Source organism: Lemur catta (assembly GCF_020740605.2).
Source record: "Lemur catta isolate mLemCat1 chromosome 10 unlocalized genomic scaffold, mLemCat1.pri SUPER_10_unloc_2, whole genome shotgun sequence".
Lineage (NCBI taxonomy): Eukaryota > Metazoa > Chordata > Mammalia > Primates > Lemuridae > Lemur > Lemur catta.
Window position 1 is genome coordinate 255,962 of NW_025423733.1, and position 143,510 is coordinate 399,471.

The following is a 143,510-nucleotide window of genomic DNA, read 5'->3' on the forward strand; positions in this document are numbered from 1 at the left end:
GGAGATGAGATATTTTTCTGGGGTGGCAAGTGCAGGGCCTCTGTCGGTCCTGGGTTTGTTGGACTAGCGCCAGACATGAGGAGTGCGCCTTTGTGGGAAAGGTGAATAGTGCGGATCCTGTTTCAGTCTAAAGACTGAAACAGGGTCCGCACTTTTCACCGTTCCTTTCAGAATCATTTGATTCATCAGCAAGGAATGGCGATTGCATCTCCAGACCAAGCGAAGGCTAGGACAAAGTAACTCGATCTTTCCAAGAGGTGTGTGGCCCACCTTTTGAAAGAACCGCTAAGTGGAGAACTATTTGGTATTTTTCCGAAGCACTTTTCACCGTAATTGTCCTAAGGTTGGTCTCTGCATCCTTAAGCATACCAGAGTTTTCACAGACGAAACAGGCTGAGGCCCAGTAATCTTGGCATTTCCAATAGTTGGTCCTAGAGACTACCAAGAAAGTGTTCTTTTAAGTATTATTCTGTTGTGGTTTCAGCATTATTTTCAGAACCCGAGCAGGGTTCTCGCATTAGCATAAGAATCCTGCCTGGCAGTTGAGATTTCATGGTGGGGTGTCAGTGCGGGGCTTCTGTCAGCCCTGCCTTTGATTTGTTTACCTCCAGAGTTGGAAAGTGCATAGTTGCGTGAGATGGGAAAAGTGTGGATCGTGCTTCAGATTTCATCCTGACACTTTGAAATGACCAGTGTGTTGGAAATTATTTGCCATTTCCATGGCGTTTGGCCCCGTAATAGTCATGAGGTCGGTCTCTGCATCCTGAAGCCTATGATGCTTTTTGCAGAGAAACCTCTGCTGAGGCCCAGGTAACTTGCTATTTCCCATAGCTGGCACAGGAGCCTTGGAAGATAGGATTGTTTTCAGTATTATGTCACCATTTTTTCACCACTGTTTCAAGAACGGGACCCTTTTCAACCGTTAGCGGAAGAATCCTTCTTTGGACATGAGATATTTTTCTGGGGTGGCAAGTGCAGGTCCTCTGTCAGTCCTGGGTTTGTTGGACTAGCGCCAGACATGAGAAGTGCGCCTTTGTGGGACAGGTGAATAGTGCGGATCCTGTTTCAGTCTAAAGACTGAAACAGGATCCGCACTTTTCACCGTTCCTTTCAGAATCATTTGATTCACCAGCTAGGAATGGCGATTGCTTCTCCAGACCAATCGAAGGGTAGGCCAAAGTAACTCGATCTTTCCAAGAGGTGTGTGGCCCAACTTTTGAAAGAACCGCTAAGTGGAGAACTATTTGGTATTTTTCCGAAGCACTTTTCACCGTAATTGTGATAAGGTTGGTCTCTGCATCCTTAAGCATACGAGAGTTTTCACAGACGAAACAGGCTGAGGCCCAGTAATCTTGGCATTTCCAGTAGTTGGTCCTAGAGACTACCAAGAAAGTGTTTTTTTAAGTATTATTCCGTTGTGGTTTCAGCATTATTTTTAGAACCCGAGCAGGGTTCTCGCATTAGCATAAGAATCCTGCCTGGTAGTTGAGATTTCATGGTGTGGTGTAAGTGCGGGGCTTCTGTCAGCCCTGCCTTGATTTGTTTACCTCCATAGTTGGAAAGTACATATTTGTGTGAGATGGGAAGAGTGTGGATCCTGCTTCAGATTTCATCCTGACACTTTGAAATGACCAGTGTGTTGGTAATTATTTGCCATTTCCATGGCGTTTGGCACCGTAATAGTCATGAGGTCGGTCTCTGCATCCTGAAGCCTATGATGCTTTTTGCAGAGAAACCTCTGCTGAGGCCCAGGTAACTTGCTGTTTCCCATAGCTGGCACAGGAGCATTGGAAGATAGGATTGTTTTCAGTATTATTTCACCATTTTTTCACCACTGTTTCAAGACCGGGAGCCCTTTTCAACCGTTAGCGGAAGAATCCTTCTTTGGAGATGAGATATTTTTCTGGGGTGGCAAGTGCAGGGCCTCTGTCTGTCCTGGGTTTGTTGGACTAGCGCCAGACATGAGAAGTGCGCCTTTGTGGGACAGGTGAATATTGCGGATCCTGTTTCAGTCTAAAGACTGAAACAGGATCCGCACTTTTCACCGTTACTTTCAGAATCATTTGATTCATCAGCTAGGAATGCCGATTGCTTCTCCAGACCAATCGAAGGCTAGGCCAAAGTAACTCGATCTTTCCAAGAGGTGTGTGGCCCAACTTTTGAAAGAACCCCTAAGTGGAGAACTATTTGGTATTTTTCCTAAGCACTTTTCACCGTAATTGTCCTAAGGTTGGTCTCTGCATCCTTAAGCATACCAGAGTTTTCACAGAAGAAACAGGCTGAGGCCAATTAATCTTGGCATTTCCAATAGTTAGTCCTAGAGACTACCAAGAAAGTGTTCTTTTAAGTATTATTCCGTTGTGGTTTCAGCATTATTTTCAGAACCCGAGCAGGGTTCTCGCATTAGCATAAGAATCCTGCCTGGTAGTTGAAATTTCATGGTGGGGTGTAAGTGCGGGGCTTCTGTCAGCCCTGCCTTGATTTGTTTACCTCCAGAGTTGGAAAGTGCATATTTGCGTGAGATGGGAAAAGTGTGGATCGTGCTTCAGATTTCATCCTGACACTTTGAAATGACCAGTGTGTTGGTAATTATTTGCCATTTCCATGGCGTTTGGCACCGTAATAGTCATGAGGTCGGTCTCTGCATCCTGAAGCCTATGATGCTTTTTGCAGAGAAACCTCTGCTGAGGCCCAGGTAACTTGCTATTTCCCATAGCTGGCACAGGAGCCTTGGAAGATAGGATTGTTTTCAGTATTATTTCACCATTTTTTCACCACTGTTTCAAGAACGGGAGCGCTTTTCAACCGTTAGCGGAAGAATCCTTCTTTGGAGATGAGATATTTTTCTGGGGTGGCAAGTGCAGGGCCTCTGTCAGTCCTGTGTTTGTTGGACTAGCGCCAGACATGAGAAGTGCGCCTTTGTGGAATAGGTGAATAGTGCGGATCCTGTTTCAGTCTATAGACTGAAACAGGATCCGCACTTTTCACCGTTCCTTTCAGAATCATTTGATTCATCAGCTAGGAATGGCGATTGCTTCTCCAGACCAATCGAAGGCTAGGCCTAAGTAACTGGATCTTTCCAAGAGGTGTGTGGCCCAACTTTTGAAAGAACCGCTAAGTGGAGAACTATTTGGTATTTTTCCGAAGCACTTTTCACCGTAATTGTCATAAGGTTGGTCTCTGCATCCTTAAGCATACGAGAGTTTTCACAGACGAAACAGGCTGAGGCCCATTAATCTTGGCATTTCCAATAGTTGGTCCCAGAGACTACCAAGAAACTGTTCTTTTAAGTGTTATTCCGTTGTGGTTTCAGCATTATTTTCAGAACCCGAGCAGGGTTCTCGCATTAGTATAAGAATCCTGCCTGGTAGTTGAGATTTCTGGGTGGGGTGTAAGTGCGGGGCTTCTGTCAGCCCTACCTTTGATTTGTTTACTTCCAGAGTTGGTAAGTGTATATTTGCGTGAGATGGGAAAAGTGTGGATCGTGCTTCAGATTTCATCCTGACACTTTGAAATGACCAGTGTGTTGGTAATTATTTGCCATTTCCATGGCGTTTGGCACCGTAATAGTCATGAGGTCGGTCTCTGCATCCTGAAGCCTAGGATGCTTTTTGCAGAGAAACCTCTGCTGAGGCCCAGGTAACTTGCTATTTCCCATAGCTGGCACAGGAGCCTTGGAAGGTAGGATTGTTTTCAGTATTATTTCACCATTTTTTCACCACTGTTTCAAGAAGGGAGCACTTTTGAACCGTTAGAGGAAGAATCCTTCTTTGGAGATGAGATATTTTTCTGGGGTGGCAAGTGCAGGGCCTCTGTCAGTCCTGGGTTTGGTGGACTAGCGCCAGACATGAGAAGTGCGCCTTTGTGGGACAGGTGAATAGTGCGGATCCTGTTTCAGTCTAAAGACTGAAACAGGATCCGCACTTTTCATCGTTCCTTTCAGAATGATTTGATTCATCAGCTAGGAATGGCGATTGCTTCTCCAGACCAATCGAAGGCTAGGGCACAGTAACTCGATCTTTCCAAGAGGTGTGTGGCCCAACTTTTGAAAGAACCGCTAAGTGGAGAACTATTTGGTATTTTTCCGAAGCACTTTTCACCGTAATTGTCCTAAGGTTGGTCTCTGCATTCTTAAGCATACCAGAGTTTTCACAGACGAAACAGGTGAGGCCCAGTAATCTTGGCATTTCCAATAGTTGGTCCTAGAGACTATCAAGAAAGTGTTTTTTTAAGTATTATTCCATTGTGGTTTCAGCATTATTTTCAGAACCCGAGCAGGGTTCTCGCATTATCATAAGAATCCTGCCTGGTAGTTGAGATTTCTGGGTGAGGTGGAAGTGCAGGGCTTCTGTAGGCCCTGCCTTTGATTTGTTTACCTCCAGAGTTGGAAAGTGCATATTTGCGTGAGTTGGGAAAAGTGTGGATCGTGCTTCACATTTCATCCTGACATTTGAAATGACCAGTGTGTTGGTAATTATTTACCATTTCCATGGCGTTTGGCACCGTAATACTCATGAGGTCGGTCTCTGCATCCTGAAGGCTATGATGCTTTTTGCAGAGAAACCTCTGCTGAGACCCAGGTAACTTGCTGTTTCCCATAGCTGGCACAGGAGCCTTGGAAAATAGGATTGTTTTCAGTATTATTTCACCATCCTTTCACCACTGTTTCAAGAACGGGAGCCCTTTTCAACCGTTAGCGGAAGAATCCTTCTTTGGAGATGAGATATTTTTCTGGGGTGGCAAGTGCAGGGCCTCTGTCAGTCCTGTGTTTGTTGGACTAGCGCCAGACATGAGAAGTGCGCCTTTGTGAAACAGGTGAATAGTGCGGATCCTGTTTCAGTCTAAAGACTGAAACAGGATCCGCACTTTTCACCGTTCCTTTCAGAATCATTTGATTCATCAGCTAGGAATGGCGATTGCTTCTCCAGACCAATCGAAGGCTAGGGCACAGTAACTCGATCTTTCCAAGAGGTGTGTGGCCCAACTTTTGAAAGAACCGCTAAGTGGAGAACTATTTGGTATTTTTCCGAAGCACTTTTCAACGTAATTGTCATAAGGTTGGTCTCTGCATCCTTAAGCATACCAGAGTCTTCACAGACGAAACAGGCTGAGGCCCAGTAATCTTGGAATTTCCAATAGTTGGTCCTAGAGACTACCAAGAAAGTGTTTTTTTAAGTATTATTCTGTTGTGGTTTCAGCATTATTTTCAGTACCCGAGCAGGGTTCTCGCATTAGCATAAGAATCCTGCCTGGTAGTTGAGATTTCATGGTGGGGTGTAAGTGCGGGGCTTCTGTCAGCCCTGCCTTGATTTGTTTACCTCCAGAGTTGGAAAGTGCATATTTGTGTGAGATGGGAAGAGTGTGGATCGTGCTTCAGATTTCATCCTCATACTTTGAAATGACCAGTGTGTTGGTAATTATTTGCCATTTCCATGGCGTTTGGCACCGTAATAGTCATGAGTTCGGTCTCTGCATCCTGAAGCCTATGATGCTTTTTGCAGAGAAACCTCTGCTGAGGCCCAGGTAACTTGCTGTTTCCCATAGCTGGCACAGGAGCCTTGGAAGATAGGATTGTTTTCAGTATTATTTCACCATCCTTTCACCACTGTTTCAAGAACGGGAGCCCTTTTCAACCATTAGCGGAAGAATCCTTCTTTGGAGATGAGATATTTTTCTGGGGTGGAAAGTGCAGGGCCTCTGTCAGTCCTGGGTTTGTTGGACTAGCGCCAGACATGAGAAGTGCGCCTTTGTCGGACAGGTGAATAGTGCGGATCCTGTTTCAGTCTAAAGACTGAAACAGGATCCGCACTTTTCACCGTTCCTTTCAGAATCATTTGATTCATCAGCTAGGAATGGCGATTGCTTCTCCAGACCAATGGAAGGCTAGGCCAAAGTAACTCGATCTTTCCAAGAGGTGTGTGGCCAAACTTTTGAAAGAACCGCTAAGTGGAGAACTATTTGGTATTTTTCCTAAGCACTTTTCACCGTAATTGTCCTAAGGTTGGTCTCTGCATCCTTAAGCATACGAGAGTTTTCACAGACGAAACAGGCTGAGGCCCATTAATCTTGGCATTTCCAATAGTTGGTCCTAGAGACTACCAAGAAAGTGTTCTTTTAAGTGTTATTCCGTTGTGGTTTCAGCATTATTTTCAGAACCCGAGCAGGGTTCTCGCATTAGTATAAGAATCCTGCCTGGTAGTTGAGATTTCTGGGTGGGGTGTAAGTGCGGGGCTTCTGTCAGCCCTGCCTTTGATTTGTTTACTTCCAGAGTTGGTAAGTGCATATTTGCGTGAGATGGGAAAAGTGTGGATCGTGCTTCAGATTTCATCCTGACACTTTGAAATGACCAGTGTGTTGGTAATTATTTGCCATTTCCATGGCGTTTGGCACCGTAATAGTCATGAGGTCGGTCTCTGCATCCTGAAGCCTATGATGCTTTTTGCAGAGAAACCTCTGCTGAGGCCCAGGTAACTTGCTATTTCCCATAGCTGGCACAGGCGCCTTGGAAGGTAGGATTGTTTTCAGTATTATTTCACCATTTTTTCACCACTGTTTCAAGAAGGGAGCACTTTTGAACCGTTAGAGGAAGAATCCTTCTTTGGAGATGAGATATTTTTCTGGGGTGGCAAGTGCAGGGCCTCTGTCAGTCCTCGGTTTGGTGGACTAGCGCCAGACATGAGAAGTGCGCCTTTGTGGGACAGGTGAATAGTGCGGATCCTGTTTCAGTCTAAAGACTGAAACAGGATCCGCACTTTTCATCGTTCCTTTCAGAATGATTTGATTCATCAGCTAGGAATGGCGATTGCTTCTCCAGACCAATCGAAGGCTAGGGCACAGTAACTGGATCTTTCCAAGAGGTGTGTGGCCCAACTTTTGAAAGAACCGCTAAGTGGAGAACTATTTGGTATTTTTCCGAAGCACTTTTTACCGTAATTGTCCTAAGGTTGGTCTCTGCATTCTTAAGCATACCAGAGTTTTCACAGACGAAACAGGGTGAGGCCCAGTAATCTTGGCATTTCCAATTGTTGGTCCTAGAGACTATCAAGAAAGTGTTTTTTTAAGTATTATTCCATTGTGGTTTCAGCATTATTTTCAGAACCCGAGCAGCGTTCTCGCATTATCATAAGAATCCTGCCTGGTAGTTGAGATTTCTGGGTGAGGTGGAAGTGCAGGGCTTCTGTAGGCCCTGCCTTTGATTTGTTTACCTCCAGAGTTGGAAAGTGCATATTTGCGTGAGTTGGGAAAAGTGTGGATCGTGCTTCACATTTCATCCTGACATTTGAAATGACCAGTGTGTTGGTAATTATTTGCCATTTCCATGGCGTTTGGCACCGTAATAGTCATGAGGTCGGTCTCTGCATGCTAAAGGCTATGATGCTTTTTGCAGAGAAACCTCTGCTGAGGCCCAGGTAACTTGCTATTTCCCATAGCTGGCACAGGAGCCTTGGAAGATAGGATTGTTTTCAGTATTATTTCACCATCCTTTCACCACTGTTTCAAGAACGGGAGCCCTTTTCAACCATTAGCGGAAGAATCCTTCTTTGGAGATGAGATATTTTTCTGGGGTGGCAAGTGCAGGGCCTCTGTCAGTCCTGGGTTTGTTGGACTAGCGCCAGACATGAGAAGTGCGCCTTTGTGGGACAGGTGAATAGTGCGGATCCTGTTTCAGTCTAAAGACTGAAACAGGATCCGCACTTTTCACCGTTCCTTTCAGAATCATTTGATTCATCAGCTAGGAATGGCGATTGCTTCTCCAGACCAATCGAAGGCTAGGCCTAAGTAACTCGATCTTACCAAGAGGTGTGTGGCCCAACTTTTGAAAGAACTGCTAAGTGGAGAACTATTTGGTATTTTTCCGAAGTACTTTTCACCGTAATTGTCATAAGGTTCGTCTCTGCATCATTAAGCATACCAGAGTCTTCACAGACGAAGCAGGCTGAGGCCCAGTAATCTTGGCATTTCCAATAGTTGGTCCTAGAGACTATCAAGAAAGTGTTCTTTTAAGTATTATTCCGTTGTGGTTTCAGCATTGTTTTCAGTACCCGAGCAGGTTTCTCGCATTAGCATAAGAATCCTGCCTGGTAGTTGAGATTTCATGGTGGGGTGTAAGTGCGGGGCTTCTGTCAGCCCTGCCTTGTTTTGTTTACCTCCAGAGTTGGAAAGTGCATATTTGCGTGAGAGGGGAAGAGTGTGGATCGTGCTTCAGATTTCATCCTGATACTTTGAAATGACCAGTGTGTTGGTAATTATTTGCCATTTCCATGGCGTTTGGCACCGTAATAGTCATGAGTTCGGTCTCTGCATCCTGAAGCCTATGATGCTTTTTGCAGAGAAACCTCTGCTGATTCCCAGGTAACTTGCTGTTTCCCATAGCTGGCACAGGAGCCTTGGAAGATAGGATTGTTTTCAGTATTATTTCACCATCCTTTCACCACTGTTTCAAGAACGGGAGCCCTTTTCAACCGTTAGCGGAAGAATCCTTCTTTGGAGATGAGATATTTTTCTGGGGTGACAAGTGCAGGGCCTCTGTCATTCCTGGGTTTGTTGGACTAACGCCAGACATGAGAAGTGCGCCTTTGTGGGACAGGTGAATAGTGCGGATCCTGTTTCAGTCTAAAGACTGAAACAGGATCCGCACTTTTCACCGTTCCTTTCAGAATCTTTTGATTCATCAGCTAGGAATGCCGATTGCTTCTCCAGACCAATCGAAGGCTAGGCCAAAGTAACTCGATCTTTCCAAGAGGTGTGTGGCCCAACTTTTGAAAGAACTGCTAAGTGGAGAATTATTTGTTATTTTTCCAACGCACTTTTCTCCGTAATTGTCATAATGTTGGTCGCTGCATGCTTAAGCATACCAGAGTCTTCACAGACGAAACAGTCTGAGGCCCAGTAATCTTGGCATTTCCAATAGTTGGTCCTAGAGACTACGAAGAAAGTGTTTTTTTAAGTATTATTCCGTTGTGGTTTCAGCATTATTTTCAGAACCCGAGCAGGTTTCTCGCATTAGCATAAGAATCCTTCCTGGTAGTTCAGATTTCTGGGTGGGGTGTAAATGTGGGGCTTCTGTAGGCCCTGCCTTTGATTTGTTTACCTCCAGAGTTTTAAAGTGCATATTTGCGTGAGATGGGAAAAGTGTGGATCGTGCTTCAGATTTCATCCTGACACTTTGAAATGACCAGTGTGTGGGTAATTATTTGCCATTTCCATGGCGCTTGGCACCGTAATAGTTATGAGGTCGGTCTCTGCATCCTGAAGCCTATGACGCTTTTTGCAGAGAAACCTCTGCTGAGGCCCAGGTAACTTGCTATTTCCCATAGCTGGCACAGGAGCCTTGGAAGATCTGATTGTTTTCAGTATTATTTCACCATTTTTTCACCACTGTTTCAAGAACGGGAGCCCTTTTCAACCGTTAGCGGAAGAATCCTTCTTTGGAGATGAGATATTTTTCTGGGGTGGAAAGTGCAGGGCCTCTGTCAGTCCTGGGTTTGTTGGACTAGCGCCAGACATGAGAAGTGCTCCTTTGTGGGACAGGTGAATAGTGCAGATCCTGTTTCAGTCTAAAGACTGAAACAGGATCCGCACTTTTCACCGTTCCTTTCAGAATCATTTGATTCATCAGCTAGGAATGGCGATTGCTTCTCCAGACCAATCGAAGGCTAGGCCAAAGTAACTCGATCTTTCCAAGAGGTGTGTGGCCCAACTTTTGAAAGAACCGCTAAGTGGAGAACTCTTTGGTATTTTTCCAAAGCACTTTTCACCGTAATTGTCCTAAGGTTGGTCTCTGCATCCTTAAGCATACCAGAGTTTTCAAAGACGAAACAGGCTGAGGCCCATTAATCTTGACATTTCCAATAGTTGGTCCTAGAGACTACCAAGAAAGTGTTTGTTTAAGTATTATTCCATTGTGGTTTCAGCATTATTTTCAGAACCCGAGCAGGGTTCTCGCATTAGCATAAGAATCCTGCCTGGTAGTTGAGATTTCTGGGTGAGGTGGAAGTGCGGGGCTTCTGTAGGCCCTGCCTTTGCTTTGTTTACCTCCAGATTGGAAAGTGCATATTTGCGTGAGATGGGAAAAGTGTGGATCGTGCTTCAGGTTTCATCCTGACACTTTGAAATGACCAGTGTGTTGGTAATTTTTTGCCATTTCCATGGCGTTTGGCACCGTAATAGTCATGAGGTCGGTCTCTGCATCCTGAAGGCGATGATGCTTTTTGGAGAGAAACCTCTGCTGAGGCCCAGGTAACTTGCTCTTTCCCATAGCTGGCACAGGAGCCTTGGAAGATAGGATTGTTTTCAGTATTATTTCACCATTTTTTCACCACTGTTTCAAGAACGGGAGCCCTTTTCAACCGCTAGCGGAAGAATCCTTCTTTGGAGATGAGACATTTTTCTGGGGTGGCAAGTGCAGGGCCTCTGTCAGTCCTGGGTTTGTTGGACTAGCGCGAGACATGAGAAGTGCGCCTTTGTGGGACAGGTGAATAGTGCGGATCCTGTTTCAGTCTAAAGACTGAAACAGGATCCGCACTATTCACCGTTCCTTTCAGAATCATTTGATTCATCAGCTAGGAATGGCGATTGCTTCTCCAGACCAATCGAAGGCTAGGCCAAAGTACCTCGATCTTTCCAAGAGGTGTGTGGCCCAACTTTTGAAAGAACCGCTAAGTGGAGAACTCTTTGGTATTTTTCCGAAGCACTTTTCACCGTAATTGTCCTAAGGTTGGTCTCTGCATCCTTAAGCATACCAGAGTTTTCAAAGACGAAACAGGCTGAGGCCCATTAATCTTGACATTTCCAATAGTTGGTCCTAGAGACTACCAAGAAAGTGTTTGTTTAAGTATTATTCCATTGTGGTTTCAGCATTATTTTCAGAACCCGAGCAGGGTTCTCGCATTAGCATAAGAATCCTGCCTGGTAGTTGAGATTTCTGGGTGAGGTGGAAGTGCGGGGCTTCTGTCAGCCCTGCCTTTGATTTGTTTACCTCCAGAGTTGGAAAGTGCATATTTGCGTGAGTTGGGAAAAGTGTGGATCGTGCTTCACATTTCATCCTGACATTTAAAATGACCAGTGTGTTGGTAATTATTTGCCATTTCCATGGCGTTTGGCACCGTAATAGTCATGAGTTCGGTCTCTGCATCCTGAAGCCTATGATGCTTTTTGCAGAGAAACCTCTGCTGCGGCCCAGGTAACTTGCTATTTCCCATAGCTGGCACAGGAGCCTTGGAAGATAAGATTGTTTTCAGCATTATTTCACCATTTTTTCACCACTGTTTCAAGAACGGGAGCCCTTTTCAACCGTTAGTGGAAGAATCCTTCTTTGGAGATGAGATATTTTTCTGGGGTGGCAAGTGCAGGGCCTCTGTCAGTCCTGGGTTTGTTGGACTAGCGCCAGACATGAGAAGTGCGCCTTTGTGGGACAGGTGAATAGTGCGGATCCTGTTTCAGTCTAAAGACTGAAACAGGATCCGCACTTTTCACCGTTCCTTTCAGAATCATTTGATTCATCAGCTAGGACTGGCGATTGCTTCTCCAGACCAATCGAAGGTTACGCCAAAGTAACTCGATCTTTCCAAGAGGTGTGTGGCCCAACTTTTGAAAGAACCGCTAAGTGGAGAACTATTTGGTATTTTTCTGAAGCACTTTTCACCGTAATTGTCATAAGGTTGGTCTCTGCATCCTTAAGCATACCAGAGTTTTCACAGACGAAACAGGCTGAGGCCCAGTAATCTTGGCATTTCCAATAGTTGGTCCTAGAGACTACCAAGAAAGTGTTCTTTTAAGTATTATTCTGTTGTGGTTTCAGCATTATTTTCAGAACCCGAGCAGGGTTCTCGCATTAGCATAAGAATCCTGCCTGGTAGTTGAGATTTCTGGGTGGGGAGTAAGTGCGGGGCTTCTGTCAGCCCTGCCTTTGATTTGTTTACCTCCAGAGTTGGAAAGTGCATATTTGCGTGAGATGGGAAAAGTGTGGATCGTGCTTCAGATTTCATCCTGACACTGTGAAATGACCAGTGTGTTGGTAATTATTTGCCATTTCCATGGCGTTTGGCACCGTTATAGTCATGAGGTCGGTCTCTGCATCCTGAAGACTATGATGCTTTTTGCAGAGAAACCTCTGCTGAGGCCCAGGTAACTTGCTATTTCCCATAGCTGGCACAGGAGCCTTGGAAGATAGGATTGTTTTCAGTATTATTTCACCATTTTTTCACCACTGTTTCAAGAACGGGAGCCCTTTTCAACCGTTAGCGGAAGAATCCTTCTTTGGAGATGAGATATTTTTCTGGGGTGGCAAGTGCAGGTCCTCTGTCAGTCCTGGGTTTGTTGGACTAGCGCCAGACATGAGAAGTGCGCCTTTGTGGGACAGGTGAATAGTGCGGTTCCTGTTTCAGTCTAAAGACTGAAACAGGATCCGCACTTTTCACCGTTCCTTTCAGAATCATTTGATTCATCAGCTAGGAATGGCGATTGCTTCTCCAGACCAATCGAATGCTAGGGCACAGTAACTCGATCTTTCCAAGAGGTGTGTGCCCGAACTTTTGAAAGAACCGCTAAGTGGAGAACTCTTTGGTATTTTTCCGAAGCACTTTTCACCGTAATTGTCCTAAGGTTTGTCTCTTCACCTTAAGCATACCAGAGTTTTCGCAGACGAAACAGGCTGAGGCCCATTAATCTTGGCATTTCCAATAGTTGGTCCTAGAGATTATCAAGAAAGTGTTTTTTTAAGTATTATTCCATTGTGGTTTCAGCATTATTTTCAGAACCCGAGCAGGGTTCTCGCATTAGCATAAGAATCCTGCCTGGTAGTTGAGATTTCATGGTGGGGTGTAAGTGCGGGGCTTCTGTCAGCCCTGCCTTTGATTTGTTTACCTCCAGAGTTGGAAAGTGCATATTTGCGTGAGATGGGAAGAGTGTGGATCGTGCTTCAGATTTCATCCTGACACTTTGAAATGACCAGTGTGTTGGTAATTATTTGCCATTTCCATGGCGTTTGGCACCGTAATAGTCATGAGGTCGGTCTCTGCATCCTGAAGCCTATGATGCTTTTTGCAGAGAAACCTCCGCTGAGGCCCAGGTAACTTGCTGTTTCCCATAGCTGGCAAGGGAGCCTTGGAAGATAGGATTGTTTTCAGTATTATTTCACCATTTTTTCACCACTGTTTCAAGAATGGGAGCCCTTTTCAACCGTTAGCGGAAGAATCCTTCTTTGGAGATGAGATATTTTTCTGGGGTGGCAAGTGCAGGGCCTCTGTCAGTCCTGGGTTTGTTGGACTAGCACCAGACATGAGAAGTGCGCCTTTTTGGGACAGGTGAATAGTGCGGATCCTGTTTAAGTCTACAGAGTGAAACAGGATCCGCACTTTTCACCGTTCCTTTCAGAATCATTTGATTCATCAGCTAGGAATGGCGATTGCTTCTCCAGACCAATCGAAGGCTAGGCCAAAGTAACTCGATCTTTCCAAGAGGTGTGTGGCCCAACTTTTGAAAGAACCGCTAGGTGGAGAAATATTTGGTATTTTTCTGTAGCACTTTTCACCGTAATTGTCCTAAGGTTGGTCTCTGCATCGTGAAGCATACCAGAGTTTTCACAGACGAAACAGGCTGAGGCCTAGTAAAGTTGACATTTCCAATAGTTGGTCCTAGAGACTACAAAGAAAATGTTCTTTTAAGTATTATTCCACTGTGGTTTCACCATTGTTTTCAGAACCATAGCAGGTTTCTCGCATTAGCATTAGAATCCTGCCTGGTAGTTGAGATTTCTGGGTGGGGTGTAAGTGCGGGGCTTCTGTCAGCCCTGCATTTGATTTGTTTACCTCCAGAGTTGGTAAGTGCATATTTGCGTTAGATGGGAAAAGTTGGATCGTGCTTCGGATTTCATCCTGACACTTTTGAAATCACCAGTGTGTTGGTAATTATTTGCCATTTCCATAGCGTTTTGCACCGTAAGAGTCCTGAGGTCGGTCTTTAAATCCTGAAGCCTATGATGCTTTTCGCAGGGAAACCTCTGCTGAGGCCCAGGTAACTTGCTGTTTCCCATAGGTGGCACAGGAGCCTTGGAAGAAAGGATTCTTTTCAGTATTATTTCACCATCCTTTCACCACTGTTTCAAGAAGGGGAGGCCTTGTCAACCGTTAGCGTAAGAATCCTTCTTTGGAGATGAGATATTTTTCTGGGGTGGCAAGTGCAGGGCCCCTGTCAGTCCTGGGTTTGTCGGACTAGCACCAGACATGAGAAGTGCGCCATTGTGGGACAGGTGAATAGTGCGGATCCTGTTTCAGTCTAAAGACTGAAACAGGATCCGCACTTTTCACCATTCCTTTCAGAATCATTTGATTCATCAGCTAGGAATGGCAATTGCTTCTCCAGACCAATCGAAGGCTAGGCCAAAGTAACTCGATCTTTCCAAGAGTTGTGTGGCACAATTTTTGAAACAACCGCTAGGCGGAGAACTATTTGGCTTTTTTCCATAGCACTTTTCACCATAATCGTCAGAAGGTTAGTCTCTGCACCCTTAAGCATACGAGAGTTTTCACAGACGAAAGCAGGCTGAGGCCTGGTAAACTTGGCATTTCCAATAGTTGGACTTAGAGACTACAAAGAAAGTGTTCTTTTAAGTATTATTCCACTGTGGTTTCACTGGTGTTTTCACAACCCGAGCTAGGTTCTCGTATTAGCATGAGAATCCTGCCTGGTAGTTGAGATTTCTGGGTGGGGTGTAATTGGGGGTTTCTGTCATCCCTGCCTTTGATTTATTTACCTCCAGAGTTGGAAAGTGCATATTTGGGTGTGATGGGAAAAGTGTGGATCGTGCTTCAGATTTCATCCTGACACTTTTGAAATCACCAGTATGTTGGTAATTATGTGCCATTTCCATAGCGTTTTTCACTGTAATAGTGATAAGGTTAGTCTCTGCATCCCGAAGCCTATGATGCCTTTCGGTAGAGAAAACTCTACTGAGTCCCAGGTAACTTGGTATTTCTCAGAGCTGACACCGGAGCCTTGGAAAATGGGATTGTTTTCAGTATTATTTCACCATCCTTTCACCACTGTTTCAAGAATGGGAGTACTTTTCAAGCGTTACCGTAAGAATCCTTCTTTGGAGATGAGATATTTTTCTGGGTGGCAAGTGCAGGGCCTCTGTGACTCCTGGGTTTGTTGGACTAGCGCCAGACATGAGAAGTGCGCCTTTTTGTGAGAGGCCGGCTCCTTTCTCATCAGAGAGAGTAAACCAGCAAAGGTGCCTTCTTCCTGTCTGTGAAGGTTGTCACCGCCCAGGGGGAAATAGTCAAGCAGTATAAGATCCGCTCCCTGGAGGAAGGGGGCTGCTACATCTCCCTCCGGGTCACCTTCCCCTCGCTCCAGGCCCTGGTGCAGCACTACTGCAAGAAAGGGGATGGTTTGTGCCAGAGGCTGACCGTGCCCTGCGTCAGCCTTGCTCCTCATAACCCCTGGGCCCAGGACAAGTGGGAGATCCCCCGGCAGTCTCTCAGGCTGGTCAGGAAACTCGGATCAGGGCAGTTTGGCAAAGTCTGGATGGGCTACTACAGAAACAATGTGAAGGTGGCCATCAAGACCTTGAATGAGGGAAGGATGTCTCCGGAAGCCTTCCTGGGTGAGGCGAACCTGATGAAGGCTCTGTAGCACGAGAGGCTGGTCTGGCTCTACACCATGGTCCCCAAGGAGCCCATCTATATTGTCACCGAGTATGTGGCCAGAGGGTGCCTGCTGGATTTCCTGAAGACAGACTACGGTGGCAGACTGTCCCTCCCGAGACTGATCGACATGTCAGCCCAGATCACCGAAGGGATGGCGTACATCGAGCACATGAATTCTATCCACCGCTACCTATGGGCGGCCAACATCCTGGTGTCTGAGACCTTGTGTTGCAAAATCGCTGACTTCGGTTTGGCCAGGATCATCGACAGTGAATACACTGCCCAGGAGGGTGAGCAGAGCCCCACAACTGCAGGGGAGACCTTGGGCCTTACCTCCCCGACTCCCCAAAGCCTCTTGACATTACATGGTACGGCCCCATGTGCAAAGACCTGAGAGCACTGTGGTTTCTACAATTCTAGACCAGCATTTCCCTAACTGTGTTCAGCAGAGTAGTAATGCCCCCAGACCTCCCACTGAGGAATGGCTTTAGGATAAGGTCAGTTTGGAGAAACTGCAGGTCATCACCCTTCCTGCCTTGGAGATTCCCAATGCACAGCAGCATAAAGGCACTGAGAAGTCCTGCAGCCAAGCAAAAATTCACATTCACCTCACCTGGTGTCTCCTGAACTAGTTTCAGCCCCCAATACTATTTCCACCTGGGTCCTATTAATCTCCCACAGAACTAGGCTTTCACAGAGCACACTTTGGGAAACACAGCTCAAACGTGTGAGCAGCAAACCTTACACCTGAATTAGGGTCTGCACAGAGCTCTCAGTTTTCTCTGCTAATATAACTGAGGTACAAGTTGACTTCACAAGAGGATCCGAGGGGTCAAATACATTTGCCTGTGAGCCAGTGAGATTCGCCGAGCATATGAATCAGCCATGCAAAAGGGTAGATGCGGCTGGTTCCCTGGGGAACTTCAGGCTGGCTGGGCCACTGAGAGAGCCGGGCAAGGGGAGGGAGTGCCACTCGAGCCCTGTGCTCTCCTGGGAACGCCGACCAGGCCCACCGCTGTCACAGGGCCTCATGGGGAATCAGGATGCAAGTCCATCTTCATCGTGATTCTAGGCGGTCCAGGAATACAAAAAAAAAAAAAAAGACTGAAAAAGGATCCAAACTTTTCATCGTTCCTTTCAGAATCATTTGATTCATCAGCTAGGAATGGCGATTCCTTCTCCAGACCAATCGAAGGCTATGCCAAAGTAACTCCATCTTTCCAAGAGGTATGCGGCACAACTTTTGAAATAACTGCTAGGTTGAGAACTATTTGGTATTTTTCCATAGCACTTTTCACCATAATTGTCATAAGGTTGGTCTCTGCATCCTTAAGCATACAAAAGTTTTCACAGACAAAAGTATGCTGAGGCCCAGCAAACTTGGCATTTCCAATAGTTGCTACTAGAGACTATAAAGAAAGTGTTCTTTTAAGTATTACTCCATTGTGGTTTCACCATTATTTTCTGAACCAGAGCAGGTTTCATGCATTAGCATAAGAATCCTTCCTCCTAGTTGAGATTTCATGGTGGGGTGTAAGTGCGGGGCTTCTGTCAGCCCTGTGTTTGATTTGTTTACCTCCAGAGTTGGTAAGTGCATATTTGCGTGAGATGGGAAAAGTGTGGATCATGCTTCAGATTTCATCCTGACACTTTTGACATAACCACTATGTTGGTAATTATGTGCCGTTTCCATAGCGTTTTTCACCGTAATAGTTATAAGCTTGGTCTCTGCATCCTTAAGCCTATGATGCCTTTCGCAGAGAAAACTCTACTGACGCCCAGGTAACTTGGTATTTCCCAGAGCTGGCACCAGAGCCTTTGAAGATACGATTGTTTTCAGTATTATTTCACTATCCTTTCACCACTGTTTCAAGAACGGGAGCACTATTCAACCGTTAGGATAAGAATCCTTCTTTAGAGATGAGATATTTTTCTGGGGTGGCAAGTGCAGGGCCTCTGTCAGTCCTGGGTTTGTTGGACTAGCGCCAGACAGGAGAAGTGCGCCTTTGTGTGAGAGGTGAATAGTGTGGATCCTCTTTCAGTTTAAAGTGTCAGGTTGAAGTCAGAAGAACAATCCACACTGTTCCCATCACACGCAAATATGCACTTACCAACTCTGGAGGTAAACAAATCAAACACAGGGCTGACAGAAGCCCCACACTTACACCCCACACAGAAATCTCAACTAGGAGGAAGGATTCTTTTGCTAATGGATGAAATCTGCTCTGGTTGTGAATATAATAGTGAAACCACAGTGGAAGAAGGACTTGCATCCTGATTCCCCATGAGTCCCTGTGACAGTGGTGGGCCTGGTCGGAGTTCCCAGGAGAGCACAGGGCTCGAGTGGCACTCCCTCCCCTTGCCCGGCTCTCTCAGTGGCCCAGCCAGCCTGAAGTTCCCCAGGGAACCAGCCACATCTATCCTTTTGCATGGCTGATTCATATGCTCAGCGAACTTGCTTGCTTGCAGGGAAATGTATTTGACACCTCAGATCCTCTTGTAAAAGTGAATTTGTACCTCAGTTATATTAGCAGAGAAAACTGAGAGTTCTGTGCAGACCCTAATTCAGGTGTAAGGTTTACTGCTCGCACATTTGAGCTGTGTTTCCCAAAGTGTGCTCAATGAAAGCCTAGTTCTGCGGGAGACTAATAGGACCCAGGTGGAAATAGTATTGGGGGCTGAAACTAGTTAAGGAGACACCAGTCTAAAGACTGAAACAGGATCCACACTTTTCACTGTTCTTCTCAAAATCATTTGATTCATCAGCGAGGAATGGCGATTCCTTCTCCAGACCAATCGAAGGCTAGGCCAAAGTAACTCCAGATTTCCAAGAGGTGTGTGGCAAAACTTTTGAAATAACTGCTAGGTTGAGAACTACTTGGTATTTTTTGGTAGCACTTCTCACCATAATTTTCATAACGTTGGTCTCTGCATCCTTAAGCATACGATAGTTTTCAAGGACAAAAGTATGCTAAGGCCCAGTAAACTTGGCATTTCCAATAGCTGGTAATAGAGACTATAAAAAAAGTGTTCTTTTAAGTATTATTCCACTGTGGTTTCACTATTACTTTCAGAACCAGAACAGGTTTCTCTCATTAGCATAAGAATCCTGCCTGGTACTTGAGATTTCTGTGTGGGGTGTAAGTGCCCGGCCTCTGTGAGCCCTGTGTTTGATTTGCTTACCTCCAAAGTTGGTAAGTGCATATTTGCATATGATGGGAACAGTGTGGATCGTGCTTCTGATTTCATCCTGACACTTTTCAAATAACCAGTATGTTGGTAATTATGTGCCATTTCCATAGCATTTTTAACCGTAATAGTGATAAGGTTGGTGTCTGCATCCTTAAGCCTATGATGCTTTTCGCAGAGAAAACTCTACTGGGGCCCAGGTAAGTTGGTGTTTCCCATACCTGGCACCAGAGCCTTTGAAGATACGATTGTTTTCAGTATTATTTGACCATCCTTTCACCACTGTTTCAAGAATGGGAGTACTTTTCAATTGTTAGCATAAGAATCCTTCTTTGGAGATGAGAGATTTTTCTGGGTGGCAAGTGCAGGGCCTCTGTCAGTCCTGGGTTTGTTGGACTAGCGCCAGACATGAGAAGTGCGCATTTGTGTGAGAGGTGAATAGTGCGGATCCTGTTTCAGAACTTGTAACTGTTCTTCTCAGAATCATTTGATTCATCAGTTAGGAATGACGATGCCTTCTCCAGACCAATCGAAGGCTAGGCCAATGTATCTCGATCTTTACAAGAGGTGTGTGGCAAAACTTTTGAAATAACCGCTAGGTTGAGAACTATTTGGTGTTTTTTCGTAGCACTTTTCACCATAATTTTCATAAGATTGTTCTCTTCATCCTTAAGAATAACGTAGTTTTCACAGACAGAAGTATGCTGAGGCCCAGTAAACTTGGCATTTCCAATAGTTGGTACTAGAGACTATAAAGAAAGTGTTCTTTTAAGTATTACTGCACTGTGGTTTCACCATTATTTTCAGAACCAGAGCAGGTTTAGCCAATTGGCGTAAGAATCCTTCCTCGTAGTTGAGATTTCTGTGTGGGGTGTAAGTGCGAGGCTTCCGTTAGCCCTGTTTTTGGTTTGTTTACCTCCACTGTTGGTAAGTGCATATTTGCCTGAAATGGGAAAAGGGTCGATCTTGCTTCAGATTTCATTCTGACCATTTGAAATAAGCAGTATGTTGGTAATTATTTGCCATTTCCATAGCGTTTTTCACAGTAATAGTGATAAGGTTGGTCTCTGCATACCTAAGGCTACGTTGTTTTTCACAGAGAAAACTCTACTGAGGCCCAGGTAACTTGGTATTTTTCAAACCTTGCACCAGAGCCTTTGAAGATACGATTGTTTTCAGTATTATTTCACCATCCTTTCACCACTGTTTCAACAACAGGAGCACTTTTCAAGCGTTAGCATAGGAAATCTTCTTTGGAGATGAGAATTTTTCTTTTTGGGGTGGCAAGTGCAGGGCCTCTGTCAGTCCTGGGTTTGTAGGACTAGCGCCAGACATGAGAAGTGCGCCTTTTTGTGAGAGGTGAATAGTGCGAATCCTGTTTCAGTCTAAAAGACTGAAACAGGATCCGCACTTTTAACTGTTCTTTTCAGAATCATTTGATTCATCAGCTAGGAATGGGGATTCCTTCTCCAGACCAATCGAAGGCTAGGCCAAAGTAACTCGATCTTTCCAAGGGGTGTGTGGCACAACGTTTGAAATAACCGCTAGGTTGAGAACTATTTCTTATTTTTTCGTAGCACTTTTCACCATAATTCTCATAAGGTTGTTCTCCGCATCCTTAAGAAATCAATAGTTTTCACAGAGAGAAGCATGCTGAGGCCCAGTAAACTTGGCATTTCCAATAGTTGCTACTAGAGACTATAAAGAAAGTGTTCTTTTAAGTATTATTCCATTGTGGTTTCACAATTATTTTCAGAACCTGAGCAGGTTTTACGCATTAGCATAAGTATCCTTCCTCCTAATTTAGATTTCTGTGTGGGAATAACTGCGGGGCTTCTGTCAGGACTGTGTTTTATTTGTTTACCTCCAGAGTTGGTAAGTGCATATTTGCGTGAGATGGGAAAAGTGTGGGTCATGCTTCAGATTTCATCCTGACACTTTTGAAATCACCAGTATGTTGGTAAGTTTTTGCCGTTTCCATAGCGTTTTTCAGCATAATAGTGGTTGGTGTCTGCGTCGTTAAGCCTATGATGCTTATCGCACAAGGAAACTTTACTGAGGCCCAGGTAACTTGGTATTTCCGGTACCTTGCACCAGAGCCTTTGAAGATACAATTGTTTTCAGCATTATTTCACCATCCTTTCACCAGTGTTTCAAGATTGGGATCACTTTTCAACCGTTAGCATAAGAATCCTTGTTTGGAGATGAGATATTTTTCTCAGGTGACAAGTGCAGGGCCTCTGTCAGTCCTGGGTTTGTTGGACTAGCTGCACACATGAGAAGTGTGCCTTTGTGTGTGGTGAATAGTGCGGATTCTGTTTCAGAACTTTTAACCGTTCTTTTCAGAATCATTTCATTCATCAGTTAGGAATGGCGATGCCTTCTCCAGACCAATCAAAGGCTAGGCCAAAGTAACTCGATCTTTCCAAGAGGTGTGTGGCACAACTTTTGAAATAACCACTAGGTTGAGAACTATTTGGTATTTTTTCCTAGCGCTTTTCACCATAATTGTCATAAGGTTGATGTCTGCATCCTTAAGCATACAATAGATTTCTCAGACAAAAGATGCTGAGGCCCAGTAAACTTGGCATTTATAATATTTGGTACTAGAGACTGTAAAGAAAGTGTTCTTTTAAGTATTATTTCACTGTGGTTTCACGATTACTTTCAGATTCAGAGCAGGTTTCATGCATTAGCATAAGTGGCCTTCCTGTTAGTTGAGATTTCGGTGTGGGATGTAAATGCCGGGCTTCTGTCAGCCCTGTGTTTTATTTGTTTACTTGTCGACTTGGTAAGTGCCTATTGGTGTGAGAAGTTAAAAGTGTGGATCGTGGTTCAGATTTCATCCTGACACTTTTGAAATAACCAGTATGTTGGTAATTATTTCCCATTTCCATAGCAATTTGCACCGTAATAGTGGTTGGTCTCTGCATCCTTAAGCCTATGATGCTTTTTGCAGAGAAAACTCTACTGAGGCCTAGGACACATGGTATTTCCAATACCTGGTATCAAAGCCTTTGAAGATACGATTGTTTTCAGTATTATTTCATCATCCTTTGACCACTGTTTCAAGAACGGGAGCACTTTTCAACCATCAGGCTAAGAATCCTTCTTTGGAGATGAGATATTTTTCTGGGGTGGCAAGTGCAGAGCCTCTGCCGGTCATGGGTTTGTTTGACTAGCGCCAAAAATGTGAAGTGGGCCTTTGTGTGAGAGGTGGATAGTGCGAATCCTGTTTCAAAACTTTTAAATGTTCTTTTCAGAATCATTGATTCATCAGCTACGAATGGCAATTCCTTCTCTAGACCAATGGAGGGCTAGGACAAAGTAACTCGATCTTTCCAAGAGGTATGTGGCACAACTTTTGAAATAACTGCTAGGTTGAGAACTATTTGGTACTTTTTCGTACCAGTTTTCACCATAATTGTCATAAAGTTGGTCTTTGCATCCTTAAGCCTATGATGCTTTTCGCATAGAAAACTCTACTAAGGCCCAGGTAACTTGGTATTTCCCATACCTGGCAACAGAGCCTTTGAAGATACGATTGTTTTCAGCATTATTTCACCATTCTTTCACCACTGTTTCAAGAATGGGAGCACTTTTCAACCATTAGCATAAGAATCCTATTTGGAGATGAGATATTTTACTGGGGTGGCAAGTGCAGGGCCTCTTTGAGTCCTGGGTTTTTTGGACTAGCGCCAGACATGAGAAGTGCGCCTTTGTGTCAGAGGTGAAAAATGCAGATCCTGTTTCACGCTTTTCACTGTTCCTTTCAGAATCATTTGATTTATCAGCTAGGAATAGCGACTCCTTCTCCAGACCAATCAAAGGCTTGGCCAAAGTAACTGGATCTTTCCAAGAGCTGTGTGGCACATCTTTTGAAATAACCACTATGTTGAGAACTATTTGGTATTTTTCTGTAGCACGTTTGACCATAATTGTCATAAGGTTGGTCTCTGCATCCTTAAGCATAGGATAGTTTTCACAGACAAAAGTATGCTGAGGCCCAGTAAACTTGGCATTTCCAATAGTTGGTACGAGTGACTATAAAGAAAGTGTTCTTTTCAGTATTATTGCACTGTGTTTTCACCACTGTTTTCAGAACCAGAGCAGGTTTCACGCATTAGCATAAATATCCTTCTTCCTTGTTGAGATTTCTGTGTGGGGTGTAAGTGCACGGCTTCTGGCAGCCCTGTGTTTGATTTGTTTACTTTCAGAGTTGGTAAGTGCATATTTGCGTGAGATGGGAAAAGTGTGGATCGTGCTTCAGATTTCATCCTGACACTTTTGCAATAACCAGTATGTTGCTAATTATTTTGCATTTCAATTGCGCTTTACACCATGATAGTAGTTGGTCTCTGCATCATTAAGAGTATGATGCCTTTCGCAGAGAAAACTCTTCTCCAGCCCAGGTAACTTGGTGTTTCCCATACCTGGCACCAGAGCCTTTGAAGATACGATTAGTTTCAGTATTATTTCACCATCCTTTGACCACTATTTCAAGAAAGGGAGAACTTTTCAACCGTTAGCATAAGAATCCTTCTTTGGATATGAAATATTTTCCTGGGGAGGCACCTGCAGGACCACTGTCAGTCCTGTGTTTGTTTGACTAGGGCCAGACATGAGAAGTGCGCCTTTGTGTGAGAGGTGAAAAATGCACATCCTGTTTCAGTCTTTAGACTGAAACAGGATCTGCACTTTTCACCGTTCTTTTCAGAATCATTTGATTCATCAGCTAGGAATGGCGATTCATTCTCCAGACCAATCAAAGGCTAGGCCAAAGTAACTCGATCTTTCCAAGAGGTGTGTGGCACAACTTTTGAAACAACCGCTAGGTGTAGAACTATTTGGGGTTTTTCCGTAGCACATTTCACCGTAATTGTCATAAGGTTGGTCTCCTTAAGCATACGAGAGTTTTCACAGACGAAAGCAGGCTGAGGCCCAGTAAACTTGGCATTTCCAATAGTTGGTCCTAAGGCTACAACGAAAGTGTTCTTTTAAGTATTATTCTACTGTGGTTTCACCATTGTTTTCACAACCCAAGCAGGGTTCTCGCATTTGCATAAGAACCCTCCCTAGTAGTTGAGACTTCTGGGTGGGGTATAAGTGCAGGGCTTCTGTCAGCCCTGCCTTTGATTTGTTTACCTCCAGAATTGGTAAGTGCACCTTTGCGAGAGATGAGAAAAGTGTGGATCGTGCTTCAGATTTCATCCTGACAGTTTTGAAATCACCAGTATGTTGGTAATTATTTGCCATTACCATAGCGTTTTGCAACGTAATATTCATGAGGTCGGTCTACGAATCCTGAAGACTATAATGCTTTCTGCAGAGAAACCTCTGCTGAGGCCCAGGTAACTTGCTATTTCCCATAGCTGGCACAGGAGCCTTGGAAGATAGGATTGTTTTCAGTATTATTTCACCATCCTTTCACCACTTTTCAAGAACGGGAAACCTTTTCGACCGTTAGCGTAAGAATCCTTCTTTGGGGATGAGATATTTTTCTGGGGTGGCAAGTGCAGGGCCTCTGTCAGTCCTGGGTTTGTTGGACTAGCGCCAGACATGAGAAGTGCGCCTTTGTGGAAGAGATGAATAGTGCGGATCACGTTTGAGTCTAAAGACTGAAACAGGATCCTCACTTTTCACCGTTTTGTTCAGAATGATTTGATTCATCAGCTAGGAATAGCGATTCCTTCTCCAGACCAATCGAAGGCTAGGCCAAAGTAACTCCATCTTTCAAAGAGGTGTGGCACAACTTTTGAAAAAACCGCTAGATAGAGAACTATTTGGGATTTTTCCGTTGCACTTTTCATCGTAAGTGTCATAAGGTTGCACTCTGCATCCTTAAGCATACGAGAATTTTCACAGACGAAAGCAGGCTGAGGCCCAGTAAACTTGGCATTTCCAATAGTTGGCCCTAGAGACTACAAAGAATGTGTTCTTCTAAGTATTATTCCACTGTGGTTTCACCATTGTTTTCAGAACCCGAGCAGGTTTCTCGCATTAGCATAAGAATCCTGCATGGTAGTTGAGATTTCTGGGTACGGTGTAAGTGGGGGGCTTCTGTTAGACCTGCGTTTGATTTGCTTACCTCCAGAGCTGGTAAGTGCATATTTGCATGAGATGGGAAATGTGTGGATCCAGCTTTAGATTTCATCCAGACAGTTTTGAAATCACCAGTATGGTGGTAATTATTTGCTATTACTATAGCGTTTTGGAACGTAATACTCCTGAGGTCGGTCTGTGCATCCTGAAGCCTATGATGCATTGTGCAGAGAAACCTCTGCTGAGGCCCAGGTAACTTGCTATCTCCCATAGCTGGCACCGGAGCCTTGGAAGATAGGATTGTTTTCAGTATTATTTCACCATCCTTTCACCACTGTTTCAAGAACGGGAGCCCTTTTCAACGGTTAGCGTAAGAATCCTTCTTTGGAGATGAGATATTTTTCTGGGGTGGCAAGTGCAGGGCCTCAGTCAGTCCTGGGTTTGTTGGACTAGCCCCAGACATGAGAAGTGCGCCTTTGTTTGACAGGTGAATAGTGCGGATCCTGTTTCAGTCTAAAGACTGAAACAGGATCCGCACTTTTCACCGTTCCTTTCAGAATCATTTGATTCATCAGCTAGGAATGGCGATTCCTTACCCAGACCAAGCGAAGGCTAGGCCAAAGTAACTCGATCTTTCAAAGAGGTGTGTGGCACAACTTTTGAAACAACCACTAGGTGGAGAACTATTTGGTATTTTTCCGTAGCACTTTTCACCGTAACTGTCATAAGGTTGATCTCTGCATCCTTAAGCATACGAGAGTTTTCACAGACGAAAGCAGGTTGTGGCCCAGTAAACTTGGCATTTCCAATAGTTGGTCCTAAGGCTACAACGAAAGTGTTCTTTTAAGTATTGTTCCACTGTGGTTTCACCATTGTTTTCACAACCTGAGCAGGGTTCTCGCATTAGCATAAGAATCCTGCCTGGTAGTTGAGATTTCTGGGTGGGGTGTAAGTGGGGGGCTTCTGTCAGACCTGCGTTTGATTTGGTTACCTCCAGAGCTTGTAAGTGCATATCTGCGTGAGATGGGAAAAGTGTGGATCGTGCTTCAGATTTCATCCTGGGAGTTTTGAAATCACCAGTATGTTGGTAATTATTTGCCATTTCCATGGCATTTTGCACCGTAATGGTCACGAGGTCGGTCTCTGCATTCTGAAGCCTATGATGCTTTTCGCAGAGAAACCTCTGCTGTGGTCGAGCTAACTTGCTATTTCCCATAGCTGGCACCGGAACCTTGGAAGATAGGATTGTATTCAGTATTATTTCGCCATCCTTTCACCACTGTTTCAAGATCGGGAGCCCTTTTCAAATGTTAGCGTAAGAATCCTTCTTTGGAGATGAGATATTTTTCTGGGGTGGCAAGTGCAGGGCTTCTGTCAGTCCTGGGTTTGTTGGACTAGCGCCAGACATGAGAAGTGCGCCTTTGTGGTACAGGTGAATAGTGCGGATCCTGTTTCAGTCTAAAGACTGAAACAGGATCTGCACTTTTCACCGTTCCTTTCAGAATCATTTGATTCATCAGCTAGGAATGGCGATTCCTTCTCCAGACCAATAGGAGGCTAGGCCAAAGTAACTCGATCTTTCCAAGAGGTGTGTGGCCCAACTTTTGAAACAACCGCTAGGTGGAGAACTATTTGGCATTTTTCCGTAGCACTTTTCACCGCAATTGTGATAATGTTGGTCTCTGCATCCTTAAGCGTACGAGAGTTTTCACAGATGAAACAGGCAGAGGCCCAGTAAGCATTTCCTATAATTGGTCCTAAGGCTACAACGAAAATGTTCTTTTAAGTATTATTCCACTGTGTTTTCACCATTATTTTCACAACCCGAGCAGGGTTCTCGCATTTGCATAAGAATTCTGACTGGTAGTAGAGATTTCTGGGTGGGGTGTAAGTCGGGGGCTTCTCTCAGCCCTGCGTTTATTTGTTTACCTCCAGAGCTTGTAAGTGCATATTTGCGTGGGATGGGAAAAGTATGGATCGTTCTTCAGTTTTCATCCTGACAGTTTTGAAATCACCAGTATGTTGGTAATTTTTTGCCATTACCATAGCGTTTTGCACCATAATATTCATGAGGTCGGTCTCTGCATCCTGAAGCCTATGATGCTTTCTGCAGAGAAACCTCTGCTGAGTCGCAGGTAACTTGCTATTTCCCATAGCTGGCACAGGAGCCTTGGAAGATAGGATTGTTTTCAGTATTAATTCACCATTTTTTCAACACTGTTTCCAGAATGGGAGCCCTTTTCAACCATTAGCGGAAGAATCCTTCTTTGGAGATGAGATATTTTTCTGGGGTGGCAAGTGCAGGGCCTCTGTCAGTCCTGGGTTTGTTGGACTAGCGCCAGACATGAGAAGTGCGCCTTTGTGGGACAGGTGAATAGTGCGGATGCTGTTTCAGTCCAAAGACTGAAACAGGATCGACACTTTTCACCGTTCCTTTCAGAATCATTTGATTCATCAGCTAGGAATGGCGATTGCTTCTCCAGACCAATCGAAGGCTAGGCCAAAGTAACTCGATCTTTCCAAGAGGTGTGTGGCCCAACTTTTGAAAGAACCGCTAAGTGGAGAACTATTTGTTATTTTTGCGAAGCAATTTTCACAGTAATTGTCATAAGGTTGGTCTCTGCATCCTTAAGCATACGAGAGTCTTCACAGACGAAACAGGCTGAGGCCCAGTAATCTTGGCATTTGCAATAGTTGGTCCTAGAGACTACCATGAAAGTGTTCTTTTAAGTAATATTCCATTGTGGTTTCAGCATTATTTTCAGAACCCGAGCAGGGTTCTCGCATTAGCATAAGAATCCTGCCAGGTAGTTGAGATTTCATGGTGGGGTGTAAGTGCAGGGCTTCTGTCGGCCCTGCCTTTGATTTGTTTACCTCCAGAGTTGGTAAGTGCATATTTGCGTGAGATGTGATAAGTGTGGTTCGTGCTTCAGATTTCATCCTGACACGTTGAAATGACCAGTGTGTTGGTAATTATTTGCCATTTCCATGGCGTTTGGCACCGGAATAGTCATGAGGTCCGTCTCTGCGTACTGAAGCCTATGATGCTTTTTGCAGCGAAAATTCTGCTGAGGCCCAGGTAGCTTGTTATTTCCCATAGTTGGCACAGGAGCCTTGGAAGATAGCTTTGTTTTCAGTATTATTTCACTATTTTTTCACCACTGTTTCAAGAAAGGGAGCCCTTTTCAAACGTTAGCGGAAGAATCCTTCTTTGGAGATGAGATATTTTTCTGGGATCGCAAGTGCAGGGCCTCTGTCAGTCCTGGGTTTGTTGGACTAGCACCAGACATGAGAAGTGCGCCTTTGTGGGACAGGTGAATAGTGCGGATCCTGTTTCAGTCTAAAGACTGAAGCAGGATCCGCACTTTTCACCTTTCCTTTCAGAATCATTTGATTCATCAGCTAGGAATGGCGACTGCTTCTTCAGACCATTCGAAGGCTAGGGCAAACTAACTCGATCTTTCCAAGAGGTGTGTGGCCCTACATTTGAAAGAACCGCTAAGTGGAGAACTATTTGGTATTTTTCCGAAGCATTTTTCACCGTAATTGTAATAAGGCTGGTCTCTGGTCCTTAAGCATACGAGAGTTTTCACAGAGGAAACAGGCTGAGGCCCAATAAAATTCGCATTTCCAATAGTTGGGCCTAGAGACTACCAAGAGAGTGTTCTTTTAAGTATTATTCCACTGTGGTTTCAACATTATTTTCAGAACCCCCGCAGTGTTCTCACATTAGCATAAGAATCCTGCATGGAGTTGAGATTTCTGGGAGGGGTGTAAGTGTGGGGCTTCTGTCAGCCGTGCCTTTGATTTGTTTACCGCCAGAGTTGGTAAGTGCATAATTGCGTGAGAAGGGAACAGTGTGGATCGTGCTTCAGATTTCATCCTGACACTTTGAAATGACCAGTGTGTTGGTAATTATTTGCATTTCCATGGCGTTTGGCACCGTAATACTCATGAGGTCGGTCTCTGCATCCTGAAGGCTATGATGATTTTTGCAGAGAAACCTCTGCTGAGGCCCAGGTAACTTGCCATTTCCCATAGCTGGCACAGGAGCCTTAGAAGATAGGATTGTTTTCAGTATTATTTCACCATTTTCACCACTGTTTCAAGAACGGGAGCCCTTTTCAACCGTTAGCAGAAGAATCCTTCTTTGGAGATGAGATATTTTTCTGGGGTGGCAAGTGCAGGGCCTCTGTCAGTCCTGGGTTTGTTGGACTAGCGCCAGACATGAGAAGTGCGCCTTTGTGGGACAGGTGAATAGTGCGGATCCTGTTTCAGTCTAAAGACTGAAACAGGATCCGCACTTTTCACCGTTGCTTTCAGAATTATTTGATTCATCAGCTAGGAATGGCGATTGCTTCTCCAGACCAATGGAAGGCTAGGCTAAAGTAACTCGATCTTTCCAAGAGTTGTCTGGCCCAACTTTTGAAAGAACCGCTAAGTAAAGAACTATTTGTCATTTTTCCGAAGCACTTTTCAACGTAATTGTCATAAGGTTAGTCTCTTCATCCTTAGGCATACTAGAGTCTTCACAGACGAAACAGGCTGAGGCCCAGTAAACTTGGCATTTCCAATAGTTGGTCCTAGAGACTACCAAGAAAGTGCTCTTTTAAGTATTATTCCGTTGTGGTTTCAGCATTATTTTCAGAACCCGAGCAGGGTTCTCGCATTGGCATAAGAATCCGGCCTGGTGGTTGAGATTTCTGGGTGGGGTTTACGCGCGGGGCTTCTGTCAGCCCTGCCTTTGATTTGTTTACCTCCAGAGTTGGAAAGTGCGTATTTGCGTGAGATGGGAAAAGTGTGGATCGTGCTTCAGATTTCATCCTGACACTTTGAAATGACCAGTGTGTTGGTAATTATTTGCCATTTCCATGGCGTTTTCCACCGTAATAGTCATGAGGTCGGTCTCTGCATCCTGAAGCCTATGATGCTTTTTGCAGAGAAACCTCTGCTGCGGCCCAGGTAACTTGCTATTTCCCATAGTTGGCACAGGAGCCTTGGAAGATAGGATTGTTTTCATTATTATTTCACCATTTTTTCACCACTGTTTCAAGAACGGGAGCCCTTTTCAACCGTTAGAGGAAGAATCCTTCTTTGGAGATGAGATATTTTTCTGGGGTGGCAAGTGCAGGGCCTCTGTCAGTCCTGGGTTTGTAGGACTAGCGCCAGACATGAGAAGTGCGCCGTTGTGGGACAGGTGAATAGTGCGGATCCTGTTTCAGTCTAAAGACTGAAACAGGATCTGCACTTTTCACAGTTCCTTTCAGAATCATTTGATTCATCAGCTAGGAATGCCGATTTCTTCTCCGGACCAATCCAAGGCTAGGCCAAAGTAACTCGATCTTTCCAAGAGGTGTGTGGCCCAAATTTTGAAAGAACCGCTAAGTGTACAACTATTTGTTATTTTTCCGAAGCCCTTTTCACCGTAATTGTCATAAGGTTGGTCTCTGCATCCTTCGGCATACCAGAGTCTTCACAGACGAAACAGGCTGAGGCCCGGTAATCTTGGCATTTCCAATAGTTGGTCCTAGAGACTACCAAGAAAGTGTCCTTTTAATTATGATTCCGTTGTGGTTTCAGCATTATTTTCAGAACCCGAGCAGGGTTCTCGCATTAGCATATGAGTCCTGCCTGGTGGTTGAGATTTCTGGGTAGGGTGTAAGTGCGGGGCTTCTAGAAGCCCTGGCTTTGATTTGTTTACCTCCAGAGTTGGTAAGTGCATATTAGCGTGAGATGTGAAAAGTGTGGATCGTGCTTCAGATTTCATCCTGACACTTTGAAATGACCAGTGTGTTGGTAATTATTTGCCATTTGCATGGCGTTTTCCACCGTAATAGTCATGACGTCGGTCTCTGCATCCTGAAGCCTATGATGCTTTTTGCAGAGAAACCTCCGGTGAGGCCCAGGTAACTTGCTATTTCCCATAGCTGGCACAGGAGCCTTGGAAGATAGGATTGTTTTCAGTATTATTTCACCATCCTTTCACCACTGTTTCAAGAACGGGAGCCCTTTTCAACCGTTGGCGGAAGAATCCTACTTTGGAGATGAGATATTTTTCTGGGGTGGCAAGTGTAGGGCCTCTGTCAGTCCTGGGTTTGTTGGACTAGCGCCAGACATGAGAAGTGCGCCTTTGTTTGACAGGTGAACAGTGCGGATCCTGTTTCAGTCTAAAGACTGAAACAGTATCCGCACTTTTCACCGTTCCTTTCAGAATCATTTGATTCATCAGCTAGGAATGGCGATTCCTTACCCAGACCAAGCGAAGGCTAGGCCAAAGTAACTCGATCTTTCAAAGAGGTGTGTGGCACAACTTTTGAAACAACCACTAGGTGGAGAACTATTTGGTATTTTTCCGTAGCACTTTTCACCGTAACTGTCATAATGTTGATCTCTGCATCCTTAAGCATACGAGAGTTTTCACAGACGAAAGCAGGTTGTGGCCCAGTAAACTTGGCATTTCCAATAGTTGGTCCTAAGGCTACAACGAAAGTGTTCTTTTAAGTATTGTTCCACTGTGGTTTCACCATTGTTTTCACAACCTGAGCAGGGTTCTCGCATTAGCATAGGAATCCTGTCTGGTAGTTGAGATTTCTGGGTGGGGTGTAAGTGGGGGGCTTCTGTCAGACCTGCGTTTGATTTGGTTACCTCCAGAGCTTGTAAGTGCATATCTGCGTGAGATGGGAAAAGTGTGGATCGTGCTTCAGATTTCATCCTGGGAGTTTTGAAATCACCAGTATGTTGGTAATTATTTGCCATTTCCATGGCATTTTGCACCGTAATGGTCACGAGGTCGGTCTCTGCATTCTGAAGCCTATGATGCTTTTCGCAGAGAAACCTCTGCTGTGGTCGAGCTAACTTGCTATTTCCCATAGCTGGCACCGGAACCTTGGAAGATAGGATTGTATTCAGTATTATTTCGCCATCCTTTCACCACTGTTTCAAGAACGGGAGCCCTTTTCAACCGTTAGCGGAAGAATCCTTCTTTGGAGATGAGATATTTTTCTGGGGTGGCAAGTGCAGGGCCTCTGTCAGTCCTGGGTTTGTTGGACTAGCGCCAGACATGAGAAGTGCGCCTTTGTGGTACAGGTGAATAGTGCGGATCCTGTTTCAGTCTAAAGACTGAAACAGGATCTGCACTTTTCACCGTTCCTTTCAGAATCATTTGATTCATCAGCTAGGAATGGCGATTCCTTCTCCAGACCAATAGGAGGCTAGGCCAAAGTAACTCGATCTTTCCAAGAGGTGTGTGGCCCAACTTTTGAAACAACCGCTAGGTGGAGAACTATTTGGCATTTTTCCGTAGCACTTTTCACCGCAATTGTGATAATGTTGGTCTCTGCATCCTTAAGCGTACGAGAGTTTTCACAGATGAAACAGGCAGAGGCCCAGTAAGCATTTCCTATAATTGGTCCTAAGGCTACAACGAAAATGTTCTTTTAAGTATTATTCCCCTGTGTTTTCACCATTATTTTCACAACCCGAGCAGGGTTCTCGCATTTGCATAAGAATTCTGACTGGTAGTAGAGATTTCTGGGTGGGGTGTAAGTCGGGGGCTTCTCTCAGCCCTGCGTTTATTTGTTTACCTCCAGAGCTTGTAAGTGCATATTTGCTTGGGATGGGAAAAGTATGGATCGTTCTTCAGTTTTCATCCTGACAGTTTTGAAATCACCAGTATGTTGGTAATTTTTTGCCATTACCATAGCGTTTTGCACCATAATATTCATGAGGTCGGTCTCTGCATCCTGAAGCCTATGATGCTTTCTGCAGAGAAACCTCTGCTGAGTCGCAGGTAACTTGCTATTTCCCATAGCTGGCACAGGAGCCTTGGAAGATAGGATTGTTTTCAGTATTAATTCACCATTTTTTCACCACTGTTTCAAGAATGGGAGCCCTTTTCCACCATTAGCGGAAGAATCCTTCTTTGGAGATGAGATATTTTTCTGGGGTGGCAAGTGCAGGGCCTCTGTCAGTCCTGGGTTTGTTGGACTAGCGCCAGACATGAGAAGTGCGCCTTTGTGGGACAGGTGAATAGTGCGGATGCTGTTTCAGTCCAAAGACTGAAACAGGATCGGCACTTTTCACCGTTCCTTTCAGAATCATTTGATTCATCAGCTAGGAATGGCGATTGCTTCTCCAGACCAATCGAAGGCTAGGCCAAAGTAACTCGATCTTTCCAAGAGGTGTGTGGCCCAACTTTTGAAAGAACCGCTAAGTGGAGAACTATTTGTTATTTTTGCGAAGCAATTTTCACAGTAATTGTCATAAGGTTGGTCTCTGCATCCTTAAGCATACGAGAGTCTTCACAGACGAAACAGGCTGAGGCCCAGTAATCTTGGCATTTGCAATAGTTTGTCCTAGAGACTACCATGAAAGTGTTCTTTTAAGTAATATTCCATTGTGGTTTCAGCATTATTTTCAGAACCCGAGCAGGGTTCTCGCATTAGCATAAGAATCCTGCCAGGTAGTTGAGATTTCATGGTGGGGTGTAAGTGCAGGGCTTCTGTCGGCCCTGCCTTTGATTTGTTTACCTCCAGAGTTGGTAAGTGCATATTTGCGTGAGATGTGATAAGTGTGGATCGTGCTTCAGATTTCATCCTGACACGTTGAAATGACCAGTGTGTTGGTAATTATTTGCCATTTCCATGGCGTTTGGCACCGGAATAGTCATGAGGTCCGTCTCTGCATACTGAAGCCTATGATGCTTTTTGCAGCGAAAACTCTGCTGAGGCCCAGGTAGCTTGTTATTTCCCATAGTTGGCACAGGAGCCTTGGAAGATAGCATTGTTTTCAGTATTATTTCACTATTTTTTCACCACTGTTTCAAGAAAGGGAGCCCTTTTCAAACGTTAGCGGAAGAATCCTTCTTTGGAGATGAGATATTTTTCTGGGATCGCAAGTGCAGGGCCTCTATCAGTCCTGGGTTTGTTGGACTAGCACCAGACATGAGAAGTGCGCCTTTGTGGGACAGGTGAATAGTGCGGATCCTGTTTCAGTCTAAAGACTGAAGCAGGATCCGCTCTTTTCACCGTTCCTTTCAGAATCATTTGATTCATCAGCTAGGAATGGCGACTGCTTCTTCAGACCATTCGAAGGCTAGGGCAAACTAACTCGATCTTTCCAAGAGGTGTGTGGCCCTACTTTTGAAAGAACCGCTAAGTGGAGAACTATTTGGTATTTTTCCGAAGCATTTTTCACCGTAATTGTAATAAGGCTGGTCTCTGCCTCCTTAAGCATACGAGAGTTTTCACAGACGAAACAGGCTGAGGCCCAATAAAATTCGCATTTCCAATAGTTGGGCCTAGAGACTACCAAGAGAGTGTTCTTTTAAGTATTATTCCACTGTGGTTTCAACATTATTTTCAGAACCCCAGCAGTGTTCTCACATTAGCATAAGAATCCTGCATGGTAGTTGAGATTTCTGGGAGGGGTGTAAGTGTGGGGCTTCTGTCAGCCATGCCTTTGATTTGTTTACCTCCAGAGTTGGTAAGTGCATAATTGCGTGAGAAGGGAACAGTGTGGATCGTGTTTCAGATTTCATCCTGACACTTTGAAATGACCAGTGTGTTGGTAATTATTTGCATTTCCATGGCGTTTGGCACCGTAATACTCATGAGGTCGGTCTCTGCATCCTGAAGGCTACGATGCTTTTTGCAGAGAAACCTCTGCTGAGGCCCAGGTAACTTGCCATTTCCCATAGCTGGCACAGGAGCCTTAGAAGATAGGATTGTTTTCAGTATTATTTCACCATTTTCACCACTGTTTCAAGAACGGGAGCCCTTTTCAACCGTTAGGGGAAGAATCCTTCTTTGGAGATGAGATATTTTTCTGGGGTGGCAAGTGCAGGGCCTCTGTCAGTCCTGGGTTTGTTGGACTAGCGCCAGACATGAGAAGTGCGCCTTTGTGGGACAGGTGAATAGTGCGGATCCTGTTTCAGTCTAAAGACTGAAACAGGATCCGCACTTTTCACCGTTCCTTTCAGAATAATTTGATTCATCAGCTAGGAATGGCGATTGCTTCTCCAGACCAATCGAAGGCTAGGCCAAAGTAACTCGATCTTTCCAAGGGGTGTGTGGCCCAACTTTTGAAAGAACCGCTAAGTAAAGAACTATTTGTCATTTTTCCGAAGCACTTTTCAACGTAATTGTCATAAGGTTAGTCTCTTCATCCTTAGGCATACTAGAGTCTTCACAGACGAAACAGGCTGAGGCCCAGTAATCTTGGCATTTCCAATAGTTGGTCCTAGAGACTACCAAGAAAGTGCTCTTTTAAGTATTATTCCGTTGTGGTTTCAGCATTATTTTCAGAACCCGAGCAGGGTTCTCGCATTGGCATAAGAATCCGGCCTGGTGGTTGAGATTTCTGGGTGGGGTTTAAGCGCGGGGCTTCTGTCAGCCCTGCCTTTGATTTGTTTACCTCCAGAGTTGGAAAGTGCATATTTGCGTGAGATGGGAAAAGTGTGGATCGTGCTTCAGATTTCATCCTGACACTTTGAAATGACCAGTGTGTTGGTAATTATTTGCCATTTCCATGGCGTTTGGCACCGTAATAGTCATGAGGTCGGTCTCTGCATCCTGAAGCCTATGATGCTTTTTGCAGAGAAACCTCTGCTGCGGCCCAGGTAACTTGCTATTTCCCATAGCTGATACAGGAGCCTTGGAAGATAGGATTGTTTTCAGTATTATTTCACCATTTTTCACCACTGTTTCAAGAACGGGAGCCCTTTTCAACCGTTAGCGGAAGAATCCTTCTTTGGAGATGAGATATTTTTCTGGGTTGGCAAGTGCAGGGCCTCTGTCAGTCCTGGGTTTGTTGGACTAGCGCCAGACATGAGAAGTGCGCCTTTTTGGGACAGGTGAATAGTGCGGATCCTGTTTCAGTCTAAAGACTGAAACAACATCTGCACTTTTCACCGTTCCTTTCAGAATCATTTGATTCATCAGCTAGGAATGGCGATTGCTTCTCCAGACCAATCGAAGTCTGGGCCAGAGTAACTCGATCTTTCCAAGAGGTGTGTGGCCCAACTTTTGAAAGAACCGCTAAGTGGAGAACTATTTGGTATTGTTCCGAAGCACTTTTCACCGTAATTGTCATAATGTTGGTCTCTGCATCCTTAAGCATACCAGAGTCTTCACAGAAGAAACAGGCTAGGCCCAGTAATCTTGGCATTTCCAATAGTTGGTCCTAGAGACTACCAAGAAATTGTTCTTTTAAGTATTATTCCGTTGTGGTTTCAGCATTATTTTCAGAACCGGAGCAGGGTTCTCGCATTAGCATAAGAATCCTGCCTGTCAGTTGAGATTTCTGGGTGAGGTGTAAGTTCGGGGCTTCTTTGAGCCCTGCCTTTGATTTGTTTACCTCCAGAGTTGGTAAGTGCATATTTGCGTGAGATGGGAAAAGTGTGGATCGTGCTTCAGATTTCATCCTGACACTTTGAAATGACCAGTGTGTTGGTAATTATTTGCCATTTGCATGACGTTTTCCACCGTAATAGTCATGAGGTCGGTCTCTACATCCTGAAGCCTATGACGCTTTTTGCAGAGTAACCTCTGCTGAGGCCCAGGTAACTTGCTATTTCCCATAGGTGGCACAGAAGCCTTGGAAGATAGGATTGTTTTCAGTATTATTTCACCATTTTTTCACCACTGTTTCAAGAACGGGAGCCCTTTTCAACCGTTGGCGGAAGAATCCTTCTTTGGAGATGAGATATTTTTCTGGGGTGGCAAGTGTAGGGCCTCTGTCAGTCCTGGGTTTGTTGGACTGGCGCCAGACATGAGAAGTGCGCCTTTGTGAGACAGGTGAATAATGCGGATCCTGTTTCAGTATAAAGACTGAAACAACATCCGCACTTTTCACCGTTCCTTTCAGAATCATTTGATTCATCAGCTAGGAATGGCGATTGCTTCTCCAGACCAATCGAAGGCTAGGCCAAAGTAACTCGATCTTTCCAGGAGGTGTGTGGCCCAACTTTTGAAAGAACCGCTAAGTGGAGAACTATTTGGTATTTTTCCGAAGCACTTTTCCCTGTAATTGTCCTAAGGTTGATCTCTGCATCCTTAAGCATACCGGAGTTTTCACAGACGAAACAGGCTGAGGCCCAGTAATCTTGGCATTTCCAATAGTTGGTCCTAGAGACTACCAAGAAAGTATTTTTTTAAGTATTATTCCACTGTGGTTTCAGCATTATTTTCAGAACCCGAGCAGGGTTCTCGCATTAGCATAAGAATCCTGCCTGGTAGTTGAGATTTCTGGGTGCGGTGTAAGTGCGGGGCTTCTGTCAGCCCTGCCGTGATTTGTTTACCTCCAGAGTTGGAAAGTGCATATTTGCGAGAGATGGGAAAAGTGTGGATCGTGCTTCAGATTTCAATCTGACACTTTGCAATGACCAGTGTGTTGGTAATTATTTGCCATTTCCATGGCGTTTGGCACCGTAATAGTCATGAGGTCGGTCTCTGCATCCTGAAGCCTATGATGCTTTTTGCAGAGAAACCTCTGCTGCGGCCCAGGTAACTTACTATTTCCCATAGCCGGCACAGGAGCCTTGGAAGACAGGATTGTTTTCAGTATTATTTCACCATTTTTTCACCACTGTTTCAAGAACGGGAGCCCTTTTCAACCGCTAGCGGAAGAATCCTTCTTTGGAGATGAGATATTTTTCTGGGGTGGCAAGTGCAGGGCCTCTGTCAGTCCTGGGTTTGTTGGACTAGCGCCAGACATGAGAAGTGCGCCTTTGTGGGACAGGTGAATAGTGCGGATCCTGTTTCAGTCTAAACTGAAACAGGATCCGCACTTTTCACCGTTCCTTTCAGAATCATTTGATTCATCAGCTAGGAATGGCGATTGCTTCTCCAGACCAATCGAAGGCTAGGCCAAAGTAACTCGATCTTTCCAAGAGGTCTGTGGCCCAACTTTTGAAAGAACCGCTAAGTGGAGAACTATTTGTTATTTTTCCGAAGCACTTTTCACCGTAATTGTCATAAGGTTGGTCTCTGCATCCTTAAGCATACCAGAGTTTTCACAGACGAAACAGGCAGAGGCCCAGTAATCTTGGCATTTCCAATAGTTGGTCCTAGAGACTACCAAGAAAGTGTTCTTTTAAGTATTATTCCGTTGTGGTTTCAGCATTATTTTCAGAACCCGAGCAGGGTTCTCGCATTAGCATAAGAATCCTCCCTGGTAGTTGAGATTTCATAGTGGGGTGTAAGTGCGGGGCTTCTGTCAGCCCTGCCTTTGATTTGTTTACCTCCAGAGTTGGAAAGTGCATATTTGCGTGAGATGGGAAAAGTGTGGATCGTGCTTCAAATTTCATCCTGACACTTTGAAATGACCAGTGTGTTGGCAATTATTTGCCATTTCCATGGCGTTTGGCACCGTAATAGTCATGAGGTCGGTCTCTGCATCCTGAAGCCTATGATGCTTTTTGCAGAGAAACCTCTGCTGAGGCCCAGGTAACTTGCTATTTCCCATAGCCGGCACAGGAGCCTTGGAAGATAGGATTGTTTTCAGTATTATTTCACCATTTTTTCACCACTGTTTCAAGAACGGGAGCCCTTTTCAACCGTTAGCGGAAGAATCCTTCTTTGGAGATGAGATATTTTTCTGGGGTGGCAAGTGCAGGGCCTCTGTCAGTCCTGGGTTTGTTGGACTAGCGCCAGACATGAGAAGTGCGCCTTTGTGGGACAGGTGAATCGTGCGGATCCTGTTTCAGTCTAAAGACTGAAACAGGATCCGCACTTTTCACCGTTCCTTTCAGAATCATTTGATTCATCAGCTAGGAATGGCGATTGCTTCTCCAGACCAATCGAATTCTAGGCCAAAGTAACTCGATCTTGCCAAGAGGTGTGTGGCCTAACTTTTGAAAGAACGGCTAAGTGGAGAACTATTTGGTATTTTTCCGAAGCACTTTTCACCGTAATTGTCCTAAGGTTGGTCTCTGCATCCTTAGGCATACGAGAGTTTTCACAGACGAAACAGCCTGAGGCCCAGGAATCTTGGCATTTCCAATAGTTTGTCCTAGGGACTACCAAGAAAGTGTTCTTTTAAGTATTATTCCGTTGTGGTTTCAGCATTATTTTCAGAACCCAAACAGGGTTCTCACATTAGCATAAGAATCCTGCCTGGTAGTTGAGATTTCTGGGTGGGGTACAAGTTGGGGGATTTTGTGAGCCCTGCCTTTGATTTGTTTACCTCCAGAGTTGGAAAGTGCATATTTGCGTGAGATGGGAAAAGTGTGGATCGTGCTTCAAATTTCATCCAGACACTTTGAAATGACCAGTGTGTTGGTAATTATTTGCCATTTCCATGGCGTTTGGCACCGTTATAGTCATGAGGTCGGTCTCTGCATCCTGAAGCCTATGATGCTTTTTGCAGAGAAACCTCTGCTGAGGCCCAGGTAACTTGCTGTTTCCCATAGCTGGCACAGGAGCCTTGGAAGATAGGATTGTTTTCAGTATTATTTCACCATTTTTTCACCACTGTTTCAAGAACGGGAGCCCTTTTCAACCGTTAGCGGAAGAATCCTTCTTTGGAGATGAGATATTTTTCTGGGGTGGCAAGTGCAGGGCCTCTGTCAGTCCTGGGTTTGTTGGACTAGCGCCAGGCATGAGAAGTGCGACTTTGTGGGACAGGTGAATAGTGCGGATCCTGTTTCAGTCTAAAGACTGAAACAGGATCCGCACTTTTCACCGTTCCTTTCAGAATCATTTGATTCATCAGCTAGGAATGGCGATTGCTTCTCCAGACCAATCGAAGGCTAGGCCAAAGTAACTCGATCTTTCCAGGAGGTGTGTGGCCCAACTTTTGAAAGAACCGCTAAGTGGAGAACTATTTGGTATTTTTCCGAAGCACTTTTCACCGTAATTGTCATAATGTTGGTCTCTGCATCCTTAAGCATACGAGAGTTTTCACAGACGAAACAGGCTGAGGCCCAGTAATCTTGGCATTTCCAATAATTTGTCCTAGAGACTACCAAGAAAGTGTTCTTTTAAGTATTATTCTGTTGTGGTTTCAGCATTATTTTGAGAACCCGAACAGGGTTCTCACATTAGCATAAGAATCCTGCCTGGTAGTTGAGATTTCTGGGTGGGGTATAAGTTGGGGGATTCTGTCAGCCCTGCCTTTGATTTGTTTACCTCCAGAGTTGTAAAGTGCATATTTGCGTGAGATGGGAAAAGTGTGGATCGTGCTTCAGATTTCATCCAGACACTTTGAAATAACCAGTGTGTTGGTAATTATTTGCTATTTCCATGGCGTTTGGCACCTTAATAGTCATGAGGTCGGTCTCTGCATCCTGAAGCCTATGATGCTTTTTGCAGAGAAACCTCTGCTGAGGCCCAGGTAACTTGCTATTTCCCATAGCTGGCACAGGAGCCTTGGAAGATAGGATTGTTTTCAGTATTATTTCACCATTTTTTCACCACTGTTTCAAGAACGGGAGCCCTTTTCAACCGTTAGCGGAAGAATCCTTCTTTGGAGATGAGATATTTTTCTGGGGTGGCAAGTGCAGGGCCTCTGTCAGTCCTGGGTTTGTTGGACTAGCGCCAGACATGAGAAGTGCGCCTTTGTGGGTCAGGTGAATAGTGCGGATCCTGTTTCAGTCTAAAGACTGAAACAGGATCCGCACTGTTCACCGTTCCTTTCAGAATCATTTGATTCATCAGCTAGGAATGGCGATTGCTTCTCCAGACCAATCGAAGGCTAGACCTAAGTACCTCGATCTTTGCAAGAGGTGTGTGGCCCAACCTTTGAAAGAACCGCTAAGTGGAGAACTATTTGGTATTTTCCCTAAGCACTTTTCACCGTAATTGTCCTAAGGTTGGTCTCTGCATCCTTAAGCATACCAGAGTTTTCATAGACGAAACAGGCTGAGGCCCAGTAATCTTGGCATTTCCAATAGTTGGTCCTAGAGACTACCAAGAAAGTGTTCTTTTAAGTATCATTCCATTGTGGTTTCAGCATTATTTTCAGAACCCTAGCAGGGTTCTCGCATTAGCATAAGAATCCTGCCTGGTAGTTGAGATTTCATGGTGGGGTGTAAGTGCGGGGCTTCTGTCAGCCCTGCCTTTGATTTGTTTACCTCCAGAGTTGGAAAGTGCATAGTTGCGTGAGATGGGAAAAGTGTGGATCGTGCTTCAGATTTCATCCAGACACTTTGAAATGACCAGTGTGTTGGTAATTATTTGCCATTTCCATGGCGTTTGGCACCGTAATAGTCATGAGGTCAGTCTCTGCATCCTGAAGCCTATGATGCTTTTTGCAGAGAAACCTCTGCTGAGGCCCAGGTAACTTGCTATTTCCCATAGCTGGCACAGGAGCCTTGGAAGATAGGATTGTTTTCAGTATTATTTCACCATTTTTTCACCACTGTTTCAAGAACGGGAGCCCTTTTCAACCGTTAGCGGAAGAATCCTTCTTTGGAGATGAGATATTTTTCTGGGGTGGCAAGTGCAGGGCCTCTGTCAGTCCTGGGTTTGTTGGATAAGCGCCAGACATGAGAAGTGCGCCTTTGTGGGACAGGTGAATAGTGCGGATCCTGTTCCAGTCTAAAGACTGAAACAGGATCGGCACTTTTCACCGTTCCTTTCAGAATCATTTGATTCATCAGCTAGGAATGGCGATTGCTTCTCCAGACCAATCGAAGGCAAGGACAAAGTAACTCGATCTTTCCAAGAGGTGTGTGGCACAACTTTTGAAAGAACCGCTAAGTGGAGAACTATTTGGTATTTTTCCTAAGCACTTTTCACCGTAATTGTCCTAAGGTTGGTCTCTGCATCCTTAAGCATACCAGAGTTTTCACAGACGAAACAGGCTGAGGCCCATTAATCTTGGCATTTCCAATAGTTGGTCCTAGAGACTACCAAGAAAGTGTTCTTTTAAGTATTATTCCATTGTGGTTTCAGCATTATTTTCAGAACCCGAGCAGGGTTCTCGCATTAGCATAAGAATCCTGCCTGGTAGTTGAGATTTCATGGTGGGGTGTAAGTGCGGGGCTTCTGTCAGCCCTGCCTTTGATTTGTTTACCTCCAGAGTTGGAAAGTGCATAGTTGCGTGAGATGGGAAAAGTGTGGATCGTGCTTCAGATTTCATCCTGACACTTTGAAATGACCAGTGTGTTGGTAATTATTTGCCATTTCCATGGCGTTTGGCCCCGTAATAGTCATGAGGTCGGTCTCTGCATCCTGAAGCCTATGATGCTTTTTGCAGAGAAACCTCTGCTGAGGCCCAGGTAACTTGCTATTTCCCATAGCTGGCACAGGAGCCTTGGAAGATAGGATTGTTTTCAGTATTATTTCACCATTTTTTCACCACTGTTTCAAGAACGGGAGCCCTTTTCAACAGTTAGCGGAAGAATCCTTCTTTGGAGATGAGATATTTTTCTGGGGTGGCAAGTGCAGGTCCTCTGTCAGTCCTGGGTTTGTTGGACTAGCGCCAGACATGAGAAGTGCGCCTTTGTGGGACAGGTGAATAGTGCGGATCCTGTTTCAGTCTAAAGACTGAAACAGGATCCGCACTGTTCACCGTTCCTTTCAGAATCATTTGATTCATCAGCTAGGAATGGCGATTGCTTCTCCAGACCAATCGAAGGCTAGGCCAAAGTAACTCGATCTTTCCAAGAAGTGTGTGGCCCAACTTTTGAAAGAACCGCTAAGTGGAGAACTATTTGGTATTTTTCCTAAGCACTTTTCACCGTAATTGTCCTAAGGTTGGTCTCTGCATCCTTAAGCATACCAGAGTTTAAACAGACGAAACAGGCTGAGGCCCATTAATCTTGGCATTTCCAGTAGTTGGTCCTAGAGACAGCCAAGAAAGTGTTCTTTTAAGTATTATTCTGTTGTGGTTTCAGCATTATTTTCAGAACCCGAGCAGGGTTCTCGCATTAGCATAAGAATCCTGCCTGGTAGTTGAGATTTCATGGTGGGGTGTAAGTGCGGGGCTTCTGTCAGCCCTGCCTTTGATTTGTTTACCTCTAGTGTTGGAAAGTGCATATTTGCGTGGGATGGGAAAAGTGTGGATCGTGCTTCAGATTTCATCCTGACACTTTGAAATGACCAGTGTGTTGGTAATTATTTGCCATTTCCATGGCGTTTGGCACCGTAATAGTCATGAGGTCGGTCTCTGCATCCTGAAGCCTATGATGCTTTTTGCAGAGAAACCTCTGCTGAGGCCCAGGTAACTTGCTATTTCCCATAGCTGGCAGAGGAGCCTTGGAAGATAGGATTGTTTGCAGTATTATTTCACCATTTTTTCACCACTGTTTCAAGAACGGGAGCCCTTTTCAACCGTTAGCGGAAGAATCCTTCTTTGGAGATGAGATATTTTTCTGGGGTGGCAAGTGCAGGGCCTCTCTCAATCCTGGGTTTGTTGGACTAGCGCCAGACATGAGAAGTGCGCCTTTGTGGGACAGGTGAATAGTGCGGATCCTGTTTCAGTCTAAAGACTGAAACAGGATCCGCACTGTTCACCGTTCCTTTCAGAATCATTTGATTCATCAGCTAGGAATGGCGATTGCTTCTCCAGACCAATCGGAGGCTAGGACAAAGTAACTGGATCTTTCCAAGAGGTGTGTGGCACAACTTTTGAAAGAACCGCTAAGGGGAGAACTATTTGGTATTTTTCCAAAGCACTTTTCACCGTAACTGTCCTAAGGATGGTCTCTGCATCCTTAAGCATACCAGAGTTTTCACAGACGAAACAGGCTGAGGCCCATTAATCTTGGCATTTCCAATAGTTGGTCCTAGAGACTACCAAGAAAGTGTTCTTTTAAGTATTATTCCGTTGTGGTTTCAGCATTATTTTCAGAACCCGAGCAGGGTTCTCGCATTAGCATAAGAATCCTGCCTGGTAGTTGAGATTTCATGGTGGGGTGTAAGTGCGGGGCTTCTGTCAGCCCTGCCTTTGATTTGTTTACCTCCAGAGTTGGAAAGTGCATATTTGCGTGAGATGGGAAAAGTGTGGATCGTGCTTCAGATTTCATCCTGACACTTTGAAATGACCAGTGTGTTGGTAATTATTTGCCATTTCCATGGCGTTTGGCCCCGTAATAGTCATGAGGTCGGTCTCTGCATCCTGAAGCCTATGATGCTTTTTGCAGAGAAACCTCTGCTGAGGCCCAGGTAACTTGCTATTTCCCATAGCTGGCACAGGAGCCTTGGAAGATAGGATTGTTTTCAGTATTATTTCATCATTTTTTCACCACTGTTTCAAGAACGGGAGCCCTTTTCAAACGTTAGCGGAAGAATCCTTCTTTGGAGATGAGATATTTTTCTGGGGTGGCAAGTGCAGGGCCTCTGTCAGTCCTGGGTTTGTTGGGCTAGCGCCAGACATGAGAAGTGCGCCTTTGTGGGACAGGTGAATAGTGCAGATCCTGTTTCAGTCTAAAGACTGAAACAGGTTCCGTACTTTTCACCGTTCCTTTCAGAATCATTTGATTCATCAGCTAGGAATGGCGATTGCTTCTCCAGACCAATCGAAGGCTAGGCCAAAGTAACTCGACCTTTCCAAGAGGTGTGTGGCCCAACTTTTGAAAGAACCGCTAAGTGGAAAACTATTTGGTATTTTTCCTAAGCACTTTTCACCGTAATTGTCCTAAGGTTGGTCTCTGCATCCTTCAGCATACCAGAGTTTTCACAGACGAAACAGGCTGAGGCCCATTAATCTTGGCACTTCCAATAGTTGGTCCTAGAGACAGCCAAGAAAGTGTTCTTTTAAGTATTATTCTGTTGAGGTTTCAGCATTATTTTCAGAACCCGAGCAGGGTTCTCGCATTCCATAAGAATCCTGCCTGGTAGTTGAGATTTCATGGTGGGGTGTAAGTGCGGGGCTTCTGTCAGTCCTGCCTTTGATTTGTTTACCTCTAGTGTTGGAAAGTGCATATTTGCGTGGGATGGGAAAAGTGTGGATCGTGCTTCAGATTTCATCCTGACACTTTGAAATGACCAGTGTGTTGGTAATTATTTGCCATTTCCATGGCGTTTGGCACCGTAATAGTCATGAGGTCGGTCTCTGCATCCTGAAGCCTATGATGCTTTTTGCAGAGAAACCTCTGCTGAGGCCCAGGTAACTTGCTATTTCCCATAGCTGGCACAGGAGCCTTGGAAGATAGGATTGTTTTCGGTATTATTTCACCATTTTTTCACCACTGTTTCAAGAACGGGAGCCCTTTTCAACCGTTAGCGGAAGAATCCTTCTTTGGAGATGAGATATTTTTCTGGGGTGGCAAGTGCAGGGCCTCTGTCAGTCCTGGGTTTGTTGGTCTAGCGCCAGACATGAGAAGTGCGCCTTTGTGGGACAGGTGAATAGTGCGGATCCTGTTTCAGTCTAAATCCGCACTTTTCACCGTTCCTTTCAGAATCATTTGATTCATCAGCTAGGAATGGCGATTGCTTCTCCAGACCAATCGAAGGCTAGGCCTAAGTAACTCGATCTTTCCAAGAGGTGTGTGGCCCAACCTTTGAAAGAACCGCTAAGTGGAGAACTATTTGGTATTTTTCCGAAGCACTTTTCACCGTAGTTGTCCTAAGGTTGGTCTCTGCATCCTTAAGCATACGAGAGTTTTCACAGACGAAACAGGCTGAGGCCCAGTAATCTTGGCATTTCCAATAATTTGTCCTAGAGACTACCAAGAAAGTGTTCTTTTAAGTATTATTCTGTTGTGGTTTCAGCATTATTTTGAGAACCCGAACAGGGTTCTCACATTAGCATAAGAATCCTGCCTGGTAGTTGAGATTTCTGGGTGGGGTATAAGTTGGGGGATTCTGTCAGCCCTGCCTTTGATTTGTTTACCTCCAGAGTTGGAAAGTGCATAGTTGCGTGAGATGGGAAAAGTGTGGATCGTGCTTCAGATTTCATCCAGACACTTTGAAATAACCAGTGTGTTGGTAATTATTTGCTATTTCCATGGCGTTTGGCACCTTAATAGTCATGAGGTCGGTCTCTGCATCCTGAAGCCTATGATGCTTTTTGCAGAGAAACCTCTGCTGAGGCCCAGGTAACTTGCTATTTCCCATAGCTGGCACAGGAGCCTTGGAAGATAGGATTGTTTTCAGTATTATTTCACCATTTTTTCACCACTGTTTCAAGAACGGGAGCCCTTTTCAACCGTTAGCGGAAGAATCCTTCTTTGGAGATGAGATATTTTTCTGGGGTGGCAAGTGCAGGGCCTCTGTCAGTCCTGGGTTTGTTGGACTAGCGCCAGACATGAGAAGTGCGCCTTTGTGGGTCAGGTGAATAGTGCGGATCCTGTTTCAGTCTAAAGACTGAAACAGGATCCGCACTTTTCACCGTTCCTTTCAGAATCATTTGATTCATCAGCTAGGAATGGCGATTGCTTCTCCAGACCAATCGAAGGCTACACCTAAGTACCTCGATCTTTGCAAGAGGTGTGTGGCCCAACCTTTGAAAGAACCGCTAAGTGGAGAACTATTTGGTATTTTCCCTAAGCACTTTTCACCGTAATTGTCCTAAGGTTGGTCTCTGCATCCTTAAGCATACCAGAGTTTTCATAGACGAAACAGGCTGAGGCCCAGTAATCTTGGCATTTCCAATAGTTGGTCCTAGAGACTACCAAGAAAGTGTTCTTTTAAGTATCATTCCATTGTGGTTTCAGCATTATTTTCAGAACCCTAGCAGGGTTCTCGCATTAGCATAAGAATCCTGCCTGGTAGTTGAGATTTCATGGTGGGGTGTAAGTGCGGGGCTTCTGTCAGCCCTGCCTTTGATTTGTTTACCTCCAGAGTTGGAAAGTGCATAGTTGCGTGAGATGGGAAAAGTGTGGATCGTGCTTCAGATTTCATCCAGACACTTTGAAATGACCAGTGTGTTGGTAATTATTTGCCATTTCCATGGCGTTTGGCACCGTAATAGTCATGAGGTCAGTCTCTGCATCCTGAAGCCTATGATGCTTTTTGCAGAGAAACCTCTGCTGAGGCCCAGGTAACTTGCTATTTCCCATAGCTGGCACAGGAGCCTTGGAAGATAGGATTGTTTTCAGTATTATTTCACCATTTTTTCACCACTGTTTCAAGAACGGGAGCCCTTTTCAACCGTTAGCGGAAGAATCCTTCTTTGGAGATGAGATATTTTTCTGGGGTGGCAAGTGCAGGGCCTCTGTCAGTCCTGGGTTTGTTGGATAAGCGCCAGACATGAGAAGTGCGCCTTTGTGGGACAGGTGAATAGTGCGGATCCTGTTCCAGTCTAAAGACTGAAACAGGATCGGCACTTTTCACCGTTCCTTTCAGAATCATTTGATTCATCAGCTAGGAATGGCGATTGCTTCTCCAGACCAATCGAAGGCAAGGACAAAGTAACTCGATCTTTCCAAGAGGTGTGTGGCACAACTTTTGAAAGAACCGCTAAGTGGAGAACTATTTGGTATTTTTCCTAAGCACTTTTCACCGTAATTGTCCTAAGGTTGGTCTCTGCATCCTTAAGCATACCAGAGTTTTCACAGACGAAACAGGCTGAGGCCCATTAATCTTGGCATTTCCAATAGTTGGTCCTAGAGACTACCAAGAAAGTGTTCTTTTAAGTATTATTCCATTGTGGTTTCAGCATTATTTTCAGAACCCGAGCAGGGTTCTCGCATTAGCATAAGAATCCTGCCTGGTAGTTGAGATTTCATGGTGGGGTGTAAGTGCGGGGCTTCTGTCAGCCCTGCCTTTGATTTGTTTACCTCCAGAGTTGGAAAGTGCATAGTTGCGTGAGATGGGAAAAGTGTGGATCGTGCTTCAGATTTCATCCTGACACTTTGAAATGACCAGTGTGTTGGTAATTATTTGCCATTTCCATGGCGTTTGGCACCGTAATAGTCATGAGGTCGGTCTCTGCATCCTGAAGCCTATGATGCTTTTTGCAGAGAAACCTCTGCTGAGGCCCAGGTAACTTGCTATTTCCCATAGCTGGCACAGGAGCCTTGGAAGATAGGATTGTTTTCAGTATTATTTCACCATTTTTTCACCACTGTTTCAAGAACGGTAGCCCTTTTCAACAGTTAGCGGAAGAATCCTTCTTTGGAGATGAGATATTTTTCTGGGGTGGCAAGTGCAGGGCCTCTGTCAGTCCTGCGTTTGTTGGACTAGCGCCAGACATGAGAAGTGCGCCTTTGTGGGACAGGTGAATAGTGCGGATCCTGTTTCAGTCTAAAGACTGAAACAGGATCCGCACTGTTCACCGTTCCTTTCAGAATCATTTGATTCATCAGCTAGGAATGGCGATTGCTTCTCCAGACCAATCGAAGGCTAGGCCAAAGTAACTCGATCTTTCCAAGAAGTGTGTGGCCCAACTTTTGAAAGAACCGCTAAGTGGAGAACTATTTGGTATTTTTCCTAAGCACTTTTCACCGTAATTGTCCTAAGGTTGGTCTCTGCATCCTTAAGCATACCAGAGTTTAAACAGACGAAACAGGCTGAGGCCCATTAATCTTGGCATTTCCAGTAGTTGGTCCTAGAGACAGCCAAGAAAGTGTTCTTTTAAGTATTATTCTGTTGTGGTTTCAGCATTATTTTCAGAACCCGAGCAGGGTTCTCGCATTAGCATAAGAATCCTGCCTGGTAGTTGAGATTTCATGGTGGGGTGTAAGTGCGGGGCTTCTGTCAGCCCTGCCTTTGATTTGTTTACCTCTAGTGTTGGAAAGTGCATATTTGCGTGGGATGGGAAAAGTGTGGATCCTGCTTCAGATTTCATCCTGACACTTTGAAATGACCAGTGTGTTGGTAATTATTTGCCATTTCCATGGCGTTTGGCACCGTAATAGTCATGAGGTCGGTCTCTGCATCCTGAAGCCTATGATGCTTTTTGCAGAGAAACCTCTGCTGAGGCCCAGGTAACTTGCTATTTCCCATAGCTGGCAGAGGAGCCTTGGAAGATAGGATTGTTTGCAGTATTATTTCACCATTTTTTCACCACTGTTTCAAGAACGGGAGCCCTTTTCAACCGTTAGCGGAAGAATCCTTCTTTGGAGATGAGATATTTTTCTGGGGTGGCAAGTGCAGGGCCTCTCTCAGTCCTGGGTTTGTTGGACTAGCGCCAGACATGAGAAGTGCGCCTTTGTGGGACAGGTGAATAGTGCGGATCCTGTTTCAGTCTAAATCCGCACTTTTCACCGTTACTTTCAGAATCATTTGATTCATCAGCTAGGAATGGCGATTGCTTCTCCAGACCAGTCGAAGGCTAGGCCTAAGTAACTCGATCTTTCCAAGAGGTGTGTGGCCCAACCTTTGAAAGAACCGCTAAGTGGAGAACTATTTGGTATTTTTCCGAAGCACTTTTCACCGTAGTTGTCATAAGTTTGGTCTCTGCATCCTTAAGCCTACGAGAGTTTTCACAGACGAAACAGGCTGAGGCCCAGTAATCTTGGCATTTCCAATAGTTTGTCCTAGAGACTACCAAGAAAGTGTTCTTTTAAGTATTATTCTGTTGTGGTTTCAGCATTATTTTGAGAACCCGAACAGGGTTCTCACATTAGCATAAGAATCCTGCCTGGTAGTTGAGATTTCTGGGTGGGGTATAAGTTGGGTGATTCTGTCAGCCCTGCCTTTGATTTGTTTACCTCCAGAGTTGTAAAGTGCATATTTGCGTGAGATGGGAAAAGTGTGGATCGTGCTTCAGATTTCATCCAGACACTTTGAAATAACCAGTGTGTTGGTAATTATTTGCTATTTCCATGGCGTTTGGCACCTTAATAGTCATGAGGTCGGTCTCTGCATCCTGAAGCCTATGATGCTTTTTGCAGAGAAACCTCTGCTGAGGCCCAGGTAACTTGCTATTTCCCATAGCTGGCACAGGAGCCTTGGAAGATAGGATTGTTTTCAGTATTATTTCACCATTTTTTCACCACTGTTTCAAGAACGGGAGCCCTTTTCAACCGTTAGCGGAAGAATCCTTCTTTGGAGATGAGATATTTTTCTGGGGTGGCAAGTGCAGGGCCTCTCTCAGTCCTGGGTTTGTTGGACTAGCGCCAGACATGAGAAGTGCGCCTTTGTGGGACAGGTGAATAGTGCGGATCCTGTTTCAGTCTAAATCCGCACTTTTCACCGTTCCTTTCAGAATCATTTGATTCATCAGCTAGGAATGGCGATTGCTTCTCCAGACCAGTCGAAGGCTAGGCCTAAGTAACTCGATCTTTCCAAGAGGTGTGTGGCCCAACCTTTGAAAGAACCGCGAAGTGGAGAACTATTTGGTATTTTTCCGAAGCACTTTTCACCGTAGTTGTCATAAGGTTGGTCTCTGCATCCTTAAGCATACGAGAGTTTTCACAGACGAAACAGGCTGAGGCCCAGTAATCTTGGCATTTCCAATAGTTTGTCCTAGAGACTACCAAGAAAGTGTTCTTTTAAGTATTATTCTGTTGTGGTTTCAGCATTATTTTGAGAACCCGAACAGGGTTCTCACATTAGCATAAGAATCCTGCCTGGTAGTTGAGATTTCTGGGTGGGGTATAAGTTGGGGGATTCTGTCAGCCCTGCCTTTGATTTGTTTACCTCCAGAGTTGTAAAGTGCATATTTGCGTGAGATGGGAAAAGTGTGGATCGTGCTTCAGATTTCATCCAGACACTTTGAAATAACCAGTGTGTTGGTAATTATTTGCTATTTCCATGGCGTTTGGCACCTTAATAGTCATGAGGTCGGTCTCTGCATCCTGAAGCCTATGATGCTTTTTGCAGAGAAACCTCTGCTGAGGCCCAGGTAACTTGCTATTTCCCATAGCTGGCACAGGAGCCTTGGAAGATAGGATTGTTTTCAGTATTATTTCACCATTTTTTCACCACTGTTTCAAGAACGGGAGCCCTTTTCAACCGTTAGCGGAAGAATCCTTCTTTGGAGATGAGATATTTTTCTGGGGTGGCAAGTGCAGGGCCTCTGTCAGTCCTGGGTTTGTTGGACTAGCGCCGGACATGAGAAGTGCGCCTTTGTGGGACAGGTGAATAGTGCGGATCCTGTTTCAGTCTAAAGACTGAAACAGGATCCGCACTTTTCACCGTTCCTTTCAGAATCATTTGATTCATCAGCTAGGAATGGCGATTGCTTCTCCAGACCAATCGAAGGCTAGACCTAAGTACCCCGATCTTTCCAAGAGGTGTGTGGCCCAACCTTTGAAAGAACCGCTAAGTGGAGAACTATTTGGTATTTTTCCTAAGCACTTTTCACCGTAATTGTCCTAAGGTTGGTCTCTGCATCCTTAAGCATACCAGAGTTTTCATAGACGAAACAGGCTGAGGCCCAGTAATCTTGGCATTTCCAATAGTTGGTCCTAGAGACTACCAAGAAAGTGTTCTTTTAAGTATCATTCCATTGTGGTTTCAGCATTATTTTCAGAACCCGAGCAGGGTTCTCGCATTAGCATAAGAATCCTGCCTGGTAGTTGAGATTTCATGGTGGGGTGTAAGTGCGGGGCTTCTGTCAGCCCTGCCTTTGATTTGTTTACCTCCAGAGTTGGAAAGTGCATAGTTGCGTGAGATGGGAAAAGTGTGGATCGTGCTTCAGATTTCATCCTGACACTTTGAAATGACCAGTGTGTTGGTAATTATTTGCCATTTCCATGGCGTTTGGCACCGTAATAGTCATGAGGTCGGTCTCTGCATCCTGAAGCCTATGATGATTTTTTCAGAGAAACCTCTGCTGAGGCCCAGGTAACTTGCTATTTGCCATAGCTGGCACAGGAGCCTTGGAAGATAGGATTGTTTTCAGTATTATTTCACCATTTTTTCACCACTGTTTCAAGAACGGGAGCCCTTTTCAACCGTTAGCGGAAGAATCCTTCTTTGGAGATGAGATATTTTTCTGGGGTGGCAAGTGCAGGGCCTCTGTCAGTCCTGGGTTTGTTGCACTAGCGCCAGACATGAGAAGTGCGCCTTTGTGGGACAGGTGAATAGTGCGGATCCTGTTTCAGTCTAAAGACTGAAACAGGATCCGCACTTTTCACCGTTCCTTTCAGAATCATTTGATTCATCAGCTAGGAATGGCGATTGCTTCTCCAGAGCAATCGAAGGCTAGACCAAAGTAACTCGATCTTTCCAAGAGGTGTGTGGCCCAACTTTTGAAAGAACCGCTAAGTGGAGAACTATTTGGTATTTTTCCTAAGCACTTTTCACCGTAATTGTCCTAAGGTTGGTCTCTGCATCCTTAAGCATACCAGAGTTTTCACAGACGAAACGGGCTGAGGCCCATTAATCTTGGCATTTCCAATAGTTGGTCCTAGAGACTACCAAGAAAGTGTTCTTTTAAGTATTATTCTGTTGTGGTTTCAGCATTATTTTCAGAACCCGAGCAGGTTTCTCGCATTAGCATAAGAATCCTGCCTGGTAGTTGAGATTTCATGGTGGGGTGTAAGTGCGGGGCTTCTGTCAGCCCTGCCTTTGTTTTGTTTACCTCCAGAGTTGGAAACTGCATACTTGCGTGAGATGGGAAAAGTGTGGATCGTCCTTCAGATTTCATCCTGACACTTTGAAATGACCAGTGTGTTGGTAATTATTTGCCATTTCCATGGCGTTTGGCACCGTAATAGTCATGAGGTCGGTCTCTGCATCCTGAAGCCTATGATGCTTTTTGCAGAGAAACCTCTGCTGAGGCCCAGGTAACTTGCTATTTCCCATAGCTGGCAGAGGAGCCTTGGAAGATAGGATTGTTTTCAGTATTATTTCACCATTTTTTCACCACTGTTTCAAGAACGGGAGCCCTTTTCAACTGTTAGCGGAAGAATCCTTCTTTGGAGATGAGATATTTTTCTGGGGTGGCAAGTGCAGGGCCTCTGTCAGTCCTGCGTTTGTTGGACTAGCGCCAGACATGAGAAGTGCGCCTTTGTGGGACAGGTGAATAGTGCGGATCCTGTTTCAGTCTAAAGACTGAAACAGGATCCAAACTTTTCACCGTTCCTTTCAGAATCATTTGATTCATCAGCTAGGAATGGCGATTGCCTCTCCAGAGCAGTCGAAGGCTAGGCCTAAGTAACTCGATCTTTCCAAGAGGTGTGTGGCCCAACTTTTGAAAGAACCGCTAAGTGGAGAACTATTTGGTATTTTTCCGAAGCACTTTTCACCGTAGTTGTCCTAAGGTTGGTCTCTGCATCCTTAAGCATACGAGAGTTTTCACAGACGAAACAGGCTGAGGCCCAGTAATCTTGGCATTTCCAATAGTTTGTCCTAGAGACTACCAAGAAAGTGTTCTTCTAAGTATTTTTCTGTTGTGGTTTCAGCATTATTTTGAGAACCCGAACAGGGTTCTCACATTAGCATAAGAATCCTGCCTGGTAGTTGAGATTTCTGGGTGGGGTATAAGTTGGGGGATTCTGTCAGCCCTGCCTTTGATTTGGTTACCTCCAGAGTTGTAAAGTGCATATTTGCGTGAGATGGGAAAAGTGTGGATCGTGCTTCAGATTTCATCCAGACACTTTGAAATAACCAGTGTGTTGGTAATTATTTGCTATTTCCATGGCGTTTGGCACCTTAATAGTCATGAGGTCGGTCTCTGCATCCTGAAGCCTATGATGCTTTTTGCAGAGAAACCTCTGCTGAGGCCCAGGTAACTTGCTATTTCCCATAGCTGGCACAGGAGCCTTGGAAGATAGGATTGTTTTCAGTATTATTTCACCATTTTTTCACCACTGTTTCAAGAACGGGAGCCCTTTTCAACCGTTAGCGGAAGAATCCTTCTTTGGAGATGAGATATTTTTCTGGGGTGGCAAGTGCAGGGCCTCTGTCAGTCCTGGGTTTGTTGGACTAGCGCCAGACATGAGAAGTGCGCCTTTGTGGGACAGGTGAATAGTGCGGATCCTGTTTCAGTCTAAAGACTGAAACAGGATCCGCACTTTTCACCGTTCCTTTCAGAATCATTTGATTCATCAGCTAGGAATGGCGATTGCTTCTCCAGACCAATCGAAGGCTAGACCTAAGTACCTCGATCTTTCCAAGAGGTGTGTGGCCCAACCTTTGAAAGAACCGCTAAGTGGAGAACTATTTGGTATTTTTCCTAAGCACTTTTCACCGTAATTGTCCTAAGGTTGGTCTCTGCATCCTTAAGCATACCAGAGTTTTCACAGACGAAACAGGCTGAGGCCCAGTAATCTTGGCATTTCCAATAGTTGGTCCTAGAGACTACCAAGAAAGTGTTCTTTTAAGTATCATTCCATTGTGGTTTCAGCATTATTTTCAGAACCCGAGCAGGGTTCTCGCATTAGCATAAGAATCCTGCCTAGTAGTTGAGATTTCATGGTGGGGTGTAAGTGCGGGGCTTCTGTCAGCCCTGCCTTTGATTTGTTTACCTCCAGAGTTGGAAAGTGCATAGTTGCGTGAGATGGGAAAAGTGTGGATCGTGCTTCAGATTTCATCCAGACACTTTGAAATGACCAGTGTGTTGGTAATTATTTGCCATTTCCATGGCGTTTGGCACCGTAATAGTCATGAGGTCGGTCTCTGCATCCTGAAGCCTATGATGCTTTTTGCAGAGAAACCTCTGCTGAGGCCCAGGTAACTTGCTATTTGCCATTGCTGGCACAGGAGCCTTGGAAGATAGGATTGTTTTCAGTATTATTTCACCATTTTTTCACCACTGTTTCAAGAACGGGAGCCCTTTTCAACCGTTAGCGGAAGAATCCTTCTTTGGAGATGAGATATTTGTCTGGGGTGGCAAGTGCAGGGCCTCTGTCAGTCCTGGGTTTGTTGGACTAGCGCCAGACATGAGAAGTGCGCCTTTGTGGGACAGGTGAATAGTGGGGATCCTGTTTCAGTCTAAAGACTGAAATAAGTTCCGCACTTTTCACCGTTCCTTTCAGAATCATTTGATTCACCAGCTAGGAATGGCGATTGCTTCTCCAGACCAATCGAAGGCTAGGCCAAAGTAACTCGATCTTTCAAAGAGGTGTGTGGCCCAAATTTGAAAGAACCGCTAAGTGGAGAACTATTTGGTATTTTTCCTAAGCACTTTTCACCGTAATTGTCCTAAGGTTGGTCTCTGCATCCTTAAGCATACCAGAGTTTTCACAGACGAAACAGGCTGAGGCCCATTTATCTTGGTATTTCCAATAGTTGGTCCTAGAGACTGCCAAGAAAGTGTTCTTTTAAGTATTATTCTGTTGAAGTTTCAGCATTATTTTCAGAACCCGAGCAGGGTTCTCGCATTAGCATAAGAATCCTGCCTGGTAGTTGAGATTTCTGGGTGGGGTGTAAGTGCGGGGCTTCTGTCAGCCCTGCCTTTGATTTGTTTACCTCCAGAGTTGGAAAGTGCATATTTGCGTGAGATGGGAAAAGTGTGGATCGTGCTTCAGATTTCATCCTGACACTTTGAAACGACCAGTGTGTTGGTAGTTATTTGCCATTTCCATGGCGTTTGGCACCGTAATAGTCATGAGGTCGGTCTCTGCATCCTGAAGCCTATGATGCTTTTTGCAGAGAAACCTCTGCTTAGGCCCAGGTAACTTGCTATTTCCCATAGCTGGCACAGGAGCCTTGGAAGATAGGATTGTTTTCAGTATTATTTCACCATTTTTTCACCACTGTTTCAAGAACAGGAGCCCTTTTCAACCGTTAGCGGAAGAATCCTTCTTTGGAGATGAGATATTTTTCTGGGTTGGCAAGTGCAGGGCCTCTGTCAGTCCTGGGTTTGTTGGACTAGCGCCAGACATGAGAAGTGCGCCTTTGTGGGACAGGTGAATAGTGCGGATCCTGTTTCAGTCTAAAGACTGAAACAGGACCCGCACTTTTCACCGTTCCTTTCAGAATCATTTGATTCATCAGCTAGGAATGGCGATTGCTTCTCCAGACCAATCGAAGGCTAGGCCAAAGTAACTCGATCTTTCCAAGAGGTGTGTGGCCCAACTTTTGAAAGAACCGCTAAGTGGAGAACTATTTGGTATTTTTCCTAAGCACTTTTCACCGTAATTGTCCTAAGGTTGGTCTCTGCATCCTTAAGCATACCAGAGTTTTCACAGACGAAACAGGCTGAGGCCCAGTAATCTGGGCATTTCCAATAGTTGGTCCTAGAGACTACCAAGAAAGTGTTCTTTTAAGTATTATTCTGTTGTGGTTTCAGCATTATTTTCAGAACCCGAGCAGGGTTCTCGCATTAGCATAAGAATCCTGCCTGGTAGTTGTGATTTCATGGTGGGGTGTAAGTGCGGGGCTTCTGTCAGCCCTGCCTTTGATTTGTTTACCTCCAGAGTTGGAAAGTGCATAGTTGCGTGAGATGGGAAAAGCGTGGATCATGCTTCAGATTTCATCCTGACAGTTTGAAATGACCAGTGTGTTGGTAATTATTTGCCATTTCCATGGCGTTTGGCCCCGTAATAGTCATGAGGTCGGTCTCTGCATCCTGAAGCCTATGATGCTTTTTGCAGAGAAACCTCTGCTGAGGCCCAGGTAACTTGCTATTTCCCATAGCTGGCACAGGAGCCTTGGAAGATAGGATTGTTTGCAGTATTATTTCACCATTTTTTCACCACTGTATCAAGAACGGGAGCCCTTTTCAACCGTTAGCGGAAGAATCCTTCTTTTGAGATGAGATATGTTTCTGGCGTGGCAAGTGCAGGGCCTCTGTCAGTCCTGGGTTTGTTGGACTAGCACCAGACATGAGAAGTGCGCCTTTGTGGGACAGGTGAATAGTGCGGATCCTGTTTCAGTCTAAATCCGCACTTTTCACCGTTACTTTCAGAATCATTTGATTCATCAGCTAGGAATGGCGATTGCTTCTCCAGACCAGTCGAAGGCTAGGCCTAAGTAACTCGATCTTTCCAAGAGGTGTGTGGCCCAACCTTTGAAAGAACCGCTAAGTGGAGAACTATTTGGTATTTTTCCGAAGCACTTTTCACCGTAGTTGTCATAAGGTTGGTCTCTGCATCCTTAAGCATACGAGAGTTTTCACAGACGAAACAGGCTGAGGCCCAGTAATCTTGGCATTTCCAATAGTTTGTCCTAGAGACTAGCAAGAATGTGTTCTTTTAAGTATTATTCTGTTGTGGTTTCAGCATTATTTTGAGAACCCGAACAGGGTTCTCACATTAGCATAAGAATCCTGCCTGGTAGTTGAGATTTCTGGTTGGGGTATAAGTTGGGGGATTCTGTCAGCCCTGCCTTTGATTTGTTTACCTCCAGAGTTGTAAAGTGCATATTTGCGTGAGATGGGAAAAGTGTGGATCGTGCTTCAGATTTCATCCAGACACTTTGAAATAACCAGTGTGTTGGTAATTATTTGCTATTTCCATGGCGTTTGGCACCTTAATAGTCATGAGGTCGGTCTCTGCATCCTGAAGCCTATGATGCTTTTTGCAGAGAAACCTCTGCTGAGGCCCAGGTAACTTGCTATTTCCCATAGCTGGCACAGGAGCCTTGGAAGATAGGATTGTTTTCAGTATTATTTCACCATTTTTTCACCACTGTTTCAAGAACGGGAGCCCTTTTCAACCGTTAGCGGAAGAATCCTTCTTTGGAGATGAGATATTTTTCTGGGGTGGCAAGTGCAGGGCCTCTGTCAGTCCTGGGTTTGTTGGACTAGCGCCAGACATGAGAAGTGCGCCTTTGTGGGACAGGTGAATAGTGCGGATCCTGTTTCAGTCTAAAGACTGAAACAGGATCCGCACTTTTCACCGTTCCTTTCAGAATCATTTGATTCATCAGCTAGGAATGGCGATTGCTTCTCCAGACCAATCGAAGGCTAGACCTAAGTACCTCGATCTTTCCAAGAGGTGTGTGGCCCAACCTTTGAAAGAACCGCTAAGTGGAGAACTATTTGGTATTTTTCCTGAGCACTTTTCACCGTAATTGTCCTAAGGTTGGTCTCTGCATCCTTAAGCATACCAGAGTTTTCACAGACGAAACAGGCTGAGGCCCAGTAATCTTGGCATTTCCAATAGTTGGTCCTAGAGACTACCAAGAAAGTGTTCTTTTAAGTATCATTCCATTGTGGTTTCAGCATTATTTTCAGAACCCGAGCAGGGTTCTCGCATTAGCATAAGAATCCTGCCTAGTAGTTGAGATTTCATGGTGTGGTGTAAGTGCGGGGCTTCTGTCAGCCCTGCCTTTGATTTGTTTACCTCCAGAGTTGGAAAGTGCATAGTTGCGTGAGATGGGAAAAGTGTGGATCGTGCTTCAGATTTCATCCAGACACTTTGAAATGACCAGTGTGTTGGTAATTATTTGCCATTTCCATGGCGTTTGGCACCGTAATAGTCATGAGGTCGGTCTCTGCATCCTGAAGCCTATGATGCTTTTTGCAGAGAAACCTCTGCTGAGGCCCAGGTAACTTGCTATTTGCCATTGCTGGCACAGGAGCCTTGGAAGATAGGATTGTTTTCAGTATTATTTCACCATTTTTTCACCACTGTTTCAAGAACGGGAGCCCTTTTCAACCGTTAGCGGAAGAATCCTTCTTTGGAGATGAGATATTTGTCTGGGGTGGCAAGTGCAGGGCCTCTGTCAGTCCTGGGTTTGTTGGACTAGCGCCAGACATGAGAAGTGCGCCTTTGTGGGACAGGTGAATAGTGGGGATCCTGTTTCAGTCTAAAGACTGAAATAAGTTCCGCACTTTTCACCGTTCCTTTCAGAATCATTTGATTCACCAGCTAGGAATGGCGATTGCTTCTCCAGACCAATCGAAGGCTAGGCCAAAGTAACTCGATCTTTCAAAGAGGTGTGTGGCCCAAATTTGAAAGAACCGCTAAGTGGAGAACTATTTGGTATTTTTCCTAAGCACTTTTCACCGTAATTGTCCTAAGGTTGGTCTCTGCATCCTTAAGCATACCAGAGTTTTCACAGACGAAACAGGCTGAGGCCCATTTATCTTGGTATTTCCAATAGTTGGTCCTAGAGACTGCCAAGAAAGTGTTCTTTTAAGTATTATTCTGTTGAAGTTTCAGCATTATTTTCAGAACCCGAGCAGGGTTCTCGCATTAGCATAAGAATCCTGCCTGGTAGTTGAGATTTCTGGGTGGGGTGTAAGTGCGGGGCTTCTGTCAGCCCTGCCTTTGATTTGTTTACCTCCAGAGTTGGAAAGTGCATATTTGCGTGAGATGGGAAAAGTGTGGATCGTGCTTCAGATTTCATCCTGACACTTTGAAACGACCAGTGTGTTGGTAGTTATTTGCCATTTCCATGGCGTTTGGCACCGTAATAGTCATGAGGTCGGTCTCTGCATCCTGAAGCCTATGATGCTTTTTGCAGAGAAACCTCTGCTTAGGCCCAGGTAACTTGCTATTTCCCATAGCTGGCACAGGAGCCTTGGAAGATAGGATTGTTTTCAGTATTATTTCACCATTTTTTCACCACTGTTTCAAGAACAGGAGCCCTTTTCAACCGTTAGCGGAAGAATCCTTCTTTGGAGATGAGATATTTTTCTGGGTTGGCAAGTGCAGGGCCTCTGTCAGTCCTGGGTTTGTTGGACTAGCGCCAGACATGAGAAGTGCGCCTTTGTGGGACAGGTGAATAGTGCGGATCCTGTTTCAGTCTAAAGACTGAAACAGGACCCGCACTTTTCACCGTTCCTTTCAGAATCATTTGATTCATCAGCTAGGAATGGCGATTGCTTCTCCAGACCAATCGAAGGCTAGGCCAAAGTAACTCGATCTTTCCAAGAGGTGTGTGGCCCAACTTTTGAAAGAACCGCTAAGTGGAGAACTATTTGGTATTTTTCCTAAGCACTTTTCACCGTAATTGTCCTAAGGTTGGTCTCTGCATCCTTAAGCATACCAGAGTTTTCACAGACGAAACAGGCTGAGGCCCAGTAATCTGGGCATTTCCAATAGTTGGTCCTAGAGACTACCAAGAAAGTGTTCTTTTAAGTATTATTCTGTTGTGGTTTCAGCATTATTTTCAGAACCCGAGCAGGGTTCTCGCATTAGCATAAGAATCCTGCCTGGTAGTTGTGATTTCATGGTGGGGTGTAAGTGCGGGGCTTCTGTCAGCCCTGCCTTTGATTTGTTTACCTCCAGAGTTGGAAAGTGCATAGTTGCGTGAGATGGGAAAAGCGTGGATCATGCTTCAGATTTCATCCTGACAGTTTGAAATGACCAGTGTGTTGGTAATTATTTGCCATTTCCATGGCGTTTGGCCCCGTAATAGTCATGAGGTCGGTCTCTGCATCCTGAAGCCTATGATGCTTTTTGCAGAGAAACCTCTGCTGAGGCCCAGGTAACTTGCTATTTCCCATAGCTGGCACAGGAGCCTTGGAAGATAGGATTGTTTGCAGTATTATTTCACCATTTTTTCACCACTGTATCAAGAACGGGAGCCCTTTTCAACCGTTAGCGGAAGAATCCTTCTTTTGAGATGAGATATGTTTCTGGCGTGGCAAGTGCAGGGCCTCTGTCAGTCCTGGGTTTGTTGGACTAGCACCAGACATGAGAAGTGCGCCTTTGTGGGACAGGTGAATAGTGCGGATCCTGTTTCAGTCTAAATCCGCACTTTTCACCGTTACTTTCAGAATCATTTGATTCATCAGCTAGGAATGGCGATTGCTTCTCCAGACCAGTCGAAGGCTAGGCCTAAGTAACTCGATCTTTCCAAGAGTTGTGTGGCCCAACCTTTGAAAGAACCGCTAAGTGGAGAACTATTTGGTATTTTTCCGAAGCACTTTTCACCGTAGTTGTCATAAGGTTGGTCTCTGCATCCTTAAGCATACGAGAGTTTTCACAGACGAAACAGGCTGAGGCCCAGTAATCTTGGCATTTCCAATAGTTTGTCCTAGAGACTACCAAGAATGTGTTCTTTTAAGTATTATTCTGTTGTGGTTTCAGCATTATTTTGAGAACCCGAACAGGGTTCTCACATTAGCATAAGAATCCTGCCTGGTAGTTGAGATTTCTGGTTGGGGTATAAGTTGGGGGATTCTGTCAGCCCTGCCTTTGATTTGTTTACCTCCAGAGTTGTAAAGTGCATATTTGCGTGAGATGGGAAAAGTGTGGATCGTGCTTCAGATTTCATCCAGACACTTTGAAATAACCAGTGTGTTGGTAATTATTTGCTATTTCCATGGCGTTTGGCACCGTAATAGTCATGAGGTCGGTCTCTGCATCCTGAAGCCTATGATGCTTTTTGCAGAGAAACCTCTCCTGAGGCCCAGGTAACTTGCTATTTGCCATAGCTGGCACAGGAGCCTTGGAAGATAGGATTGTTTTCAGTATTATTTCACCATTTTTTCACCACTGTTTCAAGAACGGGAGCCCTTTTCAACCGTTAGCGGAAGAATCCTTCTTTGGAGATGAGATATTTTTCTGGGGTGGCAAGTGCAGGGCCTCTGTCAGTCCTGGGTTTGTTGGACTAGCGCCAGACATGAGAAGTGCGCCTTTGTGGGACAGGTGAATAGTGCGGATCCTGTTTCAGTCTAAAGACTGAAACAGGATCCGCACTTTTCACCGTTCCTTTCAGAATCATTTGATTCATCAGCTAGGAATGGCGATTGCTTCTCCAGACCAATCGAAGGCTAGACCTAAGTACCTCGATCTTTCCAAGAGGTGTGTGGCCCAACCTTTGAAAGAACCGCTAAGTGGAGAACTATTTCGTATTTTTCCTAAGCACTTTTCACCGTAATTGTCCTAAGGTTGGTCTCTGCATCCTTAAGCATACCAGAGTTTTCACAGACGAAACGGGCTGAGGCCCATTAATGTTGGCATTTCCAATAGTTGGTCCTAGAGACTACCAAGAAAGTGTTCTTTTAAGTATTATTCTGTTGTGGTTTCAGCATTATTTTCAGAACCCTAGCAGGTTTCTCGCATTAGCATAAGAATCCTGCCTGGTAGTTGAGATTTCATGGTGGGGTGTAAGTGCGGGGCTTCTGTCAGCCCTGCCTTTGTTTTGTTTACCTCCAGTGTTGGAAAGTGCATATTTGCGTGAGATGGGAAAAGTGTGGATCGTGCTTCAGATTTCATCCTGACACTTTGAAATAACCAGTGTGTTGTTAATTATTTGCCATTTCCATGGCGTTTGGCACCGTAATAGTCATGAGGTCGATCTCTGCATCCTGAAGCCTATGATGCTTTTGCAGAGAAACCTCTGCTGAAGCCCAGGTAACTTGCTATTTCCCATAGCTGGCACAGGAGCCTTGGAAGATAGGATTGTTTTCAGTATTATTTCACCATTTTTTCACCACTGTTTCAAGAACGGGAGCCCTTTTCAACTGTTAGCGGAAGAATCCTTCTTTGGAGATGAGATATTTTTCTGGGGTGGCAAGTGCAGGGCCTCTGTCAGTCCTGCGTTTGTTGGACTAGCGCCAGACATGAGAAGTGCGCCTTTGTGGGACAGGTGAATATTGCGGATCCTGTTTCAGTCTAAAGACTGAAACAGGATCCGCACTTTTCACCGTTCCTTTCAGAATCATTTGATTCATCAGCTAGGAATGGCGATTGCTTCTCCAGACCAATCGAAGGCTAGGCCAAAGTAACTCGATCTTTCCAAGAGGTGTGTGGCCCAACTTTTGAAAGAACCGCTAAGTGGAGAACTATTTGGTATTTTTCCTAAGCACTTTTCACCGTAATTGTCCTAAGGTTGGTCTCTGCATCCTTAAGCATACCAGAGTTTTCACAGACGAAACAGGCTGAGGCCCATTAATCTTGGCATTTCCAATAGTTGGTCCTAGAGACAGCCAAGAAAGTGTTCTTTTAAGTATTATTCTGTTGAGGTTTCAGCATTATTTTCAGAACCCGAGCAGGGTTCTCGCATTAGCATAAGAATCCTGCCTGGTAGTTGAGATTTCATGGTGGGGTATAAGTGCGGGGCTTCTGTCAGCCCTGCCTTTGATTTGTTTACCTCTAGTGTTGGAAAGTGCATATTTGCGTGGGATGGGAAAAGTGTGGATCCTGCTTCAGATTTCATCCTGACACTTTGAAATGACCAGTGTGTTGGTAATTATTTGCCATTTCCATGGCGTTTGGCACCGTAATAGTCATGAGGTCGGTCTCTGCATCCTGAAGCCTATGATGCTTTTTGCAGAGAAACCTCTGCTGAGGCCCAGGTAACTTGCTATTTCCCATAGCTGGCACAGGAGCCTTGGAAGATAGGATTGTTTTCGGTATTATTTCACCATTTTTTCACCACTGTTTCAAGAACGGGAGCCCTTTTCAACCGTTAGCGGAAGAATCCTTCTTTGGAGATGAGATATTTTTCTGGGGTGGCAAGTGCAGGGCCTCTGTCAGTCCTGGGTTTGTTGGTCTAGCGCCAGACATGAGAAGTGCGCCTTTGTGGGACAGGTGAATAGTGCGGATCCTGTTTCAGTCTAAATCCGCACTTTTCACCGTTCCTTTCAGAATCATTTGATTCATCAGCTAGGAATGGCGATTGCTTCTCCAGACCAATCGAAGGCTAGGCCTAAGTAACTCGATCTTTCCAAGAGGTGTGTGGCCCAACCTTTGAAAGAACCGCTAAGTGGAGAACTATTTGGTATTTTTCCGAAGCACTTTTCACCGTAGTTGTCTTAAGGTTGGTCTCTGCATCCTTAAGCATACGAGAGTTTTCACAGACGAAACAGGCTGAGGTCCAGTAATCTTGGCATTTCCAATAGTTGGTCCTAGAGACTACCAAGAAAGTGTTCTTTTAAGTATCATTCTGTTGTGGTTTCAGCATTATTTTGAGAACCCGAACAGGGTTCTCACATTAGCATAAGAAACCTGCCTGGTAGCTGAGATTTCTGGGTGGGGTATAAGTTGGGGGATTCTGTCAGCCCTGCCTTTGATTTGTTTACCTCCAGAGTTGTAAAGTGCATATTTGCGTGAGATGGGAAAAGTGTGGATCGTGCTTCAGATTTCATCCAGACACTTTGAAATAACCAGTGTGTTGGTAATTGTTTGCTATTTCCATGGCGTTTGGCACCTTAATAGTCATGAGGTCGGTCTCTGCATCCTGAAGCCTATGATGCTTTTTGCAGAGAAACCTCTGCTGAGGCCCAGGTAACTTGCTATTTCCCATAGCTGGCACAGGAGCCTTGGAAGATAGGATTGTTTTCAGTATTATTTCACCATTTTTTCACCACTGTTTCAAGAACGGGAGCCCTTTTCAACCGTTAGCGGAAGAATCCTTCTTTGGAGATGAGATATTTTTCTGGGGTGGCAAGTGCAGGGCCTCTGTCAGTCCTGGGTTTGTTGGACTAGCGCCAGACATGAGAAGTGCGCCTTTGTGGGACAGGTGAATAGTGCGGATCCTGTTTCAGTCTAAAGACTGAAACATGATCCGCTCTTTTCACCGTTCCTTTCAGAATCATTTGATTCATCAGCTAGGAATAGCGATTGCTTCTCCAGACCAATCGAAGGCTAGACCTAAGTACCTCGATCTTTCCAAGAGGTGTGTGGCCCAACCTTTGAAAGAACCGCTAAGTGGAGAACTATTTGGTATTTTTCCTAAGCACTTTTCACCGTAATTGTCCTAAGGTTGGTCTCTGCATCCTTAAGCATACCAGAGTTTTCATAGACGAAACAGGCTGAGGCCCAGTAATCTTGGCATTTCCAATAGTTGGTCCTAGAGACTACCAAGAAAGTGTTCTTTTAAGTATCATTCCATTGTGGTTTCAGCATTATTTTCAGAACCCGAGCAGGGTTCTCGCATTAGCATAAGAATCCTGCCTGGTAGTTGAGATTTCATATGGGGTGTAAGTGCGGGGCTTCTGTCAGCCCTGCCTTTGATTTGTTTACCTCCAGAGTTGGAAAGTGCATAGTTGCGTGAGATGGGAAAAGTGTGGATCGTGCTTCAGATTTCATCCAGACACTTTGAAATGACCAGTGTGTTGGTAATTATTTGCCATTTCCATGGCGTTTGGCACCGTAATAGTCATGAGGTCGGTCTCTGCATCCTGAAGCCTATGATGCTTTTTGCAGAGAAACCTCTGCTGAGGCCCAGGTAACTTGCTATTTGCCATAGCTGGCACAGGAGCCTTGGAAGATAGGATTGTTTTCAGTATTATTTCACCATTTTTTCACCACTGTTTCAAGAACGGGAGCCCTTTTCAACCGTTAGCGGAAGAATCCTTCTTTGGAGATGAGATATTTTTCTGGGGTGGCAAGTGCAGGGCCTCTGTCAGTCCTGGGTTTGTTGCACTAGCGCCAGACATGAGAAGTGCGCCTTTGTGGGACAGGTGAATAGTGCGGATCCTGTTTCAGTCTAAAGACTGAAACAGGATCCGCACTTTTCACCGTTCCTTTCAGAATCATTTGATTCATCAGCTAGGAATGGCGATTGCTTCTCCAGACCAATCGAAGGCTAGACCAAAGTAACTCGATCTTTCCAAGAGGTGTGTGGCCCAACTTTTGAAAGAACCGCTAAGTGGAGAACTATTTGGTATTTTTCCTAAGCACTTTTCACCGTAATTGTCCTAAGGTTGGTCTCTGCATCCTTAAGCATACCAGAGTTTTCACAGACGAAACGGGCTGATGCCCATAATCTTGGCATTTCCAAAAGTTGGTCCTAGAGACTACCAAGAAAGTGTTCTTTTAAGTATTATTCTGTTGTGGTTTCAGCATTATTTTCAGAACCCGAGCAGGGTTCTCGCATTAGCATAAGAATCCTGCCTGGTAGTTGAGATTTCATGGTGGGGTGTAAGTGCGGGGCTTCTGTCAGCCCTGCCTTTGATTTGTTTACCTCCAGTGTTGGAAAGTGCATAGTTGCGTGAGATGGGAAAAGTGTGGATCGTGCTTCAGATTTCATCCTGACACTTTGAAATGACCAGTGTGTTGTTAATTATTTGCCATTTCCATGGCGTTTGGCCCCGTAATAGTCATGAGGTCGGTCTCTGCATCCTGAAGCCTATGATGCTTTTTGCAGAGAAACCTCTGCTGAGGCCCAGGTAACTTGCTATTTCCCATAACTGGCACAGGAGCCTTGGAAGATAGGATTGTTTCAGTATTATTTCATCTTTTTTTCACCACTGTTTCAAGAACGGGAGCCCTTTTCAACCGTTAGGGGAAGAATCCTTCTTTGGAGATGAGATATTTTTCTGGGGTGGCAAGTGCAGGGCCTCTGTCAGTCCTGGGTTTGTTGGACTAGCGCCAGACATGAGAAGTGCGCCTTTGTGGGACAGGTGAATAGTGCGGATCCTGTTTCAGTCTAAAGACTGAAACAGGCCCCGCACTTTTCACCGTTCCTTTCAGAATCATTTGATTCATCAGCTAGGAATGGCAATTGCTTCTCCAGACCAATCGAAGGCTAGGACAAAGTAACTCGATCTTTCCAAGAGGTGTGTGGCCCAACTTTTGAAAGAACCGCTAAGTGGAGAACTATTTGGTATTTTTCCGAAGCACTTTTCACCGTAGTTGTCATAAGTTTGGTCTCTGCATCCTTAAGCATACGAGAGTTTTCACAGACGAAACAGGCTGAGGCCCAGTAATCTTGGCATTTCCAATAGTTTGTCCTAGAGACTACCAAGAAAGTGTTCTTTTAAGTATTATTCTGTTGTGGTTTCAGCATTATTTTGAGAACCCGAACAGGGTTCTCACATTAGCATAAGAATCCTGCCTGGTAGTTGAGATTTCTGGGTGGGGTATAAGTTGGGGGATTCTGTCAGCCCTGCCTTTGATTTGTTTACCTCCAGAGTTGTAAAGTGCATATTTGCGTGAGATGGGAAAAGTGTGGATCGTGCTTCAGATTTCATCCAGACACTTTGAAATAACCAGTGTGTTGGTAATTATTTGCTATTTCCATGGCGTTTGGCACCTTAATAGTCATGAGGTCGGTCTCTGCATCCTGAAGCCTATGATGCTTTTTGCAGAGAAACCTCTGCTGAGGCCCAGGTAACTTGCTATTTCCCATAGCTGGCACCTGAGCCTTGGAAGATAGGATTGTTTTCAGTATTATTTCACCATTTTTTCACCACTGTTTCAAGAACGGGAGCCCTTTTCAACCGTTAGCGGAAGAATCCTTCTTTGGAGATGAGATATTTTTCTGGGGTGGCAAGTGCAGGGCCTCTGTCAGTCCTGGGTTTGTTGGACTAGCGCCAGACATGAGAAGTGCGCCTTTGTGGGACAGGTGAATAGTGCGGATCCTGTTTCAGTCTAAAGACTGAAACAGGGTCCGCACTTTTCACCGTTCCTTTCAGAATCATTTGATTCATCAGCTAGGAATGGCGATTGCTTCTCCAGACCAATCGAAGGCTAGACCTAAGTACCTCGATCTTTCCAAGAGGTGTGTGGCCCAACCTTTGAAAGAACCGCTAAGTGGAGAACTATTTGGTATTTTTCCTAAGCACTTTTCACCGTAATTGTCCTAAGGTTGGTCTCTGCATCCTTAAGCATACCAGAGTTTTCACAGATGAAACAGGCTGAGGCCCAGTAATCTTGGCATTTCCAATAGTTGGTCCTAGAGACTACCAAGAAAGTGTTCTTTTAAGTATCATTCCATTGTGGTTTCAGCATTATTTTCAGAACCCGAGCAGGGTTCTCGCATTAGCATAAGAATCCTGACTGGTAGTTGAGATTTCATGGTGGGGTGTAAGTGCGGGGCTTCTGTCAGCCCTGCCTTTGATTTGTTTACCTCCAGTGTTGGAAAGTGCATAGTTGCGTGAGATGGGAAAAGTGTGGATCGTGCTTCAGATTTCATCCTGACACTTTGAAATGACCAGTGTGTTGTTAATTATTTGCCATTTCCATGGCGTTTGGCCCCGTAATAGTCATGAGGTCGGTCTCTGCATCCTGAAGCCTATGATGCTTTTTGCAGAGAAACCTCTGCTGAGGCCCAGGTAACTTGCTATTTCCCATAGCTGGCACAGGAGCCTTGGAAGATAGGATTGTTTCAGTATTATTTCATCTTTTTTTCACCACTGTATCAAGAACGGGAGCCCTTTTCAACCGTTAGCGGAAGAATCCTTCTTTGGAGATGAGATATTTTTCTGGGGTGGCAAGTGCAGGGCCTCTGTCAGTCCTGGGTTTGTTGGACTAGCGCCAGACATGAGAAGTGCGCCTTTGTGGGACAGGTGAATAGTGCGGATCCTGTTTCAGTCTAAAGACTGAAACAGGACCCGCACTTTTCACCGTTCCTTTCAGAATCATTTGATTCATCAGCTAGGAATGGCGATTGCTTCTCCAGACCAATCGAAGGCTAGGACAAAGTAACTCGATCTTTCCAAGAGGTGTGTGGCCCAACTTTTGAAAGAACCGCTAAGTGGAGAACTATTTGTTATTTTTCCGAAGCACTTTTCACCGTAGTTGTCATAAGGTTGCTCTCTGCATCCTTAACCATACGAGAGTTTTCACAGACGAAACAGGCTGAGGCCCAGTAATCTTGGCATTTCCAATAGTTTGTCCTAGAGACTACCAAGAAAGTGTTCTTTTAAGTATTATTCCGTTGTGGTTTCAGCATTATTTTCAGAACCCGAGCAGGGTTCTCGCATTAGCATAAGAATCCTGCCTGGTAGTTGAGATTTCTGGGTGGGGTATAAGTTGGGGGATTCTGTCAGCCCTGCCTTTGATTTGTTTACCTCCAGAGTTGGAAAGTGCATATTTGCGTGAGATGGGAAAAGTGTGGATCGTGCTTCAGATTTCATCCAGACACTTTGAAATGACCAGTGTGTTGGTAATTATTTGCCATTTCCATGGCGTTTGGCACCGTAATAGTCATGAGGTCAGTCTCTGCATCCTGAAGCCTATGATGCTTTTTGCAGAGAAACCTCTGCTGAGGCCCAGGTAACTTGCTATTTCCCATAGCTGGCACAGGAGCCTTGGAAGATAGGATTGTTTTCAGTATTATTTCATCATTTTTTCACCACTGTTTCAAGAACGGGAGCACATTTCAACCATTAGCGGAAGAATCCTTCTTTGGAGATGAGATATTTTTCTGGGGTGGCAAGTGCAGGGCCTCTGTCAGTCCTGGGTTTGTTGGATTAGCGCCAGACATGAGAAGTGCGCCTTTGTGGGACAGGTGAATAGTGCGGATCCTGTTCCAGTCTAAAGACTGAAACAGGATCGGCACTTTTCACCGTTCCTTTCAGAATCATTTGATTCATCAGCTAGGAATGGCGATTGCTTCTCCAGACCAATCGAAGGCAAGGACAAAGTAACTCAATCTTTCCAAGAGGTGTGTGGCACAACTTTTGAAAGAACCGCTAAGTGGAGAATATTTGGTATTTTTCCTAAGCACTTTTCACCGTAATTGTCCTAAGGTTGGTCTCTGCATCCTTAAGCATACCAGAGTTTTCACAGACGAAACAGGCTGAGGCCCATTAATCTTGGCATTTCCAATAGTTGGTCCTAGAGACTACCAAGAAAGTGTTCTTTTAAGTATTATTCCATTGTGGTTTCAGCATTATTTTCAGAACCCGAGCAGGGTTCTCGCATTAGCATAAGAATCCTGCCTGGTAGTTGAGATTTCATGGTGGGGTGTAAGTGCCCCGGCTTCTGTCAGCCCTGCCTTTGATTTGTTTACCTCCAGAGTTGGAAAGTGCATAGTTGCGTGAGATGGGAAAAGTGTGGATCGTGCTTCAGATTTCATCCTGACACTTTGAAATGACCAGTGTGTTGGTAATTATTTGCCATTTCCATGGCGTTTGGCCCCGTAATAGTCATGAGGTCGGTCTCTGCATCCTGAAGCCTATGATGCTTTTTGCAGAGAAACCTCTGCTGAGGCTCAAGTAACTTGCTATTTCCCATAGCTGGCACAGGAGCCTTGGAAGATAGGATTGTTTTCAGTATTATTTCACCATTTTTTCACCACTGTTTCAAGAACGGGAGCCCTTTTCAACCGTTAGCGGAAGAATCCTTCTTTGGAGATGAGATATTTTTCTGGGGTGGCAAGTGCAGGGCCTCTCTCAGTCCTGCGTTTGTTGGACTAGCGCCAGACATGAGAAGTGCGCCTTTGTGGGACAGGTGAATAGTGCGGATCCTGTTTCAGTCTAAAGACTGAAACAGGATCCGCACTGTTCACCGTTCCTTTCAGAATCATTTGATTCATCAGCTAGGAATGGCGATTGCTTCTCCAGACCAATCGAAGGCTAGGCCAAAGTAACTCGATCTTTCCAAGAGGTGTGTGGCCCAACTTTTGAAAGAACCGCTAAGTGGAGAACTATTTGGTATTTTTCCTAAGCACTTTTCACCGTAATTGTCCTAAGGTTGGTCTCTGCATCCTTAAGCATACCAGAGTTTTCACAGACGAAACAGGCTGAGGCCCATTAATCTTGGCATTTCCAATAGTTGGTCCTAGAGACAGCCAAGAAAGTGTTCTTTTAAGTATTATTCTGTTGAGGTTTCAGCATTATTTTCAGAACCCGAGCAGGGTTCTCGCATTAGCATAAGAATCCTGCCTGGTAGTTGAGATTTCATGGTGGGGTGTAAGTGCGGGGCTTCTGTCAGCCCTGCCTTTGTTTTGTTTACCTCCAGTGTTGGAAAGTGCATATTTGCGTGAGATGGGAAAAGTGTGGATCGTGCTTCAGATTTCATCCTGACACTTTGAAATAACCAGTGTGTTGTTAATTATTTGCCATTTCCATGGCGTTTGGCCCCGTAATAGTCATGAGGTCGGTCTCTGCATCCTGAAACCTATGATGCTTTTTGCAGAGAAACCTCTGCTGCGGCCCAGGTAACTTGCTATTTCCCATAGCTGGCACAGGAGCCTTGGAAGATAGGATTGTTTTCAGTATTATTTCATCATTTTTTCACCACTGTTTCAAGAACAGGAGCCCTTTTCAACCGTGAGCGGAAGAATCCTTCTTTGGAGATGAGATATTTTTCTGGGGTGGCAAGTGCAGGGCCTCTGTCAGTCCTGGGTTTGTTGGACTAGCGCCAGACATGAGAAGTGCGCCTTTGTGGGACAGGTGAATAGTGCGGATCCTGTTTCAGTCTAAAGACTGAAACAGGATCCGCACTTTTCACCATTCCTTTCAGAATCATTTGATTCATCAGCTAGGAATGGCGATTGCTTCTCCAGACCAATCGAAGGCTAGGCCAAAGTAACTCGATCTTTCCAAGAGGCGTGTGGCTCAACTTTTGAAAGAACCGCTAAGTGGAGAACTATTTGGTGTATTTCCTAAGCACTTTTCACCGTAATTGTCATAAGGTTGGTCTCTGCATCCTTAAGCATACCAGAGTTTTCACAGATGAAACAGGCTGAGGCCCAGTAATCTTGGCATTTCCAATAGTTGGTCCTAGAGACTACCAAGAAAGTGTTCTTTTAAGTATCATTCCATTGTGGTTTCAGCATTATTTTCAGAACCCGAGCAGGTTTCTCGCATTAGCATAAGAATCCTGCCTGGTAGTTGAGATTTCTGGGTGGGGTATAAGTTGGGGGATTCTGTCAGCCCTGGCTTTGATTTGTTTACCTCCAGAGTTGGAAAGTGCATAGTTGCGTGAGATGGGAAAAGTGTGGATCGTGCTTCAGATTTCATCCAGACACTTTGAAATGACCAGTGTGTTGGTAATTATTTGCCATTTCCATGGCGTTTGGCACCGTAATAGTCATGAGGTCGGTCTCTGCATCCTGAAGCCTATGATGCTTTTTGCAGAGAAACCTCTGCTGAGGCCCAAGTAACTTGCTATTTCCCATAGCTGGCACAGGAGCCTTGGAAGATAGGATTGTTTTCAGTATTATTTCACCATTTTTTCACCACTGTTTCAAGAACGGGAGCCCTTTTCAACTGTTAGCGGAAGAATCCTTCTTTGGAGATGAGATATTTTTCTGGGGTGGCAAGTGCAGGGCCTCTGTCAGTCCTGGGTTTGTTGGACTAGCGCCAGACATGAGAAGTGCGCCTTTGTGGGACAGGTGAATAGTGCGGATCCTGTTTCAGTCTAAATCCGCACTTTTCACCGTTCCTTTCAGAATCATTTGATTCATCAGCTAGGAATGGCGATTGTTTCTCCCGACCAGTCGAATGCTAGGCCAAAGTAACTCGATCTTTCCAAGAGGTGTGTGGCCCAACTTTTGAAAGAACCGCTAAGTGGAGAACTATTTGGTATTTTTCCTAAGCACTTTTCAGCGTAATTGTCCTAAGGTTGGTCTCTGCATCCTTAAGCATACCAGAGTTTTCACAGACGAAACAGGCTGAGGCCCATTAATCTTGGCATTTCCAATAGTTGGTCCTAGAGACAGCCAAGAAAGTGTTCTTTAAGTATTATTCTGTTGAGGTTTCAGCATTATTTTCAGAACCCGAGCAGGGTTCTCGCATTAGCATAAGAATCCTGCCTGGTAGTTGAGATTTCATGGTGGGGTGTAAGTGCGGGGCTTCTGTCAGCCCTGCCTTTGATTTGTTTACCTCTAGTGTTGGAAAGTGCATATTTGCGTGGGATGGGAAAAGTGTGGATCGTGCTTCAGATTTCATCCTGACACTTTGAAATGACCAGTGTGTTGGTAATTATTTGCCATTTCCATGGCGTTTGGCACCGTAATAGTCATGAGGTCGGTCTCTGCATCCTGAAGCCTATGATGCTTTTTGCAGAGAAACCTCTGCTGAGGCCCAGGTAACTTGCTATTTCCCATAGCTGGCACACGAGCCTTGGAAGATAGGATTGTTTTCGGTATTATTTCACCATTTTTTCACCATTGTTTCAAGAACGGGAGCCCTTTTCAACCGTTAGCAGAAGAATCCTTCTTTGGAGATGAGATATTTTTCTGGGGTGGCAAGTGCAGGGCCTCTGTCAGTCCTGGGTTTGTTGGACTAGCGCCAGACATGAGAAGTGCGCCTTTGTGGGACAGGTGAATAGTGCGGATCCTGTTTCAGTCTAAATCCGCACTTTTCACCGTTCCTTTCAGAATCATTTGATTAATCAGCTAGGAATGGCGATTGCTTCTCCAGACCAGTCGAAGGCTAGGCCTAAGTAACTCGATCTTTCCAAGAGGTGTGTGGCCCAACCTTTGAAAGAACCGCTAAGTGGAGAACTATTTGGTATTTTTCCGAAGCACTTTTCACCGTAGTTGTCATAAGGTTGGTCTCTGCATCCTTAAGCATACGAGAGTTTTCACAGACGAAACAGGCTGAGGCCCAGTAATCTTGGCATTTCCAATAGTTTGTCCTAGAGACTACCAAGAAAGTGTTCTTTTAAGTATTATTCTGTTGTGGTTTCAGCATTATTTTGAGAACCCGAACAGGGTTCTCACATTAGCATAAGAATCCTGCCTGGTAGTTGAGATTTCTGGGTGGGGTATAAGTTGGGGGATTCTGTCAGCCCTGCCTTTGATTTGTTTACCTCCAGAGTTGTAAAGTGCATATTTGCGTGAGATGGGAAAAGTGTGGATCGTGCTTCAAATTTCATCCAGACACTTTGAAATAACCAGTGTGTTGGTAATTATTTGCTATTTCCATGGCGTTTGGCACCTTAATAGTCATGAGGTCGGTCTCTGCATCCTGAAGCCTATGATGCTTTTTGCAGAGAAACCTCTGCTGAGGCCCAGGTAACTTGCTATTTCCCATAGCTGGCACAGGAGCCTTGGAAGATAGGATTGTTTTCAGTATTATTTCACCATTTTTTCACCACTGTTTCAAGAACGGGAGCCCTTTTCAACCGTTAGCGGAAGAATCCTTCTTTGGAGATGAGATATTTTTTCTGGGGTGGCAAGTGCAGGGCCTCTGTCAGTCCTGGGTTTGTTGGACTAGCGCCAGACATGAGAAGTGCGCCTTTGTGGGACAGGTGAATAGTGCGGATCCTGTTTCAGTCTAAAGACTGAAACAGGATCCGCACTTTTCACCGTTCCTTTCAGAATCATTTGATTCATCAGCTAGGAATGGCAATTGCTTCTCCAGACCAATCGAAGGCTAGACCTAAGTACCTCGATCTTTCCAAGAGGTGTGTGGCCCAACCTTTGAAAGAACCGCTAAGTGGAGAACTATTTGGTATTTTTCCTAAGCACTTTTCACCGTAATTGTCCTAAGGTTGGTCTCTGCATCCTTAAGCATACCAGAGTTTTCACAGAGGAAACAGGCTGAGGCCCATTAATCTTGGCATTTCCAATAGTTGGTCCTAGAGACTACCAAGAAAGTGTTCTTTTAAGTATTATTCTGTTGTGGTTTCAGCATTATTTTCAGAACCCGAGCAGGTTTCTCGCATTAGCATAAGAATCCTGCCTGGTAGTTGAGATTTCATGGTGGGGTGTAAGTGCGGGGCTTCTGTCAGCCCTGCCTTTGTTTTGTTTACCTCCAGTGTTGGAAAGTGCATATTTGCGTGAGATGGGAAAAGTGTGGATCGTGCTTCAGATTTCATCCTGACACTTTGAAATAACCAGTGTGTTGTTAATTATTTGCCATTTCCATGGCGTTTGGCCCCGTAATAGTCATGAGGTCGGTCTCTGCATCCTGAAACCTATGATGCTTTTTGCAGAGAAACCTCTGCTGCGGCCCAGGTAACTTGCTATTTCCCATAGCTGGCACAGGAGCCTTGGAAGATAGGATTGTTTTCAGTATTATTTCATCATTTTTTCACCACTGTTTCAAGAACGGGAGCCCTTTTCAACCGTTAGCGGAAGAATCCTTCTTTGGAGATGAGATATTTTTCTGGGGTGGCAAGTGCAGGGGCTCTGTCAGTCCTGGGTTTGTTGGACTAGCGCCAGACATGAGAAGTGCGCCTTTGTGGGACAGGTGAATAGTGCGGATCCTGTTTCAGTCTTTAGACTAAAACAGGATCCGTACTTTTCACCGTTCCTTTCAGAATCATTTGATTCATCAGCTAGGAATGGCGATTGCTTCTCCAGACCAATCGAAGGCTAGGCCAAAGTAACTCGATCTTTCCAAGAGGCGTGTGGCTCAACTTTTGAAAGAACCGCTAAGTGGAGAACTATTTGGTGTATTTCCTAAGCACTTTTCACCGTAATTGTCATAAGGTTGGTCTCTGCATCCTTAAGCATACGAGAGTATTCACAGATGAAACAGGCTGAGGCCCATTAATCTTGGCATTTCCAATAGTTGGTCCTAGAGACTACCAAGAAAGTGTTTTTTTAAGTATTATTCCATTGTGGTTTCAGCATTATTTTCAGAACCCGAGCAGGGTTCTCGCATTAGCATAAGAATCCTGCCTGGTAGTTGAGATTTCATGGTGGGGTGTAAGTGCGGGGCTTCTGTCAGCCCTGCCTTTGATTTGTTTACCTCCAGTGTTGGAAAGTGCATAGTTGCGTGAGATGGGAAAAGTGTGGATCGTGCTTCAGATTTCATCCTGACACTTTGAAATGACCAGTGTGTTGTTAATTATTTGCCATTTCCATGGCGTTTGGCCCCGTAATAGTCATGAGGTCGGTCTCTGCATCCTGAAGCCTATGATGCTTTTTGCAGAGAAACCTCTGCTGAGGCCCAGGTAACTTGCTATTTCCCATAGCTGGCACAGGAGCCTTGGAAGATAGGATTGTTTCAGTATTATTTCATCTTTTTTTCACCACTGTTTCAAGAACGGGAGCCCTTTTCAACCGTTAGGGGAAGAATCCTTCTTTGGAGATGAGATATTTTTCTGGGGTGGCAAGTGCAGGGCCTCTGTCAGTCCTGGGTTTGTTGGACTAGCGCCAGACATGAGAAGTGCGCCTTTGTGGGACAGGTGAATAGTGCGGATCCTGTTTCAGTCTAAAGACTGAAACAGGACCCGCACTTTTCACCGTTCCTTTCAGAATCATTTGATTCATCAGCTAGGAATGGCGATTGCTTCTCCAGACCAATCGAAGGCTAGGACAAAGTAACTAGATCTTTCCAAGAGGTGTGTGGCCCAACTTTTGAAAGAACCGCTAAGTGGAGAACTATTTGGTATTTTTCCTAAGCACTTTTCACCGTAGTTGTCATAAGGTTGGTCTCTGCATCCTTAACCATACGAGAGTTTTCACAGACGAAACAGGCTGAGGCCCAGTAATCTTGGCATTTCCAATAGTTTGTCCTAGAGACTACCAAGAAAGTGTTCTTTTAAGTATTATTCCGTTGTGGTTTCAGCATTATTTTCAGAACCCGAGCAGGGTTCTCGCATTAGCATAAGAATCCTGCCTGGTAGTTGAGATTTCTGGGTGGGGTATAAGTTGGGGGATTCTGTCAGCCCTGCCTTTGATTTGTTTACCTCCAGAGTTGGAAAGTGCATATTTGCGTGAGATGGGAAAAGTGTGGATCGTGCTTCAGATTTCATCCAGACACTTTGAAATGACCAGTGTGTTGGTAATTATTTGCCATTTCCATGGCGTTTGGCACCGTAATAGTCATGAGGTCAGTCTCTGCATCCTGAAGCCTATGATGCTTTTTGCAGAGAAACCTCTGCTGAGGCCCAGGTAACTTGCTATTTCCCATAGCTGGCACAGGAGCCTTGGAAGATAGGATTGTTTTCAGTATTATTTCACCATTTTTTCACCACTGTTTCAAGAACGGGAGCCCTTTTCAACCGTTAGCGGAAGAATCCTTCTTTGGAGATGAGATATTTTTCTGGGGTGGCAAGTGCAGGGCCTCTGTCAGTCCTGGGTTTGTTGGATTAGCGCCAGACATGAGAAGTGCGCCTTTTTGGGACAGGTGAATAGTGCGGATCCTGTTCCAGTCTGAAGACTGAAACAGGATCGGCACTTTTCACCGTTCCTTTCAGAATCATTTGATTCATCAGCTAGGAATGGCGATTGCTTCTCCAGACCAATCGAAGGCAAGGACAAAGTAACTCGATCTTTCCAAGAGGTGTGTGGCACAACTTTTGAAAGAACCGCTAAGTGGAGAACTATTTGGTATTTTTCCTAAGCACTTTTCACCGTAATTGTCCTAAGGTTGGTCTCTGCATCCTTAAGCATACCAGAGTTTTCACAGACGAAACAGGCTGAGGCCCATTAATCTTGGCATTTCCAATAGTTGGTCCTAGAGACTACCAAGAAAGTGTTCTTTTAAGTATTATTCCATTGTGGTTTCAGCATTATTTTCAGAACCCGAGCAGGGTTCTCGCATTAGCATAAGAATCCTGCCTGGTAGTTGAGATTTCATGGTGGGGTGTAAGTGCGGGGCTTCTGTCAGCCCTGCCTTTGATTTGTTTACCTCCAGAGTTGGAAAGTGCATAGTTGCGTGAGATGGGAAAAGTGTGGATCGTGCTTCAGATTTCATCCTGACACTTTGAAATGACCAGTGTGTTGGTAATTATTTGCCATTTCCATGGCGTTTGGCACCGTAATAGTCATGAGGTCGGTCTCTGCATCCTGAAGCCTATGATGCTTTTTGCAGAGAAACCTCTGCTGAGGCCCAAGTAACTTGCTATTTCCCATAGCTGGCACAGGAGCCTTGGAAGATAGGATTGTTTTCAGTATTATTTCACCATTTTTTCACCACTGTTTCAAGAACGGGAGCCCTTTTCAACCGTTAGCGGAAGAATCCTTCTTTGGAGATGAGATATTTTTCTGGGGTGGCAAGTGCAGGGCCTCTGTCAGTCCTGCGTTTGTTGGACTAGCGCCAGACATGAGAAGTGCGCCTTTGTGGGACAGGTGAATAGTGCGGATCCTGTTTCAGTCTAAAGACTGAAACAGGATCCGCACTTTTCACCGTTCCTTTCAGAATCATTTGATTCATCAGCTAGGAATGGCGATTGCTTCTCCAGACCAATCGAAGGCTAGGCCAAAGTAACTCGATCTTTCCAAGAGGTGTGTGGCCCAACTTTTGAAAGAACCGCTAAGTGGAGAACTATTTGGTATTTTTCCTAAGCACTTTTCACCGTAATTGTCCTAAGGTTGGTCTCTGCATCCTTAAGCATACCAGAGTTTTCACAGACGAAACAGGCTGAGTCCCATTAATCTTGGCATTTCCAATAGTTGGTCCTAGAGACAGCCAAGAAAGTGTTCTTTTAAGTATTATTCTGTTGAGGTTTCAGCATTATTTTCAGAACCCGAGCAGGGTTCTCGCATTAGCATAAGAATCCTGCCTGGTAGTTGAGATTTCATGGTGGGGTGTAAGTGCGGGGCTTCTGTCAGCCCTGCCTTTGATTTGTTTACCTCTACTGTTGGAAAGTGCATATTTGCGTGGGATGGGAAAAGTGTGGATCGTGCTTCAGATTTCATCCTGACACTTTGAAATGACCAGTGTGTTGGTAATTATTTGCCATTTCCATGGCGTTTGGCACCGTAATAGTCATGAGGTCGGTCTCTGCATCCTGAAGCCTATGATGCTTTTTGCAGAGAAACCTCTGCTGAGGCCCAGGTAACTTGCTATTTCCCATAGCTGGCAGAGGAGCCTTGGAAGATAGGATTGTTTGCAGTATTATTTCACCATTTTTTCACCACTGTTTCAAGAACGGGAGCCCTTTTCAACCGTTAGCGGAAGAATCCTTCTTTGGAGATGAGATATTTTTCTGGGGTGGCAAGTGCAGGGCCTCTGTCAGTCCTGGGTTTGTTGGACTAGCGCCAGACATGAGAAGTGCGCCTTTGTGGGACAGGTGAATAGTGCGGATCCTGTTTCAGTCTAAATCCGCACTTTTCACCGTTCCTTTCAGAATCATTTGATTCATCAGCTAGGAATGGCGATTGCTTCTCCAGACCAGTCGAAGGCTAGGCCTAAGTAACTCGATCTTTCCAAGAGGTGTGTGGCCCAACCTTTGAAAGAACCGCGAAGTGGAGAACTATTTGGTATTTTTCCGAAGCACTTTTCACCGTAGTTGTCATAAGGTTGGTCTCTGCATCCTTAAGCATACGAGAGTTTTCACAGACGAAACAGGCTGAGGCCCAGTAATCTTGGCATTTCCAATAGTTTGTCCTAGAGACTACCAAGAAAGTGTTCTTTTAAGTATTATTCTGTTGTGGTTTCAGCATTATTTTGAGAACCCGAACAGGGTTCTCACATTAGCATAAGAATCCTGCCTGGTAGTTGAGATTTCTGGGTGGGGTATAAGTTGGGGGATTCTGTCAGCCCTGCCTTTGATTTGTTTACCTCCAGAGTTGTAAAGTGCATATTTGCGTGAGATGGGAAAAGTGTGGATCGTGCTTCAGATTTCATCCAGACACTTTGAAATAACCAGTGTGTTGGTAATTATTTGCTATTTCCATGGCGTTTGGCACCTTAATAGTCATGAGGTCTGTCTCTGCATCCTGAAGCCTATGATGCTTTTTGCAGAGAAACCTCTGCTGAGGCCCAGGTAACTTGCTATTTCCCATAGCTGGCACAGGAGCCTTGGAAGATAGGATTGTTTTCAGTATTATTTCACCATTTTTTCACCACTGTTTCAAGAACGGGAGCCCTTTTCAACCGTTAGCGGAAGAATCCTTCTTTGGAGATGAGATATTTTTCTGGGGTGGCAAGTGCAGGGCCTCTGTCAGTCCTGGGTTTGTTGGACTAGCGCCGGACATGAGAAGTGCGCCTTTGTGGGACAGGTGAATAGTGCGGATCCTGTTTCAGTCTAAAGACTGAAACAGGATCCGCACTTTTCACCGTTCCTTTCAGAATCATTTGATTCATCAGCTAGGAATGGCGATTGCTTCTCCAGACCAATCGAAGGCTAGACCTAAGTACCTCGATCTTTCCAAGAGGTGTGTGGCCCAACCTTTGAAAGAACCGCTAAGTGGAGAACTATTTGGTATTTTTCCTAAGCACTTTTCACCGTAATTGTCCTAAGGTTGGTCTCTGCATCCTTAAGCATACCAGAGTTTTCATAGACGAAACAGGCTGAGGCCCAGTAATCTTGGCATTTCCAATAGTTGGTCCTAGAGACTACCAAGAAAGTGTTCTTTTAAGTATCATTCCATTGTGGTTTCAGCATTATTTTCAGAACCCGAGCAGGGTTCTCGCATTAGCATAAGAATCCTGCCTGGTAGTTGAGATTTCATGGTGGGGTGTAAGTGCGGGGCTTCTGTCAGCCCTGCCTTTGATTTGTTTACCTCCAGAGTTGGAAAGTGCATAGTTGCGTGAGATGGGAAAAGTGTGGATCGTGCTTCAGATTTCATCCAGACACTTTGAAATGACCAGTGTGTTGGTAATTATTTGCCATTTCCATGGCGTTTGGCACCGTAATAGTCTTGAGGTCAGTCTCTGCATCCTGAAGCCTATGATGCTTTTTGCAGAGAAACCTCTGCTGAGGCCCAGGTAACTTGCTATTTCCCATAGCTGGCACGGGAGCCTTGGAAGATAGGATTGTTTTCAGTATTATTTCACCATTTTTTCACCACTGTTTCAAGAACGGGAGCCCTTTTCAACCGTTAGCGGAAGAATCCTTCTTTGGAGATGAGATATTTTTCTGATGTGGCAAGTGCAGGGCCTCTGTCAGTCCTGGGTTTGTTGGATTAGCGCCAGACATGAGAAGTGCGCCTTTGTGGGACAGGTGAATAGTGCGGATCCTGTTCCAGTCTAAAGACTGAAACAGGATCGGCACTTTTCACCGTTCCTTTCAAAATCATTTGATTCATCAGCTAGGAATGGCGATTGCTTCTCCAGACCAATCGAAGGCAAGGACAAAGTAACTCGATCTTTCCAAGAGGTGTGTGGCACAACTTTTGAAAGAACCGCTAAGTGGAGAACTATTTGGTATTTTTCCTAAGCACTTTTCACCGTAATTGTCCTAAGGTTGGTCTCTGCATCCTTAAGCATACCAGAGTTTTCACAGACGAAACAGGCTGAGGACCATTAATCTTGGCATTTCCAATAGTTGGTCCTAGAGACTACCAAGAAAGTGTTCTTTTAAGTATTATTCCATTGTGGTTTCAGCATTATTTTCAGAACCCGAGCAGGGTTCTCGCATTAGCATAAGAATCCTGCCTGTTAGTTGAGATTTCATGGTGGGGTGTAAGTGCGGGGCTTCTGTCAGCCCTGCCTTTGATTTGTTTACCTCTAGTGTTGGAAAGTGCATATTTGCGTGGGATGGGAAAAGTGTGGATCGTGCTTCAGATTTCATCCTGACACTTTGAAATGACCAGTGTGTTGGTAATTATTTGCCATTTCCATGGCGTTTGGCACCGTAATAGTCATGAGGTCGGTCTCTGCATCCTGAAGCCTATGATGCTTTTAGCAGAGAAACCTCTGCTGAGGCCCAGGTAACTTGCTATTTCCCATAGCTGGCACAGGAGCCTTGGAAGATAGGATTGTTTGCAGTATTATTTCACCATTTTTTCACCACTGTTTCAAGAACGGGAGCCCTTTTCAACCGTTAGCGGAAGAATCCTTCTTTGGAGATGAGATATTTTTCTGGGGTGGCAAGTGCAGGGCCTCTGTCAGTCCTGGGTTTGTTGGACTAGCGCCAGACATGAGAAGTGCGCCTTTGTGGGACAGGTGAATAGTGCGGATCCTGTTTCAGTCTAAAGACTGAAACAGGATCCGCACTGTTCACCGTTCCTTTCAGAATCATTTGATTCATCAGCTAGGAATGGCGATTGCTTCTCCAGACCAATCGAAGGCTAGGCCAAAGTAACTCGATCTTTCCAAGAGGTGTGTGGCCCAACTTTTGAAAGAACTGCTAAGTGGAGAACTATTTGGTATTTTTCCGAAGCACTTTTCACCGTAATTGTCCTAAGGTTGGTCTCTGCATCCTTAAGCATACCAGTGTTTTCACAGACGAAACAGGCTGAGGCCCATTAATCTTGGCTTTCCAATAGTTGGTCCTAGAGACTACCAAGAAAGTGTTTTTTTAAGTATTATTCCATTGTGGTTTCAGCATTACTTTCAGAACCCGAGCAGGGTTCTCGCATTAGCGTAAGAATCCTGCCGGGTAGTTGAGATTTCTGGGTGCGGTGTAAGTGCGTGGCTTCTGTCAGCTCTGCCTTTGATTTGTTTACCTCCAGAGTTGGAAAGTGCATATTGCGTGAGATGGGAAAAGTGTGGATCGTGATTCAGATTTCATCCTGACACTTTGAAATGACCAGTGTGTTGGTAATTATTTGCCATTTCCATGGCGTTTGGCACCGTAATAGTCATGAGGTCGGTCTCTGCATCCTGAAGCCTATGATGCTTTTTGCAGAGAAACCTCTGCTGAGGCCCAGGAAACTTGCAGTTTCCCATTGCTGGCAGAGGAGCCTTGGAAGATAGGATTGTTTTCAGTATTATTTCACCATTTTTTCACCACTGTTTCAAGAATGGGAGCCCTTTTCAACCGTTATCGGAAGAATCCTTCTTTGGAGATGAGATATTTTTCTGGGGTGGCAAGTGCAGGGCCTCTGTCAGTCCTGGGTTTGTTGGACTAGCGCCAGACATGAGAAGTGCGCCCTGTGGGACAGGTGAATAGTGCGGATCCTGTTTCAGTCTAAAGACTGAAACAGGATCCGCACTTTTCACCGTTCCTATCAGAATCATTTGATTCATCAGCTAGGAATGGCGATTGCTTCTCCAGACCAATCGAAGGCTAGGCCAAAGTAACTCGATCTTTCCAAGAAGTGTGTGGCCCAACTTTTGAAAAAACCGCTAACTGGAGAACTTTTGGTATTTTTCCAAAGCACTTTTCACCGAAATTGTCCTAAGGTTGGTCTCTGCATCCTTAAGCATACCAGAGTTTTCAAAGACGAAACAGGCTGAGGCCCATTAATCTTGGCATTTCCAATAGTTGGTCCTAGAGACTACCAAGAAAGTGTTCTTTTAAGTAATATTCCGTTGTGGTTTCAGCATTATTTTCAGTAACCGAGCAGGGTTCTCGCATTAGCATAAGAATCCTGCCTGGTAGTTGAGATTTCTGTGTGGGGTGTAAGTGCGGGGCTTCTGTCAGCCCTGCCTTGATTTGTTTACCTCCAGAGTTGGAAAGTACATATTGCGTGAGATGGGAAAAGTGTGGATCGTGCTTCAGATTTCATCCTGACACTTTGAAATGACCAGTGTGTTGGTAATTATTTGCCATTTCCATGGCGTTTGGCACCGTAATAGTCATGAGGTCGGTCTCTGCATCCTGAAGCCTATGATGCTTTTTGCAGAGAAACCTCTGCTGAGGCCCAGGTAACTTGCTATTTCCCATAGCCGGCACAGGAGCCTTGGAAGATAGGATTGTTTTCAGTATTATTTCACCATTTTTTCACCACTGTTTCAAGAACGGGAGCCCTTTTCCACCGTTAGCGGAAGAATCCTTCTTTGGAGATGAGATATTTTTGTGGGGTGGCAAGTGCAGGGCCTTTGTCAGTCCTGGGTTTGTTGGACTTGCGCCAGACATGAGAAGTGCGCCTTTGTGGGACAGGTGAATAGTGCGGATCCTGTTTCAGTCTAAAGACTGAAACAGGATCCGCACTTTTCACCGTTCCTTTCAGAATCATTGGATTCATCAGCTAGGAATGGGGATTGCTACTGCAGAACAATCGAAGGCTAGGCCAAAGTACCTCGATCTTTCCAAGAGGTGTGTGGCCCAACTTTTGAAAGAACCGCTAAGTGGAGAACTATTTGGTATTTTTCCGAAGCACTTTTCACCGTAGTTGTCATAAGGTTGGTCTCTGCATACTTAAGCATACGAGTGTTTTCACAGACGAAACAGGCTGAGGCCCAGTAATCTTGGCATTTCCAATAGTTTGTCCTAGAGACTACCAAGAAAGTGTTCTTTAAAGTATTATTCCGTTGTGGTTTCAGCATTATTTTCAGAACCCGAGCAGGGTTCTCGCATTAGCATAAGAATCCTGCCTGGTAGTTGAGATTTCTGGGTGGGGTATAAGTTGGGGGCTTCTGTCAGCCCTGCCTTTGTTTTGTTTACCTCCAGAGTTGGAAAGTGCATAGGTTCGTGAGATGGGAAAAGTGTGGTCGTGCTTCAGATTTCATCCTGACACTTTGAAATGACCAGTGTGTTGGTAATTATTTGCCATTTCCATGGCGTTTGGCACCCTAAGAGTCATGAGGTCGGTCTCTGCATCCTGAAGCCTATGATGCTTTTTGCAGAGAAACCTCTGCTGAGGCCCAGGTAACTTGCTATTTCCCATAGCTGGCACAGGAGCCTTGGAAGATAGGATTGTTTTCAGTATTATTTCACCATTTTTTGACCACTGTTTCAAGAACGGGAGCCCTTTTCAACCGTTAGCGGAAGAATCCTTCTTTGGAGATGAGATATTTTTCTGGGGTGGCAAGTGCAGGGCCTCTGTCAGTCCTGGGTTTGTTGGACTAGCGCCAGACATGAGAAGTGCGCCTTTGTGGGACAGGTGAATAGTGCGGATCCTGTTTCAGTCTAAAGACTGAAACAGGATCCGCACTTTTCACCGTTCCTTTCAGAATCATTTGATTCATCAGCTAGGAATGGCGATTGCTTCTCCAGACCAATCGAAGGCTAGGCCAAAGTAACTCGATCTTTCCAAGAGGTGTGTGGCCCACCTTTTGAAAGAACCGCTAAGTGGAGAACTATTTGGTATTTTTCCTAAGCACTTTTCACTGTCATTGTCCTAAGGTTGGTCTCTGCATCCTTAAGCATACCAGAATTTTCACAGACGAAACAGGCTGAGGCCCATTAATCTTGGCATTTCCAATAGTTGGTCCTAGAGACTACCAAGAAAGTGTTCTTTTAAGTATTATTCTGTTGTGGTTTCAGCATTATTTTCAGAACCAGAGCAGGGTTCTCCCATTAGCATAAGAATGCTGCCTGGTAGTTGAGATTTCTGGGTGGGGTGTAAGTGTGAGGCTTCTGTCAGCCCTGCCTTTGATTTGTTTACCTCCAGAGTTGGAAAGTGCATATTTGCGTGAGATGGGAAAAGTGTGGATCGTGCTTCAGATTTCATCCAGACACTTTGAAATTACCAGTGTGTTGGTAATTATTTGCCATTTCCATGGCGTTTGGCACCGTAATAGTCATGAGGTCGGTCTCTGCATCCTGAAGCCTATGATGCTTTTTGCAGAGAAACCTCTGCTGAGGCCCAGGTAACTTGCTATTTCCCATAGCTGGCACAGGAGCCTTCAAGATAGGATTGTTTTCAGTATTATTTCACCATTTTTTCACCACTGTTTCAAGGACGGGATCGCTTTTCAACCGTTAGCGGAAGAATCCTACTTTGGAGATGAGATATTTTTCTGGGGTGGCAAGTGCAGGGCCTCTGTCAGTCCTGGGTTTGTTGGACTAGCGCCAGACATGAGAAGTGCGCCTTTGTGGGACAGGTGAATAGTGCGGATCCTGTTTCAGTCTAAAGACTGAAACAGGATCCGCACTTTTCACCGTTCCTTTCAGAATCATTTGATTCATCAGCTAGGAATGGCGATTGCTTCTCCAGACCAATCGAAGGCTAGGCCAAAGTAACTCGATCTTTCCAAGAGGTGTGTGGCCCAACTATTGAAAGAACCGCTAGGTGGAGAACTATTTGGTATTTTTCCTAAGCACTTTTCACCGTAATTGTCCTAAGGTTGGTCTCTGCATCGTTAAGAATACCAGAGTTTTCACAGACGAAACAGGCTCAGGCCCATTAATCTTGGCGTTTCCAATAGTTGGTGTTAGAGACTACCAAGAAAGTGTTCTTTTAAGTATTATTCTGTTGTGGTTTCAGCATGATTTTCAGAACCCGAGCAGGGTTCTCGCATTAGCATAACAATCCTGCCTGGTAGTTGAGATTTCATGGTGGGGTGTAAGTGCGGGGCTTCTGTCAGCCCTGCCTTTGATTTGTTTACCTCCAGAGTTGGAAAGTGCATATTTGCGTGAGATGGGAAAAGTGTGGATCGTGCTTCAGATTTCATCCTGACACTTTGAAATGACCAGTGTGTTGGTAATTATTTGCCATTTCCATGGCGTTTGGCACCGTAATATTCATGAGTTCAGTCTCTGCATCCTGAAGCCTATGATGCTTTTTGCAGAGAAACCTATGCTGAGGCCCAGGTAACTTGCTATTTCCCATAGCTGGCACAGGAGCTTTGGAAGATAGGATTGTTTTCAGTATTATTTCACCATTTTGTCACCACTGTTTCAAGAACGGGAGCCCTTTTCCACCGTTAGCGGAAGAATCCTTCTTTGGAGATGAGATATTTTTCTGGGGTGGCAAGTGCAGGGCCTCTGTCAGTCCTGGGTTTGTTGGACTAGCGCCAGACATGAGAAGTGCGCCTTTGTGGGACAGGTGAATAGTGCGGATCCTGTTTCAGTCTAAAGACTGAAACAGGATCCGCACTTTTCACCGTTCCTTTCAGAATCATTTGATTCATCAGCTAGGAATGGCGATTGCTTCTCGAGACCAATAGAAGGCTAGGCCAAAGTAACTCGATCTTTCCAAGAGGTGTGTGGCCCAACTTTTGAAAGAACCGCTAAGTGGAGAACTATTTGGTATTTTTCCGAAGCACTTTTCACCGTAATTGTCATAAGGTTGGTCTCTGCATCCTTAAGCATACGAGAGTTTTCACAGACGAAAGAGGCTGAGGCCCAGTAATCTTGGCATTTCCAATAGTTGGTCCTAGAGACTACCAAGAAAGTGTTTTTTTAAGTACTATTCCGTTGTGGTTTCAGCATTATTTTCAGAACCCGAGCAGGGTTCTCGCATTAGCATAAGAATCCTGCCTGGTAGTTGAGATTTCATGGTGGGGTGTAAGTGCGGGCCTTCTGTCAGCCCTGCCTTGATTTGTTTACCTCCAGAGTTGGAAAGTGCATATTTGCGTGAGATGGGAAGAGTGTGGATCGTGCTTCAGATTTCATCCTGACACTTTGAAATGACCAGTGTGTTGGTAATTATTTGCCATTTCCATGGCGTTTGGCACCGTAATAGTCATGAGGTCGGTCTCTGCATCCTGAAGCCTATGATGCTTTTTGCAGAGAAACCTCTGCTGAGGCCCAGGTAACTTGCTGTTTCCCATAGCTGGCACAGGAGCATTGGAAGATAGGATTGTTTTCAGTATTATTTCACCATTTTTTCACCACTGTTTCAAGAACGGGAGACCTTTTCAACCGTTAGCGGAAAAATCCTTCTTTGGAGATGAGATATTTTTCTGGGGTGGCAAGTGCAGGGCCTCTGTCAGTCCTGGGTTTGTTGGACTAGCGCCAGACATGAGAAGTGCGCCTTTGTGGGACAGGTGAATAGTGCGGATCCTGTTTCAGTCTAAAGACTGAAACAGGATCCGCACTTTTCACCGTTCCTTTCAGAATCATTTGATTCATCAGCTAGGAATGGCGATTGCTTCTCCAGACCAATCGAAGGCTAGGCCAAAGTAACTGGATCTTTCCAAGAGGTTTGTGGAACAACTTTTGAAAGAACCGCTAAGTGGAGAACTATTTGGTATTTTTCCGAAGCACTTTTCACCGTAATTGTCATAAGGTTGGTCTCTGCATCCTTAAGCATACCAGAGTCTTCACAGACGAAACAGGCTGAGGCCCAGTAATCTTGGCATTTGCAATAGTTGGTCCTAGAGACTACCAAGAAAGTGTTCTTTTAAGTATTATTCCGTTGTGGTTTCAGCATTATTTTCAGAACCCGAGCAGGGTTCTCGCATTAGCATAACAATCCTGCCTGGTAGTTGAGATTTCTGGGTGGGGTGTAAGTGCGGGGCTTCTGTCAGCCCTGCCTTTGATTTGTTTACCTCCAGAGTTGGAAAGTGCATATTTGCGTGAGATGGGAAAAGTGTGGATCGTGCTTCAGATTTCATCCTGACATTTGAAATGACCAGTGTGTTGGTATTTATTTGCCAGTTCCATGGCGTTTGGCACCGTAATAGTCATGAGGTCGGTCTCTGCATCCTGAAGCCTATGATGCTTTTTGCAGAGAAACCTCTGCTGCGGCCCAGGTAACTTGCTATTTCCCATAGCTGACACAGGAGCCTTGGAAGATAGGATTGTTTTCAGTATTATTTCACCATTTTTTCACCACTGTTTCAAGAACGGGAGCCCTTTTCAACCGTTAGCGGAAGAATCCTTCTTTGGAGATGAGATGTTTTTCTGGGGTGGCAAGTGCAGGGCCTCTGTAAGTCCTGGGTTTGTTGGACTAGCGACAGACATGAGAAGTGCGCCTTTGTGGGACAGGTGAATAGTGCGGATCCTGTTTCAGACTAAAGACTGAAACAGGATCCGCACTTTTCACCGTTCCTTTCAGAATCATTTGATTCATCAGCTAGGAATGGCGATTGCTTCTCCAGACCAATCGAAGGCTAGGCCAAAGTAACTCGATCTTTCCAAGAGGTGTGTGGCCCAACTTTTGAAAGAACCGCTAAGTGGAGAACTATTTGGTATTTTTCCGAAGCACTTTTCACCGTAATTGTCATAAGGTTGGTCTCTGCATCCTTAAGCATACCAGAGTTTTCACAGACGAAAGAGGCTGAGGCCCAGTAATCTTGGCATTTCCAATAGTTGGTCCTACAAACTACCAAGAAAGTGTTTTTTTAAGTATTATTCCGTTGTGGTTTCAGCATTATTTTCAGAACCCGAGCAGGGTTCTCGCATTAGCATAAGAATCCTGCCTGGTAGTTGAGATTTCATGGTGGGGTGTAAGTGCGGGCCTTCTGTCAGCCCTGCCTTTGATTTATTTACCTCCAGAGTTGGAAAGTGCATAGTTGCGTGAGATTGGAGAAGTGTGGATCGTGCTTCACATTTCATCCTGACACTTTTAAATGACCAGTGTGTTGGTAATTATTTGCCATTTCCATGGCGTTTGGCACCGTAATAGTCATGAGGTCGCTCTCTGCATCCTGAAGCCTATGATGCTCTTTGCAGAGAAACCTCTGCTGAGGCCCAGGTAACTTGCTATTTCCCATAGCTGGCACAGGAGCCTTGGAAGATAGGATTGTTTTCGGTATTATTTCACCATTTTTTCACCACTGTTTCAAGAACGGGAGCCCTTTTCAACCGTTAGCGGAATAATCCTTCTTTGGAGATGAGATATTTTTCTGGGGTGGCAAGTGCAGGGCCTCTGTCGGTCCTGGGTTTGTTGGACTAGCGCCAGACATGAGGAGTGCGCCTTTGTGGGAAAGGTGAATAGTGCGGATCCTGTTTCAGTCTAAAGACTGAAACAGGGTCCGCACTTTTCACCGTTCCTTTCAGAATCATTTGATTCATCAGCAAGGAATGGCGATTGCATCTCCAGACCAAGCGAAGGCTAGGACAAAGTAACTCGATCTTTCCAAGAGGTGTGTGGCCCACCTTTTGAAAGAACCGCTAAGTGGAGAACTATTTGGTATTTTTCCGAAGCACTTTTCACCGTAATTGTCCTAAGGTTGGTCTCTGCATCCTTAAGCATACCAGAGTTTTCACAGACGAAACAGGCTGAGGCCCAGTAATCTTGGCATTTCCAATAGTTGGTCCTAGAGACTACCAAGAAAGTGTTCTTTTAAGTATTATTCTGTTGTGGTTTCAGCATTATTTTCAGAACCCGAGCAGGGTTCTCGCATTAGCATAAGAATCCTGCCTGGCAGTTGAGATTTCATGGTGGGGTGTCAGTGCGGGGCTTCTGTCAGCCCTGCCTTTGATTTGTTTACCTCCAGAGTTGGAAAGTGCATAGTTGCGTGAGATGGGAAAAGTGTGGATCGTGCTTCAGATTTCATCCTGACACTTTGAAATGACCAGTGTGTTGGAAATTATTTGCCATTTCCATGGCGTTTGGCCCCGTAATAGTCATGAGGTCGGTCTCTGCATCCTGAAGCCTATGATGCTTTTTGCAGAGAAACCTCTGCTGAGGCCCAGGTAACTTGCTATTTCCCATAGCTGGCACAGGAGCCTTGGAAGATAGGATTGTTTTCAGTATTATGTCACCATTTTTTCACCACTGTTTCAAGAACGGGACCCTTTTCAACCGTTAGCGGAAGAATCCTTCTTTGGACATGAGATATTTTTCTGGGGTGGCAAGTGCAGGTCCTCTGTCAGTCCTGGGTTTGTTGGACTAGCGCCAGACATGAGAAGTGCGCCTTTGTGGGACAGGTGAATAGTGCGGATCCTGTTTCAGTCTAAAGACTGAAACAGGATCCGCACTTTTCACCGTTCCTTTCAGAATCATTTGATTCACCAGCTAGGAATGGCGATTGCTTCTCCAGACCAATCGAAGGGTAGGCCAAAGTAACTCGATCTTTCCAAGAGGTGTGTGGCCCAACTTTTGAAAGAACCGCTAAGTGGAGAACTATTTGGTATTTTTCCGAAGCACTTTTCACCGTAATTGTGATAAGGTTGGTCTCTGCATCCTTAAGCATACGAGAGTTTTCACAGACGAAACAGGCTGAGGCCCAGTAATCTTGGCATTTCCAGTAGTTGGTCCTAGAGACTACCAAGAAAGTGTTTTTTTAAGTATTATTCCGTTGTGGTTTCAGCATTATTTTTAGAACCCGAGCAGGGTTCTCGCATTAGCATAAGAATCCTGCCTGGTAGTTGAGATTTCATGGTGTGGTGTAAGTGCGGGGCTTCTGTCAGCCCTGCCTTGATTTGTTTACCTCCATAGTTGGAAAGTACATATTTGTGTGAGATGGGAAGAGTGTGGATCCTGCTTCAGATTTCATCCTGACACTTTGAAATGACCAGTGTGTTGGTAATTATTTGCCATTTCCATGGCGTTTGGCACCGTAATAGTCATGAGGTCGGTCTCTGCATCCTGAAGCCTATGATGCTTTTTGCAGAGAAACCTCTGCTGAGGCCCAGGTAACTTGCTGTTTCCCATAGCTGGCACAGGAGCATTGGAAGATAGGATTGTTTTCAGTATTATTTCACCATTTTTTCACCACTGTTTCAAGACCGGGAGCCCTTTTCAACCGTTAGCGGAAGAATCCTTCTTTGGAGATGAGATATTTTTCTGGGGTGGCAAGTGCAGGGCCTCTGTCTGTCCTGGGTTTGGTGGACTAGCGCCAGACATGAGAAGTGCGCCTTTGTGGGACAGGTGAATAGTGCGGATCCTGTTTCAGTCTAAAGACTGAAACAGGATCCGCACTTTTCATCGTTCCTTTCAGAATGATTTGATTCATCAGCTAGGAATGGCGATTGCTTCTCCAGACCAATCGAAGGCTAGGGCACAGTAACTCGATCTTTCCAAGAGGTGTGTGGCCCAACTTTTGAAAGAACCGCTAAGTGGAGAACTATTTGGTATTTTTCCGAAGCACTTTTCACCGTAATTGTCCTAAGGTTGGTCTCTGCATTCTTAAGCATACCAGAGTTTTCACAGACGAAACAGGTGAGGCCCAGTAATCTTGGCATTTCCAATAGTTGGTCCTAGAGACTATCAAGAAAGTGTTTTTTTAAGTATTATTCCATTGTGGTTTCAGCATTATTTTCAGAACCCGAGCAGGGTTCTCGCATTATCATAAGAATCCTGCCTGGTAGTTGAGATTTCTGGGTGAGGTGGAAGTGCAGGGCTTCTGTAGGCCCTGCCTTTGATTTGTTTACCTCCAGAGTTGGAAAGTGCATATTTGCGTGAGTTGGGAAAAGTGTGGATCGTGCTTCACATTTCATCCTGACATTTGAAATGACCAGTGTGTTGGTAATTATTTACCATTTCCATGGCGTTTGGCACCGTAATACTCATGAGGTCGGTCTCTGCATCCTGAAGGCTATGATGCTTTTTGCAGAGAAACCTCTGCTGAGACCCAGGTAACTTGCTGTTTCCCATAGCTGGCACAGGAGCCTTGGAAAATAGGATTGTTTTCAGTATTATTTCACCATCCTTTCACCACTGTTTCAAGAACGGGAGCCCTTTTCAACCGTTAGCGGAAGAATCCTTCTTTGGAGATGAGATATTTTTCTGGGGTGGCAAGTGCAGGGCCTCTGTCAGTCCTGTGTTTGTTGGACTAGCGCCAGACATGAGAAGTGCGCCTTTGTGAAACAGGTGAATAGTGCGGATCCTGTTTCAGTCTAAAGACTGAAACAGGATCCGCACTTTTCACCGTTCCTTTCAGAATCATTTGATTCATCAGCTAGGAATGGCGATTGCTTCTCCAGACCAATCGAAGGCTAGGGCACAGTAACTCGATCTTTCCAAGAGGTGTGTGGTCCAACTTTTGAAAGAACCGCTAAGTGGAGAACTATTTGGTATTTTTCCGAAGCACTTTTCAACGTAATTGTCATAAGGTTGGTCTCTGCATCCTTAAGCATACCAGAGTCTTCACAGACGAAACAGGCTGAGGCCCAGTAATCTTGGAATTTCCAATAGTTGGTCCTAGAGACTACCAAGAAAGTGTTTTTTTAAGTATTATTCTGTTGTGGTTTCAGCATTATTTTCAGTACCCGAGCAGGGTTCTCGCATTAGCATAAGAATCCTGCCTGGTAGTTGAGATTTCATGGTGGGGTGTAAGTGCGGGGCTTCTGTCAGCCCTGCCTTGATTTGTTTACCTCCAGAGTTGGAAAGTGCATATTTGTGTGAGATGGGAAGAGTGTGGATCGTGCTTCAGATTTCATCCTCATACTTTGAAATGACCAGTGTGTTGGTAATTATTTGCCATTTCCATGGCGTTTGGCACCGTAATAGTCATGAGTTCGGTCTCTGCATCCTGAAGCCTATGATGCTTTTTGCAGAGAAACCTCTGCTGAGGCCCAGGTAACTTGCTGTTTCCCATAGCTGGCACAGGAGCCTTGGAAGATAGGATTGTTTTCAGTATTATTTCACCATCCTTTCACCACTGTTTCAAGAACGGGAGCCCTTTTCAACCATTAGCGGAAGAATCCTTCTTTGGAGATGAGATATTTTTCTGGGGTGGAAAGTGCAGGGCCTCTGTCAGTCCTGGGTTTGTTGGACTAGCGCCAGACATGAGAAGTGCGCCTTTGTCGGACAGGTGAATAGTGCGGATCCTGTTTCAGTCTAAAGACTGAAACAGGATCCGCACTTTTCACCGTTCCTTTCAGAATCATTTGATTCATCAGCTAGGAATGGCGATTGCTTCTCCAGACCAATGGAAGGCTAGGCCAAAGTAACTCGATCTTTCCAAGAGGTGTGTGGCCAAACTTTTGAAAGAACCGCTAAGTGGAGAACTATTTGGTATTTTTCCTAAGCACTTTTCACCGTAATTGTCCTAAGGTTGGTCTCTGCATCCTTAAGCATACGAGAGTTTTCACAGACGAAACAGGCTGAGGCCCATTAATCTTGGCATTTCCAATAGTTGGTCCTAGAGACTACCAAGAAAGTGTTCTTTTAAGTGTTATTCCGTTGTGGTTTCAGCATTATTTTCAGAACCCGAGCAGGGTTCTCGCATTAGTATAAGAATCCTGCCTGGTAGTTGAGATTTCTGGGTGGGGTGTAAGTGCGGGGCTTCTGTCAGCCCTGCCTTTGATTTGTTTACTTCCAGAGTTGGTAAGTGCATATTTGCGTGAGATGGGAAAAGTGTGGATCGTGCTTCAGATTTCATCCTGACACTTTGAAATGACCAGTGTGTTGGTAATTATTTGCCATTTCCATGGCGTTTGGCACCGTAATAGTCATGAGGTCGGTCTCTGCATCCTGAAGCCTATGATGCTTTTTGCAGAGAAACCTCTGCTGAGGCCCAGGTAACTTGCTATTTCCCATAGCTGGCACAGGCGCCTTGGAAGGTAGGATTGTTTTCAGTATTATTTCACCATTTTTTCACCACTGTTTCAAGAAGGGAGCACTTTTGAACCGTTAGAGGAAGAATCCTTCTTTGGAGATGAGATATTTTTCTGGGGTGGCAAGTGCAGGGCCTCTGTCAGTCCTCGGTTTGGTGGACTAGCGCCAGACATGAGAAGTGCGCCTTTGTGGGACAGGTGAATAGTGCGGATCCTGTTTCAGTCTAAAGACTGAAACAGGATCCGCACTTTTCATCGTTCCTTTCAGAATGATTTGATTCATCAGCTAGGAATGGCGATTGCTTCTCCAGACCAATCGAAGGCTAGGGCACAGTAACTGGATCTTTCCAAGAGGTGTGTGGCCCAACTTTTGAAAGAACCGCTAAGTGGAGAACTATTTGGTATTTTTCCGAAGCACTTTTTACCGTAATTGTCCTAAGGTTGGTCTCTGCATTCTTAAGCATACCAGAGTTTTCACAGACGAAACAGGGTGAGGCCCAGTAATCTTGGCATTTCCAATTGTTGGTCCTAGAGACTATCAAGAAAGTGTTTTTTTAAGTATTATTCCATTGTGGTTTCAGCATTATTTTCAGAACCCGAGCAGCGTTCTCGCATTATCATAAGAATCCTGCCTGGTAGTTGAGATTTCTGGGTGAGGTGGAAGTGCAGGGCTTCTGTAGGCCCTGCCTTTGATTTGTTTACCTCCAGAGTTGGAAAGTGCATATTTGCGTGAGTTGGGAAAAGTGTGGATCGTGCTTCACATTTCATCCTGACATTTGAAATGACCAGTGTGTTGGTAATTATTTGCCATTTCCATGGCGTTTGGCACCGTAATAGTCATGAGGTCGGTCTCTGCATGCTAAAGGCTATGATGCTTTTTGCAGAGAAACCTCTGCTGAGGCCCAGGTAACTTGCTATTTCCCATAGCTGGCACAGGAGCCTTGGAAGATAGGATTGTTTTCAGTATTATTTCACCATCCTTTCACCACTGTTTCAAGAACGGGAGCCCTTTTCAACCATTAGCGGAAGAATCCTTCTTTGGAGATGAGATATTTTTCTGGGGTGGCAAGTGCAGGGCCTCTGTCAGTCCTGGGTTTGTTGGACTAGCGCCAGACATGAGAAGTGCGCCTTTGTGGGACAGGTGAATAGTGCGGATCCTGTTTCAGTCTAAAGACTGAAACAGGATCCGCACTTTTCACCGTTCCTTTCAGAATCATTTGATTCATCAGCTAGGAATGGCGATTGCTTCTCCAGACCAATCGAAGGCTAGGCCTAAGTAACTCGATCTTACCAAGAGGTGTGTGGCCCAACTTTTGAAAGAACTGCTAAGTGGAGAACTATTTGGTATTTTTCCGAAGTACTTTTCACCGTAATTGTCATAAGGTTCGTCTCTGCATCATTAAGCATACCAGAGTCTTCACAGACGAAGCAGGCTGAGGCCCAGTAATCTTGGCATTTCCAATAGTTGGTCCTAGAGACTATCAAGAAAGTGTTCTTTTAAGTATTATTCCGTTGTGGTTTCAGCATTGTTTTCAGTACCCGAGCAGGTTTCTCGCATTAGCATAAGAATCCTGCCTGGTAGTTGAGATTTCATGGTGGGGTGTAAGTGCGGGGCTTCTGTCAGCCCTGCCTTGTTTTGTTTACCTCCAGAGTTGGAAAGTGCATATTTGCGTGAGAGGGGAAGAGTGTGGATCGTGCTTCAGATTTCATCCTGATACTTTGAAATGACCAGTGTGTTGGTAATTATTTGCCATTTCCATGGCGTTTGGCACCGTAATAGTCATGAGTTCGGTCTCTGCATCCTGAAGCCTATGATGCTTTTTGCAGAGAAACCTCTGCTGATTCCCAGGTAACTTGCTGTTTCCCATAGCTGGCACAGGAGCCTTGGAAGATAGGATTGTTTTCAGTATTATTTCACCATCCTTTCACCACTGTTTCAAGAACGGGAGCCCTTTTCAACCGTTAGCGGAAGAATCCTTCTTTGGAGATGAGATATTTTTCTGGGGTGACAAGTGCAGGGCCTCTGTCATTCCTGGGTTTGTTGGACTAACGCCAGACATGAGAAGTGCGCCTTTGTGGGACAGGTGAATAGTGCGGATCCTGTTTCAGTCTAAAGACTGAAACAGGATCCGCACTTTTCACCGTTCCTTTCAGAATCTTTTGATTCATCAGCTAGGAATGCCGATTGCTTCTCCAGACCAATCGAAGGCTAGGCCAAAGTAACTCGATCTTTCCAAGAGGTGTGTGGCCCAACTTTTGAAAGAACTGCTAAGTGGAGAATTATTTGTTATTTTTCCAACGCACTTTTCTCCGTAATTGTCATAATGTTGGTCGCTGCATGCTTAAGCATACCAGAGTCTTCACAGACGAAACAGTCTGAGGCCCAGTAATCTTGGCATTTCCAATAGTTGGTCCTAGAGACTACGAAGAAAGTGTTTTTTTAAGTATTATTCCGTTGTGGTTTCAGCATTATTTTCAGAACCCGAGCAGGTTTCTCGCATTAGCATAAGAATCCTTCCTGGTAGTTCAGATTTCTGGGTGGGGTGTAAATGTGGGGCTTCTGTAGGCCCTGCCTTTGATTTGTTTACCTCCAGAGTTTTAAAGTGCATATTTGCGTGAGATGGGAAAAGTGTGGATCGTGCTTCAGATTTCATCCTGACACTTTGAAATGACCAGTGTGTGGGTAATTATTTGCCATTTCCATGGCGCTTGGCACCGTAATAGTTATGAGGTCGGTCTCTGCATCCTGAAGCCTATGACGCTTTTTGCAGAGAAACCTCTGCTGAGGCCCAGGTAACTTGCTATTTCCCATAGCTGGCACAGGAGCCTTGGAAGATCTGATTGTTTTCAGTATTATTTCACCATTTTTTCACCACTGTTTCAAGAACGGGAGCCCTTTTCAACCGTTAGCGGAAGAATCCTTCTTTGGAGATGAGATATTTTTCTGGGGTGGAAAGTGCAGGGCCTCTGTCAGTCCTGGGTTTGTTGGACTAGCGCCAGACATGAGAAGTGCTCCTTTGTGGGACAGGTGAATAGTGCAGATCCTGTTTCAGTCTAAAGACTGAAACAGGATCCGCACTTTTCACCGTTCCTTTCAGAATCATTTGATTCATCAGCTAGGAATGGCGATTGCTTCTCCAGACCAATCGAAGGCTAGGCCAAAGTAACTCGATCTTTCCAAGAGGTGTGTGGCCCAACTTTTGAAAGAACCGCTAAGTGGAGAACTCTTTGGTATTTTTCCAAAGCACTTTTCACCGTAATTGTCCTAAGGTTGGTCTCTGCATCCTTAAGCATACCAGAGTTTTCAAAGACGAAACAGGCTGAGGCCCATTAATCTTGACATTTCCAATAGTTGGTCCTAGAGACTACCAAGAAAGTGTTTGTTTAAGTATTATTCCATTGTGGTTTCAGCATTATTTTCAGAACCCGAGCAGGGTTCTCGCATTAGCATAAGAATCCTGCCTGGTAGTTGAGATTTCTGGGTGAGGTGGAAGTGCGGGGCTTCTGTAGGCCCTGCCTTTGCTTTGTTTACCTCCAGATTGGAAAGTGCATATTTGCGTGAGATGGGAAAAGTGTGGATCGTGCTTCAGGTTTCATCCTGACACTTTGAAATGACCAGTGTGTTGGTAATTTTTTGCCATTTCCATGGCGTTTGGCACCGTAATAGTCATGAGGTCGGTCTCTGCATCCTGAAGGCGATGATGCTTTTTGGAGAGAAACCTCTGCTGAGGCCCAGGTAACTTGCTCTTTCCCATAGCTGGCACAGGAGCCTTGGAAGATAGGATTGTTTTCAGTATTATTTCACCATTTTTTCACCACTGTTTCAAGAACGGGAGCCCTTTTCAACCGCTAGCGGAAGAATCCTTCTTTGGAGATGAGACATTTTTCTGGGGTGGCAAGTGCAGGGCCTCTGTCAGTCCTGGGTTTGTTGGACTAGCGCGAGACATGAGAAGTGCGCCTTTGTGGGACAGGTGAATAGTGCGGATCCTGTTTCAGTCTAAAGACTGAAACAGGATCCGCACTATTCACCGTTCCTTTCAGAATCATTTGATTCATCAGCTAGGAATGGCGATTGCTTCTCCAGACCAATCGAAGGCTAGGCCAAAGTACCTCGATCTTTCCAAGAGGTGTGTGGCCCAACTTTTGAAAGAACCGCTAAGTGGAGAACTCTTTGGTATTTTTCCGAAGCACTTTTCACCGTAATTGTCCTAAGGTTGGTCTCTGCATCCTTAAGCATACCAGAGTTTTCAAAGACGAAACAGGCTGAGGCCCATTAATCTTGACATTTCCAATAGTTGGTCCTAGAGACTACCAAGAAAGTGTTTGTTTAAGTATTATTCCATTGTGGTTTCAGCATTATTTTCAGAACCCGAGCAGGGTTCTCGCATTAGCATAAGAATCCTGCCTGGTAGTTGAGATTTCTGGGTGAGGTGGAAGTGCGGGGCTTCTGTCAGCCCTGCCTTTGATTTGTTTACCTCCAGAGTTGGAAAGTGCATATTTGCGTGAGTTGGGAAAAGTGTGGATCGTGCTTCACATTTCATCCTGACATTTAAAATGACCAGTGTGTTGGTAATTATTTGCCATTTCCATGGCGTTTGGCACCGTAATAGTCATGAGTTCGGTCTCTGCATCCTGAAGCCTATGATGCTTTTTGCAGAGAAACCTCTGCTGCGGCCCAGGTAACTTGCTATTTCCCATAGCTGGCACAGGAGCCTTGGAAGATAAGATTGTTTTCAGCATTATTTCACCATTTTTTCACCACTGTTTCAAGAACGGGAGCCCTTTTCAACCGTTAGTGGAAGAATCCTTCTTTGGAGATGAGATATTTTTCTGGGGTGGCAAGTGCAGGGCCTCTGTCAGTCCTGGGTTTGTTGGACTAGCGCCAGACATGAGAAGTGCGCCTTTGTGGGACAGGTGAATAGTGCGGATCCTGTTTCAGTCTAAAGACTGAAACAGGATCCGCACTTTTCACCGTTCCTTTCAGAATCATTTGATTCATCAGCTAGGACTGGCGATTGCTTCTCCAGACCAATCGAAGGTTACGCCAAAGTAACTCGATCTTTCCAAGAGGTGTGTGGCCCAACTTTTGAAAGAACCGCTAAGTGGAGAACTATTTGGTATTTTTCTGAAGCACTTTTCACCGTAATTGTCATAAGGTTGGTCTCTGCATCCTTAAGCATACCAGAGTTTTCACAGACGAAACAGGCTGAGGCCCAGTAATCTTGGCATTTCCAATAGTTGGTCCTAGAGACTACCAAGAAAGTGTTCTTTTAAGTATTATTCTGTTGTGGTTTCAGCATTATTTTCAGAACCCGAGCAGGGTTCTCGCATTAGCATAAGAATCCTGCCTGGTAGTTGAGATTTCTGGGTGGGGAGTAAGTGCGGGGCTTCTGTCAGCCCTGCCTTTGATTTGTTTACCTCCAGAGTTGGAAAGTGCATATTTGCGTGAGATGGGAAAAGTGTGGATCGTGCTTCAGATTTCATCCTGACACTGTGAAATGACCAGTGTGTTGGTAATTATTTGCCATTTCCATGGCGTTTGGCACCGTTATAGTCATGAGGTCGGTCTCTGCATCCTGAAGACTATGATGCTTTTTGCAGAGAAACCTCTGCTGAGGCCCAGGTAACTTGCTATTTCCCATAGCTGGCACAGGAGCCTTGGAAGATAGGATTGTTTTCAGTATTATTTCACCATTTTTTCACCACTGTTTCAAGAACGGGAGCCCTTTTCAACCGTTAGCGGAAGAATCCTTCTTTGGAGATGAGATATTTTTCTGGGGTGGCAAGTGCAGGTCCTCTGTCAGTCCTGGGTTTGTTGGACTAGCGCCAGACATGAGAAGTGCGCCTTTGTGGGACAGGTGAATAGTGCGGTTCCTGTTTCAGTCTAAAGACTGAAACAGGATCCGCACTTTTCACCGTTCCTTTCAGAATCATTTGATTCATCAGCTAGGAATGGCGATTGCTTCTCCAGACCAATCGAATGCTAGGGCACAGTAACTCGATCTTTCCAAGAGGTGTGTGCCCGAACTTTTGAAAGAACCGCTAAGTGGAGAACTCTTTGGTATTTTTCCGAAGCACTTTTCACCGTAATTGTCCTAAGGTTTGTCTCTTCACCTTAAGCATACCAGAGTTTTCGCAGACGAAACAGGCTGAGGCCCATTAATCTTGGCATTTCCAATAGTTGGTCCTAGAGATTATCAAGAAAGTGTTTTTTTAAGTATTATTCCATTGTGGTTTCAGCATTATTTTCAGAACCCGAGCAGGGTTCTCGCATTAGCATAAGAATCCTGCCTGGTAGTTGAGATTTCATGGTGGGGTGTAAGTGCGGGGCTTCTGTCAGCCCTGCCTTTGATTTGTTTACCTCCAGAGTTGGAAAGTGCATATTTGCGTGAGATGGGAAGAGTGTGGATCGTGCTTCAGATTTCATCCTGACACTTTGAAATGACCAGTGTGTTGGTAATTATTTGCCATTTCCATGGCGTTTGGCACCGTAATAGTCATGAGGTCGGTCTCTGCATCCTGAAGCCTATGATGCTTTTTGCAGAGAAACCTCCGCTGAGGCCCAGGTAACTTGCTGTTTCCCATAGCTGGCAAGGGAGCCTTGGAAGATAGGATTGTTTTCAGTATTATTTCACCATTTTTTCACCACTGTTTCAAGAATGGGAGCCCTTTTCAACCGTTAGCGGAAGAATCCTTCTTTGGAGATGAGATATTTTTCTGGGGTGGCAAGTGCAGGGCCTCTGTCAGTCCTGGGTTTGTTGGACTAGCACCAGACATGAGAAGTGCGCCTTTTTGGGACAGGTGAATAGTGCGGATCCTGTTTAAGTCTACAGAGTGAAACAGGATCCGCACTTTTCACCGTTCCTTTCAGAATCATTTGATTCATCAGCTAGGAATGGCGATTGCTTCTCCAGACCAATCGAAGGCTAGGCCAAAGTAACTCGATCTTTCCAAGAGGTGTGTGGCCCAACTTTTGAAAGAACCGCTAGGTGGAGAAATATTTGGTATTTTTCTGTAGCACTTTTCACCGTAATTGTCCTAAGGTTGGTCTCTGCATCGTGAAGCATACCAGAGTTTTCACAGACGAAACAGGCTGAGGCCTAGTAAAGTTGACATTTCCAATAGTTGGTCCTAGAGACTACAAAGAAAATGTTCTTTTAAGTATTATTCCACTGTGGTTTCACCATTGTTTTCAGAACCATAGCAGGTTTCTCGCATTAGCATTAGAATCCTGCCTGGTAGTTGAGATTTCTGGGTGGGGTGTAAGTGCGGGGCTTCTGTCAGCCCTGCATTTGATTTGTTTACCTCCAGAGTTGGTAAGTGCATATTTGCGTTAGATGGGAAAAGTTGGATCGTGCTTCGGATTTCATCCTGACACTTTTGAAATCACCAGTGTGTTGGTAATTATTTGCCATTTCCATAGCGTTTTGCACCGTAAGAGTCCTGAGGTCGGTCTTTAAATCCTGAAGCCTATGATGCTTTTCGCAGGGAAACCTCTGCTGAGGCCCAGGTAACTTGCTGTTTCCCATAGGTGGCACAGGAGCCTTGGAAGAAAGGATTCTTTTCAGTATTATTTCACCATCCTTTCACCACTGTTTCAAGAAGGGGAGGCCTTGTCAACCGTTAGCGTAAGAATCCTTCTTTGGAGATGAGATATTTTTCTGGGGTGGCAAGTGCAGGGCCCCTGTCAGTCCTGGGTTTGTCGGACTAGCACCAGACATGAGAAGTGCGCCATTGTGGGACAGGTGAATAGTGCGGATCCTGTTTCAGTCTAAAGACTGAAACAGGATCCGCACTTTTCACCATTCCTTTCAGAATCATTTGATTCATCAGCTAGGAATGGCAATTGCTTCTCCAGACCAATCGAAGGCTAGGCCAAAGTAACTCGATCTTTCCAAGAGTTGTGTGGCACAATTTTTGAAACAACCGCTAGGCGGAGAACTATTTGGCTTTTTTCCATAGCACTTTTCACCATAATCGTCAGAAGGTTAGTCTCTGCACCCTTAAGCATACGAGAGTTTTCACAGACGAAAGCAGGCTGAGGCCTGGTAAACTTGGCATTTCCAATAGTTGGACTTAGAGACTACAAAGAAAGTGTTCTTTTAAGTATTATTCCACTGTGGTTTCACTGGTGTTTTCACAACCCGAGCTAGGTTCTCGTATTAGCATGAGAATCCTGCCTGGTAGTTGAGATTTCTGGGTGGGGTGTAATTGGGGGTTTCTGTCATCCCTGCCTTTGATTTATTTACCTCCAGAGTTGGAAAGTGCATATTTGGGTGTGATGGGAAAAGTGTGGATCGTGCTTCAGATTTCATCCTGACACTTTTGAAATCACCAGTATGTTGGTAATTATGTGCCATTTCCATAGCGTTTTTCACTGTAATAGTGATAAGGTTAGTCTCTGCATCCCGAAGCCTATGATGCCTTTCGGTAGAGAAAACTCTACTGAGTCCCAGGTAACTTGGTATTTCTCAGAGCTGACACCGGAGCCTTGGAAAATGGGATTGTTTTCAGTATTATTTCACCATCCTTTCACCACTGTTTCAAGAATGGGAGTACTTTTCAAGCGTTACCGTAAGAATCCTTCTTTGGAGATGAGATATTTTTCTGGGTGGCAAGTGCAGGGCCTCTGTGACTCCTGGGTTTGTTGGACTAGCGCCAGACATGAGAAGTGCGCCTTTTTGTGAGAGGCCGGCTCCTTTCTCATCAGAGAGAGTAAACCAGCAAAGGTGCCTTCTTCCTGTCTGTGAAGGTTGTCACCGCCCAGGGGGAAATAGTCAAGCAGTATAAGATCCGCTCCCTGGAGGAAGGGGGCTGCTACATCTCCCTCCGGGTCACCTTCCCCTCGCTCCAGGCCCTGGTGCAGCACTACTGCAAGAAAGGGGATGGTTTGTGCCAGAGGCTGACCGTGCCCTGCGTCAGCCTTGCTCCTCATAACCCCTGGGCCCAGGACAAGTGGGAGATCCCCCGGCAGTCTCTCAGGCTGGTCAGGAAACTCGGATCAGGGCAGTTTGGCAAAGTCTGGATGGGCTACTACAGAAACAATGTGAAGGTGGCCATCAAGACCTTGAATGAGGGAAGGATGTCTCCGGAAGCCTTCCTGGGTGAGGCGAACCTGATGAAGGCTCTGTAGCACGAGAGGCTGGTCTGGCTCTACACCATGGTCCCCAAGGAGCCCATCTATATTGTCACCGAGTATGTGGCCAGAGGGTGCCTGCTGGATTTCCTGAAGACAGACTACGGTGGCAGACTGTCCCTCCCGAGACTGATCGACATGTCAGCCCAGATCACCGAAGGGATGGCGTACATCGAGCACATGAATTCTATCCACCGCTACCTATGGGCGGCCAACATCCTGGTGTCTGAGACCTTGTGTTGCAAAATCGCTGACTTCGGTTTGGCCAGGATCATCGACAGTGAATACACTGCCCAGGAGGGTGAGCAGAGCCCCACAACTGCAGGGGAGACCTTGGGCCTTACCTCCCCGACTCCCCAAAGCCTCTTGACATTACATGGTACGGCCCCATGTGCAAAGACCTGAGAGCACTGTGGTTTCTACAATTCTAGACCAGCATTTCCCTAACTGTGTTCAGCAGAGTAGTAATGCCCCCAGACCTCCCACTGAGGAATGGCTTTAGGATAAGGTCAGTTTGGAGAAACTGCAGGTCATCACCCTTCCTGCCTTGGAGATTCCCAATGCACAGCAGCATAAAGGCACTGAGAAGTCCTGCAGCCAAGCAAAAATTCACATTCACCTCACCTGGTGTCTCCTGAACTAGTTTCAGCCCCCAATACTATTTCCACCTGGGTCCTATTAATCTCCCACAGAACTAGGCTTTCACAGAGCACACTTTGGGAAACACAGCTCAAACGTGTGAGCAGCAAACCTTACACCTGAATTAGGGTCTGCACAGAGCTCTCAGTTTTCTCTGCTAATATAACTGAGGTACAAGTTGACTTCACAAGAGGATCCGAGGGGTCAAATACATTTGCCTGTGAGCCAGTGAGATTCGCCGAGCATATGAATCAGCCATGCAAAAGGGTAGATGCGGCTGGTTCCCTGGGGAACTTCAGGCTGGCTGGGCCACTGAGAGAGCCGGGCAAGGGGAGGGAGTGCCACTCGAGCCCTGTGCTCTCCTGGGAACGCCGACCAGGCCCACCGCTGTCACAGGGCCTCATGGGGAATCAGGATGCAAGTCCATCTTCATCGTGATTCTAGGCGGTCCAGGAATACAAAAAAAAAAAAAAAGACTGAAAAAGGATCCAAACTTTTCATCGTTCCTTTCAGAATCATTTGATTCATCAGCTAGGAATGGCGATTCCTTCTCCAGACCAATCGAAGGCTATGCCAAAGTAACTCCATCTTTCCAAGAGGTATGCGGCACAACTTTTGAAATAACTGCTAGGTTGAGAACTATTTGGTATTTTTCCATAGCACTTTTCACCATAATTGTCATAAGGTTGGTCTCTGCATCCTTAAGCATACAAAAGTTTTCACAGACAAAAGTATGCTGAGGCCCAGCAAACTTGGCATTTCCAATAGTTGCTACTAGAGACTATAAAGAAAGTGTTCTTTTAAGTATTACTCCATTGTGGTTTCACCATTATTTTCTGAACCAGAGCAGGTTTCATGCATTAGCATAAGAATCCTTCCTCCTAGTTGAGATTTCATGGTGGGGTGTAAGTGCGGGGCTTCTGTCAGCCCTGTGTTTGATTTGTTTACCTCCAGAGTTGGTAAGTGCATATTTGCGTGAGATGGGAAAAGTGTGGATCATGCTTCAGATTTCATCCTGACACTTTTGACATAACCACTATGTTGGTAATTATGTGCCGTTTCCATAGCGTTTTTCACCGTAATAGTTATAAGCTTGGTCTCTGCATCCTTAAGCCTATGATGCCTTTCGCAGAGAAAACTCTACTGACGCCCAGGTAACTTGGTATTTCCCAGAGCTGGCACCAGAGCCTTTGAAGATACGATTGTTTTCAGTATTATTTCACTATCCTTTCACCACTGTTTCAAGAACGGGAGCACTATTCAACCGTTAGGATAAGAATCCTTCTTTAGAGATGAGATATTTTTCTGGGGTGGCAAGTGCAGGGCCTCTGTCAGTCCTGGGTTTGTTGGACTAGCGCCAGACAGGAGAAGTGCGCCTTTGTGTGAGAGGTGAATAGTGTGGATCCTCTTTCAGTTTAAAGTGTCAGGTTGAAGTCAGAAGAACAATCCACACTGTTCCCATCACACGCAAATATGCACTTACCAACTCTGGAGGTAAACAAATCAAACACAGGGCTGACAGAAGCCCCACACTTACACCCCACACAGAAATCTCAACTAGGAGGAAGGATTCTTTTGCTAATGGATGAAATCTGCTCTGGTTGTGAATATAATAGTGAAACCACAGTGGAAGAAGGACTTGCATCCTGATTCCCCATGAGTCCCTGTGACAGTGGTGGGCCTGGTCGGAGTTCCCAGGAGAGCACAGGGCTCGAGTGGCACTCCCTCCCCTTGCCCGGCTCTCTCAGTGGCCCAGCCAGCCTGAAGTTCCCCAGGGAACCAGCCACATCTATCCTTTTGCATGGCTGATTCATATGCTCAGCGAACTTGCTTGCTTGCAGGGAAATGTATTTGACACCTCAGATCCTCTTGTAAAAGTGAATTTGTACCTCAGTTATATTAGCAGAGAAAACTGAGAGTTCTGTGCAGACCCTAATTCAGGTGTAAGGTTTACTGCTCGCACATTTGAGCTGTGTTTCCCAAAGTGTGCTCAATGAAAGCCTAGTTCTGCGGGAGACTAATAGGACCCAGGTGGAAATAGTATTGGGGGCTGAAACTAGTTAAGGAGACACCAGTCTAAAGACTGAAACAGGATCCACACTTTTCACTGTTCTTCTCAAAATCATTTGATTCATCAGCGAGGAATGGCGATTCCTTCTCCAGACCAATCGAAGGCTAGGCCAAAGTAACTCCAGATTTCCAAGAGGTGTGTGGCAAAACTTTTGAAATAACTGCTAGGTTGAGAACTACTTGGTATTTTTTGGTAGCACTTCTCACCATAATTTTCATAACGTTGGTCTCTGCATCCTTAAGCATACGATAGTTTTCAAGGACAAAAGTATGCTAAGGCCCAGTAAACTTGGCATTTCCAATAGCTGGTAATAGAGACTATAAAAAAAGTGTTCTTTTAAGTATTATTCCACTGTGGTTTCACTATTACTTTCAGAACCAGAACAGGTTTCTCTCATTAGCATAAGAATCCTGCCTGGTACTTGAGATTTCTGTGTGGGGTGTAAGTGCCCGGCCTCTGTGAGCCCTGTGTTTGATTTGCTTACCTCCAAAGTTGGTAAGTGCATATTTGCATATGATGGGAACAGTGTGGATCGTGCTTCTGATTTCATCCTGACACTTTTCAAATAACCAGTATGTTGGTAATTATGTGCCATTTCCATAGCATTTTTAACCGTAATAGTGATAAGGTTGGTGTCTGCATCCTTAAGCCTATGATGCTTTTCGCAGAGAAAACTCTACTGGGGCCCAGGTAAGTTGGTGTTTCCCATACCTGGCACCAGAGCCTTTGAAGATACGATTGTTTTCAGTATTATTTGACCATCCTTTCACCACTGTTTCAAGAATGGGAGTACTTTTCAATTGTTAGCATAAGAATCCTTCTTTGGAGATGAGAGATTTTTCTGGGTGGCAAGTGCAGGGCCTCTGTCAGTCCTGGGTTTGTTGGACTAGCGCCAGACATGAGAAGTGCTCATTTGTGTGAGAGGTGAATAGTGCGGATCCTGTTTCAGAACTTGTAACTGTTCTTCTCAGAATCATTTGATTCATCAGTTAGGAATGACGATGCCTTCTCCAGACCAATCGAAGGCTAGGCCAATGTATCTCGATCTTTACAAGAGGTGTGTGGCAAAACTTTTGAAATAACCGCTAGGTTGAGAACTATTTGGTGTTTTTTCGTAGCACTTTTCACCATAATTTTCATAAGATTGTTCTCTTCATCCTTAAGAATAACGTAGTTTTCACAGACAGAAGTATGCTGAGGCCCAGTAAACTTGGCATTTCCAATAGTTGGTACTAGAGACTATAAAGAAAGTGTTCTTTTAAGTATTACTGCACTGTGGTTTCACCATTATTTTCAGAACCAGAGCAGGTTTAGCCAATTGGCGTAAGAATCCTTCCTCGTAGTTGAGATTTCTGTGTGGGGTGTAAGTGCGAGGCTTCCGTTAGCCCTGTTTTTGGTTTGTTTACCTCCACTGTTGGTAAGTGCATATTTGCCTGAAATGGGAAAAGGGTCGATCTTGCTTCAGATTTCATTCTGACCATTTGAAATAAGCAGTATGTTGGTAATTATTTGCCATTTCCATAGCGTTTTTCACAGTAATAGTGATAAGGTTGGTCTCTGCATACCTAAGGCTACGTTGTTTTTCACAGAGAAAACTCTACTGAGGCCCAGGTAACTTGGTATTTTTCAAACCTTGCACCAGAGCCTTTGAAGATACGATTGTTTTCAGTATTATTTCACCATCCTTTCACCACTGTTTCAACAACAGGAGCACTTTTCAAGCGTTAGCATAGGAAATCTTCTTTGGAGATGAGAATTTTTCTTTTTGGGGTGGCAAGTGCAGGGCCTCTGTCAGTCCTGGGTTTGTAGGACTAGCGCCAGACATGAGAAGTGCGCCTTTTTGTGAGAGGTGAATAGTGCGAATCCTGTTTCAGTCTAAAAGACTGAAACAGGATCCGCACTTTTAACTGTTCTTTTCAGAATCATTTGATTCATCAGCTAGGAATGGGGATTCCTTCTCCAGACCAATCGAAGGCTAGGCCAAAGTAACTCGATCTTTCCAAGGGGTGTGTGGCACAACGTTTGAAATAACCGCTAGGTTGAGAACTATTTCTTATTTTTTCGTAGCACTTTTCACCATAATTCTCATAAGGTTGTTCTCCGCATCCTTAAGAAATCAATAGTTTTCACAGAGAGAAGCATGCTGAGGCCCAGTAAACTTGGCATTTCCAATAGTTGCTACTAGAGACTATAAAGAAAGTGTTCTTTTAAGTATTATTCCATTGTGGTTTCACAATTATTTTCAGAACCTGAGCAGGTTTTACGCATTAGCATAAGTATCCTTCCTCCTAATTTAGATTTCTGTGTGGGAATAACTGCGGGGCTTCTGTCAGGACTGTGTTTTATTTGTTTACCTCCAGAGTTGGTAAGTGCATATTTGCGTGAGATGGGAAAAGTGTGGGTCATGCTTCAGATTTCATCCTGACACTTTTGAAATCACCAGTATGTTGGTAAGTTTTTGCCGTTTCCATAGCGTTTTTCAGCATAATAGTGGTTGGTGTCTGCGTCGTTAAGCCTATGATGCTTATCGCACAAGGAAACTTTACTGAGGCCCAGGTAACTTGGTATTTCCGGTACCTTGCACCAGAGCCTTTGAAGATACAATTGTTTTCAGCATTATTTCACCATCCTTTCACCAGTGTTTCAAGATTGGGATCACTTTTCAACCGTTAGCATAAGAATCCTTGTTTGGAGATGAGATATTTTTCTCAGGTGACAAGTGCAGGGCCTCTGTCAGTCCTGGGTTTGTTGGACTAGCTGCACACATGAGAAGTGTGCCTTTGTGTGTGGTGAATAGTGCGGATTCTGTTTCAGAACTTTTAACCGTTCTTTTCAGAATCATTTCATTCATCAGTTAGGAATGGCGATGCCTTCTCCAGACCAATCAAAGGCTAGGCCAAAGTAACTCGATCTTTCCAAGAGGTGTGTGGCACAACTTTTGAAATAACCACTAGGTTGAGAACTATTTGGTATTTTTTCCTAGCGCTTTTCACCATAATTGTCATAAGGTTGATGTCTGCATCCTTAAGCATACAATAGATTTCTCAGACAAAAGATGCTGAGGCCCAGTAAACTTGGCATTTATAATATTTGGTACTAGAGACTGTAAAGAAAGTGTTCTTTTAAGTATTATTTCACTGTGGTTTCACGATTACTTTCAGATTCAGAGCAGGTTTCATGCATTAGCATAAGTGGCCTTCCTGTTAGTTGAGATTTCGGTGTGGGATGTAAATGCCGGGCTTCTGTCAGCCCTGTGTTTTATTTGTTTACTTGTCGACTTGGTAAGTGCCTATTGGTGTGAGAAGTTAAAAGTGTGGATCGTGGTTCAGATTTCATCCTGACACTTTTGAAATAACCAGTATGTTGGTAATTATTTCCCATTTCCATAGCAATTTGCACCGTAATAGTGGTTGGTCTCTGCATCCTTAAGCCTATGATGCTTTTTGCAGAGAAAACTCTACTGAGGCCTAGGACACATGGTATTTCCAATACCTGGTATCAAAGCCTTTGAAGATACGATTGTTTTCAGTATTATTTCATCATCCTTTGACCACTGTTTCAAGAACGGGAGCACTTTTCAACCATCAGGCTAAGAATCCTTCTTTGGAGATGAGATATTTTTCTGGGGTGGCAAGTGCAGAGCCTCTGCCGGTCATGAGTTTGTTTGACTAGCGCCAAAAATGTGAAGTGGGCCTTTGTGTGAGAGGTGGATAGTGCAAATCCTGTTTCAAAACTTTTAAATGTTCTTTTCAGAATCATTGATTCATCAGCTACGAATGGCAATTCCTTCTCCAGACCAATGGAGGGCTAGGACAAAGTAACTCGATCTTTCCAAGAGGTATGTGGCACAACTTTTGAAATAACTGCTAGGTTGAGAACTATTTGGTACTTTTTCGTACCAGTTTTCACCATAATTGTCATAAAGTTGGTCTTTGCATCCTTAAGCCTATGATGCTTTTCGCATAGAAAACTCTACTAAGGCCCAGGTAACTTGGTATTTCCCATACCTGGCAACAGAGCCTTTGAAGATACGATTGTTTTCAGCATTATTTCACCATTCTTTCACCACTGTTTCAAGAATGGGAGCACTTTTCAACCATTAGCATAAGAATCCTATTTGGAGATGAGATATTTTACTGGGGTGGCAAGTGCAGGGCCTCTTTGAGTCCTGGGTTTTTTGGACTAGCGCCAGACATGAGAAGTGCGCCTTTGTGTCAGAGGTGAAAAATGCAGATCCTGTTTCACGCTTTTCACTGTTCCTTTCAGAATCATTTGATTTATCAGCTAGGAATAGCGACTCCTTCTCCAGACCAATCAAAGGCTTGGCCAAAGTAACTGGATCTTTCCAAGAGCTGTGTGGCACATCTTTTGAAATAACCACTATGTTGAGAACTATTTGGTATTTTTCTGTAGCACGTTTGACCATAATTGTCATAAGGTTGGTCTCTGCATCCTTAAGCATAGGATAGTTTTCACAGACAAAAGTATGCTGAGGCCCAGTAAACTTGGCATTTCCAATAGTTGGTACGAGTGACTATAAAGAAAGTGTTCTTTTCAGTATTATTGCACTGTGTTTTCACCACTGTTTTCAGAACCAGAGCAGGTTTCACGCATTAGCATAAATATCCTTCTTCCTTGTTGAGATTTCTGTGTGGGGTGTAAGTGCACGGCTTCTGGCAGCCCTGTGTTTGATTTGTTTACTTTCAGAGTTGGTAAGTGCATATTTGCGTGAGATGGGAAAAGTGTGGATCGTGCTTCAGATTTCATCCTGACACTTTTGCAATAACCAGTATGTTGCTAATTATTTTGCATTTCAATTGCGCTTTACACCATGATAGTAGTTGGTCTCTGCATCATTAAGAGTATGATGCCTTTCGCAGAGAAAACTCTTCTCCAGCCCAGGTAACTTGGTGTTTCCCATACCTGGCACCAGAGCCTTTGAAGATACGATTAGTTTCAGTATTATTTCACCATCCTTTGACCACTATTTCAAGAAAGGGAGAACTTTTCAACCGTTAGCATAAGAATCCTTCTTTGGATATGAAATATTTTCCTGGGGAGGCACCTGCAGGACCACTGTCAGTCCTGTGTTTGTTTGACTAGGGCCAGACATGAGAAGTGCGCCTTTGTGTGAGAGGTGAAAAATGCACATCCTGTTTCAGTCTTTAGACTGAAACAGGATCTGCACTTTTCACCGTTCTTTTCAGAATCATTTGATTCATCAGCTAGGAATGGCGATTCATTCTCCAGACCAATCAAAGGCTAGGCCAAAGTAACTCGATCTTTCCAAGAGGTGTGTGGCACAACTTTTGAAACAACCGCTAGGTGTAGAACTATTTGGGGTTTTTCCGTAGCACATTTCACCGTAATTGTCATAAGGTTGGTCTCTGCATCCTTAAGCATACGAGAGTTTTCACAGACGAAAGCAGGCTGAGGCCCAGTAAACTTGGCATTTCCAATAGTTGGTCCTAAGGCTACAACGAAAGTGTTCTTTTAAGTATTATTCTACTGTGGTTTCACCATTGTTTTCACAACCCAAGCAGGGTTCTCGCATTTGCATAAGAACCCTCCCTAGTAGTTGAGACTTCTGGGTGGGGTATAAGTGCAGGGCTTCTGTCAGCCCTGCCTTTGATTTGTTTACCTCCAGAATTGGTAAGTGCACCTTTGCGAGAGATGAGAAAAGTGTGGATCGTGCTTCAGATTTCATCCTGACAGTTTTGAAATCACCAGTATGTTGGTAATTATTTGCCATTACCATAGCGTTTTGCAACGTAATATTCATGAGGTCGGTCTACGAATCCTGAAGACTATAATGCTTTCTGCAGAGAAACCTCTGCTGAGGCCCAGGTAACTTGCTATTTCCCATAGCTGGCACAGGAGCCTTGGAAGATAGGATTGTTTTCAGTATTATTTCACCATCCTTTCACCACTTTTCAAGAACGGGAAACCTTTTCGACCGTTAGCGTAAGAATCCTTCTTTGGGGATGAGATATTTTTCTGGGGTGGCAAGTGCAGGGCCTCTGTCAGTCCTGGGTTTGTTGGACTAGCGCCAGACATGAGAAGTGCGCCTTTGTGGAAGAGATGAATAGTGCGGATCACGTTTGAGTCTAAAGACTGAAACAGGATCCTCACTTTTCACCGTTTTGTTCAGAATGATTTGATTCATCAGCTAGGAATAGCGATTCCTTCTCCAGACCAATCGAAGGCTAGGCCAAAGTAACTCCATCTTTCAAAGAGGTGTGGCACAACTTTTGAAAAAACCGCTAGATAGAGAACTATTTGGGATTTTTCCGTTGCACTTTTCATCGTAAGTGTCATAAGGTTGCACTCTGCATCCTTAAGCATACGAGAATTTTCACAGACGAAAGCAGGCTGAGGCCCAGTAAACTTGGCATTTCCAATAGTTGGCCCTAGAGACTACAAAGAATGTGTTCTTCTAAGTATTATTCCACTGTGGTTTCACCATTGTTTTCAGAACCCGAGCAGGTTTCTCGCATTAGCATAAGAATCCTGCATGGTAGTTGAGATTTCTGGGTACGGTGTAAGTGGGGGGCTTCTGTTAGACCTGCGTTTGATTTGCTTACCTCCAGAGCTGGTAAGTGCATATTTGCATGAGATGGGAAATGTGTGGATCCAGCTTTAGATTTCATCCAGACAGTTTTGAAATCACCAGTATGGTGGTAATTATTTGCTATTACTATAGCGTTTTGGAACGTAATACTCCTGAGGTCGGTCTGTGCATCCTGAAGCCTATGATGCATTGTGCAGAGAAACCTCTGCTGAGGCCCAGGTAACTTGCTATCTCCCATAGCTGGCACCGGAGCCTTGGAAGATAGGATTGTTTTCAGTATTATTTCACCATCCTTTCACCACTGTTTCAAGAACGGGAGCCCTTTTCAACGGTTAGCGTAAGAATCCTTCTTTGGAGATGAGATATTTTTCTGGGGTGGCAAGTGCAGGGCCTCAGTCAGTCCTGGGTTTGTTGGACTAGCCCCAGACATGAGAAGTGCGCCTTTGTTTGACAGGTGAATAGTGCGGATCCTGTTTCAGTCTAAAGACTGAAACAGGATCCGCACTTTTCACCGTTCCTTTCAGAATCATTTGATTCATCAGCTAGGAATGGCGATTCCTTACCCAGACCAAGCGAAGGCTAGGCCAAAGTAACTCGATCTTTCAAAGAGGTGTGTGGCACAACTTTTGAAACAACCACTAGGTGGAGAACTATTTGGTATTTTTCCGTAGCACTTTTCACCGTAACTGTCATAAGGTTGATCTCTGCATCCTTAAGCATACGAGAGTTTTCACAGACGAAAGCAGGTTGTGGCCCAGTAAACTTGGCATTTCCAATAGTTGGTCCTAAGGCTACAACGAAAGTGTTCTTTTAAGTATTGTTCCACTGTGGTTTCACCATTGTTTTCACAACCTGAGCAGGGTTCTCGCATTAGCATAAGAATCCTGCCTGGTAGTTGAGATTTCTGGGTGGGGTGTAAGTGGGGGGCTTCTGTCAGACCTGCGTTTGATTTGGTTACCTCCAGAGCTTGTAAGTGCATATCTGCGTGAGATGGGAAAAGTGTGGATCGTGCTTCAGATTTCATCCTGGGAGTTTTGAAATCACCAGTATGTTGGTAATTATTTGCCATTTCCATGGCATTTTGCACCGTAATGGTCACGAGGTCGGTCTCTGCATTCTGAAGCCTATGATGCTTTTCGCAGAGAAACCTCTGCTGTGGTCGAGCTAACTTGCTATTTCCCATAGCTGGCACCGGAACCTTGGAAGATAGGATTGTATTCAGTATTATTTCGCCATCCTTTCACCACTGTTTCAAGATCGGGAGCCCTTTTCAAATGTTAGCGTAAGAATCCTTCTTTGGAGATGAGATATTTTTCTGGGGTGGCAAGTGCAGGGCTTCTGTCAGTCCTGGGTTTGTTGGACTAGCGCCAGACATGAGAAGTGCGCCTTTGTGGTACAGGTGAATAGTGCGGATCCTGTTTCAGTCTAAAGACTGAAACAGGATCTGCACTTTTCACCGTTCCTTTCAGAATCATTTGATTCATCAGCTAGGAATGGCGATTCCTTCTCCAGACCAATAGGAGGCTAGGCCAAAGTAACTCGATCTTTCCAAGAGGTGTGTGGCCCAACTTTTGAAACAACCGCTAGGTGGAGAACTATTTGGCATTTTTCCGTAGCACTTTTCACCGCAATTGTGATAATGTTGGTCTCTGCATCCTTAAGCGTACGAGAGTTTTCACAGATGAAACAGGCAGAGGCCCAGTAAGCATTTCCTATAATTGGTCCTAAGGCTACAACGAAAATGTTCTTTTAAGTATTATTCCACTGTGTTTTCACCATTATTTTCACAACCCGAGCAGGGTTCTCGCATTTGCATAAGAATTCTGACTGGTAGTAGAGATTTCTGGGTGGGGTGTAAGTCGGGGGCTTCTCTCAGCCCTGCGTTTATTTGTTTACCTCCAGAGCTTGTAAGTGCATATTTGCGTGGGATGGGAAAAGTATGGATCGTTCTTCAGTTTTCATCCTGACAGTTTTGAAATCACCAGTATGTTGGTAATTTTTTGCCATTACCATAGCGTTTTGCACCATAATATTCATGAGGTCGGTCTCTGCATCCTGAAGCCTATGATGCTTTCTGCAGAGAAACCTCTGCTGAGTCGCAGGTAACTTGCTATTTCCCATAGCTGGCACAGGAGCCTTGGAAGATAGGATTGTTTTCAGTATTAATTCACCATTTTTTCAACACTGTTTCCAGAATGGGAGCCCTTTTCAACCATTAGCGGAAGAATCCTTCTTTGGAGATGAGATATTTTTCTGGGGTGGCAAGTGCAGGGCCTCTGTCAGTCCTGGGTTTGTTGGACTAGCGCCAGACATGAGAAGTGCGCCTTTGTGGGACAGGTGAATAGTGCGGATGCTGTTTCAGTCCAAAGACTGAAACAGGATCGACACTTTTCACCGTTCCTTTCAGAATCATTTGATTCATCAGCTAGGAATGGCGATTGCTTCTCCAGACCAATCGAAGGCTAGGCCAAAGTAACTCGATCTTTCCAAGAGGTGTGTGGCCCAACTTTTGAAAGAACCGCTAAGTGGAGAACTATTTGTTATTTTTGCGAAGCAATTTTCACAGTAATTGTCATAAGGTTGGTCTCTGCATCCTTAAGCATACGAGAGTCTTCACAGACGAAACAGGCTGAGGCCCAGTAATCTTGGCATTTGCAATAGTTGGTCCTAGAGACTACCATGAAAGTGTTCTTTTAAGTAATATTCCATTGTGGTTTCAGCATTATTTTCAGAACCCGAGCAGGGTTCTCGCATTAGCATAAGAATCCTGCCAGGTAGTTGAGATTTCATGGTGGGGTGTAAGTGCAGGGCTTCTGTCGGCCCTGCCTTTGATTTGTTTACCTCCAGAGTTGGTAAGTGCATATTTGCGTGAGATGTGATAAGTGTGGTTCGTGCTTCAGATTTCATCCTGACACGTTGAAATGACCAGTGTGTTGGTAATTATTTGCCATTTCCATGGCGTTTGGCACCGGAATAGTCATGAGGTCCGTCTCTGCGTACTGAAGCCTATGATGCTTTTTGCAGCGAAAATTCTGCTGAGGCCCAGGTAGCTTGTTATTTCCCATAGTTGGCACAGGAGCCTTGGAAGATAGCTTTGTTTTCAGTATTATTTCACTATTTTTTCACCACTGTTTCAAGAAAGGGAGCCCTTTTCAAACGTTAGCGGAAGAATCCTTCTTTGGAGATGAGATATTTTTCTGGGATCGCAAGTGCAGGGCCTCTGTCAGTCCTGGGTTTGTTGGACTAGCACCAGACATGAGAAGTGCGCCTTTGTGGGACAGGTGAATAGTGCGGATCCTGTTTCAGTCTAAAGACTGAAGCAGGATCCGCACTTTTCACCTTTCCTTTCAGAATCATTTGATTCATCAGCTAGGAATGGCGACTGCTTCTTCAGACCATTCGAAGGCTAGGGCAAACTAACTCGATCTTTCCAAGAGGTGTGTGGCCCTACATTTGAAAGAACCGCTAAGTGGAGAACTATTTGGTATTTTTCCGAAGCATTTTTCACCGTAATTGTAATAAGGCTGGTCTCTGGTCCTTAAGCATACGAGAGTTTTCACAGAGGAAACAGGCTGAGGCCCAATAAAATTCGCATTTCCAATAGTTGGGCCTAGAGACTACCAAGAGAGTGTTCTTTTAAGTATTATTCCACTGTGGTTTCAACATTATTTTCAGAACCCCCGCAGTGTTCTCACATTAGCATAAGAATCCTGCATGGAGTTGAGATTTCTGGGAGGGGTGTAAGTGTGGGGCTTCTGTCAGCCGTGCCTTTGATTTGTTTACCGCCAGAGTTGGTAAGTGCATAATTGCGTGAGAAGGGAACAGTGTGGATCGTGCTTCAGATTTCATCCTGACACTTTGAAATGACCAGTGTGTTGGTAATTATTTGCATTTCCATGGCGTTTGGCACCGTAATACTCATGAGGTCGGTCTCTGCATCCTGAAGGCTATGATGATTTTTGCAGAGAAACCTCTGCTGAGGCCCAGGTAACTTGCCATTTCCCATAGCTGGCACAGGAGCCTTAGAAGATAGGATTGTTTTCAGTATTATTTCACCATTTTCACCACTGTTTCAAGAACGGGAGCCCTTTTCAACCGTTAGCAGAAGAATCCTTCTTTGGAGATGAGATATTTTTCTGGGGTGGCAAGTGCAGGGCCTCTGTCAGTCCTGGGTTTGTTGGACTAGCGCCAGACATGAGAAGTGCGCCTTTGTGGGACAGGTGAATAGTGCGGATCCTGTTTCAGTCTAAAGACTGAAACAGGATCCGCACTTTTCACCGTTGCTTTCAGAATTATTTGATTCATCAGCTAGGAATGGCGATTGCTTCTCCAGACCAATGGAAGGCTAGGCTAAAGTAACTCGATCTTTCCAAGAGTTGTCTGGCCCAACTTTTGAAAGAACCGCTAAGTAAAGAACTATTTGTCATTTTTCCGAAGCACTTTTCAACGTAATTGTCATAAGGTTAGTCTCTTCATCCTTAGGCATACTAGAGTCTTCACAGACGAAACAGGCTGAGGCCCAGTAAACTTGGCATTTCCAATAGTTGGTCCTAGAGACTACCAAGAAAGTGCTCTTTTAAGTATTATTCCGTTGTGGTTTCAGCATTATTTTCAGAACCCGAGCAGGGTTCTCGCATTGGCATAAGAATCCGGCCTGGTGGTTGAGATTTCTGGGTGGGGTTTACGCGCGGGGCTTCTGTCAGCCCTGCCTTTGATTTGTTTACCTCCAGAGTTGGAAAGTGCGTATTTGCGTGAGATGGGAAAAGTGTGGATCGTGCTTCAGATTTCATCCTGACACTTTGAAATGACCAGTGTGTTGGTAATTATTTGCCATTTCCATGGCGTTTTCCACCGTAATAGTCATGAGGTCGGTCTCTGCATCCTGAAGCCTATGATGCTTTTTGCAGAGAAACCTCTGCTGCGGCCCAGGTAACTTGCTATTTCCCATAGTTGGCACAGGAGCCTTGGAAGATAGGATTGTTTTCATTATTATTTCACCATTTTTTCACCACTGTTTCAAGAACGGGAGCCCTTTTCAACCGTTAGAGGAAGAATCCTTCTTTGGAGATGAGATATTTTTCTGGGGTGGCAAGTGCAGGGCCTCTGTCAGTCCTGGGTTTGTAGGACTAGCGCCAGACATGAGAAGTGCGCCGTTGTGGGACAGGTGAATAGTGCGGATCCTGTTTCAGTCTAAAGACTGAAACAGGATCTGCACTTTTCACAGTTCCTTTCAGAATCATTTGATTCATCAGCTAGGAATGCCGATTTCTTCTCCGGACCAATCCAAGGCTAGGCCAAAGTAACTCGATCTTTCCAAGAGGTGTGTGGCCCAAATTTTGAAAGAACCGCTAAGTGTACAACTATTTGTTATTTTTCCGAAGCCCTTTTCACCGTAATTGTCATAAGGTTGGTCTCTGCATCCTTCGGCATACCAGAGTCTTCACAGACGAAACAGGCTGAGGCCCGGTAATCTTGGCATTTCCAATAGTTGGTCCTAGAGACTACCAAGAAAGTGTTCTTTTAATTATGATTCCGTTGTGGTTTCAGCATTATTTTCAGAACCCGAGCAGGGTTCTCGCATTAGCATATGAGTCCTGCCTGGTGGTTGAGATTTCTGGGTAGGGTGTAAGTGCGGGGCTTCTAGAAGCCCTGGCTTTGATTTGTTTACCTCCAGAGTTGGTAAGTGCATATTAGCGTGAGATGTGAAAAGTGTGGATCGTGCTTCAGATTTCATCCTGACACTTTGAAATGACCAGTGTGTTGGTAATTATTTGCCATTTGCATGGCGTTTTCCACCGTAATAGTCATGACGTCGGTCTCTGCATCCTGAAGCCTATGATGCTTTTTGCAGAGAAACCTCCGGTGAGGCCCAGGTAACTTGCTATTTCCCATAGCTGGCACAGGAGCCTTGGAAGATAGGATTGTTTTCAGTATTATTTCACCATCCTTTCACCACTGTTTCAAGAACGGGAGCCCTTTTCAACCGTTGGCGGAAGAATCCTACTTTGGAGATGAGATATTTTTCTGGGGTGGCAAGTGTAGGGCCTCTGTCAGTCCTGGGTTTGTTGGACTAGCGCCAGACATGAGAAGTGCGCCTTTGTTTGACAGGTGAACAGTGCGGATCCTGTTTCAGTCTAAAGACTGAAACAGTATCCGCACTTTTCACCGTTCCTTTCAGAATCATTTGATTCATCAGCTAGGAATGGCGATTCCTTACCCAGACCAAGCGAAGGCTAGGCCAAAGTAACTCGATCTTTCAAAGAGGTGTGTGGCACAACTTTTGAAACAACCACTAGGTGGAGAACTATTTGGTATTTTTCCGTAGCACTTTTCACCGTAACTGTCATAATGTTGATCTCTGCATCCTTAAGCATACGAGAGTTTTCACAGACGAAAGCAGGTTGTGGCCCAGTAAACTTGGCATTTCCAATAGTTGGTCCTAAGGCTACAACGAAAGTGTTCTTTTAAGTATTGTTCCACTGTGGTTTCACCATTGTTTTCACAACCTGAGCAGGGTTCTCGCATTAGCATAGGAATCCTGTCTGGTAGTTGAGATTTCTGGGTGGGGTGTAAGTGGGGGGCTTCTGTCAGACCTGCGTTTGATTTGGTTACCTCCAGAGCTTGTAAGTGCATATCTGCGTGAGATGGGAAAAGTGTGGATCGTGCTTCAGATTTCATCCTGGGAGTTTTGAAATCACCAGTATGTTGGTAATTATTTGCCATTTCCATGGCATTTTGCACCGTAATGGTCACGAGGTCGGTCTCTGCATTCTGAAGCCTATGATGCTTTTCGCAGAGAAACCTCTGCTGTGGTCGAGCTAACTTGCTATTTCCCATAGCTGGCACCGGAACCTTGGAAGATAGGATTGTATTCAGTATTATTTCGCCATCCTTTCACCACTGTTTCAAGAACGGGAGCCCTTTTCAACCGTTAGCGGAAGAATCCTTCTTTGGAGATGAGATATTTTTCTGGGGTGGCAAGTGCAGGGCCTCTGTCAGTTTTGGGTTTGTTGGACTAGCGCCAGACATGAGAAGTGCGCCTTTGTGGTACAGGTGAATAGTGCGGATCCTGTTTCAGTCTAAAGACTGAAACAGGATCTGCACTTTTCACCGTTCCTTTCAGAATCATTTGATTCATCAGCTAGGAATGGCGATTCCTTCTCCAGACCAATAGGAGGCTAGGCCAAAGTAACTCGATCTTTCCAAGAGGTGTGTGGCCCAACTTTTGAAACAACCGCTAGGTGGAGAACTATTTGGCATTTTTCCGTAGCACTTTTCACCGCAATTGTGATAATGTTGGTCTCTGCATCCTTAAGCGTACGAGAGTTTTCACAGATGAAACAGGCAGAGGCCCAGTAAGCATTTCCTATAATTGGTCCTAAGGCTACAACGAAAATGTTCTTTTAAGTATTATTCCCCTGTGTTTTCACCATTATTTTCACAACCCGAGCAGGGTTCTCGCATTTGCATAAGAATTCTGACTGGTAGTAGAGATTTCTGGGTGGGGTGTAAGTCGGGGGCTTCTCTCAGCCCTGCGTTTATTTGTTTACCTCCAGAGCTTGTAAGTGCATATTTGCTTGGGATGGGAAAAGTATGGATCGTTCTTCAGTTTTCATCCTGACAGTTTTGAAATCACCAGTATGTTGGTAATTTTTTGCCATTACCATAGCGTTTTGCACCATAATATTCATGAGGTCGGTCTCTGCATCCTGAAGCCTATGATGCTTTCTGCAGAGAAACCTCTGCTGAGTCGCAGGTAACTTGCTATTTCCCATAGCTGGCACAGGAGCCTTGGAAGATAGGATTGTTTTCAGTATTAATTCACCATTTTTTCACCACTGTTTCAAGAATGGGAGCCCTTTTCCACCATTAGCGGAAGAATCCTTCTTTGGAGATGAGATATTTTTCTGGGGTGGCAAGTGCAGGGCCTCTGTCAGTCCTGGGTTTGTTGGACTAGCGCCAGACATGAGAAGTGCGCCTTTGTGGGACAGGTGAATAGTGCGGATGCTGTTTCAGTCCAAAGACTGAAACAGGATCGGCACTTTTCACCGTTCCTTTCAGAATCATTTGATTCATCAGCTAGGAATGGCGATTGCTTCTCCAGACCAATCGAAGGCTAGGCCAAAGTAACTCGATCTTTCCAAGAGGTGTGTGGCCCAACTTTTGAAAGAACCGCTAAGTGGAGAACTATTTGTTATTTTTGCGAAGCAATTTTCACAGTAATTGTCATAAGGTTGGTCTCTGCATCCTTAAGCATACGAGAGTCTTCACAGACGAAACAGGCTGAGGCCCAGTAATCTTGGCATTTGCAATAGTTTGTCCTAGAGACTACCATGAAAGTGTTCTTTTAAGTAATATTCCATTGTGGTTTCAGCATTATTTTCAGAACCCGAGCAGGGTTCTCGCATTAGCATAAGAATCCTGCCAGGTAGTTGAGATTTCATGGTGGGGTGTAAGTGCAGGGCTTCTGTCGGCCCTGCCTTTGATTTGTTTACCTCCAGAGTTGGTAAGTGCATATTTGCGTGAGATGTGATAAGTGTGGATCGTGCTTCAGATTTCATCCTGACACGTTGAAATGACCAGTGTGTTGGTAATTATTTGCCATTTCCATGGCGTTTGGCACCGGAATAGTCATGAGGTCCGTCTCTGCATACTGAAGCCTATGATGCTTTTTGCAGCGAAAACTCTGCTGAGGCCCAGGTAGCTTGTTATTTCCCATAGTTGGCACAGGAGCCTTGGAAGATAGCATTGTTTTCAGTATTATTTCACTATTTTTTCACCACTGTTTCAAGAAAGGGAGCCCTTTTCAAACGTTAGCGGAAGAATCCTTCTTTGGAGATGAGATATTTTTCTGGGATCGCAAGTGCAGGGCCTCTATCAGTCCTGGGTTTGTTGGACTAGCACCAGACATGAGAAGTGCGCCTTTGTGGGACAGGTGAATAGTGCGGATCCTGTTTCAGTCTAAAGACTGAAGCAGGATCCGCTCTTTTCACCGTTCCTTTCAGAATCATTTGATTCATCAGCTAGGAATGGCGACTGCTTCTTCAGACCATTCGAAGGCTAGGGCAAACTAACTCGATCTTTCCAAGAGGTGTGTGGCCCTACTTTTGAAAGAACCGCTAAGTGGAGAACTATTTGGTATTTTTCCGAAGCATTTTTCACCGTAATTGTAATAAGGCTGGTCTCTGCCTCCTTAAGCATACGAGAGTTTTCACAGACGAAACAGGCTGAGGCCCAATAAAATTCGCATTTCCAATAGTTGGGCCTAGAGACTACCAAGAGAGTGTTCTTTTAAGTATTATTCCACTGTGGTTTCAACATTATTTTCAGAACCCCAGCAGTGTTCTCACATTAGCATAAGAATCCTGCATGGTAGTTGAGATTTCTGGGAGGGGTGTAAGTGTGGGGCTTCTGTCAGCCATGCCTTTGATTTGTTTACCTCCAGAGTTGGTAAGTGCATAATTGCGTGAGAAGGGAACAGTGTGGATCGTGTTTCAGATTTCATCCTGACACTTTGAAATGACCAGTGTGTTGGTAATTATTTGCATTTCCATGGCGTTTGGCACCGTAATACTCATGAGGTCGGTCTCTGCATCCTGAAGGCTACGATGCTTTTTGCAGAGAAACCTCTGCTGAGGCCCAGGTAACTTGCCATTTCCCATAGCTGGCACAGGAGCCTTAGAAGATAGGATTGTTTTCAGTATTATTTCACCATTTTCACCACTGTTTCAAGAACGGGAGCCCTTTTCAACCGTTAGGGGAAGAATCCTTCTTTGGAGATGAGATATTTTTCTGGGGTGGCAAGTGCAGGGCCTCTGTCAGTCCTGGGTTTGTTGGACTAGCGCCAGACATGAGAAGTGCGCCTTTGTGGGACAGGTGAATAGTGCGGATCCTGTTTCAGTCTAAAGACTGAAACAGGATCCGCACTTTTCACCGTTCCTTTCAGAATAATTTGATTCATCAGCTAGGAATGGCGATTGCTTCTCCAGACCAATCGAAGGCTAGGCCAAAGTAACTCGATCTTTCCAAGGGGTGTGTGGCCCAACTTTTGAAAGAACCGCTAAGTAAAGAACTATTTGTCATTTTTCCGAAGCACTTTTCAACGTAATTGTCATAAGGTTAGTCTCTTCATCCTTAGGCATACTAGAGTCTTCACAGACGAAACAGGCTGAGGCCCAGTAATCTTGGCATTTCCAATAGTTGGTCCTAGAGACTACCAAGAAAGTGCTCTTTTAAGTATTATTCCGTTGTGGTTTCAGCATTATTTTCAGAACCCGAGCAGGGTTCTCGCATTGGCATAAGAATCCGGCCTGGTGGTTGAGATTTCTGGGTGGGGTTTAAGCGCGGGGCTTCTGTCAGCCCTGCCTTTGATTTGTTTACCTCCAGAGTTGGAAAGTGCATATTTGCGTGAGATGGGAAAAGTGTGGATCGTGCTTCAGATTTCATCCTGACACTTTGAAATGACCAGTGTGTTGGTAATTATTTGCCATTTCCATGGCGTTTGGCACCGTAATAGTCATGAGGTCGGTCTCTGCATCCTGAAGCCTATGATGCTTTTTGCAGAGAAACCTCTGCTGCGGCCCAGGTAACTTGCTATTTCCCATAGCTGATACAGGAGCCTTGGAAGATAGGATTGTTTTCAGTATTATTTCACCATTTTTTCACCACTGTTTCAAGAACGGGAGCCCTTTTCAACCGTTAGCGGAAGAATCCTTCTTTGGAGATGAGATATTTTTCTGGGTTGGCAAGTGCAGGGCCTCTGTCAGTCCTGGGTTTGTTGGACTAGCGCCAGACATGAGAAGTGCGCCTTTTTGGGACAGGTGAATAGTGCGGATCCTGTTTCAGTCTAAAGACTGAAACAACATCTGCACTTTTCACCGTTCCTTTCAGAATCATTTGATTCATCAGCTAGGAATGGCGATTGCTTCTCCAGACCAATCGAAGTCTGGGCCAGAGTAACTCGATCTTTCCAAGAGGTGTGTGGCCCAACTTTTGAAAGAACCGCTAAGTGGAGAACTATTTGGTATTGTTCCGAAGCACTTTTCACCGTAATTGTCATAATGTTGGTCTCTGCATCCTTAAGCATACCAGAGTCTTCACAGAAGAAACAGGCTAGGCCCAGTAATCTTGGCATTTCCAATAGTTGGTCCTAGAGACTACCAAGAAATTGTTCTTTTAAGTATTATTCCGTTGTGGTTTCAGCATTATTTTCAGAACCGGAGCAGGGTTCTCGCATTAGCATAAGAATCCTGCCTGTCAGTTGAGATTTCTGGGTGAGGTGTAAGTTCGGGGCTTCTTTGAGCCCTGCCTTTGATTTGTTTACCTCCAGAGTTGGTAAGTGCATATTTGCGTGAGATGGGAAAAGTGTGGATCGTGCTTCAGATTTCATCCTGACACTTTGAAATGACCAGTGTGTTGGTAATTATTTGCCATTTGCATGACGTTTTCCACCGTAATAGTCATGAGGTCGGTCTCTACATCCTGAAGCCTATGACGCTTTTTGCAGAGTAACCTCTGCTGAGGCCCAGGTAACTTGCTATTTCCCATAGGTGGCACAGAAGCCTTGGAAGATAGGATTGTTTTCAGTATTATTTCACCATTTTTTCACCACTGTTTCAAGAACGGGAGCCCTTTTCAACCGTTGGCGGAAGAATCCTTCTTTGGAGATGAGATATTTTTCTGGGGTGGCAAGTGTAGGGCCTCTGTCAGTCCTGGGTTTGTTGGACTGGCGCCAGACATGAGAAGTGCGCCTTTGTGAGACAGGTGAATAATGCGGATCCTGTTTCAGTATAAAGACTGAAACAACATCCGCACTTTTCACCGTTCCTTTCAGAATCATTTGATTCATCAGCTAGGAATGGCGATTGCTTCTCCAGACCAATCGAAGGCTAGGCCAAAGTAACTCGATCTTTCCAGGAGGTGTGTGGCCCAACTTTTGAAAGAACCGCTAAGTGGAGAACTATTTGGTATTTTTCCGAAGCACTTTTCCCTGTAATTGTCCTAAGGTTGATCTCTGCATCCTTAAGCATACCGGAGTTTTCACAGACGAAACAGGCTGAGGCCCAGTAATCTTGGCATTTCCAATAGTTGGTCCTAGAGACTACCAAGAAAGTATTTTTTTAAGTATTATTCCACTGTGGTTTCAGCATTATTTTCAGAACCCGAGCAGGGTTCTCGCATTAGCATAAGAATCCTGCCTGGTAGTTGAGATTTCTGGGTGCGGTGTAAGTGCGGGGCTTCTGTCAGCCCTGCCGTGATTTGTTTACCTCCAGAGTTGGAAAGTGCATATTTGCGAGAGATGGGAAAAGTGTGGATCGTGCTTCAGATTTCAATCTGACACTTTGCAATGACCAGTGTGTTGGTAATTATTTGCCATTTCCATGGCGTTTGGCACCGTAATAGTCATGAGGTCGGTCTCTGCATCCTGAAGCCTATGATGCTTTTTGCAGAGAAACCTCTGCTGCGGCCCAGGTAACTTACTATTTCCCATAGCCGGCACAGGAGCCTTGGAAGACAGGATTGTTTTCAGTATTATTTCACCATTTTTTCACCACTGTTTCAAGAACGGGAGCCCTTTTCAACCGCTAGCGGAAGAATCCTTCTTTGGAGATGAGATATTTTTCTGGGGTGGCAAGTGCAGGGCCTCTGTCAGTCCTGGGTTTGTTGGACTAGCGCCAGACATGAGAAGTGCGCCTTTGTGGGACAGGTGAATAGTGCGGATCCTGTTTCAGTCTAAACTGAAACAGGATCCGCACTTTTCACCGTTCCTTTCAGAATCATTTGATTCATCAGCTAGGAATGGCGATTGCTTCTCCAGACCAATCGAAGGCTAGGCCAAAGTAACTCGATCTTTCCAAGAGGTCTGTGGCCCAACTTTTGAAAGAACCGCTAAGTGGAGAACTATTTGTTATTTTTCCGAAGCACTTTTCACCGTAATTGTCATAAGGTTGGTCTCTGCATCCTTAAGCATACCAGAGTTTTCACAGACGAAACAGGCAGAGGCCCAGTAATCTTGGCATTTCCAATAGTTGGTCCTAGAGACTACCAAGAAAGTGTTCTTTTAAGTATTATTCCGTTGTGGTTTCAGCATTATTTTCAGAACCCGAGCAGGGTTCTCGCATTAGCATAAGAATCCTCCCTGGTAGTTGAGATTTCATAGTGGGGTGTAAGTGCGGGGCTTCTGTCAGCCCTGCCTTTGATTTGTTTACCTCCAGAGTTGGAAAGTGCATATTTGCGTGAGATGGGAAAAGTGTGGATCGTGCTTCAAATTTCATCCTGACACTTTGAAATGACCAGTGTGTTGGCAATTATTTGCCATTTCCATGGCGTTTGGCACCGTAATAGTCATGAGGTCGGTCTCTGCATCCTGAAGCCTATGATGCTTTTTGCAGAGAAACCTCTGCTGAGGCCCAGGTAACTTGCTATTTCCCATAGCCGGCACAGGAGCCTTGGAAGATAGGATTGTTTTCAGTATTATTTCACCATTTTTTCACCACTGTTTCAAGAACGGGAGCCCTTTTCAACCGTTAGCGGAAGAATCCTTCTTTGGAGATGAGATATTTTTCTGGGGTGGCAAGTGCAGGGCCTCTGTCAGTCCTGGGTTTGTTGGACTAGCGCCAGACATGAGAAGTGCGCCTTTGTGGGACAGGTGAATCGTGCGGATCCTGTTTCAGTCTAAAGACTGAAACAGGATCCGCACTTTTCACCGTTCCTTTCAGAATCATTTGATTCATCAGCTAGGAATGGCGATTGCTTCTCCAGACCAATCGAATTCTAGGCCAAAGTAACTCGATCTTGCCAAGAGGTGTGTGGCCTAACTTTTGAAAGAACGGCTAAGTGGAGAACTATTTGGTATTTTTCCGAAGCACTTTTCACCGTAATTGTCCTAAGGTTGGTCTCTGCATCCTTAGGCATACGAGAGTTTTCACAGACGAAACAGCCTGAGGCCCAGGAATCTTGGCATTTCCAATAGTTTGTCCTAGGGACTACCAAGAAAGTGTTCTTTTAAGTATTATTCCGTTGTGGTTTCAGCATTATTTTCAGAACCCAAACAGGGTTCTCACATTAGCATAAGAATCCTGCCTGGTAGTTGAGATTTCTGGGTGGGGTACAAGTTGGGGGATTTTGTGAGCCCTGCCTTTGATTTGTTTACCTCCAGAGTTGGAAAGTGCATATTTGCGTGAGATGGGAAAAGTGTGGATCGTGCTTCAAATTTCATCCAGACACTTTGAAATGACCAGTGTGTTGGTAATTATTTGCCATTTCCATGGCGTTTGGCACCGTTATAGTCATGAGGTCGGTCTCTGCATCCTGAAGCCTATGATGCTTTTTGCAGAGAAACCTCTGCTGAGGCCCAGGTAACTTGCTGTTTCCCATAGCTGGCACAGGAGCCTTGGAAGATAGGATTGTTTTCAGTATTATTTCACCATTTTTTCACCACTGTTTCAAGAACGGGAGCCCTTTTCAACCGTTAGCGGAAGAATCCTTCTTTGGAGATGAGATATTTTTCTGGGGTGGCAAGTGCAGGGCCTCTGTCAGTCCTGGGTTTGTTGGACTAGCGCCAGGCATGAGAAGTGCGACTTTGTGGGACAGGTGAATAGTGCGGATCCTGTTTCAGTCTAAAGACTGAAACAGGATCCGCACTTTTCACCGTTCCTTTCAGAATCATTTGATTCATCAGCTAGGAATGGCGATTGCTTCTCCAGACCAATCGAAGGCTAGGCCAAAGTAACTCGATCTTTCCAGGAGGTGTGTGGCCCAACTTTTGAAAGAACCGCTAAGTGGAGAACTATTTGGTATTTTTCCGAAGCACTTTTCACCGTAATTGTCATAATGTTGGTCTCTGCATCCTTAAGCATACGAGAGTTTTCACAGACGAAACAGGCTGAGGCCCAGTAATCTTGGCATTTCCAATAATTTGTCCTAGAGACTACCAAGAAAGTGTTCTTTTAAGTATTATTCTGTTGTGGTTTCAGCATTATTTTGAGAACCCGAACAGGGTTCTCACATTAGCATAAGAATCCTGCCTGGTAGTTGAGATTTCTGGGTGGGGTATAAGTTGGGGGATTCTGTCAGCCCTGCCTTTGATTTGTTTACCTCCAGAGTTGTAAAGTGCATATTTGCGTGAGATGGGAAAAGTGTGGATCGTGCTTCAGATTTCATCCAGACACTTTGAAATAACCAGTGTGTTGGTAATTATTTGCTATTTCCATGGCGTTTGGCACCTTAATAGTCATGAGGTCGGTCTCTGCATCCTGAAGCCTATGATGCTTTTTGCAGAGAAACCTCTGCTGAGGCCCAGGTAACTTGCTATTTCCCATAGCTGGCACAGGAGCCTTGGAAGATAGGATTGTTTTCAGTATTATTTCACCATTTTTTCACCACTGTTTCAAGAACGGGAGCCCTTTTCAACCGTTAGCGGAAGAATCCTTCTTTGGAGATGAGATATTTTTCTGGGGTGGCAAGTGCAGGGCCTCTGTCAGTCCTGGGTTTGTTGGACTAGCGCCAGACATGAGAAGTGCGCCTTTGTGGGTCAGGTGAATAGTGCGGATCCTGTTTCAGTCTAAAGACTGAAACAGGATCCGCACTTTTCACCGTTCCTTTCAGAATCATTTGATTCATCAGCTAGGAATGGCGATTGCTTCTCCAGACCAATCGAAGGCTAGACCTAAGTACCTCGATCTTTGCAAGAGGTGTGTGGCCCAACCTTTGAAAGAACCGCTAAGTGGAGAACTATTTGGTATTTTCCCTAAGCACTTTTCACCGTAATTGTCCTAAGGTTGGTCTCTGCATCCTTAAGCATACCAGAGTTTTCATAGACGAAACAGGCTGAGGCCCAGTAATCTTGGCATTTCCAATAGTTGGTCCTAGAGACTACCAAGAAAGTGTTCTTTTAAGTATCATTCCATTGTGGTTTCAGCATTATTTTCAGAACCCTAGCAGGGTTCTCGCATTAGCATAAGAATCCTGCCTGGTAGTTGAGATTTCATGGTGGGGTGTAAGTGCGGGGCTTCTGTCAGCCCTGCCTTTGATTTGTTTACCTCCAGAGTTGGAAAGTGCATAGTTGCGTGAGATGGGAAAAGTGTGGATCGTGCTTCAGATTTCATCCAGACACTTTGAAATGACCAGTGTGTTGGTAATTATTTGCCATTTCCATGGCGTTTGGCACCGTAATAGTCATGAGGTCAGTCTCTGCATCCTGAAGCCTATGATGCTTTTTGCAGAGAAACCTCTGCTGAGGCCCAGGTAACTTGCTATTTCCCATAGCTGGCACAGGAGCCTTGGAAGATAGGATTGTTTTCAGTATTATTTCACCATTTTTTCACCACTGTTTCAAGAACGGGAGCCCTTTTCAACCGTTAGCGGAAGAATCCTTCTTTGGAGATGAGATATTTTTCTGGGGTGGCAAGTGCAGGGCCTCTGTCAGTCCTGGGTTTGTTGGATAAGCGCCAGACATGAGAAGTGCGCCTTTGTGGGACAGGTGAATAGTGCGGATCCTGTTCCAGTCTAAAGACTGAAACAGGATCGGCACTTTTCACCGTTCCTTTCAGAATCATTTGATTCATCAGCTAGGAATGGCGATTGCTTCTCCAGACCAATCGAAGGCAAGGACAAAGTAACTCGATCTTTCCAAGAGGTGTGTGGCACAACTTTTGAAAGAACCGCTAAGTGGAGAACTATTTGGTATTTTTCCTAAGCACTTTTCACCGTAATTGTCCTAAGGTTGGTCTCTGCATCCTTAAGCATACCAGAGTTTTCACAGACGAAACAGGCTGAGGCCCATTAATCTTGGCATTTCCAATAGTTGGTCCTAGAGACTACCAAGAAAGTGTTCTTTTAAGTATTATTCCATTGTGGTTTCAGCATTATTTTCAGAACCCGAGCAGGGTTCTCGCATTAGCATAAGAATCCTGCCTGGTAGTTGAGATTTCATGGTGGGGTGTAAGTGCGGGGCTTCTGTCAGCCCTGCCTTTGATTTGTTTACCTCCAGAGTTGGAAAGTGCATAGTTGCGTGAGATGGGAAAAGTGTGGATCGTGCTTCAGATTTCATCCTGACACTTTGAAATGACCAGTGTGTTGGTAATTATTTGCCATTTCCATGGCGTTTGGCCCCGTAATAGTCATGAGGTCGGTCTCTGCATCCTGAAGCCTATGATGCTTTTTGCAGAGAAACCTCTGCTGAGGCCCAGGTAACTTGCTATTTCCCATAGCTGGCACAGGAGCCTTGGAAGATAGGATTGTTTTCAGTATTATTTCACCATTTTTTCACCACTGTTTCAAGAACGGGAGCCCTTTTCAACAGTTAGCGGAAGAATCCTTCTTTGGAGATGAGATATTTTTCTGGGGTGGCAAGTGCAGGTCCTCTGTCAGTCCTGGGTTTGTTGGACTAGCGCCAGACATGAGAAGTGCGCCTTTGTGGGACAGGTGAATAGTGCGGATCCTGTTTCAGTCTAAAGACTGAAACAGGATCCGCACTGTTCACCGTTCCTTTCAGAATCATTTGATTCATCAGCTAGGAATGGCGATTGCTTCTCCAGACCAATCGAAGGCTAGGCCAAAGTAACTCGATCTTTCCAAGAAGTGTGTGGCCCAACTTTTGAAAGAACCGCTAAGTGGAGAACTATTTGGTATTTTTCCTAAGCACTTTTCACCGTAATTGTCCTAAGGTTGGTCTCTGCATCCTTAAGCATACCAGAGTTTAAACAGACGAAACAGGCTGAGGCCCATTAATCTTGGCATTTCCAGTAGTTGGTCCTAGAGACAGCCAAGAAAGTGTTCTTTTAAGTATTATTCTGTTGTGGTTTCAGCATTATTTTCAGAACCCGAGCAGGGTTCTCGCATTAGCATAAGAATCCTGCCTGGTAGTTGAGATTTCATGGTGGGGTGTAAGTGCGGGGCTTCTGTCAGCCCTGCCTTTGATTTGTTTACCTCTAGTGTTGGAAAGTGCATATTTGCGTGGGATGGGAAAAGTGTGGATCCTGCTTCAGATTTCATCCTGACACTTTGAAATGACCAGTGTGTTGGTAATTATTTGCCATTTCCATGGCGTTTGGCACCGTAATAGTCATGAGGTCGGTCTCTGCATCCTGAAGCCTATGATGCTTTTTGCAGAGAAACCTCTGCTGAGGCCCAGGTAACTTGCTATTTCCCATAGCTGGCAGAGGAGCCTTGGAAGATAGGATTGTTTGCAGTATTATTTCACCATTTTTTCACCACTGTTTCAAGAACGGGAGCCCTTTTCAACCGTTAGCGGAAGAATCCTTCTTTGGAGATGAGATATTTTTCTGGGGTGGCAAGTGCAGGGCCTCTCTCAATCCTGGGTTTGTTGGACTAGCGCCAGACATGAGAAGTGCGCCTTTGTGGGACAGGTGAATAGTGCGGATCCTGTTTCAGTCTAAAGACTGAAACAGGATCCGCACTGTTCACCGTTCCTTTCAGAATCATTTGATTCATCAGCTAGGAATGGCGATTGCTTCTCCAGACCAATCGGAGGCTAGGACAAAGTAACTGGATCTTTCCAAGAGGTGTGTGGCACAACTTTTGAAAGAACCGCTAAGGGGAGAACTATTTGGTATTTTTCCAAAGCACTTTTCACCGTAACTGTCCTAAGGATGGTCTCTGCATCCTTAAGCATACCAGAGTTTTCACAGACGAAACAGGCTGAGGCCCATTAATCTTGGCATTTCCAATAGTTGGTCCTAGAGACTACCAAGAAAGTGTTCTTTTAAGTATTATTCCGTTGTGGTTTCAGCATTATTTTCAGAACCCGAGCAGGGTTCTCGCATTAGCATAAGAATCCTGCCTGGTAGTTGAGATTTCATGGTGGGGTGTAAGTGCGGGGCTTCTGTCAGCCCTGCCTTTGATTTGTTTACCTCCAGAGTTGGAAAGTGCATATTTGCGTGAGATGGGAAAAGTGTGGATCGTGCTTCAGATTTCATCCTGACACTTTGAAATGACCAGTGTGTTGGTAATTATTTGCCATTTCCATGGCGTTTGGCCCCGTAATAGTCATGAGGTCGGTCTCTGCATCCTGAAGCCTATGATGCTTTTTGCAGAGAAACCTCTGCTGAGGCCCAGGTAACTTGCTATTTCCCATAGCTGGCACAGGAGCCTTGGAAGATAGGATTGTTTTCAGTATTATTTCATCATTTTTTCACCACTGTTTCAAGAACGGGAGCCCTTTTCAAACGTTAGCGGAAGAATCCTTCTTTGGAGATGAGATATTTTTCTGGGGTGGCAAGTGCAGGGCCTCTGTCAGTCCTGGGTTTGTTGGGCTAGCGCCAGACATGAGAAGTGCGCCTTTGTGGGACAGGTGAATAGTGCAGATCCTGTTTCAGTCTAAAGACTGAAACAGGTTCCGTACTTTTCACCGTTCCTTTCAGAATCATTTGATTCATCAGCTAGGAATGGCGATTGCTTCTCCAGACCAATCGAAGGCTAGGCCAAAGTAACTCGACCTTTCCAAGAGGTGTGTGGCCCAACTTTTGAAAGAACCGCTAAGTGGAAAACTATTTGGTATTTTTCCTAAGCACTTTTCACCGTAATTGTCCTAAGGTTGGTCTCTGCATCCTTCAGCATACCAGAGTTTTCACAGACGAAACAGGCTGAGGCCCATTAATCTTGGCACTTCCAATAGTTGGTCCTAGAGACAGCCAAGAAAGTGTTCTTTTAAGTATTATTCTGTTGAGGTTTCAGCATTATTTTCAGAACCCGAGCAGGGTTCTCGCATTCCATAAGAATCCTGCCTGGTAGTTGAGATTTCATGGTGGGGTGTAAGTGCGGGGCTTCTGTCAGTCCTGCCTTTGATTTGTTTACCTCTAGTGTTGGAAAGTGCATATTTGCGTGGGATGGGAAAAGTGTGGATCGTGCTTCAGATTTCATCCTGACACTTTGAAATGACCAGTGTGTTGGTAATTATTTGCCATTTCCATGGCGTTTGGCACCGTAATAGTCATGAGGTCGGTCTCTGCATCCTGAAGCCTATGATGCTTTTTGCAGAGAAACCTCTGCTGAGGCCCAGGTAACTTGCTATTTCCCATAGCTGGCACAGGAGCCTTGGAAGATAGGATTGTTTTCGGTATTATTTCACCATTTTTTCACCACTGTTTCAAGAACGGGAGCCCTTTTCAACCGTTAGCGGAAGAATCCTTCTTTGGAGATGAGATATTTTTCTGGGGTGGCAAGTGCAGGGCCTCTGTCAGTCCTGGGTTTGTTGGTCTAGCGCCAGACATGAGAAGTGCGCCTTTGTGGGACAGGTGAATAGTGCGGATCCTGTTTCAGTCTAAATCCGCACTTTTCACCGTTCCTTTCAGAATCATTTGATTCATCAGCTAGGAATGGCGATTGCTTCTCCAGACCAATCGAAGGCTAGGCCTAAGTAACTCGATCTTTCCAAGAGGTGTGTGGCCCAACCTTTGAAAGAACCGCTAAGTGGAGAACTATTTGGTATTTTTCCGAAGCACTTTTCACCGTAGTTGTCCTAAGGTTGGTCTCTGCATCCTTAAGCATACGAGAGTTTTCACAGACGAAACAGGCTGAGGCCCAGTAATCTTGGCATTTCCAATAATTTGTCCTAGAGACTACCAAGAAAGTGTTCTTTTAAGTATTATTCTGTTGTGGTTTCAGCATTATTTTGAGAACCCGAACAGGGTTCTCACATTAGCATAAGAATCCTGCCTGGTAGTTGAGATTTCTGGGTGGGGTATAAGTTGGGGGATTCTGTCAGCCCTGCCTTTGATTTGTTTACCTCCAGAGTTGGAAAGTGCATAGTTGCGTGAGATGGGAAAAGTGTGGATCGTGCTTCAGATTTCATCCAGACACTTTGAAATAACCAGTGTGTTGGTAATTATTTGCTATTTCCATGGCGTTTGGCACCTTAATAGTCATGAGGTCGGTCTCTGCATCCTGAAGCCTATGATGCTTTTTGCAGAGAAACCTCTGCTGAGGCCCAGGTAACTTGCTATTTCCCATAGCTGGCACAGGAGCCTTGGAAGATAGGATTGTTTTCAGTATTATTTCACCATTTTTTCACCACTGTTTCAAGAACGGGAGCCCTTTTCAACCGTTAGCGGAAGAATCCTTCTTTGGAGATGAGATATTTTTCTGGGGTGGCAAGTGCAGGGCCTCTGTCAGTCCTGGGTTTGTTGGACTAGCGCCAGACATGAGAAGTGCGCCTTTGTGGGTCAGGTGAATAGTGCGGATCCTGTTTCAGTCTAAAGACTGAAACAGGATCCGCACTTTTCACCGTTCCTTTCAGAATCATTTGATTCATCAGCTAGGAATGGCGATTGCTTCTCCAGACCAATCGAAGGCTACACCTAAGTACCTCGATCTTTGCAAGAGGTGTGTGGCCCAACCTTTGAAAGAACCGCTAAGTGGAGAACTATTTGGTATTTTCCCTAAGCACTTTTCACCGTAATTGTCCTAAGGTTGGTCTCTGCATCCTTAAGCATACCAGAGTTTTCATAGACGAAACAGGCTGAGGCCCAGTAATCTTGGCATTTCCAATAGTTGGTCCTAGAGACTACCAAGAAAGTGTTCTTTTAAGTATCATTCCATTGTGGTTTCAGCATTATTTTCAGAACCCTAGCAGGGTTCTCGCATTAGCATAAGAATCCTGCCTGGTAGTTGAGATTTCATGGTGGGGTGTAAGTGCGGGGCTTCTGTCAGCCCTGCCTTTGATTTGTTTACCTCCAGAGTTGGAAAGTGCATAGTTGCGTGAGATGGGAAAAGTGTGGATCGTGCTTCAGATTTCATCCAGACACTTTGAAATGACCAGTGTGTTGGTAATTATTTGCCATTTCCATGGCGTTTGGCACCGTAATAGTCATGAGGTCAGTCTCTGCATCCTGAAGCCTATGATGCTTTTTGCAGAGAAACCTCTGCTGAGGCCCAGGTAACTTGCTATTTCCCATAGCTGGCACAGGAGCCTTGGAAGATAGGATTGTTTTCAGTATTATTTCACCATTTTTTCACCACTGTTTCAAGAACGGGAGCCCTTTTCAACCGTTAGCGGAAGAATCCTTCTTTGGAGATGAGATATTTTTCTGGGGTGGCAAGTGCAGGGCCTCTGTCAGTCCTGGGTTTGTTGGATAAGCGCCAGACATGAGAAGTGCGCCTTTGTGGGACAGGTGAATAGTGCGGATCCTGTTCCAGTCTAAAGACTGAAACAGGATCGGCACTTTTCACCGTTCCTTTCAGAATCATTTGATTCATCAGCTAGGAATGGCGATTGCTTCTCCAGACCAATCGAAGGCAAGGACAAAGTAACTCGATCTTTCCAAGAGGTGTGTGGCACAACTTTTGAAAGAACCGCTAAGTGGAGAACTATTTGGTATTTTTCCTAAGCACTTTTCACCGTAATTGTCCTAAGGTTGGTCTCTGCATCCTTAAGCATACCAGAGTTTTCACAGACGAAACAGGCTGAGGCCCATTAATCTTGGCATTTCCAATAGTTGGTCCTAGAGACTACCAAGAAAGTGTTCTTTTAAGTATTATTCCATTGTGGTTTCAGCATTATTTTCAGAACCCGAGCAGGGTTCTCGCATTAGCATAAGAATCCTGCCTGGTAGTTGAGATTTCATGGTGGGGTGTAAGTGCGGGGCTTCTGTCAGCCCTGCCTTTGATTTGTTTACCTCCAGAGTTGGAAAGTGCATAGTTGCGTGAGATGGGAAAAGTGTGGATCGTGCTTCAGATTTCATCCTGACACTTTGAAATGACCAGTGTGTTGGTAATTATTTGCCATTTCCATGGCGTTTGGCACCGTAATAGTCATGAGGTCGGTCTCTGCATCCTGAAGCCTATGATGCTTTTTGCAGAGAAACCTCTGCTGAGGCCCAGGTAACTTGCTATTTCCCATAGCTGGCACAGGAGCCTTGGAAGATAGGATTGTTTTCAGTATTATTTCACCATTTTTTCACCACTGTTTCAAGAATGGTAGCCCTTTTCAACAGTTAGCGGAAGAATCCTTCTTTGGAGATGAGATATTTTTCTGGGGTGGCAAGTGCAGGGCCTCTGTCAGTCCTGCGTTTGTTGGACTAGCGCCAGACATGAGAAGTGCGCCTTTGTGGGACAGGTGAATAGTGCGGATCCTGTTTCAGTCTAAAGACTGAAACAGGATCCGCACTGTTCACCGTTCCTTTCAGAATCATTTGATTCATCAGCTAGGAATGGCGATTGCTTCTCCAGACCAATCGAAGGCTAGGCCAAAGTAACTCGATCTTTCCAAGAAGTGTGTGGCCCAACTTTTGAAAGAACCGCTAAGTGGAGAACTATTTGGTATTTTTCCTAAGCACTTTTCACCGTAATTGTCCTAAGGTTGGTCTCTGCATCCTTAAGCATACCAGAGTTTAAACAGACGAAACAGGCTGAGGCCCATTAATCTTGGCATTTCCAGTAGTTGGTCCTAGAGACAGCCAAGAAAGTGTTCTTTTAAGTATTATTCTGTTGTGGTTTCAGCATTATTTTCAGAACCCGAGCAGGGTTCTCGCATTAGCATAAGAATCCTGCCTGGTAGTTGAGATTTCATGGTGGGGTGTAAGTGCGGGGCTTCTGTCAGCCCTGCCTTTGATTTGTTTACCTCTAGTGTTGGAAAGTGCATATTTGCGTGGGATGGGAAAAGTGTGGATCCTGCTTCAGATTTCATCCTGACACTTTGAAATGACCAGTGTGTTGGTAATTATTTGCCATTTCCATGGCGTTTGGCACCGTAATAGTCATGAGGTCGGTCTCTGCATCCTGAAGCCTATGATGCTTTTTGCAGAGAAACCTCTGCTGAGGCCCAGGTAACTTGCTATTTCCCATAGCTGGCAGAGGAGCCTTGGAAGATAGGATTGTTTGCAGTATTATTTCACCATTTTTTCACCACTGTTTCAAGAACGGGAGCCCTTTTCAACCGTTAGCGGAAGAATCCTTCTTTGGAGATGAGATATTTTTCTGGGGTGGCAAGTGCAGGGCCTCTCTCAGTCCTGGGTTTGTTGGACTAGCGCCAGACATGAGAAGTGCGCCTTTGTGGGACAGGTGAATAGTGCGGATCCTGTTTCAGTCTAAATCCGCACTTTTCACCGTTACTTTCAGAATCATTTGATTCATCAGCTAGGAATGGCGATTGCTTCTCCAGACCAGTCGAAGGCTAGGCCTAAGTAACTCGATCTTTCCAAGAGGTGTGTGGCCCAACCTTTGAAAGAACCGCTAAGTGGAGAACTATTTGGTATTTTTCCGAAGCACTTTTCACCGTAGTTGTCATAAGTTTGGTCTCTGCATCCTTAAGCCTACGAGAGTTTTCACAGACGAAACAGGCTGAGGCCCAGTAATCTTGGCATTTCCAATAGTTTGTCCTAGAGACTACCAAGAAAGTGTTCTTTTAAGTATTATTCTGTTGTGGTTTCAGCATTATTTTGAGAACCCGAACAGGGTTCTCACATTAGCATAAGAATCCTGCCTGGTAGTTGAGATTTCTGGGTGGGGTATAAGTTGGGTGATTCTGTCAGCCCTGCCTTTGATTTGTTTACCTCCAGAGTTGTAAAGTGCATATTTGCGTGAGATGGGAAAAGTGTGGATCGTGCTTCAGATTTCATCCAGACACTTTGAAATAACCAGTGTGTTGGTAATTATTTGCTATTTCCATGGCGTTTGGCACCTTAATAGTCATGAGGTCGGTCTCTGCATCCTGAAGCCTATGATGCTTTTTGCAGAGAAACCTCTGCTGAGGCCCAGGTAACTTGCTATTTCCCATAGCTGGCACAGGAGCCTTGGAAGATAGGATTGTTTTCAGTATTATTTCACCATTTTTTCACCACTGTTTCAAGAACGGGAGCCCTTTTCAACCGTTAGCGGAAGAATCCTTCTTTGGAGATGAGATATTTTTCTGGGGTGGCAAGTGCAGGGCCTCTCTCAGTCCTGGGTTTGTTGGACTAGCGCCAGACATGAGAAGTGCGCCTTTGTGGGACAGGTGAATAGTGCGGATCCTGTTTCAGTCTAAATCCGCACTTTTCACCGTTCCTTTCAGAATCATTTGATTCATCAGCTAGGAATGGCGATTGCTTCTCCAGACCAGTCGAAGGCTAGGCCTAAGTAACTCGATCTTTCCAAGAGGTGTGTGGCCCAACCTTTGAAAGAACCGCGAAGTGGAGAACTATTTGGTATTTTTCCGAAGCACTTTTCACCGTAGTTGTCATAAGGTTGGTCTCTGCATCCTTAAGCATACGAGAGTTTTCACAGACGAAACAGGCTGAGGCCCAGTAATCTTGGCATTTCCAATAGTTTGTCCTAGAGACTACCAAGAAAGTGTTCTTTTAAGTATTATTCTGTTGTGGTTTCAGCATTATTTTGAGAACCCGAACAGGGTTCTCACATTAGCATAAGAATCCTGCCTGGTAGTTGAGATTTCTGGGTGGGGTATAAGTTGGGGGATTCTGTCAGCCCTGCCTTTGATTTGTTTACCTCCAGAGTTGTAAAGTGCATATTTGCGTGAGATGGGAAAAGTGTGGATCGTGCTTCAGATTTCATCCAGACACTTTGAAATAACCAGTGTGTTGGTAATTATTTGCTATTTCCATGGCGTTTGGCACCTTAATAGTCATGAGGTCGGTCTCTGCATCCTGAAGCCTATGATGCTTTTTGCAGAGAAACCTCTGCTGAGGCCCAGGTAACTTGCTATTTCCCATAGCTGGCACAGGAGCCTTGGAAGATAGGATTGTTTTCAGTATTATTTCACCATTTTTTCACCACTGTTTCAAGAACGGGAGCCCTTTTCAACCGTTAGCGGAAGAATCCTTCTTTGGAGATGAGATATTTTTCTGGGGTGGCAAGTGCAGGGCCTCTGTCAGTCCTGGGTTTGTTGGACTAGCGCCGGACATGAGAAGTGCGCCTTTGTGGGACAGGTGAATAGTGCGGATCCTGTTTCAGTCTAAAGACTGAAACAGGATCCGCACTTTTCACCGTTCCTTTCAGAATCATTTGATTCATCAGCTAGGAATGGCGATTGCTTCTCCAGACCAATCGAAGGCTAGACCTAAGTACCCCGATCTTTCCAAGAGGTGTGTGGCCCAACCTTTGAAAGAACCGCTAAGTGGAGAACTATTTGGTATTTTTCCTAAGCACTTTTCACCGTAATTGTCCTAAGGTTGGTCTCTGCATCCTTAAGCATACCAGAGTTTTCATAGACGAAACAGGCTGAGGCCCAGTAATCTTGGCATTTCCAATAGTTGGTCCTAGAGACTACCAAGAAAGTGTTCTTTTAAGTATCATTCCATTGTGGTTTCAGCATTATTTTCAGAACCCGAGCAGGGTTCTCGCATTAGCATAAGAATCCTGCCTGGTAGTTGAGATTTCATGGTGGGGTGTAAGTGCGGGGCTTCTGTCAGCCCTGCCTTTGATTTGTTTACCTCCAGAGTTGGAAAGTGCATAGTTGCGTGAGATGGGAAAAGTGTGGATCGTGCTTCAGATTTCATCCTGACACTTTGAAATGACCAGTGTGTTGGTAATTATTTGCCATTTCCATGGCGTTTGGCACCGTAATAGTCATGAGGTCGGTCTCTGCATCCTGAAGCCTATGATGCTTTTTGCAGAGAAACCTCTGCTGAGGCCCAGGTAACTTGCTATTTCCCATAGCTGGCACCTGAGCCTTGGAAGATAGGATTGTTTTCAGTATTATTTCACCATTTTTTCACCACTGTTTCAAGAACGGGAGCCCTTTTCAACCGTTAGCGGAAGAATCCTTCTTTGGAGATGAGATATTTTTCTGGGGTGGCAAGTGCAGGGCCTCTGTCAGTCCTGGGTTTGTTGGACTAGCGCCAGACATGAGAAGTGCGCCTTTGTGGGACAGGTGAATAGTGCGGATCCTGTTTCAGTCTAAAGACTGAAACAGGATCCGCACTTTTCACCGTTCCTTTCAGAATCATTTGATTCATCAGCTAGGAATGGCGATTGCTTCTCCAGAGCAATCGAAGGCTAGACCAAAGTAACTCGATCTTTCCAAGAGGTGTGTGGCCCAACTTTTGAAAGAACCGCTAAGTGGAGAACTATTTGGTATTTTTCCTAAGCACTTTTCACCGTAATTGTCCTAAGGTTGGTCTCTGCATCCTTAAGCATACCAGAGTTTTCACAGACGAAACGGGCTGAGGCCCATTAATCTTGGCATTTCCAATAGTTGGTCCTAGAGACTACCAAGAAAGTGTTCTTTTAAGTATTATTCTGTTGTGGTTTCAGCATTATTTTCAGAACCCGAGCAGGTTTCTCGCATTAGCATAAGAATCCTGCCTGGTAGTTGAGATTTCATGGTGGGGTGTAAGTGCGGGGCTTCTGTCAGCCCTGCCTTTGTTTTGTTTACCTCCAGAGTTGGAAACTGCATACTTGCGTGAGATGGGAAAAGTGTGGATCGTCCTTCAGATTTCATCCTGACACTTTGAAATGACCAGTGTGTTGGTAATTATTTGCCATTTCCATGGCGTTTGGCACCGTAATAGTCATGAGGTCGGTCTCTGCATCCTGAAGCCTATGATGCTTTTTGCAGAGAAACCTCTGCTGAGGCCCAGGTAACTTGCTATTTCCCATAGCTGGCAGAGGAGCCTTGGAAGATAGGATTGTTTTCAGTATTATTTCACCATTTTTTCACCACTGTTTCAAGAACGGGAGCCCTTTTCAACTGTTAGCGGAAGAATCCTTCTTTGGAGATGAGATATTTTTCTGGGGTGGCAAGTGCAGGGCCTCTGTCAGTCCTGCGTTTGTTGGACTAGCGCCAGACATGAGAAGTGCGCCTTTGTGGGACAGGTGAATAGTGCGGATCCTGTTTCAGTCTAAAGACTGAAACAGGATCCAAACTTTTCACCGTTCCTTTCAGAATCATTTGATTCATCAGCTAGGAATGGCGATTGCCTCTCCAGAGCAGTCGAAGGCTAGGCCTAAGTAACTCGATCTTTCCAAGAGGTGTGTGGCCCAACTTTTGAAAGAACCGCTAAGTGGAGAACTATTTGGTATTTTTCCGAAGCACTTTTCACCGTAGTTGTCCTAAGGTTGGTCTCTGCATCCTTAAGCATACGAGAGTTTTCACAGACGAAACAGGCTGAGGCCCAGTAATCTTGGCATTTCCAATAGTTTGTCCTAGAGACTACCAAGAAAGTGTTCTTCTAAGTATTTTTCTGTTGTGGTTTCAGCATTATTTTGAGAACCCGAACAGGGTTCTCACATTAGCATAAGAATCCTGCCTGGTAGTTGAGATTTCTGGGTGGGGTATAAGTTGGGGGATTCTGTCAGCCCTGCCTTTGATTTGGTTACCTCCAGAGTTGTAAAGTGCATATTTGCGTGAGATGGGAAAAGTGTGGATCGTGCTTCAGATTTCATCCAGACACTTTGAAATAACCAGTGTGTTGGTAATTATTTGCTATTTCCATGGCGTTTGGCACCTTAATAGTCATGAGGTCGGTCTCTGCATCCTGAAGCCTATGATGCTTTTTGCAGAGAAACCTCTGCTGAGGCCCAGGTAACTTGCTATTTCCCATAGCTGGCACAGGAGCCTTGGAAGATAGGATTGTTTTCAGTATTATTTCACCATTTTTTCACCACTGTTTCAAGAACGGGAGCCCTTTTCAACCGTTAGCGGAAGAATCCTTCTTTGGAGATGAGATATTTTTCTGGGGTGGCAAGTGCAGGGCCTCTGTCAGTCCTGGGTTTGTTGGACTAGCGCCAGACATGAGAAGTGCGCCTTTGTGGGACAGGTGAATAGTGCGGATCCTGTTTCAGTCTAAAGACTGAAACAGGATCCGCACTTTTCACCGTTCCTTTCAGAATCATTTGATTCATCAGCTAGGAATGGCGATTGCTTCTCCAGACCAATCGAAGGCTAGACCTAAGTACCTCGATCTTTCCAAGAGGTGTGTGGCCCAACCTTTGAAAGAACCGCTAAGTGGAGAACTATTTGGTATTTTTCCTAAGCACTTTTCACCGTAATTGTCCTAAGGTTGGTCTCTGCATCCTTAAGCATACCAGAGTTTTCACAGACGAAACAGGCTGAGGCCCAGTAATCTTGGCATTTCCAATAGTTGGTCCTAGAGACTACCAAGAAAGTGTTCTTTTAAGTATCATTCCATTGTGGTTTCAGCATTATTTTCAGAACCCGAGCAGGGTTCTCGCATTAGCATAAGAATCCTGCCTAGTAGTTGAGATTTCATGGTGGGGTGTAAGTGCGGGGCTTCTGTCAGCCCTGCCTTTGATTTGTTTACCTCCAGAGTTGGAAAGTGCATAGTTGCGTGAGATGGGAAAAGTGTGGATCGTGCTTCAGATTTCATCCAGACACTTTGAAATGACCAGTGTGTTGGTAATTATTTGCCATTTCCATGGCGTTTGGCACCGTAATAGTCATGAGGTCGGTCTCTGCATCCTGAAGCCTATGATGCTTTTTGCAGAGAAACCTCTGCTGAGGCCCAGGTAACTTGCTATTTGCCATTGCTGGCACAGGAGCCTTGGAAGATAGGATTGTTTTCAGTATTATTTCACCATTTTTTCACCACTGTTTCAAGAACGGGAGCCCTTTTCAACCGTTAGCGGAAGAATCCTTCTTTGGAGATGAGATATTTGTCTGGGGTGGCAAGTGCAGGGCCTCTGTCAGTCCTGGGTTTGTTGGACTAGCGCCAGACATGAGAAGTGCGCCTTTGTGGGACAGGTGAATAGTGGGGATCCTGTTTCAGTCTAAAGACTGAAATAAGTTCCGCACTTTTCACCGTTCCTTTCAGAATCATTTGATTCACCAGCTAGGAATGGCGATTGCTTCTCCAGACCAATCGAAGGCTAGGCCAAAGTAACTCGATCTTTCAAAGAGGTGTGTGGCCCAAATTTGAAAGAACCGCTAAGTGGAGAACTATTTGGTATTTTTCCTAAGCACTTTTCACCGTAATTGTCCTAAGGTTGGTCTCTGCATCCTTAAGCATACCAGAGTTTTCACAGACGAAACAGGCTGAGGCCCATTTATCTTGGTATTTCCAATAGTTGGTCCTAGAGACTGCCAAGAAAGTGTTCTTTTAAGTATTATTCTGTTGAAGTTTCAGCATTATTTTCAGAACCCGAGCAGGGTTCTCGCATTAGCATAAGAATCCTGCCTGGTAGTTGAGATTTCTGGGTGGGGTGTAAGTGCGGGGCTTCTGTCAGCCCTGCCTTTGATTTGTTTACCTCCAGAGTTGGAAAGTGCATATTTGCGTGAGATGGGAAAAGTGTGGATCGTGCTTCAGATTTCATCCTGACACTTTGAAACGACCAGTGTGTTGGTAGTTATTTGCCATTTCCATGGCGTTTGGCACCGTAATAGTCATGAGGTCGGTCTCTGCATCCTGAAGCCTATGATGCTTTTTGCAGAGAAACCTCTGCTTAGGCCCAGGTAACTTGCTATTTCCCATAGCTGGCACAGGAGCCTTGGAAGATAGGATTGTTTTCAGTATTATTTCACCATTTTTTCACCACTGTTTCAAGAACAGGAGCCCTTTTCAACCGTTAGCGGAAGAATCCTTCTTTGGAGATGAGATATTTTTCTGGGTTGGCAAGTGCAGGGCCTCTGTCAGTCCTGGGTTTGTTGGACTAGCGCCAGACATGAGAAGTGCGCCTTGTGGGACAGGTGAATAGTGCGGATCCTGTTTCAGTCTAAAGACTGAAACAGGACCCGCACTTTTCACCGTTCCTTTCAGAATCATTTGATTCATCAGCTAGGAATGGCGATTGCTTCTCCAGACCAATCGAAGGCTAGGCCAAAGTAACTCGATCTTTCCAAGAGGTGTGTGGCCCAACTTTTGAAAGAACCGCTAAGTGGAGAACTATTTGGTATTTTTCCTAAGCACTTTTCACCGTAATTGTCCTAAGGTTGGTCTCTGCATCCTTAAGCATACCAGAGTTTTCACAGACGAAACAGGCTGAGGCCCAGTAATCTGGGCATTTCCAATAGTTGGTCCTAGAGACTACCAAGAAAGTGTTCTTTTAAGTATTATTCTGTTGTGGTTTCAGCATTATTTTCAGAACCCGAGCAGGGTTCTCGCATTAGCATAAGAATCCTGCCTGGTAGTTGTGATTTCATGGTGGGGTGTAAGTGCGGGGCTTCTGTCAGCCCTGCCTTTGATTTGTTTACCTCCAGAGTTGGAAAGTGCATAGTTGCGTGAGATGGGAAAAGCGTGGATCATGCTTCAGATTTCATCCTGACAGTTTGAAATGACCAGTGTGTTGGTAATTATTTGCCATTTCCATGGCGTTTGGCCCCGTAATAGTCATGAGGTCGGTCTCTGCATCCTGAAGCCTATGATGCTTTTTGCAGAGAAACCTCTGCTGAGGCCCAGGTAACTTGCTATTTCCCATAGCTGGCACAGGAGCCTTGGAAGATAGGATTGTTTGCAGTATTATTTCACCATTTTTTCACCACTGTATCAAGAACGGGAGCCCTTTTCAACCGTTAGCGGAAGAATCCTTCTTTTGAGATGAGATATGTTTCTGGCGTGGCAAGTGCAGGGCCTCTGTCAGTCCTGGGTTTGTTGGACTAGCACCAGACATGAGAAGTGCGCCTTTGTGGGACAGGTGAATAGTGCGGATCCTGTTTCAGTCTAAATCCGCACTTTTCACCGTTACTTTCAGAATCATTTGATTCATCAGCTAGGAATGGCGATTGCTTCTCCAGACCAGTCGAAGGCTAGGCCTAAGTAACTCGATCTTTCCAAGAGGTGTGTGGCCCAACCTTTGAAAGAACCGCTAAGTGGAGAACTATTTGGTATTTTTCCGAAGCACTTTTCACCGTAGTTGTCATAAGGTTGGTCTCTGCATCCTTAAGCATACGAGAGTTTTCACAGACGAAACAGGCTGAGGCCCAGTAATCTTGGCATTTCCAATAGTTTGTCCTAGAGACTACCAAGAATGTGTTCTTTTAAGTATTATTCTGTTGTGGTTTCAGCATTATTTTGAGAACCCGAACAGGGTTCTCACATTAGCATAAGAATCCTGCCTGGTAGTTGAGATTTCTGGTTGGGGTATAAGTTGGGGGATTCTGTCAGCCCTGCCTTTGATTTGTTTACCTCCAGAGTTGTAAAGTGCATATTTGCGTGAGATGGGAAAAGTGTGGATCGTGCTTCAGATTTCATCCAGACACTTTGAAATAACCA

The 143,510-nt window shown here is 44.9% G+C and overlaps 1 pseudogene; it reads left to right on the forward strand.

Moving 5' to 3' along the window:
* The first annotated feature begins 15,052 nt into the window (after positions 1-15,052).
* Positions 15,053-102,514, forward strand: LOC123629151 (annotated as a pseudogene).
* Positions 102,515-143,510: the final 40,996 nt, after the last annotated feature.